Source organism: Trichosurus vulpecula, chromosome 4 (genome assembly GCF_011100635.1).
Source record: "Trichosurus vulpecula isolate mTriVul1 chromosome 4, mTriVul1.pri, whole genome shotgun sequence".
NCBI classification, from domain to species: domain Eukaryota; kingdom Metazoa; phylum Chordata; class Mammalia; order Diprotodontia; family Phalangeridae; genus Trichosurus; species Trichosurus vulpecula.
In genome coordinates, this window is record NC_050576.1 from 415295902 (window position 1) to 415440080 (window position 144179).

Sequence of the window (144179 nt, forward strand, 5' to 3'; positions counted from 1 at the left end):
AAGCAAGTAAGAGAAGTAGAGGAAAAATGGGGAAGAGAAATGAGAGTAATGCAAGAAAATCATGAAAAACAAGTCAATGACTTGCTAAAGGAGACCCAAAAAATGAAGAAAATAACACCTTAAAAAATAGACTAACTCAAATGGCAAAAGAGCTCCAAAAAGCCAATGAGGAGAAGAATGCCTTGAAAGGCAGAATTAGACAAATGGAAAAGGAGGTCGAAAAGACACCGAAGAAAATACCATCTTAAACATTAGATTGGAGCAAGTGGAAGCTAGTGACTTCATGAGAAAACAAGATATTATAAAACAGAGCCAAAAGATTGAAAAAATGGAAGACAATGTGAAATATCTCATTGGAAAAACCACTGACCAAGAGAACAGATACAGGAGAGATAATTTAAAAATTATTGGACTGCCTGAAAGTCGTTATAAAAAAAAGTTCAGACATCATCTTTCTAGAAGTATTCAAGCAAAACTGCCCTGATATTCTAGAACCACAGGGTAAAATAGAAATTGAAAGAATCCACCAATTCCCTTTTGAAAAAGATCCCAAAAGGATACTCCTAGGAATATTGTTGTAAAATTCCAGAGTTCTCAGGTCAAAGAGAAAATACTGCAAGCAGTCAGAAAGAAACAATTTGAGTATTGTGGAAACAGAATTAGGATAACACAAGATCTAGTAGCTTCTACATTAAGGGATTGAAGGGCTTGAAATATGACATTCCGGAGGTCAAAGGAGCTAGGATTAAAACCAAGAATCACCTACCCAGAAAAACTGAGTATAATACTCCAAGGCAAAATATGATCTTTCAAGCTTTCTCAGTGAAAAGACCAGAGCTTAATAGAAAATTTGACTTTCCAACACAAGAATAAAGAGAAGCATGAGAAGGTAAACAAGAAAGAGAAATCATAAGGGACTTACTAAAGTTGAACTGTTTTGTTTACATTCCTACATGGAAGGATGATGTGTGTAATTCATGAGACCCTTCTCAGCATTAGGTAGTTGAAGGCAATATACATACATACATACATACATACATATATACATACATACATACATATATATATGTGTGTGTACATATATATGTGTGTATATATATATGTGTGTATATATATGTGTGTGTTTGTGTATACACACACACACACACACACACACACACATATATATATATATATATATATATATATATATATATATAGACAGAGGGCGCACAGGGGGAGTTGAATATGAAGGAATGGTGTCTAAAAAATAAAGTTAAGGGGTGGGAAAGGAATATATTGAGAGAGAGAAAAATGGAGAGAGACAATGGGGTAAATTATTTTACATAAAAGTGGCAAGAAAAGTAGTTCTGTTGGAAGGGAAGAGGGGGCAGTTGAGGGGGAATGAGTGAATCTTGCTCTCATTGTATTTGATTTGAGGAGGAAATAACATACACTTTCAATTGGGTATCTTACCCAGCATGAAAGTAGGGGGAAGGGGATAAAAAAGTGGGTATGATAGAAGGAAGAGCAGATGGGAGAGGAGGTAATCAAAAGCAAACACTTTTGAAAAGGGACAGGGTCAAGGGAGAAAAGTGAATAAAGGGGGACAGGATAGGATGGAGGGAAATATAGTTAGTTTTTCACAACATGACTGTTATGGAAGTGTTTTGCATAATGATGCATGTGTGGCCTATGTTGAGCTGCTTGCCTTCTTTTGGAGGATGGGTGGGAAGGGAAGAGGGGAGAGAATTTGGAACTCAAAATTTTAAAAGCAGATGCTCAAAAAAAGTTGTTTTTGCATGCACCTGGGAAACAAGATATACAGACAATGGGGCATAGAAATCTATCCTGCCCTACAATAAAGTAATGGGAAAGGGGATGGGGGCAGTGGGGTGACAGAAGGGAGATCTGACTGGGCAATGGGGCAATCAGAATATAAGGCATCTTGGAGGGGGGGTAGAAATGGAGAGAAAATTTGTAACTTAAAATCGTATGGAAATCAATACTGAAAAATTTATTTGTTTTTATTTCGTCAGTCTTTTTCCCCTCATTGAGCCACACTACTCAGAAGTTCAACTATAGCTGATAATGGTGAGGATGATGGACATCCTTGCTTTGCCATTGATCTCATTAGAAAGGTACATAATTTGTCTCTGTTATATATAATGTTGCTCCTGATTTTAGATAAATACTAATTATAGTATTGAGGAAAACCAAGTTATTCCAATGCTTTTTAGTGGCATTAATAGAAATAGTGAAAAAGTTCTTTAAGATTGTCTCATCATGATTAGGAATTTTAAATTATTTTGTGATTAATATAGCATATTATGCTTAAAATATTTCTTAAAATGAACAAACCTTGAATTCCTTATTTAAATCCAATGTGGACATAATGCATTATGTTTTAATGTTGTATTTATAATAATTTGCTAGGACCTTACTATTTTTGTACCAAAGTTAATTAAGGATATTGCACTATGGCTTTATTTCTCTGCTTTGCCATTCCTTGATTTAGTAATTAACACATGTTTGGAATGTGAAATTTTTTTAAATGCCTTTTTTCTTTTTTTCTTTAAATTTGTGTCATTTTGGAATTAATTGTTCTTCAAATGTTTGTAAATAAATCTGGTCCTATTTTTTGTTGTTGTTTTTTGAAACCTTTTGGGAGTGCATTTCTGGCTTGTTGCATATATTTTTTCTAATATTACATTATTTAAATAATGCATTTCTTGATGTGTTCATCTAGATATTATATATATTTGCAAATATCCATTTTAATAAATTAACATGTTGGTGATTTTTTTAAAAAGTATCTTCCATTATTCCATCTTCAATTGTTGAGAATTTTTATTTTTCATTACCTTAATTTTTTTATAAATTGCAATCCATATCAGCTCCTGGTATTTTTAAATATAGGGCCTAATTTTCATTATCAAGCTTTTTGTTTCAATTTTGCTAATGTATTATTTTATGTGTCAGAATTTATTCTTTGATATGTAATTCATTGCCTTTTTTCTAGTTACATATTCAGTTCATTGATGTGTTCTCCTTTATTAAAGAAAGAATTCATGTAATTTTCTCCCTACGGAGTGTTTTAGTTACATCACATAAATTTTATTGTGTTGTCTCATTGATTCATTGGGAAGCTAGATGGCTCAGTGGATATAGTGGTCAGCCTGGAGTCAGGAAGACTTATCTTCCTCAGTTCAAAACTGGCTTCAAAACTGACATGTACTACCTGTGTAAACCTGAAAAAGTCCCATATTTGCTTCTGTTCCTTCATCTGCAAAATGAGCTAAAGAAAGAAATGGGGGCAGCTAGGTGGCACAGTGAGTAGGGTACCAGCACTGGAGTCAGGAGGACTTGAGTTCAAATCTGGCCTCAGACACTTGACACACTTACTAGCTGTGTGACCTTGGGCAAGTCACTTAACTCCAATTGCCCTGCCTTCCCCCAGACAAAAAAGAAGAAAGAAATGGAAAATCACTCCAATATCTTTGCAAAGAAAATCCTAAATGGTGTTATGATGAGTTGGATACAACTAAAAACTGATATTTTTTCATTTTCTTTTATAAAATTTTGAATTATTTCTACTATTTATTATTTCTATGATTTTATCCACCAATTTTTAAAATAGAGGACTTTCAAGCACTCTTGATGAAAACACCAGAGCTGAATAGAAAATTCATGAAAAAGCATGAAAAAGTAAATAGGAAAGAGAAATAATGAAATAATAAGGGACTTACTAAAGTTGAACCGTTTAACATAGATTGTCAAAGGAAACAAGGAAGATGAGATGTCAAAAAGAAGAAGAACAAGGTGATGAAGAAGAAGAAGAAGAAGAAGAAGAAGAAGAAGAAGAAGAAGAAGAAGAAGAAGAAGAAGAAGAAGAAGAAGAAGAAGAAGAAGAAGAAGAAGGAGGAGGAGGAGGAGGAGGAGGAGGAGGAGGAGGAGGAGGAGGAGGAGGAGGAGGAGGAGGAGGAGGAGGAGGAGGAGAAGATCAAAAAAAATGAGGACATAGAATAAGACTTTGTATTTGGTGAAATTCATTCATGGCCTCTGAAAGAATAAGTGGAACAGAATGATGAAAATGAGACAGAATGTAACAATCTGAGGTCAGGCCTTCCTTGCCCCTTCACTAGGGTATTCCAGTCAATTCAAAACTCATTTCTTATCTAAGATGTCTTATTTTTTTTTTATTTAATTCATCCTACTACAACCAGGTTGATACTGCTAAGGCACATCTCTAATCATATCACTTCTCTGCCGAAAAAAAGGCTCCATGCCATGGAATAAAATCTAAACTCCTTACCTTGATATTCAGGACCTTCAATGATTACAATGCATCCCAACTTTTTAGCTTTATTTCATATTACTCTCCTTCACATGCATAATGCTGAACAATCTTTTGTTACCCAAATACCTAACCATGTATTCAAGTCCTTGCCTAAAATGCCTCTCTCCTTGAAATGCCCTTCCTACATTAGAATTTGTTATAACCATTCTCAAAGTGTAAGGACACACAAATGCTATTACTTTTAAAAATCCTTAATTACTAACTAAGGCCAGAAATAGTTTCTCAATATTTTGACTCTTGTAACTCACACAAATCCTTGCAGTCATTGCATTCATTTGGGAATATCCCTTACTATAATAATACTTTCCCTAAGGGAAGATTTTGTCTTATTTACATTGTATTCTACATAACATGTGCATAGAAAGTGTTCAATTCCTTAGGAACATGATGGATATAGAATAAATAAATGTTTCATTCCATTATATGAATAAAAATTAATATATTTATAAAGATGTGTAAAGGTTATGTCACTACTCACTTTTTCTTTCACTTGCATTTAAAAAATGTTTTGCTGCTTTTATATTTTTAATTGAGCTTTGGAGATGTTAATCATGATCTTTTCTAGGAGAATTAATGAGGGAAGCTCAAATATTTAATTTACATGCAACTTAAATGTGAATTCATAGGTTGAAATATTGAAATATTTTAATGAAAAATAGAATGTTAATTTTAAGAGAAAATTTACAAAATTTGGTAGATTTTCCACATTTCAGATTATGAAATATTTTTCTTATGCAAGGCTATTGTGTATCACAGATGTGTAGTTAGATTTGAACTGCTTCAAGGTGTTGTTGACCTATCATTTACAAAACTCTCAACATATCTTTCTCCTTGTTGTGGGGAATCTAATATAAAATTAGTGACAATTCAAAAATAAAAATTATATTTTGAAGACATGGGTTGGAAGTGTCATGTCAGTAGAAATGGCATGGGATTTACTGAGCAATGTAAGCCATCCTTGCTATACCTTAAAGGAAAATATCTTACTTTAAAAGGCATATAATGTGGAATATGCAGCTCACTAAATGGGAAATAAAAAGCCAGATGAACTAAAACCTTATGTATTAAGATGAGGTCTTCTTTATGAGAGCGAATACAGTAGCAGATGTCAATAGATGTAATCTGTGCATTGCCAAAATTAAAAATAAAAACTCTGCAACTGAAAACCAAAGCACAGTGTAAGCAACTCTCACCTGAACATAACAATGCTTTAGAAATCATTTTGTTCTCTTTATTAGGCTACCAAAACAATTTGTAGATTTCTAGGAGATTTAAATACAGTTGATTTGAATAAATAAAATCAGATTCATGGAAAAAAGGAATTTATGAAGCATGAAAGTTATAAGGCCAGTGTTCTCATGATGCTCACTGGTACCACTTTCCTCTATTATCCAGTAAGCTTTTACATAGGATGTCTTCATTATCCAAGCATTCTGGATTGTGGTCACAGATTGTTACTTGCTTGCAGTATTCTGTTAGTATTTAAACAGACAGGGTTTGATTCCAATCTGACACTTCAGTTATGATTGGTGGGTTAAAACACACCAGAATCATAGTGCCACTCTCCTCAAGCTTATTTTCATGTTTCTCAGATGTGGATAGTCTTTATCAGTCAGTCTTTCAAGTTTCATCCCTGCAAAGACTATCAAGGTATTTTTCTCAAATGTCTCATACAGAATGACGAGAATATTGTGGTCACTTGAGATTCACCGTTTGAAACAGCATTTCTGTCCATGTTCTCCATTTTCACTATCACTGGTGTGGGAGTGTGATAGGTTACTTGGAGCAGGTACATAAATAATTATAGATGAAGTCATTCATGTGGTTTTGGAAATCCTCAACAACCTCTTTTCTCCTTCCCTGGCTGTGTCTCCTTTTCCTGATGCTGGTCTTGCTGCTCTCAATATGAGCACTGCCAAGGCCACATTCTCTCCTTGAGTGTTTCCAACCTGCATTTCACCATTTTCACTGCATTTTCAGTAGAAGGTAGTTCTCCATTTATTGTTTTTTTTTTCTTTTTTCTGATTTCCTTATTCACTTATTCTTGCAAGTGGACATTTTTTTTGTTTTCTATTTTTGTTTTTTTCCCACAGTTTTCTCCTTCACAGAGTTTCCTGAGGGCTTCCTCTTTTGAATTTGCCTCTCTAGGATGGCTCCCCTGCTTTGCTTCTGTGCTTCATCTATGAGAAGATGAGCCAGCTGAGGTCAAATCTTTTGAAGTCAAGTGTATCTTAGAAGCTTTGCACTTGAACTCTTTCCTGCATACTGTTTCCATCAACTGCTTGAAATCTGGTTAAAGCTGTCATAAGAAATTTTTGTAAGCTAGGTACCACTTTATCTCTTGCTATGTTGTGAGCCATTAAGCACTCATACCAGAATAACCTTTCTGCTTCTTAGACTTCACTAATTTCTGTGCAGCAATTTCTTTAGATGAAAATTCACATGATCTACAAAGTCAATAGTTATTTCCCATTCATATTTGTTAGTAGACATAACTGTATGCCACCAAAATCAAATTCTCTGTTTGGTTTTTGCAATCAGGATTGCCATGTTGCTCTATGCTGTGTCTCATTCAAGCCCCATGCAAATCCAAAAGGTGACTCTTTCAGAAAGTGTTATCTTTTCCAACTGAGACACCTGCCAGTTCCATAGTGATTCCATCACCTGGTTGATATACACTGCCCATATTTGATCCCCAGGGGACAGGGACATTTTTCAGAGAAGATTCTGAATTTAGGCTTAAGGTCTCCCTCTACAGTGATATATATAACCTCAGTGTTACTCACAGATATTGCTTCTCTGTCTAGCTCTAGCTTTAGCAAATTAACTGACAAAGGAAAGGCAACTCCTGCCTAATGCATTAGTGGTACTTCTCTGTTCAACTCAGGGACTCTGGCACTTATTCACAATCAGAGAATACGTTTGTGACATAAAGGAGCTGGTCTCAACTTCATTTTCATATTGATCTTACACATCTGACTTAAATCTGCCTCTCATTTATTTGCTGAATCACCCCTTTTCCTGAGTAAAGGGAAAAATTTCTTGGCTCTCTCTTCCTCCTCAGATGAATGCTTACAGGCCAAATCTCTGGTCTTGTGTCCTTCTGTGATTGGGCAAGGAGATTCTGAGTGATTACAAAGATCTGGAAATTCACAAAGCTTGTCTTTTGTGGTCTGTTTTGGCCTAAATTAAGGGATTCCTTCGTAAATTTCTGTCAACTCATGGTCATCTCCATTTCTCAGAGAATCTGTAAGCCACTGCATTTTTACTATAGTCAACCCTAATCTCCTCCCACTGGAACTTGATGTCCCACTCCTGGGACATTATATTCTGAGTGGTGAGCTTTTCACTCAAGTTACTTAATTTCTAGTCTCAGATATCTCTATGCCATACTCCCTATACTCTGGTTTCCTGCTTCAGCTTGTTAATAGGCGATCACAACTTCAGAAAACTTAAATGAAAAAAACTAGATTTATTACAAAAGAAATGAACATGCATGTAGAACCCAATGCCAGAGCAGAGAGTTCACAGTCCATACAGAAGTTTGGATATTTACAGCAGTACAACAAAGAAAGGAGGAGAAAGCAAAAATCTCCTAAAAAGGAGTGGCATGGGAAGAGAAAATGTTGCAGTATAAGTAGGGAAAGGACAAAACCCATTGTGAAGGGGGAAAACAAGGCTCCGGCAAAAGCATCATTCTTTTCCTCTTGGAAACTGCTAGACCGTGAAGATATGATGGTCTGCTTATATGCAAGGGTCTCAGCTGCACAAGCAGTTTCTCAGCCTAGCGCAGACAGACTGGGGCCTGTCTTGACTCCCAAGGACAAACAGAGTCTCGCTTGAGGTGCAAACAACAAATTATATAAGCTTGGAGGGGAGTGTCCAGCCTCAACACATTGAGGACTTCCTGCATACTCTGGGTCCAGTATTTCTGGAAATATGACAACTCAAAAAACAAGTTCTGGGGACCCCTTAAAATTCTTTAACAGCCTCTTCTTCTTGGAATTTGGAATTGTGTCCCTGGAACCCTAGACTCTGACAGATAATCAATCACTTTCCCTAACCTGATCCTGAGCCTTTGAAACCTGAGACCAATTTCCTACTGCCGGCATACTTCCCTATCCCTCCTCAATTTCTCACTCTTGCTCCACATATGTGTCATCTTCTTCATTTAGGATTTAAGTTTCCAGAAGGCAGGGGCTTAATTGTTTGGTTATGTTTCTATCAATGGTATTGCTTAGGAGGAGTTTACCAATCAATTAGTCAAAAAATACTTATTAAATGATTACTATATTAAGTATAGTAACTATATAACTATATTAAGCTTTTAGAAAAACAGTGAAAAATAAAAACCGTCCCTGCCCTAAAGAAGATTACATTCTAATAAGAGAAACAACATGTAAAGAACTAGGCACATATGAGATATATACAGAAAAGACAGAAAGTAATCTTAGAGGGGGAGGTACTAGCACTTAGGGTGAATAGGAAAGTCCTGCAGAAGGTGGGATTTGAACTGAGACTTGAAGGAAGGCAGAAGGGAAAGGTGATGAGAGAGAGCATTCCAGGCATAGGACAGCTAGTTCAAAGGCATGGAATAGGGGGATGTGTTTTACACAAGAAATATCAGGTAGGGTATTGTAGCTAGAATAAATAATGTGTGGAAGGAGCGTAGTGTTAAATGGGAGGAAAGGTAGGGAGAGGCCAGGTTATAAGGAGTATTTATGCCAAAGAAATCTACTATGAATCCATTGAAGTTTATTGATTTGGAGGTATTGGTGGGAAATAACATGGTCTAACATACACTTTAGAAAAATAATTTTGGCAACTGTGTGGAAAATTATATTGGAGTGGGAAGAAAGTTGAGGTAGAATGAGAAGATTATTACAGTAGTACAGATAAGAAGTTAGGTCAAGAATTATGATGGTAGCTGTATAAGAGGAGAATTAAGAGACACAAACAAGGTGAAGGGTAAAATAACCAAAAGATTTGAGAATGGATATGTGGGCAGAGTAAGCCTGAGGAGTTTAGGAAGAAGTAACATTGTGAATCTCTATGGCCAGGATAGTAGTGCTCTCAAAACTAAAAGGGAAGTTTGAAAGAAGGGAGGGTTTGTTTCAGATATCATTATGGCATATGCAGTTTTAAATGTCTAATGTTTAGCTGACAACATAGGACTGAAGATAAGGAGAGAGTGTAAAAGAGAGACAGAAAGAAAGACAGAGAGGAGAGAGAGACAGACAGACAGACAGCTAGAGGGACAAAGAGACAGAGAGACAGATACAGAGATACAGACAAAGAGAGAAACAGAAACAGGCAGACAGGAAGACACAGAAGGAGATCTGGTAGTCATCCTTAAAAAAATGATAATTGAGGGGCAGCTAGGTGGTGTAGTAGATAGAGCATCAACCCTGGAGTCAGAAGGACTTGAGTTCAAATTTGACCTCAGACATTTACTAGCTATGTGACTCTGGGTAACTCACATAACCCTGATTCCTAACAAAGGAAAAAAAAGAGAAAGGAAAAAATGAAAATTGAAGGCATAGGAGCTTATGACATCACCAAGTGAGAGAGTATAGTGGGAAAAGACAAAAGGACTCAGGACAAAGCTGTGGGAGACACCCATGGCTAATTGACATGACATGAGAAACCAGCAATGGAGATTTGGAAACAGTCTAAGTGGAAAGTGTGAAAACCAAGAGAAGTCAATATAAGGAAAACTTTGAAAAAAAGAAATATTCTAGAGTTGAGGGTGATCAATGGCATCAAATGCTGCAGAGAAGTCAAGAAGAATCAATATTTAAAAAAGACTTGTACCTTTTGCCATTAAGAAATCATTGGTAGCCTTAGACAAACAGTTTCAATTGAAGAATGAGGTCAGAAGCCAGACTGTTTAGAAGAGAGGGTGAAGAGATGAAGTGGAGGTATCCAATACATATAGTTTTCTTAAGGCATTTATTTAAGAAGGGGGAGAAAGAGATGAGATGATGGTTAGAAAACAATCAATAAATGATTTTTCTTTCATTCATAATTTTACTATTTTTAAACTTGGAATATAAACACTTGATAAGTATTAAAAGATCTCTATCTATATCATTTATCTATATGTGTGTATACACACAGATATAAACATACACATGCATATAGATGTATATATCTCAACATGCTGTAGGATCCATATTTTGAAATGATTGATGCATAATGACAATCACAGCATTTACACATCCAATAAAGGAATTTAAAGCATTAAATATGTATTAGATATTTCAGCCTTAACCATATTCACAACCACATTGAAGCAATGAATCATGCAAGGAATTCTTAGTACCTAACCCATAAAGTAGGCTTTCAATTAATAGCGAAAGAAAACAGTCATATAACAACAATTGATATATAGACAAATCATACCATTTGAATGAGAATCACGAGCCCAGATGTAGACTGAAAGTAAACACATACTTTTTGCATTATGAGCAACAGTGAAGAATAGAAATGACTCCCAAACCAGTAAGCATTCCTTTATGCCTAAATAAGAATATCAACAATTTCTTTTTGATGATGAAATTAAGTGTTTGCTATGACCAGTGTCTCATAACTCTTTTATTCGTTATACACACATGCAAAGCTTTTGTATAGTTTATGGAATTTTGATTTTTTTCACTTTTTACTCCTGAACCATGTCTCCTAATGTGTTTTGGGGCATCTTCTATTTATAGAGTTTGCTCTGAAACCACAGAGTGGAAACCACACATATGTGCATATGGATAATGTATATGAGTGTATACACACTCATAAGTGTATAAATATACACATGTACATAAATATATATTTAATTTGGAGGATTTCATTGAGTTCTAAGTACAGTTTCTCTGCTCCCCTGTTCTCTCAAACAGATAGAGCATTAAGATTATTTACACAATGACTATTTTTTCAAATGCTTATAAAGAGAACTACGATGCTAGATGACATGTATAATGAAGTGATATTTCTTTTTGCATTTGGACATGAGACAAAACCAACTGCAAAAGCTTCTTTTTATGCCTCTTAAAGTAAGACGTATGTGCCCTCTTTCTAATTAGTTAAAACTCATTTTTCACTTGTTAACACAATCTAAGTCAATGGTTCAAATTAATAGTATAATTTTTTTAAAAAGCTCAGGTTGTATAATATCTAGAAAAAGATAGGTAGTAATTCTGTTGGATACTGTCAATTAAACTGTGTTTGTGTTCAGGTTTCAGTGCCATATTCTGTGAAAAGCACTTATAGGATAGATACAGGGATGGGGAATCTGTGGCCTCAAGGCCATGTGTGGCCTTCTAGGTCCTTGGACTGAGTCCAAGTGTTACCAAACAAATTCTTTTATTAAAAGGATTGGTTCTGTGAAACTTGAATTCAGTAAAAGGGCTACATTTGAGGACCTAGAAGGCCACAGGTTCCTCATCCCTGGTACAGTGAAGTAGCTATGAAGGAAGGCAACTGTAAACAATGATGAGTAAGTCTCAGTTAAAGAAACTAAAAATAAGGTACCACGGGAAGAAAAGGCCTAGAAGGGAGAAGAGTTGCTTCTAAGTATTTAGAAGATGGTCACATGGAAAACTGATAACATTTGTTTTACTTGGTCTCATAGATTAAATGTAGGGGCTATCTCTTAAAGCTACAGGGAAATGCAGGTTTTCTTCACAATTAGAGCTGCCTGACATTAGAATAGGTTGCTTCAATTAAATTCAATCAAAAACACTTACTGGGTATGATGTTAGGCATTGAAGAATTCGAGTGAAAATTAAAGCAAAAACAATTTATCCTCTAGAAGAGAGATTCTCAACTTTGGGTCCATGCATTAATGGGATCCATGAATACTTAGATAGAAAATATATATACACATATCTTTACCAATACCTACCTCTAATTGAAATTTATCACTTCCTGCAATTATTTAAAAGTATTATTCTGAAAAGGGGTCTAGGACTTCTGGGATTAAGTTGCTTTCACTCTCCCTTATCGACTTTTGAAATAAACCAGAAAATACCACCAAAGGGAAAATTGTGGAACAATGGAGCCAGAGAAAAGATGGGGTGGACCAATTTTTTAGCCTGGGAGAGTTGGAGTATCTATAAGAAAGATCGGTCTTGCTCAGGTAAAAGGGGAGCACATTTCAGGATAGGAAGCATCCCACCAAGCCAGCAACCAGCCCCGCCTCAGCAAACTGGTGGGAGATCCTGAGCCCCAGGGTGGTGGAGCAGACAAGAACCAACATCAGGATCCCTGTGTGTCCTAGCAAAACCAGGACAATCAGCGGACTCCAGATCACAGAATCACCACGTGTGCCAATGCTGCCACAGGCATGCAGGCAACCCCCAGCAGCTGGACCTCCTTATGCTTTAGGAAAGCCCTGGGAAAACACAGAAAACCCTACCTGGCCTCAGGACATGCCAGACACTTCCTATAGGCCATAAGCTCAGCCCCAGGTAAGCTGACAGACCCCTACAGCCTACAGCTGCCAGCACCTGAGGCCCCAGCACCCAAAGTCAGTGAACAGTTCCTTGGCCACCCATCACAAGAAGCTTAGGACAGTGCCCCCTGTTCCCTAGAAGCAGATCTCAACTTAAGAAGCCAGGAAATAGGCAAACCAAATGAACAAGATGCAAAAAAAAACTGATCATAGATTGTTTCTTTGGGGACAAGGAAGATCAAAACACAAACTCAGAAGATGACAAGCTTATCAATATACCTACAGGAAAGAAAAAAGTATTTTTCATTATGATTAAACCATTAACATCACTATATAGAAACCTGATACTTCTAAATCTTGAGAATAGTATCTGTATTAGGGCAGTTAGAAGGAGTATATCTAGACATAGATTGTGTGTATAAGTTGACTTTGATATGATGATATAAAAAAATTAAAGGAGAAGAGGAAAGGGGGAGGCAGATTTGGATAAATTCCATCACATGAAGAGGCACAAAATGCTTAATAAAGTAGAGGGAAAGAAGAGAGGGGGTGAGCATGGCTTGAACCTTATTCTTCTTGTATTTGGCTCAAAGAAAGAATAAAATACACACTCAGTTGGGTATATATATATATATATATATATATATATATATATATATATATATGTGTGTGTGTGTGTGTGTGTGTGTGTGTGTGTGTATGCGTGTGTGTGTACACATACATATATATATGTATATTTATACATACATATATACACACATGCATATACATATATGTGTGTGTGTGTATGAAAGTAGAAGGAGAAAGCGTAAAGAAAAGGGAAGAGGGGACTGATAGAAGGAATGGGAGATTGATCGAGGTGGTGGTCAGAAGCAAGAATCTGAAGAGGAGGGACAGTATGAAAAGAGAGAGAAAATATAAATGGGGGAAAAAGCAATGACCAAAAAAAGAGCCTAGACATCATCTTTCAAGAAATTATCAAGGAAAATGGCCCTGATATTCTGGAAGTTGAATTGTTTACATTCCTGCATGGAAAAATGATATTTGTAACTCATGAGACCTTTCTCAGTATTAGGGTGGTTGAAGGGAATATACATATACATGGACAGAGGGCATGGGTGAGTTGAATATGAAGTGGTGATATCTAAAAAATAAAATTAAGGGGTGAGAGAGGAATATATTGGAAGAAGGAGAGCAATTTGGAACTATGCCCAAAGGCTATAAAACTGTGCATACCATTTGACCCAGCAATACCTCTGCTAGGTCTGTCTCCCAAAGAGATCATAAAAAGGGGAAAGGACCCTCAGGTACAAAAAAAATTATAGAAACTCTTTTTGTGGTGGCAAAGAATTGGAAATTGCGGGACTGCCCATGAGTTGGGGAATGGCTGGACAAATTGTGTTATATGAATGTTATGGGATACTATTGTTCTATAAGAAATGATGAGCCCATGGATTTCAGAAAAATCTGGAAAGACTTACATGAACTGATGCTGAATGAACTGAGCAGAAATAGGAGGACATTGTAAATGTTAACAGCACCACTATCTGCGATGACCCACTCTAATAGCTTAGCTCTTCTCAGCAATATGATGAGCCAAACCAATTCCAAAAGGCTTGTGATAGAACATACTATCCATATCCTGAGAAAGAACTATCAAGTCTGAATGCAGATCAAAGCATACTATTTTCACTTTTGTTTTTTTGTTTTGTTTTGTTTTTCTTTCTAGTGGTTTTCCCCTTTTGTTCGGATTCTTCTTTCACAACACAACTAGTGTGGAAATATGTTTGACATGATTGTACATCCTATATCATATTGCATTCCATCTTGGGGAGAGGATATGGGAAAGAGAGGGGATAATTCAGGACTCAAAATCTTTAAAATGTGAATGTTAAAAGCAAAAAAATAAATAAAAGCAAAATAAAAGTCTTTAAAAGTAAAAGAAAAAGGTTTGACTGAATGGATAAGCCATGGGAGTTTTCTGTGCTGTGTAGAATGACAATCTGTCTTCTGATTTGGTTGTGAACTTGTCATCATTTGGAGCTCTGCTTGTTGCCCTATGATTAAAATACTAGCTTTGCTACATCATCTTTTCTTTCACTGTTGCTGGCCTATACAGTCTTTTTCATTCTTACTTCCTAAAAAGCAACTATTTTACACTGGTTTCAATGTAATTTTTAAATTCAAAAACCTTCATTTCAATGTCCTTTTTTCTTTTACTGTATTCTGGAAAAACATTATAGTGAGAATGTCTCAACGATGGAACTTTATTTTTCCAACTTCTTCGAAATCACTGGACAAGTAGCACACCCTCAGCCATCAGCCTAGGCAATATGTTGATTAGGACACTGCTGAAATACTATGTGTGTGTTACAAGTCGTTGCTTTCCCAGAGGGACAGTTGTAGTATTTAAAAAAAAGTTTATTGATGAATTGGCTAAAACATGGACTCAAAAGATATACTTTTGATTTCTGTTTTTTTTTCTAGCTATATGACCTTAGGCAAGACACTTCATCTTCCTAAACCACACATTCTTTTGTCATTTATAAAATTAGGGAGGGTAGACAAAATGATCTTCTAGACTCCTTCCAAATAAAAATTTTAGCTCTATATAATGAGAATAGTTAACAATTGAATTTTTTTCTCATGGAGGATTATAGTGTGATCATCCATCTAAAATATATTTTACCCATAAATTGTTATATAAATGTAAACTATTATTATTCTTTCTGGCCTCCACCTTGGGAAGTCCATAGTGCATAGGATCAAACTTTGAAGTAGGTACAAGAAGAACATTCCTGTCTGACAGTTTTTACATCTTCGATCTACTTCAGTAATGTGTAGGGTTTCTGAGTAATTTCACAGAAAATCATTACATTCTTCATCATCCTAAATTTTGTCACAATACAGTTTCTTTAAGACAAATTGTGTAAATAACACAATAAAGCTCAGAGGTAAATCTGAGTATTAGATCAATGAGCCTGTTATTATACAGGATGTCCCTAAAGTCTGGACACATAGGCAATGTGGATTTATTGCATCAAGTTCACATGAATTTTGCAAAGTGCATCAACCTTTGCATCACAAATGATGGAAATCGTATTCACAATGTTATTTGTTAATATTCCAAATAAATAAAATGTTGTTGAAAATTTCATTCATTTCATTTCTTGAAAATATGCATTTTTGCCTGTGTCCAGACTTTAGGAAAACCGTGTATTGCAAATGCTGTCTTTGAACTAAATAGGAAAAATGAAGTAATTACTTAAAATTTAAAACCCTTAAATGAAAAAAGGGTTTTCTGTCCATACCCAGTGAAGCATGCTTTTAGCACTCTGATTTATGGTTGCTTCGCCATTAAAAAATTATATTGGAAAATTTAACTTTGGACACGGGATGTATGGATTTGAGTTTGACATTGGATTTATGTATATTGTTATGACATTTTATTTTAATGTGGTGATGGAACTTATCACTCACTCTTGCCCAGCCAACTCACATTACTTTATTAATATTACCTTTTATAGAGAGGCCTTTCAACTAATAAATGCAATAAAAGTCATGTATGGCATGCCTGCTTATCTCCTTTTCTTTCCTTCCTATTAAATATGCTTGCTATATGCATGGCTTATATATACAACTTCCTTTGTTTTGACAACCTCTGTTTAATTGTAGCATCTCAAAAATTATTAAAACCAAACTAGTTCATGTATTTGTGCTTTCTTCATATGATTTGTATACTTTATTACTATGACTTTATTTGGAGAAATACCAAAGTCTTTGATCTAATCTAACACAAAATCTAAAGCAGATGCAAGGGGGAAAATATATTATTTCCATTCTCCCTCCCTCTACCTTGGAAGTTAACCAAGATCAATTTTTACAGAAACTGTTTCAGGTTAGTTATGAGAACTGTCAAAGAAATATTACTTAAATAACACCTTTGTCTGAAATTTCCCCCTACAAATGTGATATTTACATAAAAGTCCTTAAAAGAGGAATTTCCTTTCATTAACCTACAAAATCTGCACTATCCCACTTCATATTTGTTTAAAAAGGAAATTATATTTCCTATTTCCCCATTTTAAAACTTTCTTTGTTATGATTACTCCTATCTCACTGTTCTATAACACTGACTGTTCTACTTCACTAATTCCTTTGTTGCATTTGTATTAACTGTGCATTTATTTGTAACTTTTTTAATATAAGAAAGGATAAAATAGTATTGTCCTCTCAATCAGCTAATCAGTATGCCTATACATAAAGGGCTTTTGAATAGGCTCTTTACAGATTTACCTTTGCTTTTAGTGTCAAATATAGTGACTGAGAAAATATTTTTTCCTTTCATTAAGAATACATATTCCTTGTTTTTTTAAAATTTTTAAAGTCATTTTACTCACTTTAAAATAAGTTTTTATGCTACTGTATCCCAATAGAATTATTTTTCCTTCATTTTCTCCTCATCAGGCCAAATGTTGAAAGAAAATCTTCCTTTGTGAGTGATTCATTTTGAAGTCATCTTTCCTTAATTAAGATGGAAGTATATTCACAACAATCACTGGCAAATGATGTGAATAATAATATTTACTCCACTGTTGTTGTAACAGATTTATTGGAGATACCTTACATATTTTAACTACTTAGAGGCTTGGAGCAACTTTAATGATAAGTCTTTTACCATAAATATCAAAGTGAAGAGATGATCTTATAAGAGTAATGTAAATAATATTTTCTTGAACTACCTTAAAGATTCTTTTCTCCATCTTGATGCCTACCTTTTAATGCTGATTCTTTATATGTATAAATTCCATTTAGGGCTATAGGGGTCTAAGAGGCCACCTAGTCCAGCCCTATGGGTTTGCAATTGAAATAATTAAGTCTTATAGAAATTAAGTGATTTGCTGAACTTCACAAAGGTATTAGGGAGCAGAGCTAGGATTTGAAACCAAATTTTCTGACTCTGGGTCCATTGTCTACTGGCATAGAGCTATATAGAAAATGCATATAGCATAGAGCATGCAACAAATTGAGAAAAACTAAAGGAGAGTTCATTATAACCTGGTAGCATCAAATAGTACAAACAGTTTTTCACCAATGAAATCAATGAACATCTGAAAGGGGGTCATTTCAGCTGGATGATAATTCTTTCAAAATTAACTCAATATTTCCCAGCATTTTATTCCCATTGCAACAAGAGGACAAAATCCTGCTTTTTCTCAGCTTAGTACGATGGCATAAGCACAGGATTCAGAGTGAAAGATATTAAATTATAAAAGGGTTAAAGGAATAATTTCATTGAACAGCTTAGGGGACCTATGATTTTAAAAAAAACATTCATACTGGCACTAGAATGTCCAAATATAATGGTATCAATATAGATGTTAAAAATTTATAATGGTTTCTATGATGCCATTAAATCAGTTGAAAAACTTATTAAATATTAAATTTGAATTAAATAAAATTAACATATTTAAATATTTTATTACAAGTCATACCAGCTTATTTTTCTAATTCCTAATTAGAATTTTTCAGTAATTTCAAATGTGACTATGATATTTTTATTTCTATATGTAGATATGTATATGCGTGTGTGTATAAAGTCATCCTTTCCACAATATATTTAATGTATAGAAGATACACAATTTTCCACCAAGCCAAGTGAGAATTCACTATTTGTATTAGTGACTTTGGAGTAGAGCTTTATAAGTGTGCACCTGTGCTTTTGTATTTTGTAAGAAAGTACAACTTTAATATGAACCCATAATCTTGGCTCTGCTCTAGATTAACCAATTGAAGCTGGGGTAATTTGTCAATCTTTTCAACAGCATCCTGGGCTAAGCTGTTGAGCATTAATATAGGCAATTTCTCTTCTAACATCATTTTGGTTTCATGGGGAGATAAGAACAGAGTTCATTGTCACTTTAAAAAAAATTGGCCACTGACTGAGTTCAGTAAATTATTTTGCAGCTTTCCCCATGCTTTTTCCCCTTTGTAGTTTTTATATACATACATACGTACATGCATACATACATATATATATATATATGTGTGTGTGTGTGTGTGTGTGTGCAAAATTTTCTTAGAACTCCCATGTCAGTACTTCTCTACCAAAACTTTACAGAAAAATATTACTTAAAATGCTTTTTTCCAATTTATTTTCTCCATTTGTAAGCATTCTACTTTCCATTTTTATAATATAGATGGTTGGATGTTTCATCTTGTTTTTTCTCTCTCCATTCCTTTTCCATGGTCCATTAAAACATGTACATCTTATGTCAGAACGAATCATGGTAAAAAGGGTCTGATTTTCCTTTAGAAACAGAAACTTCTATGACATTGAACTCACATCCAGGAGACTTCACATGTTTCTCAATTAAACGGACTAGTAGATAGATATCATTTCATCTGCTTCTAAACACTGTGTTTATAATGTATCAAAAGAAATTTACCATCTCAAGTTCATAGATTTAAAAGGAAAAAAAAGATAATGTTTGTTAGTTAATAATTCTTAGAACTATATGTATGCATATGTGTGTGTGTATATAGTTATATATTTGTATGTATATATGTATACACTCAATTGTTTTGATGATCAAATGAGCTAAAAGTTTGCAAAGTATTTTCTAAAATAATTTATTGACATCTGTTATTAGTAGTAGCAATCATTTGATGCTTTCATTGAGCATATGGGGCAGCTAGATGATGCAGTAGATAAAGTGCTAGGCTTGGACTTAGGAAGTCTTACTGAGCTCAAATATGACCTCAGACAGGTAATAGCTCTGTGACCCCGGGCAAGTCACTTAATTCCAATTACCTCAGCTTCCTTTTCTGTAAAATAAGGTGGTTAATGAAATTGCAAACGATTCCAATATTTTTGCCAAAAAAAATCCAAATGGGGTCATGAAGAACTGGACATGACTGAAACAACTAAACAACATTGAGCATATAACCCTTGCATCATCTTTCTCCTTCAACCCCTGAGGGCACAAAGTGCAAGGATATAGTCTCCAGACCAAAATAAGGAAAAAGTGCAAGATCAGGCACATTTTCCTTATCAGCAACTGGGTCAAAACCCTAGCTGCCCTATCCAGGGTAGGATTCTGCTCTTTGAGCTCCTAAGTCCTTTCTTTGGAGCTCACTTCTACTAAACTACAAAGATAACATCATGACTGGTTTCTTATTCAGAATGACTAATACTCTACCCCCCAAAAAACATCTCATGGCCATCTGTAAAGAACCAAGGCCTTGGGAATAAATTGAATTTAAGGCCTTGGGGAACATTCATTTTTATGTATTTCACCTTTACCCCTAATGATTGTTTAAATGTATTGTAATAGATGTGTGAATCCTTTAAATTCTTGTTTTTTTAATGTTGTATCAGAATTCTCATTTTAACATGGTATCTACACTTGGTGATACAATTTGAAGGGATTATGAAGGTATTATTTCTGTTGTAATTTCCTAAGGTTTCAGTTCATAACGGGCACCAAATATGAAATTTTACTTTAAATATTTGATCCTATTATCATTAGAATATTGTTTTTGATGAACACTTGAAGAACTTTGCCAACTAGATTACAAAAATCTCAAATTAAAAATCTTGTTTTATTTGAAGCTTAAAATAATTTTATTATAATACTTGAATACATCTTCTCTCTTCCTTTATCTTCTCCATTCTACTTATTTTCCCAACGCATGATTCTTAAACCAATAAAGTCTCCTGTGTTGATGAATTTTTGAAAAAAAAATTATCAAACCCTTATATCTTTAGGACTTTAAAACTCTACTTAAAAAGGACATAATTAGCTCTTGTTTACATGGAAATGTATGATATACAAAGAAAGCTTCTGAGGAAGGTAGGAAGATTGCAAGTAGCACATTTAAAAGATAAGAAAATTGAGGTTTAGAGAGATTAAGATGACTTATCTACAGTTAACACAACTGCTTATAAGGATGAGATCTGGGACTAATCCTATTCTTTTGTCTCTGAGTCCAGTATTCATTCCACTAAACCAGGTTGCCTATTTTAGCTCATATTATGTTGAAGTTAATATAGTTTATAAAGGATTGTTCTCACAATAACTATTATCCCAGTTTCATAGATGAGGAATAGTAAACCTCAAAAGATGAATTGATCTGCTCAAAATAATAGAGCTAGTAAGTGGCAGAGCCAAAACTCAAATCTGGGTCCCTTAACTTAGAGACCAGTGCACTTTTCACTATCTAGTATTTTTTAAATGTGACTTGAAGGTAAGAACTCTAGATCTATTGAATCTTTGATCTATGAAAACTATTCCAATCTAGATAAGTTAATCTTTGGACTTTAAAATAATAGAAAAAACTAATATATTTTAACTATTCTTAAAAGCTACTAGTGAGAAAACATCCCCTTATATCAGTATGGCAAGATTCATGACCTCGAGGATGACCATGAACATGCCTGAATGGTTTGGAATCACAAAGTATGAAAATATCTCTATGTAGAAGGCAGAGGAAGTATAAAATTTATTTAGACTCGGGAGGATCAAATCCAAGAACCAATACCCTGAATTTGATATAGTAGCAGTTATATTCCAAAACCAGTAAGTCCACCTCAATGTAGTAACAAAGAAATTATAACTCAGTATTATAGCAAGGAACCAACCTGTAACCTTCCCCCATGCTAGGGCCTTCCTGTAAACAATCACTCACAAATCCTAACTCTCTGCTTAGTGCTCTCTCTGCAACTCTGTCTACTCTGACTTCCTGCTCCTTCTCTTTGGGTTGAATTCTGATTCCTGGAGCTCCCTGCAGATTCTTCTCTTTGATTGCTGCAACTCTTCTTCTGCACTCTCCACTCTGCAGTCTCTCTCAATGCCAGCTCTCCCTCAATGTTTTCTGCTTCAATGTCTTCTTGATGTCTGCTTCTGAATTCTGCTGCTTTCAGTTCTGGGGTCTCGTTTTATACAGTCCTAGCCAGCATCAGAATGGATAAGACTCTGATTGCCTGAATTCATCATTGACTTGAACTCTGTGCACATACCATTGACTCTGGTCTTAGCAACTCCCCTTACAATCCTGAGGGCTTCATGCCCACATTGGCTTGTTTCTTTAGGCCTACTTGCAAACAAAGATATGATCAAGTTTTCCCACCTAGGCCTATTCAATGGGTAGGGAAGATCTTCGATCACATCAATACTACCCCCCTCGAGTGGCAAAAGAATATTTTTTGCTTATTTCATAAAATAGCTAAAACTCAATATCTCTCCGAGAGCTATCTAAAAAGAGACTAATGAAATGAATGTCTTTCATAATCAGGAATTACAAGGGTATCTTAGTGAGGTGAAAACTTCCTGTTCCATTACATTTCAAATGAACAGAGGAAATTAAATGGAGAACATAGATGATGTAGTTTATTCCTGTTAGTTCCCCTAAGTTTCTTATACTGAAAAAAAGTAGATGAGGAAAAATCAACTTAGTCATATCATCAAAGGCATAGAATAATGAAAATTTTACTGCTTCATGACCAAACCTATTAAAATTATTTGTAGAAAAGACACATAAAAATAGATAATATAATCATTTAAGGAATATTTCAGAAACTATCATACCTAGAATTTGATGAAACAGATCTGATTAAATTATTGATATAGATAATATGTGGCTTACATTATAATGGAAAACTACTTTTTAACTGTTAAAAATATGAACTCTTGTTAGCTATGTCTTAACATGGATTTCTTTCAAGCAGACACCAGATGGCTATTTTGAAGTCCCATCTAACTCTCGCATTCTATAATCTTCAATTAATTGGATCAAAAATTATAATTTGATTATTTTAAAAGTATGTTCAGACAGAAAAGGAATACAAGTTGGAATCATAACAAAACTTGAGAAATGAAGAGTCATTATATTTGAAGTTAAATAACTAATCCGTAGATAGAGGATGAAAAATGCTTATCAATTAAGACAAAAGAAAAACTAGAGATAGGAAGACAAAAAGGCAATGTAGGTTAACAAGTATAAATTAAAGTAAACAAAAATTACTAATAAAAAAATACTGAAAGCCTCCAAAGAATCTCAAACTCTCAAAAGTTATTTCATATTGGAAAGATCTGATAAAAACAAAGGAAAACAAAACAAAATGTGCCTGAATTATTTGGACCACACCAGCCAAAATAGAGAAACTTAGCACTAGTAGGTTGACTAATCACTTCATGATGACTATTAGCAAGGACAACCAAAAATATCAAAGAAATATGCATAATGGGTGTCAATATTATTTGGCACCCTTCTATTTCAGCAATGAAGGTGGCACAGTAGAAAGAAGGGGAAATAAAATTCTAAGAGTCATACCATTTTTAGAGTTTCTATAAACTTTAACATAGTCATTGATATTCTACGTGAATTCCTCGTCCATTGACTAACCAACATATATTCTACTGCAAGAGGTGAATGTTAGCAGTCTTTTCATTTCCTCATGAATGAAATCAGAGTAAAGAAACATGAACTGTCTAAATGGTTCATAGTTTCTACTCAGAGAAGCAAATAAAAAAGATGGCAAAATGTGTGTTATCATGAGCACAAAGACAACAAGAAATATATTTCCATGTGGCATTGTTTCTCTTGTATTCAATGCTCATGCTGAGTATTTATAAAATAAATAAGTAAATAATTGTGAAAATGCACCTAATCGACCATATCTGTTGCAGAGAATGAAAAGGTAGAGAAATTTGATGAAGAACTGAATAAGATAGTAAAATAAAGTTAGTATATACTGATACTCAGTAATTTCATTGCAAATGAAGTCACATATAAATACATGAAGATGACAAAAAATATATTTGAATATACAGGTGAGCAATAATAATGAGAAGTCAAGGAATCATAGACTATAGAGAAGTCTTACATATATTTATTATGAATATTTTGAATATGATTAGTACTGGATAACATCACAAAAAAGTATAATTTATTACACTTTCATAGGGAAAAGAAAGCATAATCATTAATGTGGGAGTCATACCTGCATCAACTATCTGTGCAAAGTCACTGATTTATTATAGCAGAGATCAGAATCATTATTAAGGAAAAACGTGTTGTACTATCAAAATTAATCTATCTTGACATATTTAAGTCAACTACTGGTTATGGAAAATGAGCTATGGATGCAAGAAAGGATATAGTCACAGATTACAGTAATTTAATAAAAAAAAAGTTTAACTGATACAAATAAATTTTCACAAAAACAAGACCAAAACAACTGGAAAAACAACTTAATTCTGAAATAATTGACTTGTTTGCTAAACAGGGAGATATGGAAGTGAACAACTGTAGCAGTTTATAATAAAAACTCTCTTATAAAGTCTTTTAGAAAAGGATGATGGAAGATTATAAACCTTGTTAACTCATTGTAATAACAATGTTACTAACAGCTGCCGTGGAGGTGTAAGACCACCAACAAGACCAACAACACCAGCATGCAAGAGGGTTGCTACCACAGGTTCTTTGATCTTCTTTACTAAGGAAAGCAACTTTAAGGGGTTTACAATCTCATGTTAATTAAACATACATATATCATCCACTTATTTCAGGGGAAAAAGACAGCACCCTAAACTTCAGAAAAAACACAAACAGAAATTACAGAAAAAAATAACACAAATCAACAGACAGCCTTCTGTCTGACCATAGCAATACATACATAGTTACCACAGAAAGAAGCACCAGCATCTGGGATTTCAAAGCCAGGAGGTTCCTTAACAGCTACCCAAAGTCTCGTCAGGCCAAATCACATGAACAGTCTTCCAATGAGTGAGCCCCCAGAAGCAAAATGTTAACCTCAGAGTATATATACACTTCTTCTGGGTCAGAAGGTGTCACAACAATATCACTCAGCTCATGTGACTTAGGCTTTCTTGTGACTTAAGCAGGTCATCAATAAAATCTTGATTCAATCAAAGACTCTTGATTGAAACAAAGGCAAGACTCAATCAAAGGCACTTCATTGCATTAGTACTGAGAAGCATTCCAAAAGAAAAAACAGTAAAACGTTCCATTTTGCTTGCCTTTACACTCATGAAACAGAGAAAAACAATGAAGGGTAAAATCAATTTAAAGAAAGTTAAGTGAGAGATTAAACTAAGCAAAATCAACCCAAAGACATATAAAAAAGTGGAAGGAGAGCAACAAATTGATGAAAAATGGGGGTAAAACATTGGAAATAGTCTTATAACTTTTCACCACTGAGGAAAATAGGGTCATTAAATTTAGATGATATCACTATGCCATGTGTGCTTACTTTAAAATTAGTAGCAATGGTTCCAAAAGGAACAAGCACAGGGAAAAATTGCATTAAAAAAATGTAAGTGGAAGAGATCTTTGTGGTAAGCGTGACAGTTTTTACAATGTAAATGAAGGAGGAGCTTAAAAGCTTTAAAGCTTTTAAAAATTTATTAATGCTAAAAACAGGTAACTAAGAAAACATAAAAAATACTACCAAGTTAAATGGCTACTTTCTCATCAATATGAAAATTTATAAATTTAAAAATTTATATAAAAAAATAAGATGCAACTTTACATACATAGTGTGTATACTCGATAGAGGTTTCAACAAGAAACAGGCATGCTGTTATACTCCAGAGTAGATGTAATTCTTACAATTGAAGTGAAAAACCTAGTAAATGCATGATTCCATTGTTTTTATTGTTCTTTGATCATAAAGAAGCATTTGATGCACCTGACCAAACGTACATATGTACATGTATGTGTATATACTCATGCATACATACAAGACAGCCTCCCAACACACAGACATACATATGTGAGTTGGATCTTCTGAGCTTGACTGGCTAAATCTGTTCCTCAGATTTCTAGGGGTACCCCAGAGGGACAAAAAGAGTATTTCTAAGAATTTCAAGGAGCCATGATGGCAAAGTAAGGAGTAAATTGCTGTAGCTCTCCCACATTCACCTCCACAAAACCATAAAATAGTGCCTCAGAACAAATCCTAGAATAGCAGAGCCAGCAGAAAGACAGGTTGTAGCAGTATTTAAACCTGGGGGACTTTAAGGATTGGCATGAAAGGCCCCTCTCACTCAGGTAAAAAGGGAGCACATTCCAGGACAGGAAGCAACCCAGCAAGCCCCACCTCAGAAAAACAGGTAGAGTTCTAGAGCCCCAGTGTGAGGGGCAGGCAAACCCCAACACCAGGACTCTATATGTGTCTTTGCATAGCCAGGGGAACTAGCAGATTCCAGCCTGCAGAACCACTGTATGCATCAGCACAGCCCCAGATGCCTGATTTCTATGTGTTTCAGCAAAGCCCAGGGAGGATGGGCATCCTCTACCTGCTGGGCCTCCTGTGCTTCAGTGCAGTCCCAGGTGGTCAGGCATCCTCCAGGGACCAAACCTAAACATGTTTCAGTGTTCCCAGGGAAAGTGCAGAAAAATCCCACCTGGCCTCAGCACATACCAGACACCACCACTAGGGCTCCAGCCCAGCATCAGTTATAACCTCTAGTTGCCAGCACTTAAGGCCCCAGCACACAAAACCAATGATAAGCCCCTCAGCCCCAGCACAAGAAACTAGGGACAGTGCCCCCTCTGTCCCAAGAGAAGAGCTCAACTTTAAAAAGTACAAAATTAGCAAAAAAAAAAAAAAAAACATGAGCAAGAATCAAAAGGGAACATTGAACATAAAAAGTTATTTACTTTGACAGAGAAGATCAAAACACAAACTTAGAAGATGACAACATTGTCAATATTCAAACATCTGAAATATCAAAGAGCAATACAAATTGGTATCAAGTGCAAAAAGTCTTTTTGAAAAAGCTCAGGAAGGATTTTAAAGGTCAAATAAGAGAGATAGAAGAAAAATTGGGAAAAGAAATGAGAGGTATGCAAGAGTTAACAGCTGGGAAAAGGAAGGAAAAAAATTGAGTGAGGAAAATAATTCTTTAAAAAACAACAATTGGCTGAATGGAAGAAAAAATCCATTGAAGAAAACAACTATTTAAAAAGTAGAATTGTACAAATGGAAAATGAGGCAACCATGTTACCTAAGGAAAATAACTCTTTAAAAATGAGAATTGGACAAGTGGAAGCTAATGACTCTCTGAGAAATCATGAATCAGCACAACAAAATTAAAAGAATGAAAAAAAGAAGAAAATGTAAAATGTTCCATTGCAAAAATGACTGACCTAGAAAATAGATCCAGGAGAGATCATTTAAGAATTATTGGACTACCTGAAAACAGTGATAAAAAGAGCCTAGACAGCAACTTTCAAGAAATTATAGTAATACTGTGTTGATATTCTAGAAACAGAGGGTAAAATAATCATTGAAAGACTCCACCAATCACCTCCTGAGATCCCAAAGTGAAAACTCCAAAGAATATAGTAGCAAAATTCTAGAATTCTAAGGTCAAGGAGACAATACTGCAAGGACCCAGAAATTAACAATCTAAATACTATAGAAGCAGGGTAAAGATTACCATGAACTTGGCAGCTTTTACATTAAAGAATCAGAGGACTCGGAATATGAAATTCCAGAAGACAAAGGAACTTGGCTTATGACCAAGAATTAACTACTCAGCAAAATTGAACATAACCTTTCTGGACAATGGATGAACATTGAATAAAATAGGGGACTTCCAATCATTTCTGATAACAAAAAAACAGAACTAAACAGAAAATTAGGTATTCAAATACAATACTAAAAAGAAGCATAAATAGATAAACAGGAAAAGAAAAAAACAATTTAAGTAACATTTGTTTGTTTATTTTGTAGCAGCTCTTTTTGTTGTGGCAAAGAATTGGAAATTGAAGGGATTCTCATTTTATTCTTTAATAGCATGAGCAATGCGCAAGTATGTTTAATATAATTATACATCTATACCCTATATCATGTTGCTTGCAATCCTGGGAAGCAGGGAGGAGAGTGAGTGAGAGAGGAAACAAATATGAAACTCAAAAATCTCATAAAAGTGGATGTTGCAAACTAGCTTTAGATGTAATAAGAAAAAATACTATTATGTGTGTGTAGGAGGGGACTCTTTCTAATGCTATGAGCTCAATTTAGTATATGATGCTCCCAGTCATTATGTATCCTCATATCAGCTAATCAAGTAACATCTCAATATTATTTAGGTTAAAATAAATTGGCTTTTACAAATGGCTATTTCCTGAAAAGACATAGCAAGAACCAAAGTGCAAAAATAGCCTCCATAAGTTCATTCTCCCCTCTACCACCTTGGTCCCTTCAGAGAGTGGTTTTGAATTTAATATAATTGCTACAAGCACTTCCACCATCAAGTTCACTTCTGGGTGCACCATACTTAGTAGACAAATCTCTGCCTTGTTTGTGAGAAATGGCATCTTAAGCTCCCAAGTCAGTATAATCCTAGCCTGTGTCAAAACAGTTGCCTCTTAGGACTAAAGTAGCTACAGCTACTTGCAAACTGTGCTTGTTCTTCTGACCTTTTGAACCTCCCAAAATAAAGACTTATGATTTTATTTAACTAATATTAGGATGGAAAGATTTCTCAAACCCAAATATGATCGATCAAGATTGAAATAAGAAATCATAGGAATATAACTTTGCTATGTTCTTCTCTATACAGCATAGGACCACTAACTACATAATAACTATTATTCTACTCGAATGAGAAATGTTTGAAAAGTAAATACCTTTTTTTAAAAATTCTTCAAAATCTGTTAGGTAAAAAGACACTCTATGAATAATAATTTAGAAAAAATATTTATTTCTTGTGAGAGTCCAGGTTTTTATGAACCTTAAAGCTAAGAAGACATCCTTTTTTTTACAGATGAAGAAACTGAGTCATACAATTAGCTAAATTAATTGCGCAAAGTCATAAAAGTAGTCATTGACTAGGACAGGACTAGAAACTAGTTCTCATGATAGTCAATATAGTTCTCTTTCCTCTGCACTAAATTTTTTCATACCAGCCTTCCTCTAATTTACATGGTTTGCTTTTGAATGTATATTAACAACAGGTGTTTATATATGTAATACTGCTTCTCAGATTACTCCCACAATCCCCAATCACAATGGCAAGATGTGTTCTCAGAAAACTGTAGTACTTCTCCTTTCTGGGTTCTAGGCTGAGCTATTGCTGTCACTTTTGAGCCTCCAACGAGCCCCCATCCAGTGTGCAAGTCAACATTAAATATCCTGCTCCACTTTCCCAATATCATTTGGTCAATTAACATAAATTCACTTTTAAAAGAGATATTCACTGAGAAAATTTGGAAAAGGCTAAAATACAAACCATCCCTTCAAATTGAGAGACTCAATCTCATATCTGAATCTACTCAATCCTTGGGTAGAGTGGACTCAAATATAAAGTGGTCAGCACACAACAATCTCAACTCATAGAGTCCCCACTAAGTACACTTTTAGGTATGGCATAGATAGTGGAAGGGATGCTCTTTTGCTTTCATTAAGTCAATCGCTGCTAGCTTGGGCCAAGTAGGTCACTTTTCAGGGCTGGCTCTTCACTAACAGTGGATGCTGTAGGTAACAGGAGAATTCTAAAACTAACAATAATTGCTGGACCTCTACTATTTTTATCATTTCAAAGCTCACAAGCTTGTAACCTGATGTGTTCCATCTCTACATACTCATTCAACTAAGATCAGAAAAGAAAAAAATGCAAGAGACAAAAGAAATAGAGTTATCATGCATTCACAAACATATAATAGTCATTTGAGATATAGGACCTGATGGCCCTCTCCAGTGAAGAGTCCCACAATAGTTGTTCCTTCTCACTCAGAAAGTACCATGAAAGAATATGAGAGATTATCTATTCTAACATTTTTATAGAAAGACTCAGTTTCATCTCAGATTCCAGTTAAGAAGCTTTTTATCATTATATAGGAAACTAATGGAGAACAGACTGAGCATACCTGTGGGCACTCTGAGGTTGGAAGAAGAGAACTTCCATTATACAGGTCTGTAATCAGGCTCACCATGCCTCCAAGGAGGATAGAACCAGTTAAGCAGTACACAAACTTACATATGGGAAGTGAGGTGTCCCCAGTTATTGTCACATTAGATATAGCAGGGTAATATAGATTTTCCTTTAGAGACTGTCCTAGCATCGCCATATGAATGTTAAGGTGGCAAAGGCACAGCGCCAGAAAAGGGCTGACAAAACTAGCAAGTGTGTGCATCTAGATGTAGTGGCTTTCTTCTTAAAAATATTTCATTTGTGGGCTTCTGGAAGCCAAAATGGCAGGATAAGCAGTAAGTTGCTCTCACTCTAAGCAGTAAGTTGCTCTCACTCTCCCTCGATGACCTTGATAAACTTAGAAAATGCCTCCCTAGGAAAAATCCTAGAACAGTGGAGCCAGCAGAAAGATGGGGTGCAATACTGTTTTTAGCTCCTGAGGCTAGGGGGATGAATGAGAAAGTTCCTTTTTGCTGTCACTGAAGAGAACCCATATAGGATGGTAGGTGTCCCAGGAAGCCAGTGGCAAGCCCCACCTCAGCAAAACAGTGTGAGATCCTGAGCCCCAGGGTGGTGGAGCAGGCAAGTGCCAATATCAGGACCCCCCGCACGCCCTCACCCAGACAGAGGAACCTGAAGAGCCCAACAAGGGGAACCTGCAGTCACCAGTGTGGAGAACCTTTAGAAGCCTATCATAGGTTCCTATTACAGGGACAGGGGAAATCAAAACACAAATTCAGAAGAGGATAGCATTGTCACTATACCCACATCTGAAAACTCAAAGGGGAATATGAACTGGTTTCAAGCCCAAAAAGCGTTCTTGGAAGAGCTCAAAACAGATTTTGAAAAGGAAATTAGAGAGATAGAGGAAAAATTGAACAATTCCTTTAAAAATACAATTGACAAAACAGGGGGAAAAGTACACTGAAGAAAACAACTCCTTAAAAAGTAGAATTGGCCAAATGGAAAGGAAGTACAAAAGCTAACTGAAGAAAACAATTCATTAAAAATTAGAATCAGGCAAGTGGAAGCTAATGACTCTCTGAGACATCAAGAATCAGTCTAACAAAATCAAAAGAATGAAAAAATAGAAGAAAATATAAAACACCTCATTGGAAAATCAACAGACCTGGAAAAATCAATCCAGGAGAGATAATTCTGAAATGATTGGAATACCTGAAAACCATTATGAAAAAAGAGCTTTGACACCATTTTCCAAGAAATCAACAATGAAAACTGCACTGAGGTCCTAGAACCAGAGGGTAAAATTGTCATCAAAAGAATCCACCAAATCACTTTCTGAAAGAGATCCCAAATCATAATCTACCAAGGAATATCATAGTCAAATTCCAGAATTATCAGATCAAAGAAAAAGAACTTCAAGCAGATTAAAAGAAATAATCCATATGTCACTGAACTACAGTCAGGATTACACACAATCCTACAGCTTCACCGTTAAAAGATCAAAGGGTTTGGAATATGACATTCCATAAGGCAAAAGAGCTTGGATTACCACCAAGGATCAACTACCCAGCAAAACTGAATATAATGCTTCAGGCAAGGAGATGGATATTAAATGAAATAAGGGACTTCCAGAACTTCCTGATGAAAAGGGCAAAGCTCAATGGAAAATTTGGTCTTCAAATATAAGATTCAAGAAAGACATAGAAAAGGTAAACACGAAAGGAAAAAAAAAACACGTTATTCAATAAGGTCAAACTTCTTACATCCACATATGGGAAGATGAAACTTCTGAATCTTGAGAAATGTATCTTTATTATGACATTTAAAGGGGATATACACAGACAGAGGGAGTGGGTATAACTTAATTGATGTGATGATTAAAAAATACAAATTATGGGGTGAAAAGGGATCGTAATGGGAGAAGAGGAAAGGAGAAGGGAGAAAAGAGTAAATAATATAACATGAAGAGGCACAAAAACATATTATAATAAAGGGAAAGAAGGGAGGGAGATGAGCATTGTTAGGACTTTACTCCATTCAATTTGGTTCAAGAAGGGGATAACATACTAAGTGAGGTATAGAAATCTAGCTTCCCATACAGGCAGTAGGAGGGGAAAGGGGAAAGAAAAGGGAGAGGAAGGGCTGAAAGAAGGAAGGGAAGATAGAGTGAGGCAGTCGTCAAAAAGCAAAACCTTTTGGACAGGGAAAGGTAAAAGGGAGAAATAAAAGCATAAATGCCGGGGGGGCAGGGGAGAAGATGGAGAGAAAGACACAGATAGTAATCATAACTGAGAATGTGAGTGGGACAAACTTTCCCATAAAATGGAAGTGGGTAGCAGAATGGATTAAAAACCTTTATCCGACAATATGTTGTTTACAAGAAACACATTGAAATAGCAGGAAACACACAGCATAAAGGTACATGGCTGGAGTAGAATATATTATGCTTCAGCTGAAATAAAAAAAAAGCAGGGGCAGCAATCCTAATCTCAGACAAAGCAAAAGCAAAAATAGATCTAATTAAAATTGATAATGAAGGAAAATATATCCTGCTAAAGGCACCATAGACAATGAAGTAATATCATTACTAAACATGTATGCACCAAGTGGAATAGCATCCAAATTCTTAGATGAGGAATCAAGGGAAATACAGGAAGAAATAGACAGAAAAATATATGAGTGGGGGACCTCAACCTCTCCCTCACTCAACTAGATAAATCTAACCACAAAATGAGTAAAAAGAAGTAAAGGAAATAAGTTGAATTTTAGAAAAAGAGGATATGGTGGATCTGGAGAAAACTAAATGGGAATATAAAGGAATATACCTTTTTTTGGTGGTACATTGCACCTACAAAAACTTGACTATGTATTAGCGCATAAAAACATCACTATCCAATGAAGAAAAGGAGAAATATTAAATTCATCCTTTTCAGATCATGATGCAATAAAAATTACATGTAATAAAAGGCATGATAGACTAAAAATTATTTGGTGACTAAATAATCTCATCCTAAAGCATGAGTGGGTGTAAAAACAAATCATAGAAACAATCAATAACACCATTCAAGAGAAAGACAGTACTGAGACAACATACTAAAACTTATGGGATACAGCAAAAGTGGTTCTTAGGGGAAGGCTTATATCTCTGAATGCTTACATGAATAAAATAGAGAAAGAGAAGATGGATGAATTGGGCATGGAATTTAAAAACCTAGAAAAAGAACAAAATAAAAAACCCCAATTGAATACCAAGTTAAAAATATTGAAAACCAAAGGAGAGGTTAATAAACTTGAAATTAATAAAACTATTGAACTAATAGAAGAAACTAAGAGCTGGTTTTATGGGAGAGGGGGAAACAAATAGATAAACATTTGGTTAATTGGATATTTTTTAAAAAGAAAGAAAGAAAAACAATTACAAGTAACAAAAACAAAAAGAGGTAATTCACCACCAATGAAGAGGAAATTAAAATAATAATTTGGAATTATTTTGCCCAACTGTATGCCAGTAAATTTGACAATCTTAGTGAAATGGATGAATATTTACAAAAATATAAATTGCCCAGATTAACAGAAGAAGAAGTGAAGTACTTAAATAATCCCATCTCAAAAACAGAAACTGTACAAGCAATCAATGAACTCCCTAGGAAAAAAAATCTCCAGGGCCAGATGGATTTACTAGTGAATTTTATCAAACATTTAAAGAAAAATTAATCACCATAGTATATAGACTATTTGGGAAAATAGGCAAAGAATGAGTCTTCCCAAATTTTTTAATGATACAAATATCATCTGATACCTAAACAAGGAAGAGTGAAAACAGAGAAAAAAATTATAGATCAATTTCCCTAATGAATATAGATGCAAAAATGTTAAATAAAAATGTTAGCAAATGCAGCAAATGATCATGAGAATCATTATGATCAGGTAGGATTTATACAAGGAATGCACGATTAGTTCAATATTAGGAAAACTATCAGCATCATTGACCATATCAAGAGCAAAACTAACCATATGATTATTTCAATAGATAAAGAAAAAGCTTTTGATAAAATACAACACCTATTCCTATTAGGAATACTAGACAGTGTAAGAATAAATGGAGCCTTCCTTAAAATGATAAGGTTCATCTACCTAAAAGCATCAGCAAGCATCATATGTAATGGAGATAAACTAGAAGCATTTCCAATAAGATTGGGGTGAAACAAGGATGTCCATTATCACTACTGTTATTCAATATGGTACTAGAAACATTAGCTTTATCAATAAGAGAAGAAAAAGAAACTGAAGGAATTAGAATAGGTAAAGAAGAAACTATTCTTTGCAGATGATATTATGGTATACTTAGAAAATCCTAGAGAATCAAGTAAAAAACCACTTGAAATTATGAACAACTTTAGCAAAGTTGCAGGATATAAAATAAACCCAGATAAATCATGGGCATTTTTATATATTACTAACAAAGCTCCAACAGCAAGTGACAGAAACAGAAATTCCGTATAAGCTGCTGCAGACATATAAAATATTTGGGAGTCTACCTGCCAAAACAAACCCAGGAACTATATGAACACAATCACAAAACGCTATTCACACAAATCAATACAGATGTAAACAATTGGAAAAACATCAGTTGCTCTAGGGTAGGCTGAACTAATATAATAAAAATGACTATTCTAACTAAATTAATTTACTTATTGCGTGTCATACCAATCAAGTGACCAAAAGATTATTTTATAGAGCTAGAAAAAAATAACAAAATTCATCAAGAAGAACAAAAAGTCGAGAATATAAAGAGAATTAATGAAAAGAAATGATAATGAAGGAAGGCAGCCATATGAGATCTTAAATTGTATCATAAAGCAGCAACCATAAAAACTTATTGGTACTGGTTAAGAAATAGACTGTTGGATCAATGGAATAGGTTAGGTATGCAATGCACAATAGTCAATGACTATAATAATCTACTGTTTGATAAACACAAAGACCTCAGCTTCTGAGATAAGAACTGTCTATTTACAAAAACTGCTGAGATAACTGGAAAATAGTATGGCAGAAACTGGGAATAGACCAACATCTTACACCGTATAATAAAATAAAGTCCAAATGGGTACATGATTTAGATATAAAGGCTGATACTATAAGCAAATTAGAAAAGCAAGGACTAGTTTACATATCAGATTTATGGGGAATGAAAGAAGTTACGACCAAAGAAGAGTTAGAGAACATAATGAAATGCAAAATAGATAATTTTTATTATATTAAATTGAAAACTTTCTGCACAAATAAAGCCAATGCAGCCAAGATTAGGAGGGAAGCAGAAAATTGGGAAAGAAGTTTTACAAGTAGTGTCTCTGATAAAGGCCTCATTTCTAAAATATATAGAGAATGGAGTCAAAGGTATAAGAATACAAGTCATTCCCCAATTTATAAATGGTCAAAGGATATGAACAGGCAGTTTCAGAGGAAGAAATTAAAGCTATAGTAATATGGAAAAAATGCTCTAAATAACTATTGATTAGAGAGATGCAAATCAAAACAACTCTGAGGTACTACATCACATCTATCAAATTTGCTAAGATAACAAGACAGGAAAATTATAAATACTGGAGAAGATGGGAAAATGGGAACACTAATGCATTGTTGGTGGAGTTGTGAACTGGTCCAATCATTCTGGAAAGTAATTTGGAACTATATCCAAAAGGCTATAAAACTGTGCATATCCTCTGACCCAGCAATACCACTTGTAGGGCTGTACCCAAAAGAGATCACACAAGTGTGAAAGGGACCCATATGTACAAAAATATTTATAGCAGCTCTTTTCGTGGTGGCAAAGAATTGGAAATCAAGGGGATGCCCATCAATTGGGGAATGGTTGAACACGTTGTGGTATATGAACGTAATGGAATACTATTTTGCTGTAAATAAGGATGAGCAGGTGGATTTCAGAAAATCCTAACAGACTTATATGAACTGATGCTGAGTGAAGTGAGCAGAACCAGGAGAAAATTGTACACAGTATCAGCCACAGTTTGCAATGACTAACTTTGATAAACTTAGTTCTTCTCAGGAGTGCAAGGACCTAAAACAACTCCAAAAGACTCATGATTTAAAATGCCATCCACATCCAGACAAATAAAATAACTAAGGCTAAAATAACAAAACAGGAAAATGGTAAGTGCTGGAGAGGATGTGGGAAAACTGGAACATTGTTACATTGCTGGTGGGGTTGTGTGCTGATCCAGTCACTTTGTAGAGCAATTTGGAACTACGCCCAAAGGGCCATAGGAATGTTCATACCCTTTGACCCAGCAATACCACTTCTAGGGTTGTATCCCAAAGAAATCACACAAGCGGGAAAAGGGCCCATAAGTACAAAATTATTTATAGCGGTTCTTTTTGTGGTAGCCAAGAATTGGAAATCAAAGGGATGCCCATCAATTGGGGAATGGCTGAACAAGCTGTGGTATATGAAGGTAATGGAATACTATTGTGCCAAAAGAAATGGGGATGATGCGGACTTCATAACAAGCTGGAAAAACCTACACGACATAATGCTGAGTGAGCAGAGCAGAGGCAGGGGAACATTATACACAACCACAGATATATGGATTCTGTGAAGACCAACCCTGACAGACTTCATTCTTCTCATCAACACAAAGTACAAAGACAACTCCAAAGGACTCACGATGGAGAATGCTATCTACATCCAGAGAAAGAACTATGAATTATGAATGCAGATTGAGGCACACTTCATGCTAGCCTTTCTCCGCCCCCCCCTTTTTTTTCTTTTTCTTTCTTTTGTTTTTGTTTTTGGGTTGTTTCTTTTTTGTTTATATTTTTGGTCCTGTTTCTTCTTTTGCACGATTCATTTCATTGATCACAGTTTTTCTCCATAAAAAATAATAAAAAAATAAAAAAAGAATAGTCACTCACTCACTATGTAGCACCCTAGATATATGTACGTGTGTGAGTATATATGTGTATATATAGATATGTGTATATATGTGTGTATATACATATACATATATACATGCAGAAAGAGAAAGAGAGAGAGAGAGAGAGAGAGAGAGACAGAGAGCGCAAGCCACAGACAAATCGCTTTAGTGGAGACAACTGTAAGGAGAGCTTCCACACTCTAAAAGACCCAGTCTTTTTCCTGTGCTGGGGCTTTTAAAACCTTCAGGAGACTTGGCTGAAAAAGTACCTATTCCATGCTCATTATCTGACTAAGAACTCCTATCTTTTCTCTCAAGGTATCCTCAGTGGAGGTAAAGATCTCTTGGGATATAATTCCTGGAAACAAGAGAACTACCAGGGATGAATGGTACAATCTGCCACACTGGTATTGATGGAATTAATTATGTTTTTCTCCACATCAAAGGAAAATAAAAACAACTTAAAGAGCTTAAAGTTCTAAGTTTGTTGGTAATATCAGAGGGAAGCTGATGGATCTCAGTACCAAATAATTAGAAGGGTAGATATGTAGAACATTCATGTAGCACATACAAATGAGCATGCTATGGACAAACATGATGAGAGTCCTTGTAGAGTTAGAAAGGTTGCTGGCAAAGTTTTTCATTTAATGCCTTTAATTGTTAACTGAGGTTACCACTGCATCTGGGACTTGGATGTGTCTTTATATCTACCCCTACTTTCTGGCGTGGTAAGGATTGAAAAGGTCATAGTTTCATGTACATGTGACCCTACTTCCAGTCAAGCTTGCATTAGTTTTCTAGAGGGATAATGCTTTGTACTCTGGGCTGAGTACTCAGCATGCCTGACTCCTCATTAGCTGAGAGAATTCTGAGTATGATACTAAGTACTTGTGTAAGATACTTCAGTTCCTTCCAAAGACTTTGGAGAGAGACTTTCTACATATACATGGAATTGAGCAGTCAATTGAAAAACAGAAAAACAGAGAAAGAGACAGAGAGAAACTTTTGACTAATATCCTCTTTTGAATCTCTAGTCCCTTTATTGTGTCACTGATTATACCCAGCCAAGCCTCAGTTGTTAATAACTCCACCAATTTATTGCCTTCACTCTTACACATGAGATGCTAAATGAAAATGGAGAAAATCATACCACCATTATGATTGGATCCATTACAAGTTTATGTTACACAATCTCAGCTTGGTCCTCACCACTGCTAGTCAATTCTATTTAACATTCTTTATCAACTCATTATCCTCCTCTCCATGGCAATCCTTCTAAAACTTTTGATAATTTCTCAAACATCTCTTGGCAACTAATCACCAATCCTATCAGCTGACATCCTTGCCTCGTATTTTTCAGGAAAAAAAATGAGACCATTTGCTATGACCTCACTTATTTCCCCGTCTTCCTCATCTCCTATCAGTCAGATGCCTTCTGTCACTATTACCTCCTTTACCCATCTCACACCATAAATTTCCCCCTCATCTTTACCAAGTCTAACCCTCATACCTATTCAAATGATCCCATTCTATTCTCTCCTAAAATAGATTGCCTCCTGTATCACTTATTTTTAATTTCTCTTTGTGCACTGACTCATTTCTTATTGCCTACAAACCTGTCCATGTTTCCTTAACTTGAAAAACTCTTCACTCGAGCCTTCTATGCCTGCTAACTATCATTCCATGTCTCCTCTGCTGTAGCAAAACTCCTCAAAATGGCCATCTACAGTGTCTCCACTTTCTCACCTCCTACTCTCTTATTAATCCTTTACAATCTAGTTTTCTTACCTTATCATTCCACCAAACTTCTCTTTCAAGTTATTAATGATTTCTCAGTTGCCAAATTCAAGGGCCTTTTCTCAATTTTCATTATCCTTGGCCTATCTGCAGCCTTTCACACTACTGACCACCCTCTACTCCTTGATACTCTCTTCTCTCTAGGTTTTTCAAATACTGTTCTTTCCTGGTCCTCTTCCTACCTATGACCACTACCTACGACCACTTCTCAGTTTCCTTGCCTAGATCTTCATCCAGCTCACATCCTCTAAGGATAAGTGTCTTTCAAGGTTCTGTCCTCAGCCTTCTATTCTTCCTCTACATTACTTCACTTAATGATCTCATCAGTTCCCATGGATTTAATTACCATCTCTATGCTGATGATTCCAAAATCTACATATCTACCCCAACCTCTCTGCTGACCTCCAATCTTACATCTCCAACTGCCATTCAGACATCTCAGAATGGATGTCAATTTTTTTTCTTCTAAACAATCCCTCACTCTACTACCTTTCTTATTACTGTAGAGGAAAAGACCATCCTCCCAGTGTCTCAGACTTGCAACCTAGGAGTCATCCTCAACTCCTCACTATTTCTCACTCCTCATATCTAGTCTGTTACCAAGGCTTGTCAATGTCTCCTCTACAAAGTTCCCCTTCTGTCCTCTGACACTATCATCATTCTTGTGCAGCCCTTATTGCCTCCTGCCTGGACTATTGTAATAGCTTGCTGGTGGGTCTGCTTCCCTCAAGTCTCTCCTCATTCTAATCCATCCTACGTTCAACCACCAAAGTGATTTTTCTAAAGCACAGATCTGACCTTGTCACTCCTCTCCTCAACAAACCTCAGTGGCTCCCTCTGTCCTCCAGGATCAAATACAGAATGTTCTGTTTGGCACTCTAAAACCTTTGAAACATAGCCCCACCCTACCTTGTTAGTCTTTTTATACATTTCTCCCTGCTATGTAGTCTTTGATCTAGTGACACTAACTTCATGGCTCCAAGCATTGTTTCCAGCTGTCCCTAATCCCTGAAACATTTTCCTTCCTCCATCTACTGACTTCCTTGGCTTCCTTTAAATCCCAAAATCCCAAATGCTACAGGAAGCTTTTTCCAATTCCTCTTAATTCTTATGACTTAGCTAGCTATGTTAATAATTTTGTATTTATCCTATATACAGCTTGTTTTGTTTTTATTTGTTTTCATATTTCCTCCCCCATTAGAATGGAGGGCAGAGACTCTTTTTGTCTCTTTTTGTATCCACAGCTTTTAGCACAATAGTATATGCTTAATAACTGTTTACTGATTAATTATTGATTGATTTTGAATAGCTGAGTAGAGCCCATGGAGTCTCAGCCAGCTTCATATGTTGTCTGACATCCATAGCTTGCAATTTTAGAGCCTTCTGAGAATAGACATCCCTAGATTAGATCATTCTCTATCTCATCATTTCAAATGATATCTTCTCTTTTTCACAGCTGAAGAGTTCGGTTACTTTTTTGCATTCTTTGTTATATTCTGGTACGTAGAAATTCATTGATTTTGTTTGGTGTTTTGCTTAGAAAAATGGGTTTACTCACTATTGCTCTTTGTAATACTCTTTTGTGTAATCAGCATTTCTACCCTCCTGCCATAAGAACAACCAAAGAAAAACTTTCCTTCTGCATGTCTCAAAATCATACTCCTAGCAGGGGTGGAGAGCCTGCAACCTTGAGGATGTATGTGACCTGTGGCCTTCTAGGTCCTTGAGTAAACCCTTTGGACTGAGTCCAAGTTTTGTAGAACAAATCCTTTTATTAAGGGATCTCCTCTAAGCTAAAGATACTTGAGAATATGAAATGTGTGTATATGTACACATGCATGCACACATACACACATGTATATATGTATACATGTTTATACACACAATCATACACAATACATGTACACGTTTATATACACAAACATACACATATGTGTATATGTGCATGTGTGTATACCTACATATGTGTATATGTATATATAATATATATTTTTTATTCTTTGCCTAATGCATTTTTTGAGGACTGGAGATTTTTGCCTCCTCTAAACTATGCTTTTGGCAGTACAGACATAGGCCCTTGCCTCTGTATCTCCATCAGTCACTTTGTTTCTATCCATGTGTATATATACAGATATAGAAACTTGTGTGTAGGTGTTTCAACAATCCAGCTAGCAGCTGTTGTGGGGGTGTGAGACCAATCCAAGCCCAACAACAAGAATGCTACCAGCATGCTGCAAAAGCACAGGTTCTTTTGATCTGCTTAACTAAGGAAAGCAATGTTAAGGGGTTGACAAGCTTACTTTAATTCAGCATACAAATATCATTCACTTAGTTCAGGGGAAAAAACTAGCACCATGAACTTCAGAACAAAATCCAAACAAAGTACAAACATCAAGAGACAGAACTTGTCTAATTCAAATCCCAATACATAGTTACCAGAGTTTAACAAAGTCTCAGCATCCGGGTTTACAAGCTGGAGGGCCCTTAGTTACAGCTGCCCAGAGTCTCCGCATCAGCACACCACCACAAGTGAGAGCCCTGCACAAATGGCAAACATCAACAGATAGACCAAATACAGATTCATAGTTACCAACATCTAGGTTCAGCCTGGGAGCTCAGAACAAGGGCTGGCCCAGAGTCACTCACGCCACCACTGCTGTGGATAAGAGCTCCAAAAAAGAGGAAACCAACCCTTGGTTTTATATCTTTTTCAGGGCCAGCGGTTAACATGTGACTCACCCATGTGACCTAAAATCGTCACAAAGAGGTGACTTAAACCCACGTGGTCTAAGAGCCTCTGATGTCCCAAACCTATCATTCAAACTCATTTGTAAACTAGGCCCTCCCCTGAGTTAGCTCACCTTGGGTCCCACCTTAGGTATCAATCCACACCCAAATAGGTTTTACACCTAATAGGGGTTTGGGCCTGGGGCTTAGCACCTAGTAAGGCTCAATGAAATACACTGAATTACTCAAAGGAAACAAAAGCCAAACTCTTCAAGGGCACTCGGTTGAACAAAGTGCTAAGAGCCCATTTTGCTTACCAACACAGTAGGCAGGGCATTTAGGGGCCTCAGTAGGTAAAATGCCAGGCCTAGAGTCAGAAAGACCTGAGTTTAAATTTGACCTTAAACACTTACTAGTTGTGTGACTCTGAGCAAGTCACTTAATCCTATTTGCTTCAATTTCCTCACCTGTAAAATGAGCTGGAGAAGGAAATGGCAAACCACTCAAGTGTCTTTGCCAAGAAATCCCAAATGATGTCACAAAGAGTAGAACATGACTGAAACAACTGGATGACAACAGGAATATATGTATTGTATTTAAACAACTCCATATGCATATATTACCTGTACCCTCCATTATAACATTTTCAGACCTCAGGGATCTTATCCTGTGAAATTATAGCTGGCAATACAGCATTTTAAATATATCTCATTTGAGCCTCAGAACAACACTTGAGGAAGAGGTCTTATCATCCCTACTTCGTAGATAAGGAAACTGAGACTCAAAGAGTTTGGGTGACTTGCATGCTATATGAATGAGGGTTTGCACCCATTTCGTCCCATTTCTGGGTCCTATACTCTATATACTATCTTATAAGCTACTTCTTGAAGAAAAACTATTTTTTAACCTTAACCAATAGAGACTAATGGGCAGAGGCAAAAGGAAAGAAGACCTAATAATTGACCAGGTAGTAGCATAGTGAACTTGTATTTAAATACTGGAAGCTTTGTACAAGTAGAAAGTCTCCCTATATCATGTTTGTCACAGATGGTAGCTGAAGATGAGTAAGAGGGGAAGGTCTATCTAAATTAAAGCATGTTAAACTGAGGTAGTAAGGTCTATCTAAATTAAAGCATGTTAAACTGAGGTAGTATGTACATTTGCACTAACCTTGGGTTTTATGTGATGAGCCAGTGTGGTATAGTGAATTGAAAGGGGACTTAAAAGTGAGGAAGGCTGGGTTAAATTCTAGTGTATGACATATACTGACTATATAAAACTAGACAATTCACGTAACTACAAAGTGCCCTAGGCAGCTCTCTAAAATTAGCTGAAGAGAAAAGGATGACTTAAATTGGTAGAGACAATTTTCTCAACCCAGAGTTCCCCACATTAATGAAATAACAGGTTCAGTCCATATCCCTAACCCTATTTGGTGGATATTAATTTTGTCTGGACTGTAATTTCAGAGACACTGGAATTTTATAAATTCTAGGAGATCCAAACACTCATAGAATACCTCTTGCTGAATACTTTATTAATCCATTGTCATCTCCAACATCTTGGCTGTAAATCTAGATCCCTAAATTGTCTAGTCAGATGTATTACTTCCTGAGAAATATCTGAGTGTCCTAATAACTTTTTAATCAATACCTCAACAAGCATTCAGTGAGTGTCAACTGTGTGTTAAATACTTTGCTGAGCACTGGTCATTCAAAGAAAGGAAGAAAAAATCAGTTCCTATTCTCAAGGAGTTTATAGCCTAATGGGGTTGGGGTTCAACATTCAAACAATACACACACACAAAATTTATACTGTATAACTAGAAATGATGAAGATAAGGAAGGCACTAGAATTAAGAAGAACCAGGAAAAAGCTCTCTAATGAAGGTGGGATTTTAAATGTGACTTGAAGGAAAGGAAATAGGTTGAAATGGAGATGAGGAAGGACAGAATTTCTGGCTTGGGGGACAGCCAACTAAAAAGAACAGTTACAGATAGAATATCTTACGCAAAAACGTGGGATTGATGAAAGAGTACATGGTGGAGATGAAAGTATAAGAAAACCGGAAAGGTGCAAAGGAAGAAGGTTATAAAAGGTCTTGAATGCCAAAAAGAGGATTATTTGATATTAGATCCCAATTGTAATTGGGAGCTATTAGAGTTTATTGATTATGAGGGGAGTGGTGACATGGTCACACTGGAAACTTAAGATCATTTTTGATAGCTGAATAAAGAAAGGACTAGAGTAAGAAGAGATTTGGAGCAGGGAGACTAACCAAAAGCTATTTCAGTACTTTTAGTATGGAAGTGATGAAGGCCTACATCAGGGTAAAGAATAGAAAGGAATTTAGCAAGAAATACTATGTTAATCTGGAAGAACAAAAAATCAAGAATATCAAGGGACTAGATGAAAAACATGCAAAAGAAGGTGGCTTAGCCATATCAGATCTAAAACTATATTATAAAGTAGCAATCATCAAAACTAGTAGGTTCTAGCTAAGAAATAGTGATGTATCAGTTGAATAAGCTAGGTAGACAAGACACAGTAGTCAATGACTATAGTAATCGACTGTTTGATAAATCCAAAGACTACAGCTTCTGAGATAAGAACTCACTATTTGACAAAAACTGCCAAAAACTCTGCAAAATAATATGGCAGGAACTAGGCATAGAACCACATCTCACACCATATACCAAGATAAAGTCAAAATGGCTACTTCATGTAGACATAAGGAGTGATGCCATAAGCAAATTAGCAGAGTAAGGAATACTTTATTTGTCAGTTCTATGGAGAATAGAAGGATTTACGACCAAAAGTGAGATAGGGAACGTCAAGAAATGCAAAATGGATAATTTTTATTACATTAAATTAAAAAGATTTTGCAGAAAGAAAACCAATACAACCCAGATTAGAAGAAATGCAGAAAGCTGGAAAACTTTTTTTTTTTTACTGCCAGTGTTTCTAATAAAGACCTCATTTTTAAAATATATAGAGAAGTGAGTCAAATTTAGAAGTCATTGCCCAATTGATAAATGGTCAAAGTATATGAACAGGTAGTTTTCAGAGGAAGAAATTAAAGCTATACAGTCATATCAAAAAATCTTCTAAATCACTATTCATTAGAGAAATGCAAATCAAAAGAACTCTGAGGTACCACATCATACCTATTAGATTAGTTAGTATGACAAAACAGGAAAAAGATAAATGTTTGAGAAGATGTGGGAAAATTGAAACACTTGATGCATTGTTAGTGAAGTTGTGAACTGATCCAACCATTCTGGAGAGCAATGTGGAACTACGCCCAAAGGGCTATAAAATTGTACTTACCTTTTGATCTAGCAATCCCACTACTAGGTCTGTCTCTGAAAGACATAAAAAAGGGGAAAGGATGCACATGTACAAAAATATTTATGATAGCTCTTTTTGTGGTAGCAAAGAATTGGAATTTGAGGTGATGCCCATCAATTGGGGAAGGGATGAGCAAGTTGTGGTATATGTGTTTAATGGAATACTATTGTGCTATAAGAAATGATGAGTGAAATGAGCAGAATGAGGAGAACACTGTATATCATTGTACAACAGCAACATTGTATGATGATCAACTTTGATAGACTTAGCTCTTCTCAGCAATACAACGAGCTCAGAAAATTCCAAAAGACTTATGATGGAAACTGCTATCCATATCCAGAGAAGTAACTAGGAAGTCTGAATGTAGATCAAAGCATATTTTTTTCTTTTTGTTTGTATTTTTCTTTCTCATGGCTTTTCCCTTTTGTTCTAATTCTTCTTTCACAACATGACCAGTATGAAAATATGTTTTTAAAAGAGGGAGATGTTATGAATGTAGAATAGATGTGACTTAACAAAGATTGGATATAGGGGTGAGAGGAAGTGATAAGTTGAAGATGACACAGAGTTTAACAGCTTGAGGGACTGGGAAGATATTGGTTCTCTCAATTAAGAAATATAGATTAATTTGTTACAAATAGGAAGGCCATTTAGGCAACAACAATAACAGGGCAGAGACAAATAAGAGTGGCTGAACAACCCTACTCATGACCCCAAACCATCTACACCACTTCTACACAAATAAAAGATGACGGTGTTGAATAATGAAACTGTAAAAAACAGATGGTAAACCTAATTTTGGCTTTTGTAAATGTTTTGTTGCCATCTGGCTTCTCCCTTTTCAATACTAAATGTCATTTAACAGTCATTAAATGACACTGATGGCTTTGTGAATATTGCTTCCATTGTTTCTTTGAATGATTGCATCAATAAATGCTAAAGTTGTCATCACATTTGTTTATTATTTGAGATCTGTGAGAGATTGTACACGCAGGGACTGAAGATTCAAAGTAGAATCTATTTGTTCGATGTTGTATGTTTTAGTTTTTAGAACCTTGACCCTTTGTTGATAGTTACAAATTATCTGTGTAAATAGAGATGTATATTGTGGGTAGGAGGAAGGGTAGAAGGATCAGGGAGCTTTTAACACCCCAGATCTTTTTTTTTTCAGTTATTCATGTAACACTTCTTTGCCACCTTAATACATAATAAGTTCCTCAGGGACAGGTTGTCTTGTTTAGTGTTATATCCCCAGCTTATTATTTTGTATCTAGTGGACAATAATCAATATTTGTTGAATTTAAATCTGTTTCAATTCAACAAGTATTTAATGAATGTCTACTATATTTCATGTGTCCTGTCGTTGTAATAGGGGCTCAGAATAAAATTGAACTTAATGAATCACCTATTTTCTCAGCTAAGTAAACATCCCACAAAAACAGCTTACTTTCACTATGAATATGTTTGAACCAATTAAGGGTCTTTTCCAACTCCTTTTGTGATCTAGAGATAATTGCAGAAAGAGATCATAAAGCTAATGAGAGCAGATAATTCAAATGAAGCAGCTAGGTTATAAAGCATGGGAACTTAGTGTCAGGAAGACTAAAGTTCCAGTATTGTCTTAGACATATATTAGTTGTGTGACCCTCAAAAAGTCATTTAACTTTGGTCTCAGTTTCCTCATCTGAAAAACAAGGATGATAACAGCACCTACATCTCAGAGTTATTGTAAAGATTGAATGAGTTAATGTATGTAAAGTATTTAACAAACTTTAAAGTGCTACACAAACACCAGCTATTATTATCAATTCTTTCACAGTATTTAACAAGATCTACTGTAGAGCTATTTAACACAATTACAAAACACTTTTCAAACAAATAAAGTAAGACCTAAACAATTGAAAAAATATCAGTTGCTCATGGGTTGGCCAAGATAATATAATAAAAATGCAATTCTACCTAAATTAATTTATTTTTTCAAAGACATAATGATCAAACTACCAAAATTATTCAATAGAGCTAGAAAAAATAACAAAATTTGTCTAGAAGAACAAAACATTAAGAATATCAAGGGAATTAATGAAAAAAATGCAAAGGAAGATGTTCTATCTGTATCAGATTGAAAACTATATTATAAAGGAGCAATCATCAAAATTATTTCATACTCCCTAAGAAATAAGATTGGTGTATCAGTGCAATAGGTTAGGTATACAAAACAGAGTAGTCGATGACTATAGTAACTGTTTGATAAACCCAAAGACTCCAGCTTCTGGGATAAGAACTCATTATTTGACAAGAACTGCTAAGAAAACTGCAAAATAGTATGTCAAGAACTAGATGTAGACCAAAATCTCACACCGTAACCAAGGTAATCAGGAAATGGCTACATGATTTAGACAGAAAGGGTGATGCCATAACAAATTTGAAGAACAAGGAATAGTTTACCTGTCAGATCTATGGAGAAGGAAAGTATGACTAAAGAGGAGATAGAGGACATTATGAAATGCAAAATGGATAATTTCGATTACATTAAATTAAAAAAAAGCTTTGCACAAACAAAACCAATGCAACAAAGATTAGAAGAAAAGGAGAAAGCTGGGGAAGAATTTTACTGCCAGTGTTTCTGATAAAAACCTCATTTCTGAAAATATTGAGAGAACTGAGTCAAATTTATAAGAATACAAGTCATTCCTCAACTGATAAATGGTCAAAGGATATGAACAATTTTGGGATGAAGAAATTAAAGCTATCTAAAAATGCTCTAAATCATTATGGATTAGAAAAATACAAATTGAACCATCTCTGAAGTACTGCTTCACACCTGTCAGATTGGATAATATGACAAAAAAGGAAAATGACAAATGTTGGAGAAGATTTAGGAAAATTGGAACACTAATGCATTGTTGGTGGAGTTGTGAACTGATCCAACAATTCCAGAGAGCAATTTGGAACTATGACTGAAAGACAACCAAACTGTACATACCCTTTGAGCCAGCAATACCACTACTAGGTCTTTTTCCCAAAGAGATCATAAAAAGTGGAAAGCACCCACATATACAAAAATATTTATAGCAGCTCTTTCTCTAGTGGCAAAGAATCAGAAATAAAAATTGGTTGCCTATTGTAATGGGAGGCAGTAATCACAACATCAGTTGATAATTATGAATATGCCTGTGTAGTTCTGTATTGTAAAATGTAAGAGACTCTCCATATAGAAGGTCAAAGAAAAATATTTATTCAGACACCAAAAAACCAAATCCCAAAATCCATCCAAGCAGGAACCAACTCCCAAAACCACTAAGCCCACTCATCAATACAGCAAGGAACTTGAAACACAGTATCATAGGATGGAGCCTCCCCATCCCATTAGCTTTCCCCCCTGCTGGGGCCTTCCCACAAACACACTCACAGCACAGCTAATACACATCCTCTTTCTCCCTCAGTGCTAACTACTCTGAGCATTTACCCTTTCCTGTTCCTCCCATTCAGCAAGTTCCTCCCACCACATGTGATTTAGACTTTCTATGTCATAAGAAGGTCACATGAGCTTATTAATGGATGGGGAAGCCATATGTGGATGTGGGTGCTATATTAGATAGATAGATAGATAGAAACATAGATAGATAGATAGATAGATAGATAGATTGAGATAGATAGATATCTGTATAAGTAGGTTTGTGTGCATTTATGTTTCTGTATATGCATGTATGTATATGCATTCATATAGACACATACATACACACAAGATACGTACACATGTACATGTACATGTACATTTACATCTACATATATCTACATAGACACATACACATACATATACATGTTCACAACACATGTGTGTGTGTGTGAGATCCCCACAACAACCTTGCAAAGTAAATGGTATTCATATTCAGTGGTTGGGTCAATAAATAAATTCAATCTCAGAGAAAAATGCACAAATACATATTTACTAACACATGCATATACAGATGCATATATGTGTGTATTTGTATACTATGCATGCATAGATATATGTATAAGGATAGAAATACGTATGTATACATGTAAGCATATATACATGTATTTACAAACATAATCACATATACAATATATGCATAAAATGGACTTTTTCAATTATGTAATCCAAAGGGTAAAATTGCAAAAATTAATTCATACAGAAGCTGTTTTGAATTTATTTTTTAAAATTTATTTAATATATTTAGTTTTCAGCACTGATTTTCACAAAAGTTTGAATTACAATTTTTTTCCCCATTTCTACTCTCCCCCCACTGCAAGATGGCAAATATTCTGGTTGCCCTGTTCCCCAGTCAGCCCTCCCTTCTGTCACCACACTCCCCACCCATCCCCTTTTCCCTTCTTCTCTTGTAGGGCAAGATAAATTTCTATTCCCCATTGCCTGTGTATCTTCTTTCCTAGTTGCATGCAAAAACTTTTTGTTGTTGTTGTTTTTGAATGTCTGTTTTTAAAACTTTGAGTTCCAAATTCTCTCCCCTCTTCCCTCCCCACCCACCCTCCCTAAGAAGGCAAGCAATTCAACATAGGCCACATGCGTATTATTATGTAAAACCCTTCCACAATACTCATGTTGTGAAAGATTAACTATGTTTTGTTCCTTCCTAACCTATTCCCCTTTATTGAATTTTCTCCCTTGACCCTGTCCCTTTTCGAAAGTGTTTGTTTTTGATTACCTCCTCCCCCCCATCTGCCCTCCCTTCTATCATCCCCCCCTTTTTATCTTCTTCCTTCTTCTTTCCTGTGGGGTAACATACCCAATTGAGTGTGTATGGTATTCCCTCCTCAGGTCAAATCCAAGGAGAGCAAGATTTACTCATTCCCCCTCACCTGGCCCCTCTTCCCTTCCTACAGAACCATTTTTTCTTGCCACTTTTATGCGAGATAATTTACCCCATTCTATCTCTCCCTTTCTCCCTCTCTCAATATATTCCTCTCTTATCCCTTAAATTGATTTTATGTTTTTAGATATCATCCCTTCATATTCAACTCACCCTGTGCCCTTTGTGTGTGTGTGTGTGTGTGTGTGTGTGTGTGTGTATACACACACACATATATACATATATATATACACCTACATATATACATAAATACATACATATGTGTGCATATGTATACACACACACAAATATGCATATTCCTTTCAGCTACTATGACATTGAGGTCTCATGAATCATACACATCATCTTTCTATGTAGGAATGTAAACAAAACAGTTCAACTTTAGTAAGTCCCGTATGATTTCTCTTTCTTGTTTACCTTTTCATGCTTCTCTTGATTCTTGTGTTTTAAAGTCAAATTTTCTATTCAGCTCTGGTCTTTTCACTGAGAAAGCTTGATAGTCCTCTATTTTATTGGAAACCCATATTTTGCCTTAGAGAATGATATTCAGTTTTGCTGGGTAGTTGATTCTTGGTTTTAATCCTAGCTCCATTGACCTCTGGAATATTGTATTCCAAGCCCTTTGGTCCCTTAATGTGGAAGCTGCCAGATCCTGTGTTATCCTGATTGTTTTTCCACAATATTCAAATTGTTTCTTTCTGGCTGCTTACAGTATTTTCTCCTTGACCTGGGAGATCTAGAATTTGGCGACAATGTTCCTAGGAGTTTTCTTTTTGGGATCTATTTGAGGAGGCGATCTGTGGATTCTTTCAATTTCTATTTTACCCTCTGGCTCTAGAATATCAGGGCAATTCTCCTTGATAATTTCATGAAAGATGAGATCTAGGCTCTTTTTTTGACCATGGCTGTCAGGTAGTCCAATAATTTTTAAATTCTCTCTCCTGGATCTATTTTCTAAGCCAGTGGTTTTTGCAATGAGATATTTGACATTGTCTTCCATTTTTTTCATTCCTTTCATTCTGTTTTATAATATCTTGATTTCTCATCAAGTCACTAGCTTCCACTTGCTCCAGTCTCATTTTTAAGGTAGTATTTTCTTCAGTGGTTTTTTGGACCTCCTTTCCCATTTGGCTAATTCTGCCTTTCAAGGCATTCTTCTCCTCATTGGCTTTTTGGAATTCTTTTGCCATTTGAGTTAGTCTATTTTTTTAAAGTATCGTTTTCTTCAATATTTTTTTCAGTATTTTTTTAGGTCTCCTTTAGCAAGTCATTGACTTGTTTTTCATGGTTTTCTCATATCATTCTCCTTTCTCTTCCCAATTTTTCCTCTACTTCTCTAACTTCCTTTCCAACTCCTTTTTGAGCTCTTCCATGGCCTGAGACCAGTTCATGTTTTTCTTGGAGGCTTTTGTTGTAGGCTCTTGCACTTTGTTGACTTCTTCAGGCTGTATGTTTTGGTCTTCTTTGTCACCAAAGAAAGATTCCAAAGTCTGAGACTGAATCTGGGTGCGTTTTGGCTGCCTGGCCATGTTCCCAGACAAGTTACTTGACCCTTGAGTTTCTCGTTGGAGTATGACTGCTTGTAGAGCAAAGAGTACTTTGTTCCAAGCTTGAGGGGATGCGCCATTGATTTCAGAGGTATTTCTGTATAGCCAGCTCTGCCACCCCAGCAGTCCTCCTTCCTCAAGAACCACCAACCCGGACCTGACGCAAATCTTCAGCAGGCTCTTCACTCCTGCTCTGATCCACCACTCAATTCTTCCCACCACATGGGCCTGGGGCCAGAAGTAACTGCAGCTGCAGTCCTCTAGCTGCACCTCCCCAGCTGCCCCTGGGGTGGTGGCCGAACCTCGAACTCTGTCCCCCGCAGCTTTCCCACTAAGCCAGATAAGTATGAATATAGATAAACACATGACAATTTTTGTCATTTATGGGTGCATGTATATGTATCTGTGTGCATGTATGTTTGTATTGTTACAACAGAACACATATGCTTGTGTGTACTTGTGCATGTGTATTCATTTGTGTGTACACATATATACATGTGTATATACACACACATACACACATATATATATGTACATATACTTACACATAAAAATATATCAGTAGGATAAAATCTACCTGTTCTTTCCAGCTCTATAGTTTTATAGCTATCTGGAATTTGCACCTGCCCAGAAAGAAACTATTTTATTAGATTATCCTTTCAATATGTATTACTTTGGATAATAAAGGTGATACTTTGATGTAAGGGTATTTTAATAGTATCCACTATGCTTGTAATCACTGTGGCATTTAAATTTACCATGGATATCTTTTTGTTCTTTGTACTTCATTTAGTTGGTTTCCCAATGACACTTAAAATGGAAAAGAAAAAGAAAAAAAAAAGAATTTAAATTCATGCCAAAAATATAAATACAATTTGTAGTATTGTTCATTCCATGTGTGTAAATGGCCTTTTTTTTAACAATGAAGAGTTGACTTTAACCTCTGGCTGTACTCAAGAGCTCTCAGGCAGAAATTACCATCCTGGACAATAGTCAAATATGTCTATCCTTAGCTTCTGTGACTTGGTTGATATTGAAACCTGGCCTTTTAAAATAGAAATCTTCCTTTCTTTGGCTACCTTTTTTTTTTTGGATTTCCAGCACCCTCTTCTAGTGATGCTTGTTCTCTGATCTGCTTTTGAATATGTGATGACCTTTAGGTCTTGTAGGTGAATCTATCTCCATTTGGAGCAATTTTTCTTCTAATATTATGGGACCTTTATCACTTTTTTTCACAAGAGTGCTAGTTTTTCATCTTGTTTCTTCCCTGAATACGTTAGAGACTAGGAATATTTCCCTGAAGCAGTCTCTTTCACTAAATGCGTCTGATGCTGTCATCTATGCAATGAACATAACAAAAGAAATCTTCAATTATTTTTTGGTTTATAAGAGGCAAATTAAATATTTTTAAGAGCAGTGCGTAACCTTTGGAAATAACTAATAAAAGCAGAATATAGATAATATATACATAAATACATATATGTGCATATTATATATATAAAATCATCCATCCTTACTTGAAAAGTCAAGAGAGAAACAGATTGTTCAGGTGATATTAAGAACTGATATAATAAGGTTATTCAGATAAAGGAATAAGTAACCAAGTCCATATCTATATGAAAGAAACACTATTGTGTCCACAGATTCATTGTATTTCAAATAGCATAGAATATCAGGTCAAGTAGACTACCTACAGCCATCCTGGCTATTTTCTAAAAAAGTATTTGGGAGAAGCCATTGCACTTTACCATGTAAATTTTTTTTTTTTGCAAAAGGTGAAATGTTCTATTAATATTGCTTGAATCCATGAAAATACATTTGCCTTAATTCCTTACACTTCCAGGCCACTACACTGATTGATGTAATTCTTCTCTTCATGATACTGCACATGGTGAAGAATTCTACCCTCTGTGCCCTTCGTATCATCTAACATCATGATTCTCACTAAGTCATCAGCCTACTACATCAACCTTTGCATTTTAGCTTTTGAACTTCCTGACAATTCATTTTAAATGTCTTTTCTGTGAAGTATAAACATTGATTTCGTTTCTGAGTAATCATGACTATAACATAAAGTTCTATGGGGCAGACATGGGAGAGAAGTAATCTATGCAAAATAAAAAATAAAAAAACAGAGTCCTAAAATTTCAGATTCTTGTTGAATGAGAATTCAAAGGCCAACATATACCGCAACACATAATTGAACAAGTTCTCCAGAATATGTATTTTATGTGTACCTCAAGGTTGTATTTTAAATTTTCAAGGGAAAAACAAAGATGACATCTGTTGGGCAACACTAGGACTACCAGTTCTAAGTACTTCAGAGTTTCAATATTAGATCACTTCTATTGTTGATGTTCCTCAATTTTTGAGATATGCTTTTGCGTACTTTTGATATCAGCTATACCAGTAACACTAGTTTAGCATTTGCTATGACAAAAATCAACTACTACAGGAAAACCAAGGAAAAGAGGGTGGCAGTATCCAATCTGATTCCAAGGTTGAGAAGTTTTACCATGCCCAATGAGAGTGGAAATCCCATTATTAAATACATGTGGCTCTTTAGGGATGAAATAAAATATCATTTAATTTCTGTTTAGTTGTATTTTTTCAAGGATCTGCTAAATTTTTAGCACAAATATTTATTTGTGTAGACCTAATTACTTAATAATTAGAAGCATTTGGCATTTTGTGGCCTAGGTGCTTTGTGAAAATAAATTTAGACACTGAGATCACCATGAACTAAGAAAGTCTAGGAATCTCTGCCCAAAGACAAGACCATTCTACTGTTAGAAAGCTCTAATTCTTACTAAGCTTTTTTTCATATATAACTTCCAGTCATTGTCTCTAGTTCTTCTATCTGAAACTAAACAGAAGAAGTCTAATCCCTATTCCATGACAGCCCTTCAAATACATGAAGACAGCTTCCAGATTAACTTTAAGTCTTTTCTGGGACAAAAACATGACTAATTCATCCTATCTTCTTATGAGATGTGGTTTCCAGTCTTTTCATTGAACCTTTCTCTAAATTTATTCTACTTTGTCAACTGCTTTCCTAAAACATGGTACCTAGGACTGAATGCAGTACACAGAGTAGGTCCTTAATAGTTGCTTTCTGAGTGATGGTCAGTTGATAATATGGTCTGACCAGGGTTGTGTACAGTAGAATTATTACTCTCCTTATTAAGGAAATTATGACTCTAGTGGTGCAGCCTAAGTTTTTATTTTCAAAGAAAGAGCAGTACAAAAGCTGGCCTTGGAGTCAGTAAGGCATGAGTTTCTCTTTTTTATCATTTTTAGTTTTCAACATGGATTTTCACAAGATTTTGAGTTACAAATTTTCTCCCCATTTCTACCCTCCCCCCATTCCAAGGTGGCATATATTCTGATTGCCTCGTTCCCCAGTCAACCCTCCCTTCTGTCACCCAACTCCCCCACCATTACCTTTCCCCTTACTTTCCTGTAGGGCAGGATAGGTACCTATGCCCCATTCCCTATATATCTTGTTTCCCAGCTTCATGTAAATAAGCAACTTTTTTGAACATCTGCATTTAAAATTTTGAGTTCCAAATTCTCTCCTCTCTTTCCTTCCCACCCACCCTCCCTAGGAAGGCAAGCAATTCAACATAGATCACACATGTATCATTACGTAGAATACTTCCACAATGTTCATGTTGTGAAAGGCTAACTATATTTCCTTCCATCCTATCCCATCCCCCTTTATTCAGTTTTCTCCCTTGATCCTGTCCCTTTTCAAAAGTGTTTGCTTTTGATTACCTCCTCCCCTATCTACCCTCCCTTTTATCATCTCCCCATTTTTATCCCCTTCCCTTTACTTTCCTGTGGAGTAAGATGCCCAATTGAGTGTATATGGTATTCCCTCCTCAAGTTGAACCCGATGAAAGTAAGATTCACTCATTCCCCCTCACCTGCCCCCTCCCTTCCAATGAACTGCTTTTTCTTGCCACTTTTATGTGAGATAATTTACCCCATTCTATCTCTTAATTTCTCCCTTTCTCAATATATTCCTCTCTCACCCCTCAAATTCATTTCATTTTTTTAGGTATCATCCCTTCATGTTCAAATCACCTTGTGCCCTCTGTCTATATAGATGCATATTCCATTCAACTCCCCTAATACTGAGAAAGGTCTCATGAATTATACACATCATCTTTCCATGTAGGATTGTAAACAAAACAGTTCAACTTTAGTAAGTCCCTTATGAATTCTCTTTCTTGTTTACCTTTTCATGCTTCTCTTCATTCTTGTATTTGAAAGTCGAATTTTCTATTCAGCTCTGGTCTTTTCATTGAGAAAGCTTGAAAGTCCTCTATTTTATTGAAGACTCATATTTTGCCTTAGAGCATGATACTCAGTTTTGCTGGGTAGGTCATTCTTGGTTTCAATCCTAGCTCCATTAACCTCCGGAATTTCATATTCCAAGCCCTTCAATCCCTTAATGTAAAAGCTGCTAGATCTTGTGTCATTATGATTGTTTCCATAATATTCAAATTGTTCCTTTCTGGCTGCTTGCAATATTTTCTCCTTCACCTAGGAACTCTGGAATTTGGTGAAAATATTCCTAGTAGTTTTCTATTGGGGATCTTTTTCCAGAGGCAATCAGTGGATTCTTTCAATTTCTGTTTTACCCTCTGGTTCTAGAATATCAGGGCAGTTTTCCTTGATAATTTCTTGAAAGATGATATCTCGGCGCTTTTTTTGATCATGACTTTCAGGCAATCCAATAATTTTTAAATTATCTTTCCTGGATCTATTCCCCAGGTCAGTGGTTTTTCCAATGAGATATTTCACAGTCTTCCATTTTTTTCATTTCTTTGATTCTGTTTTATAATATTTTGAATTCTCATAAAGTCACTAGCTTCCACTTGCTCCAATCTCATTTATAAGGTAGTATTTTCTTCAGTGGTCTTTTGAACCGCCTTTTCCATTTGTCTAATTCTGCCCTTCAAGGCATTCTTCTTATTGGCTTTTTGGACATTTGACATTTGGGTTAGTCTATTCTTTTTTTTATTTTTTTTTTATTTTTCGTTTACAACACACGGTTCTACGTAATTTTGAGTTCCAGATTTTCTCCCCTCCCTCCCCCCTCCCTCGCCAAGATGGCATGGAATCTCATATAACTACCATGTACAACTTCGCATTGAATTAATTTATACACTAGTCAAGTTGTGGAGAAGAATTATGACCAATGGAATGAATCATGAGAAAGAAGAAACAGAACCAAAAAAAAACCACCCAAAAACAAAAACAAAAAAGAAGAAAAAAAGGCGAGCATGAAGTGTGCCTCAATCTGCATTCAAACTTCATAGTTCTTTCTCTGGATGTAGATAGCATTCTCCATCGTGAGTCCTTTGGAGTTGTCCTTGCACCTTGTGTTCCTGAGAAGAGCAAAGTCTGTTAGGGTTGGTCTTCACAGAATCCATATCTCTGTGGTTGTGTACAATGTTCTCCTGGCTCTGCTCCGCTCACTCAGCATTATGTTCTGTAGGTTTTTCCAGGTTGTTATGAAGTCTGCATCATCCCCATTTCTTATGGCACAATAGTATTCCATTACCTTCATATACGACAGCTTGTTCAGCCATTCCCCAATTGATGGGCATCCCTTTGATTTCCAATTCTTGGCTACCACAAAAAGAGCTGCTATAAATAATTTTGTACTTATGGGCCATTTTCCCGCTTGTGTGATTTCTTTGGGATACAACCCTAGAAGTGGTATTGCTAGGTCAAAGGGTATGAACATTCCTATGGCCCTTTGGGCGTAGTTCCAACTGACTCTCCAAAATGGCTGGATCATCTCACAACTCCACCAGCAATGTAACAATGTTCCAATTTTTTGCACATCCTCTCCAGCATTTATCATTTTCCTGTTTTATTATTTTAGCCAATCTGACAGGAGAGATGTGGTATCTAAGAGTTGTTTTGATTTGCATTTCTCTAATCAGTAGTGATCCAGAGCATTTTTTCATATGCCTGTAGATAGCTTTAATTTCTTCATCTGAAAATTGCCTGTTCATATCCTTTCACTATTTCTCAATTGGGGAATGGCTTGTATTCCTATACGTTTGGCTCAGTTCCCTGTATATTTTAGAAATGAGGCCTTTATCAGATATATTAGTTGTAAAGATTTTCTCCCAATTTTCTGCTTCCCTCCTAATTTTTGTTGCATTGGCTTTTTTGTACAAAAACATTTCAATTTAACATAATCAAAATTATCCATTTTGCATGTTGTAATGCTCTATTTCTTGTTGGGTCATGAATTCTTTTCTTTTCCATAAATCTGTTAAGTAAACTATTCCTCACTCTCCCAAATTACTTATAGTATCAGCCTTTACTCCTAAATTGTGAACCCATTTTGACTTTATTTTGGTATATGGTGTAAGATATTGGTCTATGCCTGGTTTCTGCCCCACCGTTTTCCAATTTTCCCAACAGTTTTTGTGAAATACTGAATTATTCACCCAGAAGCTGGCCTCTTTGGGTTTATCAAAGAGAAGATTGCTATAGTTATTGACTTCTCCAACTTGTGTTCCAATCCTATTCCACTGATCCACACCTCTGTCTCTTAGCCAGTACCAGGTAGTTTTGATGACTGCTGCTGTGTAGTACAGTTTAATATCTGGTATGGCTAGGCCACCTTCTCTAGCATTTCTTTTCATTAATACCCTAGATATTCTAGACCACATGTTTTTCCAGATGAATTTTGTTATAATTTTATCCAGCTCAGTAAAATAGTTTTTTGGTAGTTCAATTGGTATGGCACTGAATAGATAGATTAATTTAGGTAAAATTGTCATTTTTATTATATTAGCTCGGCCTAACCATGAGCAACTGATATTTTTCCATTTATTCAGATCTGACTTTATTCGTGTGAAAAGTGTGTCATAGTTATGTTCATATAGGCCCTGGGTTTGTCTTGGCAAATAGACTCCCAAATATTTTATAGTGTCTACAGTAACTTTGAATGGAACTTCTCTTTCTATCTCTTGCTGTTGGTCTTTTTCAGTAATGTATAGGAATGCTGAGGATTTATGTGGGTTTATTTTATATCCTGCAACTTTGCTAAAGTTGTTTATTATTTCAAGTAGTTTTTTACTTGATTCTTTAGGATTCTCTAGATAAATCATCATATCATCTGCAAAAAGTGATAAGTTAGTTTCTTCTTTTCTTATTCTAATTCCTTCAATTATTTTTCTTCTCTTACTGCTACAGCTAAAGTTTCTAGTACCAAATTGAATAGTAGGGGTGATAATGGACATCCTTGTTTCACTCCTGATCTTATGGGAATGCATCTAGCCTATCCCTATTACAAATAATGCTTGTTGGTGGTTTTAGGTAGATGCTATTTATAATTTTAAGGAAGGTTCCATTTATTCCTATGCTTTCTAGTGTTTTTAATAGGAATGAGTGTTGTACTTTATCAAAGGCTTTTTCTGAGTCTATTGAGATGACCATATGGTTTCTGCTAGTTTTGTTGTTGATAGGTCAATTATGCTAATAGTTTTCTTAATATTGAACCAGCCTTGCATTCCTGGAATAAATCCTACCTGGTCATAGTGTATTATTCTTGTGATAAGTCACTGCAATCTTTTGCTAATATTTTAATTAATATTTTTGCATCAATATTCATTAGAGAAATTGGTCTATAATTTTCTTTCTCTGTTTTGACTCTACCTGGTTTGGGTATTAGTACCATATTTGTGTCATAAAAAGAATTTGGTAGGACTCCTTCTTCACCTATTTTCCCAAATAGTCTGCAAAGTATTGGAATTAGTGGTTCTTTAAATGTTTGTTAGAATTCACATGTAAAACCATCTGGCCCTGGAGATTTTTTCCTAGGGAGTTCATTGATGGCATGCTCAATTTCTTTTTCTGAGATGGGGTTATTTGGAAATTTTACTTCCTTTTCTGTTAACCTGGGATATTTATGTTTTTGTAGATATTCATCCATATCTCTACGGTTGTCGAATTTATGGGTGTACAATTGGGCAAAATAATTCCTAATTACTGTTTTGATTTCCTCTTTCTTAGAGGTGAACTCACCCTTTTCATTTTTGATACTGGTAATTTGATTTTCTTCTTTCTTTTTTTAATCAAATTGGCCAAAGGTTTATCAAATTTATTGTTTTTTTCCTAAAACCAGCTCTTTGTTTTATTTATTAATTCAATAGTTTTCTTGGTTTCAATTTTATTAATCTCTCCTTTGATTTTCAGTATTTCTAATTTGGTATTTAACTGGGGATTTTTTAAATTGCTCTTTTTCTAACTTTTTCAGCTATATGTCCAGATCATTGATCTCCTTTTCCCCTATTTTATTCATGTAAGCATTTAGGGATATAAAACTTCCCCTAAGAACTGCTTTTGCTGTGTCCCATAAGTTTTGGTATGTTGTTTCATTATTGGCATTCTCTTGAATGAAGTTATTAATTGTTTCTCTGATTTGTTCTTTGGCTCACTCGTTTTTTAGAATTAGATTATTTAGTTTCCAATTAATTTTTAGTTTATTTTTCCGCGGTTCTTTGTTACAAATAATTCTTATTGCATCATGATCTGAAAATTGTGCTCTGACTACTTCTGCCTTTCTGCACTGGATTGTGAGGTTTTTATGCCCTAATATATGGTCAATTTTTGAGTATGTGCCATGTACCCCTGAGAAGAAAGTATATTCCTTTTTATCCCCATTCAATTTTCTCCAGAGGTCTGTCATACCTGCCTTTTCTAAAATTCCGGTTACCTCCTTAACTTCTTTCTTATTTATTTTGAGGTTAGATTTATCAAGTTCAGAAAGGGGGAGGTTGAGGTCTCCCAATATTATAGTTTTGCTGTCTATTTCTTCCTGTAACTCCCTTAACCTCTCCTCTAAGAATTTGTATGCCTTACCACTTGGTGCATATATGTTAAGCAATGGTATTGCTTCCTTGTTTATGGTGCCTTTTAGCAGGATATAATGTCCTTCCTTATATCTTTTAATTAAATCTATCTTTACTTTTGCTTTGTCTGAGATTAGGATTGCTATAGCTGCTTTTTTTACTTTAGCTCAGTTGCAATATATTTTACTCCAGCATTTCACCTTTACCCTGTGTGTATCCCCCTGTTTCAAATGTGTTTCTTGTAAACAGCATATTGTAGGATTATGGTTTTTAGTCCATTCTGCTACCAGCTTCTGTTTTATGAGAGAGTTCATCCCATTCACGTTCAGGGTTATGATTTCTATCTGTGTCTTTTTCTCCATCCTATTTCCCCCTGTTTATGCTTTATTTCTCCTTTTCCCGTACTCCTCCTCAACAAAGTTTTACTTTTGACCACCGCCTTCCTCAGTTTACCCTCCCTCTTTATTCTCCTCCCTTATCTTACCATTTCCCACTTGCTAATTCTCCCCTCCTTTCAGGCCACCCCCTCCCTTTTTTCCCACCTTCCCCTCCTACTTCCCGTAGGTCAAGTTAGATTTCTAAACTTATCAGGGTATGTTATTCCCTTCTTGAACCAGATCAGTCGACAGTGAAGCTCAAATACTGCTCTTCTCCCTCCCTTCTTTCCCTCTACTATAATATGTTTTTGTGCCACTTCATTGGGCGTAATTTACCCTTTTCTACTATCTCCTTACCTCTTCTCTCATAGCCCTCCCTTTCCATCTCTTATTTATGTTTTTTATCTTTACATCACTTAATTTATACAGGCATTCACAATCTATGTGTATCCCTTCCAAATGTCATAATAGTTGTACCATTCTCAAGATTGACATATATAGGTATATATATAAAACACACATAAGGTGATATAATCCTACATAAAGATGCAAACAATCTGCCCTTATTGGTTAATAAGGTTTATGGGGGTTTTTCCTCCTGGTTACCTTTTTATGTCTCTCTTGAGTTTTGTTTTTGGAGATCAAATTTTCCATTGAGTTCTGGCCTTTTCATCAGGAAGGTCTGGAATTCCTTTATTTCATTGAATGTCCGTCTCCTTGCCTGAAGAATTATGCTTAGTTTTGCTGGGTAGTTGATCCTTGGTTGTAGTCCCAGCTCCTTTGCCCTTCGGAATATCATATTCCAATTTCTCCTGCCTTTTAATGTGGAAGCTGAGAGATCCTGCGTGATCCTGACTGTAGTTCCACTATATTTGAACTGCTTCTTTTTGGCTGCTTGCAGTATTTTCTGCTTGAGTTTATAGTTCTGAAATTTGGCAATAATATTTCTTGGTGTTTTCAGTTTGGGATCTCTTTCAGGGGGCGATCGGTGAATTCTTTCAATGACTATTTTGCCCTCTGGTTCTAGGACCTCTGGGCAGTTGTCTTTGATAATTTCTTCGAAGATACTGTCAAGGCTCTTTATTTCATCGTGGATTTCCAGTAGACAAATAACTCTTAAATTGTCTCTCCTGAATCTATTTTCCAGGTCAGTTGTTTTCCCAATCAGATATTTCACCTTTTTTTCTATTTTTTCATTCTTTACATTTTGTTTTACTACTTCTTGGTGCCTCATAGATTCATTAGCTTCCACTTGTTCAAGTCTAATTTTTAATGAGTTAGTGTTTTCATTTTGCTTTTGGGTCTCCTTTTTCAATTGGTTGATTTTGCCTCTCAGGGTGTCATTTTCTCTCTTTAGATTCTGAATCTCCATGGCCATTTCTTCAGTCGTATTCTTTAGGGACTTTTCCATTTTTTCCATCTTTTCTTTTACCTCCCTAATTTGGTTTTTAAAATCCTCCTTTAGCTCTTCCAGCAATGCTTTTTGGGCTGGAGTCCAGTTGACATGATCTTTTGATGTATCAGATTTACCTATAGTGTCATTGCTCTCCGCTTCCAAATTGGTATTTTGATCATGCCTGTCTCCATAAAAAGAACCTGTTGTCCTCGGGTTTTGTGTGTGTGTGTGTGTGTGTGTGTGTGTGTGTGTGTGAGTTCTTCTTCATGTTAGTTTGCCTTTTTCTGGCTTTACAACAAGTTTCTGCCTTTGGGGCTCTGGGCTCTCTGTCCCAGCTTTCTTATTCTGGTGATTGTGAGTCTAGAATTATAGCCTTCAGTTTCCTGAGGTGTGGGGGAGGGGTCTGGCTCCCTGACGTCTCACTCCCTATGGGTGCTCTCCAGCACTGTTACTCTTCAGCAATGGTCTCAGCTATTTGTTGTTTGAGCTGATGTCTGGCACTTCCCCTGGGGAAGCAAGATTACATCTGTGCTCCTGGTGTTGACCCCTGCCAGCTCTGCCCCTCTGGTACTAATGAACTTCTAGTATTTGACCATTGAAGCCCCACTTCTTTCTCCTCTGTTCCAGCATTATTTTTTTCCCCTGAGGAATTATCTGGGTGAGGGGGGGAGGGATTAGAGCCATTTACCTGGATATTATGTCTCCAGGAAGTTCAAGAAGCCGAAGTTCTGGGCTACAAGCATCAGGAGTTGGTGTTTCCCGGCTGGTGGCATTGAGCTCCCTCTCATCGCTTCCAGAGACTGCCGTCCTGTGTTGGGAGGCCTGGGGATCTCTGCCGGTTTCCGGTGCCCAGCTTTCTCCCAACCTGTCTCCCATGTGTCTAGTCTATTGTTTCAGGTGTTATTTGGTTCAGTATTTTGGGGGTCTGCTTTAGGAAGTCATTGACTTGTTTTTCATGGTTTTCTTGCATCACTCTCATTTATCTTCCCAATTTTTCCTCTCCTTGTAATATTTGTTTTTCCAAATCCTTTTTGAGCTCTTCCATGGCCTGAGAGCAATTCATATTTTTCTTGGAGGCTTTTGATGTAGGCTCTTTGACTTTGTTGACTTCTTCTGGCTTTATGTTTTGATCTTCTTTGTCACCAGAAAAGGAATCTAGAGTTCAAGTTTGAGTGTGAGTTTGAGTCTGAGTTCATTTTCACTGCCTGTTCATGTTCCCAGCCAACTACTTGACCCTTGAGCTTTGTGTCAGGGTGTGACTGCTTGTAGAGTAGAGAGTATTTTGTCCCAAGCTTTAGGGTCCAAATAACTGCTGTTTTCAGAGTTTCTTCTACTCCACTGTCACCCGAGGTTCCATCACAGCAGTGCTCCTCCTCCCCCAAGAGCCACCAGCCAGGACTGTAATCCAAATCCAAGCAAGGCACAGCAAGGGAATGTGCCTTTGTGCCCACAAAGTGCTCCTTGAACTCCCTCTCTGATCTGCTGCTAGATTCCTCCCACTGTGTGAGCCAGGGACTCAGGAAGCAGCCTCAGGAGCTTCCTGCTGCTACCCCTGCTACTATTGCACCACCTCTGCCAGCCAGTCACTGGTGTCCACACTACTCTGAACTTGATCCCGTAGTTTCCCACTAACCTGCTCTTTGGCGTTTGTGGGTTGAGAAGTCTGGTAACTGCCCCAGCTCAATGATTCCTGGCCCTAAGTCTAGTTCTAGCTGGCTGACTCCTGGTCTGATCTGTCATGGCATGGCCCGCTCTGGGTTTGCTTTGCTCCCAGTACTGTGTGATAGACCCTTCCCAGCAACCATCCAGGGTCTCCTGTGCTGGAGACCTGTTTCCCTCTGGTATTTTGTGGGTTCTGCAGCTCTAGAATTTGTTCAGAGACATTTTTACAGGTGTTTATAGGGATTTGGGGGAGAGCTTAAGCAAGTCCCTGCTTTCCAGCCACCATCTTGCCCAAGGCATGAGTTTCTAATCCCCATGTTGATTAGTGTCTGTGTGACCATGAGCTTAACTCTCTGTGCTTAGGCAAGTTCTAAAAATATAAGTTACAGAAATGATACCAATCTGTGTTGATGGAGAGAAGATTTCTATCTTCCTTGGTGGAGTTATTGCTATATGCTCCCTAGACTGATGAAATTTTGATCCTGCCAAAAAAAGAATTGCCTTAGGTATTTTGGCAGCCTTGAAACTTTTCTAACTCCTATTGACCTTGCAAATCTCTAACTTCTCTGGATCCCACATGAACTAGCTATGTTTCACCTGTCATATAACTGTGTAATTGTATCCTTGAACATGTACTTTTTTACATTTATCTTTATTATGCTTCATGTTGTTAAAATTACCCTATCGTTCCTGTCTGCTGTGATCTTTTGTAGCATTCCTCTGTCATTCAATGCATTAGTTTTATGATACCGGAAAATTCGAGAACCATAAAATCTATGCTTTCATCAAAGTCATTACTAAAAAAATTGAACTTCACAGGGCCACAGCAAAATCTCTGGAATACTGTATTTGAAGACTACTACCAGGATGGCATTAACTCATTACTAACTGTTCTCTGAATATAATAATCATTCGAGCAGTTGCAAACCCACCTAACTATAATCATTTAAACCACATCCTCCTATCATGTCCATATAAATATAAATGAGAGACTGGGTCAAATTTCTTGCTAAAATAATACCAGATCATTCTGTTCACCATTTCCCCTTATCGGCTACTCTAATGAGTGTTTCAGGCACCTAGGTGGTTCAGTGGACAGAGTTCTGCACCTGGAGTCAGGAAAAATTGAGTTCAAACACAGCCTCAGATATTTACTATCTGTGTGACCTTGGTCAAGTCTGTTTGCCTCAGTTTCCTCATCTATCAAATGAGCTAGAGAAAGAAATGGTAAACCATTCCAGGACTTTTGCCAAGAAAATCCCACATAGGATCATGAAGAATTGGACACACCTGAAATGTCTGAACAACAGTGACAGAAATGAGCTTCTCCAGAAAGAAAATACAGTTGTTCTGACGTGACCAGGGCACAGTGGTATGATTTTACCATGAGCGGATTTTGGTTCAAATCCTGGTCCTACTGTAATCTTTGAACAAGTTATTTAAGCTCTCTTGTTCTCAGTTTCTTTACCTTTAAAATGAGGGGTTTGGACTAAATGACTACTGAGATCTACTTTGTCTTAAAATCGATGATACCATTACTTCTATTTGATCAATTAATGCTGGCTCTCGATGGTCACTACTTCCTTTTCCCTTCTTTCTCCTTGCATTTTTGCTATGTAAAATAAACAAAATAGTCACTTTTTAATCGCTTATGTTTTATGAATTAAATGGAGTTGTTTGGACTACAGAACAAGATTTCAAATGCTGTTTGGGAGGGCAGAGTCATAAAACTTTTTATTATAAAACATCCTTCTGAGCAAGTTCATGATCATCATTTTGAATACAGAAGTCAGCCAGTACGGGTTTTGACTGCTGGCCAATCAAAGCAGACTTGAGGATTATGTATATATGCTCCAGAGAAACTTTCTAGACCACTTGATTGATGGCATGGATGTAGCCACCTAGTAGACAATGCAGGGATTATATTTCCATTTTGGGTAATTAATACAGTGATATGCTGCCTTTCTACAAGTTTAAGGAAGGAAATACATAACCTACTGTAGGCTACTATTACTAACATAGTACCCTATTTGACAAGGGATACATTCTAAGTATAGACCAACCAAAATATCAAACAAAAAGGAAATAAATCAAATTAATTTCTTATTCCTCAAAGACAATATACCCTTTTGTGTCCAAAATGATAGTGACATTAGACTTTTAACATTTAATTACAGGGAAAAAATGTAAAAGGCTAAAACCTAATGATTTGAGCAAGGAAATATTGCTATAAAGTTTTAAGTCAGATTTATATTTAGTAATGCTGCAAAGTCATCTTAGATACATAAAAGGTACTTTAATTTTTTGAAAACACACTTAAAATTTTGCTTTCAAACTAAACATAGATGTGTTAAATGAGCATAGTTATGAGAGAACATTCTAGCAACTAGAGTCATCTAGCACTGGTATACAAAATTTTAAACTTCTTGTTTCTGAGCATGTCTAATTTTAGGTGACTAATCAACCAACAATTATTAAGCAGCTATAATATGCTAGGCACAGAAGGAACATTCATCTACCAGAAGCAACATAGATAACAACCACAGCCACATTGGAAATATAACAAAACATTCATAAATACCTGTAAGAAAACAATATCTTGACAGAACAAAACGGGTGGGCCACCAATTCCTAGGGTGTAGAGAGCAAATTATTTATGATTTGCTCATCATTGAACAAGCTATCCAAAAGCAGTGTGACATATATAGTGCCTTTCTTGCTTACCATAAAGGTTTTTTTTTTATTTTTAATCATGGTTTATTTACTTTCTGCAAATATATAAAATAGTCACAAGTATATAAGAATATTTGGTGATCACATTCTCTATTTAAAATATGCCTACAGCAAAATAATGTCAAGAATAATTAATATAAATTGTGATTTTTTTCAGGAAAATAATTTATATGTATTATGGTTCTGCCTAGGCTTAAATTCATTGTCATCTCTACTAAATGGACTCGTGTATGTGTTCCTGATTATGATTCTGTGATATATTCCATGATAACATACATGAATGGCATTACACAATATGATTCCCCCAAGTAAAATAAGCAGCTCCTTCCTCAAATGGAATTTTCCCAAGGTTATCAAAATATCATTTAATTTGGCATAAAATGCAATGTATGTCAAGGAAAGATAGAGATAGAAGGTTTTCTACATGAATCTGAAGATCTCATTGAATTAACAGATGGAGGTAATACCTACAATTAAGTTAGTTTCATCCAATCAAGATATATCAGTATCACAGTATCAATAATAAGGTTATTGATGAAGATATTTAAAAAAAATTTACTGATATCTTTTAACCAAAGCAGATTTGGATAAAAAATTGTAAAGACAAATTTTTCAATATGAATCTTAAATGCATCATAACATGTTGGAAATTTTTCTTAAAAAACTCAATGTTAGCAAAACATAGGTCTAAATCACCTTAAGAGAACTATAAATGGATTAACAATTCCACATCAAAAACCAGTAAGATGACTTATAAGCATTCTAAGAGCACATGGTAAACAAATCAGAAATCTACAGAACTACTCCTGGAATAAGCAGCATCACTTTACCACACAGCAGTAAAGGCTAATAATGTACACATTATTGGATTTGTCAAATTTAGGTAAAGGTAGCTTATCTCCAAATGGAACTTATGTATCAACTAATATCCAAGGGCAAAATTAAAAATCCCTCCATGGTGACTTATTTGGGATCTAAAAATATGTTTACCAAAAAGCCTCAAAATGGGCAAATAATAAGGAAATGGAAGTTTATCATCACAATTCAGAATTATTCATTATCACCAGATATTATATAGTGGTTATCTTTTATAAGCTCAGCCTTAATCCAGTGAGAATTATGTAAAGCAATGGTGGAAACTGCAACAAATTACAAAGGGCATAAATATATAATATCTACCAAATAATTTGCAAGATATGACCTGATGACAAGAATTTTATCTTAAGAATATACTACTATCTTTCCTCAACTTAGAGACATTTCTTTCTACTATAAATTCAGTCTACAAATTAACCTAGGGAATTCAAACAATATACTTCATATACTTCACTTTGCTTGCAAGGCCTAAAAAACTGATTCATACAAAAGAATAACGTTTTTAATAGATATTATCATCCCTATACTCAAGATCTCTAACTTAATTTGAATAAAATGTTTTCAAATTTTAGAGCCCGAGGAGATCAAAATCATGTGGGCAGAGGATGAGGCATAATAAATATCATCCTTGTTATGCTGTATTTGACTGGAATTGTACTAAGGATTCTTTCAGTGAACCTACAGAAGATCAGTCTACATCATAATAATTTTATTCAACTATAAAAAGCAGTAGTTTTTCTACCTATACAATAGTCTCTCAAATATTGAATGTGAAGAAATACTTATGTGTCCCAGGATTCTTTTTATCTGAATTCCTTTGAAAAATAATAATAATGACAACAATAATAATAGATAACATTTAAATATCACTTTTAAATTATTATTCCTTTTGATCTTCAAAAATGATAGGCTAAGTTCCATTATAATCCCTATTTTACAGATAAAGAAACTGAAACAAACTGAAGTTAAGTGACATACTCAGCATCACACAGTTTAAGTAAGTATCTGAGGCCTGAGAATGTCTGAGAATGAAATAATAATTAATAATAGCTCACATATATGCTGAAACTTAGCAGTCACAAAGCACTTTCATGGCTTTTTCTTGTAAAATAAGTTGTGCATTTTTGGCCAATTTGTGGATGAGAAAACTAAAGCTTGGTGCAAACAGCAGCCAGCAAATGGCAGTGCTAGCACTTGAATCTGTGTCTTCTAAATCCAAGTCATGTTCTCTTCAAGAATCAAGTAAATTAATTTCTTCCAGGAGGCTCTCTAAGGTCCCTGAAGCCAAGAGGCAGACTGGTGAGGTGCAATGATCACCTGACTTAGAATAAGATACTGAATTTAATCCTAATTCTTACTTCTGGTGTGACATTGGATAGGTCATTTTACCAAGCCAGATTCAGTGTCTCTTCTGTAAAATGTAGAGATTGAACTAGATGATCTTTGAGATCTCTTCCAGCTCTAGATTTGTGATCCAATGAACCTTTGAGCTTTAAGATTCTGAGTCGCTGAAAATCAGAAAAGCTGTGGGGGGGAAAGTACATGCTATTGATGATAAAAGCCATAAAATAGAAAGTTATAAGCAGGAATGGTGAGTCTGATATTCACATACATGTAACAAATTTTCTCTAATAGAAACGAAATTGAATTGGCTTGTATAAGATTTTCTCCTTTGGAAATCTTTGTGAAAAAATATTGTAAAATCAACTTCAAATAAAAAGAAAACTGAGAAGGTATATGAAATTGGCTCAATTACCTTGAATGCTGAGGCAAACTATATTATCCTCCAAATGAAGGGAAAAAATTCAATCTATCAATTTGCTCAGCATATGGAATTGAAATACAAAAAAAAATGCTATCTCCTAAAAATAAAAATGCATTTCTACTCAACAGCTATTGTTCTGTAATTAGTGGTAGAGAGGCTGTTGAACAGGAAGAGATATATGTGTGTGTGTATAAAAAAGCTGTCTCATGCTCTTCTTTAAAAAATGTTTTATTAATGCCTCTATTCTTTTCACCGAAGTCACTCATGGAAAACATCCCTCCTTAAGATTTAACCCTTATTATGATAAAGGAAAAAATAAGCAAAAACACCCCATACAATGATTTCACCTGCTAATATATACATTTTATACCACTAGTCCCATACCTGTCTGTCATGGATATAGAGGTTTACTTCATTTTCTTGTCTCATGTATTTTTATTATTCTTATATTATTATTTTGACTCCATTTACTTTGCTTTTATCATATAAAATCAGTTAACACAAATATCTCCATTTTCTATAGATTCCCTATATTTGTTATTTTGTAATAAGAAAAATGTTCCATTAAATTTACATGGTATATTTTTTAGTTCTTACAAAACTGAGGGAAAAACACATTTTTTCTATTTTTTTTACTACCATGAAAAGTGCTATTATGAATATTTTTGTGTGCATTGGGCTTTTTGTTTTTGTATTTCCTTAGGATATATTCATTAGAATAATTTAATTCAATAAACATTTATTAAGTACCTACTATATGCCAGATACTGTGCCAGGCTCTGGGGATACAAATAAGAAAAGGAGAGTCTCTGCCCTCTGTAACCTTACAATCTAATAAGGGAAGACAACAGGAAGCTGAAAACTGAGAGTGGGTGCAGGGAATTGTGGAGGAGAGGGGGAGACCACCAGGGGCATTGGATGCTAAGGGAATGTGGCATTACCAGGAAAGATGTGAGCCCTCTGTAATACAAGGATGGTGAGAAGTTTAGTACTTTGCCCTCCAGTAAAGTGGAGAGGCAACTGAGAGTTAGTTGAGAAGATATGGAGGGTCAAAACCTAGGTTATTCCTTCTGGTAATGAGATTTCAGGTGATCATATTTCCTGAGAAGGTGGGGTGGGGTGGGGTCTGGGAGTTGTTCCTTCGTCAAGTCAAGCAGAGTCCGTGATGGAAAAATGGCCAGGGTTGGGATTGTTAAGTCAAAGAGGATGAAGAATTTAGCCATTTTTATTGCAAAATTCCAAACTGAAATCCAGAAGAGTGGGATCAAGTCATAGTTTTATCAAAAGCACATTGAGGCAGAGCTCTAGTGAGAGAGCACCAAGTAAATGAGTTAATATTTGTAGTTGTCCTTGATGAATTCAAGTCACTTGACTCGGATGAACCACACGAATCAGTTACTGATGGGACTGGCAAACATCACTCATTTATCATCCACTGTCAATGATATTTGAAAGATTTCTGAAAATGGAGGACATACCACAAGATGGAAGAACAAAAGTTCTAATCTCAAAAAATGGAAGCAAGTAGAGTCTGCACACTATAGGTCCATGACTTTTGATATGAGTTCCTGGGAAAATTCTAGAATTTATCACTAAAGAGATGGTTTGCTAATATCTTGAAAGAGATGCTGTTACAAAGACCCAGTGTAACTTATAGAATAGTTCATGGCAAACTAACCTCACTCCCCTGCCCAACCCCTGTTTTTTGACAGGATTAATACACTGATGGATCAGGGGAATTCTGTAAATATAACTGACTTTCCCTAGAATCTTAGGGAAATAGCCTCCAGTAATTCGAAAAACTTTGCCCAGTAGCCTCATGGAAGAAATACAGGGAACTGGTAGATATTTGAGGAATGATTGGGGTAGCACCTAGGCATCTGAGACTTTCTGACATAGTACCTGGCAAACCTCTTAACATATAAGTCCTAGGGCCACAGAAAATGTAAAGAAGGCTTTAAAATGGAGGCATCTAGAAATGTGTTTTTGAAATGTTCCACAGATGGGCCACAAAATCTGGAGGTGTAGACCTGATCCCTCGGGAAAGGGAAAAACTGAAATATTTTAGGAGCTGAGGATAACTGCAGGCAGGTGGGCTGTGAGCAGAATGTGAAAAGAGCAACAGTGAACAGTGAATGGTAACATCTGCAAGAGTTGCTAGCAACATGGGGTGTAGGAGGAAAAAAATCTGTGCAGCAGATAGGGGAGCTTCAGAGGGAAGCACTGATGTGAAGGAACAACCCATGACTGCTCTCTATGAGGCACTACTTAGGGAAGAATTAGAAATGACAGATTAGATATAGTTCTGGGTGAAGTGAGGAGAGGGATTGGAGAAGTTTGCTCACTAGGAGGAATTGTTATTTTCATGTGCTCCTATTTGGTTTTGCTAAGCCTTAGTGTTTAGCTGCTTTTGCGCCTTGTGAATCTTTTTGTTTATAAAAATAGTTGTTAACTGCACTCCCAGGTCAGGGGGATAGGGTCATACACTGAAGTTCCCAAGATTATCTCTGTAGTGGCATAAGCCAGAAAAGTAAACATACTTCCAAAGTGTGCCCAGACACTTCATATAAGGAGGGAGCCTCTAACACAAGGTTCACATACAATCATATACTACACTCTCCTTATACTGCAAATACTGCATGAAATATATATATATATATGAATAAACATGCAAAATGTTATACATACAGACACATAATCTTAGATATGAAAACAACTCCAAAATCATCTTGTCGCACTCATAAGTGAACAGATATTTTTTTCTACAAAATCCCCAATTGCCATCTAGCTTCTGAGTGAAGACCCCTATTTATAGGGAATATACAGTCTGCAAAGGTCAGTCATTCAATTTTTGGAACAGCCCTAATAGATAGTCATATTTTCTATATGTTGAGCTAAAATCTGTCAGCGCCATTTAACACTCCTGCTTCTGTTTTCTGGGGTGAAGGAAAATAAAACTAATCCAAATTCCATATACTAGCCCTTCAAATACTAAAAGCTATAAATACCCCATGATGTTTTCTCTAAGCTAAATACACCCATTTTAATGATACTCTTATCTCCCTCCTCTGGACACATTCCAGGATAAAATGTGGAGCACAAAACCAAATAGGTTATTTCCAATATGGTCTAATCAAGGAAAAGAATGTAAGTTGTATCACTTCCTGTGTTCTGAATTTACTGACATGGCTTATTATTACTTTACCCTTTGGGCTGTTGTGCATTGCTGATTACTATTGAACTTGCAACATCCCAAAAGCCCCAGATCTTATTGAAAAATATATAGCTCCTATGAGAAGTAACATGATCTGGCATTTAAGCAGCTCCTTAAGATTTGCAAATTGATTTACATTTATCATCTCACCAGCCTATGAGGTAAGTAAAACATATATCATTATTCCCATTTTGCAGAGAAAAAATTTAAGGCTCAGAGAGATTAAATTACTTAACATGGCCATATAACTAGTAAATGATTGACACAACATTTCTACCCAGTTCTTCTAAAGAACAAGTCTAACACTTTCACAACTATTATACCATGCTACCTCTCGATACACACACATGTATACCTATACACACATATGAATATTGTGCGTATATATGTATTGTGTATATACATATATGCATTATGTTGTACTGCATTTTCAAAATATTAAAGGATTTATATACATATATATGTGTATATATGACTGTCTTTGGATTAGTAATTTAAAACTGCACTAAGAAGTTTTCATCATGCTGAGTATAAATAAAAAAATACATATACATACAATATATGCTCATCCATATATGTGTACATATTCATTTACATAAATAAACATATTTAAAAGGGATTTTAAGTTAGGGATAGATAAGAAAAGAATCAAGTAACATATTAGAATTTGATTTTAAAATTCTTATAAGCATTCATGTTAAATATAGATTTTGTTTAATGTTACTTTTTTGCTATTTTAAAAGTCATTTTAAGAGGAAAAGGTGAGCTTATTTCTCCAATTTATTCATTATTAAACCTGTCTTTTTATGATGGTTACCATTACTATGTGATGGCAGTACATGCAAATCTACTGATTTTTTTATTTTTATTATTTTCTTTTTTGATTATGAATATATTGAAATTGCAATTTACAGAGGATGCCACCAGGAGATGATAATACCCAGGGTTATAATCCCCTCAATTGACCAATATGGTTCTTGTCAATATCATGTTTCGCGTAAGATCAAGGCGTATTTAATCTAAATCTGCAACTAAAAAGTTATATTATGAGAAGTATCAAAAAATCAAATTATAGCATTGAGGCATGAAAGGATTTGATTGTGTTTAGAGAAGTATGAACTCTCTTAGTACACAAAACATGGTTTAATTTATATAGTCCAGGGGGGAATAATAAGTCACTGTAGCCTACCGCTATTCCTCCCTAGTTTACTATCTGTGTGATTGAGAATTCTTTGGTGTCTTTGGAGCTGCAGTGCTAAAGTCATTATACTCAATGAACAGGGAAATTTTTCTACAGTACATGATGATTCTGTGTGGCATTGCATTGCCCCTAGTTAAATATCTCAAAAGAAATCAATTAAGTATCATTTAGAACGAAAAAAAAGTATACACATGGATAACTACAGATACATGCATGCTTATAAGGTTTGTATGTATTTATGTATGCATGTGTATTTGCCTATAACTCTGCTTGTATACGTACAATGTTATTTTTCAAGTTATTTTCTTCAGATCTCATCTAAATATTTCATATATCCTATGGTCTTTGGCAGGATGGGGAAGTAGACCACAGTAGAACACTCTGAGTATTAGAAAAAGTGTTGTATCCTGGCTTCCCCTTATATATTCAGTTCAATCAAAAATTATTTTGAGAGCATGCCATATGTAAAGCAGTATGACAGGCTAAGGAGGAGATACAAAAATAAATTAACCACGATCCTTGATTTAAAGAATTTACAATTCATATCAATGTGTATCAAGTGCTATTATATGAAAGGCTCTTGGCTAAATGCTGGAAATACAAAAAAGGAAAACCAGCACATTTCAGGCCCTTGTGAAATATAAAAGGGGAATTAAAATACAAAATAATTATAATACAAATTGGGATATTACAGGGACATTATAAAGAAAGGAGAGAGAAGACAAAGAGGAGGCAGAATGGGATGGAGGGACATACATAGGTGGTAATCATAACTGAATGGGAACAGGATGAACACTCCATAGAATGGATGCAAATAGCAGAGTGGATCAAAAACCAGAATCCTACAATATGTTGCTTACAAAAAACACACTTGAAGCAGAGAGACATAGATACAGAATAAAGGTAAAGTGCTGGAGTAGTATCTATTAAACTTCAGCTGAAGTAAAAAAGAAAAAGCAGGGGAAGCAAACCTGACCTTAGGCAAAATAAAAATAAAAGTAGACCTAATTAATAGAGATAAGGAAGGAAACTACATCTTGCAAAAACATACCATAGACAATAAAGAAATCAAATTAGAAGAGCAACAAATAGTCTACACATCAGGTCTATGCAGAAGGGAAGAATTCATGACCAAACAGGAAATAGAGAGCATTATAAAATGCAGAATAGAAAATTTTGATAATATTATATTGAAAAGATTTTGTACAAACAATATCAGTGCAACCAAGATTAGAAGGAAAGTGGAAAGCTGGAAAACAATCTTTACATCAAGTTTCTCTGATAAAGGCCTCAGTTCTCAAATATGTGAGTCAAAATATGAGTCAAAAATTGAGTCAAATTTGAGAATACAAGCCATTCCTCAACTGATAAATAGGTCAAAGGATGTGAACAGGACATTTTCAGATGAAGAAATCAAAGATATCTTTAGGCATATGAAGTGTTCTGTATCTCTTTTGATTAGAGAAATGCACATTAAAACAACTCTGAAATACCACCTCACACCAATCAGGTTGGCTAATATGACAGAAAAGGGAAATGATAAATGTTGAAAAGCATGAGGGAAAATTGGACACTAATGCACTGTTGGTGGAGTTGATCCAACCATTCTGGAGAGCAATTTGGAACTATACCCAAAGGGCAACCAAACTTTGTGTACCCTTTGATCCAGCAATACCACTAGTAGGTCTGTACCCAAGAGATTAATAAAAAGGAAAAGGGACCTACATATGTAAAAATATTTACAGTAGCCCTATTCATGGTGATAAAATATCCAAAATTGAGAGCATGCCCATCAATTGGGGAGTGGCTGAGCAAGCTATGGTATATGAATGTAATGCAATACTATTGTGCAATAAGAAATGATGAACAGTCATATTTCAGAGAAACATAGAAAGACTTTCACAAACCATTGAAAAGTGAAATGAGCAGAACCAAGAAAATACTTTACACAGTCTCAGCAATATTGTGGGATGATCACCTATGAATGACTCAACTTTTCTCAGCACCCCAATGATCCAAGACAAGTACAAAGGACTCACAAAGGAAAATGCTATCCATATACAGATAAAAAACTGATGGATTCTGAATGCAGATTGAAGCATATTCTTTTTTACTTATTTTATTCTTTCTTATGTTTTTTCCCTTTTGATATTTTTTATCTTCCATAACTGTGATGAATAAGAAAATATGTTTTGCATGATAGCATATGTATAAACTATGTCAAACTGCCTACTGTTTTCAGTAGAGTGGAAGGAAGGGAGAGAGTGAGAAAAATTAAGAACTCAAAATCTCATGAAAATGAATGCCAAAATTTTCTTTATATGTAAACATTGAAAAAAATATAATATTATTTAAGGCAAAAAAAATATCCCAACTACAGAAAATGGAGTCCTATTGCTTTAATCTCATTTTAATCTGGAGCAAATGAAACCAATTTTGTCCAAACATGTCTGCAGGGGAGGATCATAGGCTTCCCACTCTAAGTGCTGAAGTCCACAGGAAAGTGTATTAGCAAATGTCAAATAGTTGAAAATATTTACTTTGACTCAATATGAATTTATGATAAGTATGATGTACAGAAAACTATCAATGAAATCGTGGTAGCTTGTTAGCCAAAAAAATCTATTTAAATTATATATGAAATCAGTTATATAAAAAGTGAGTTCATGAGTTTCACGGGACTCTCAAGAAAAAATATATAATTTTATGAGTAGGCAGCCTTTTGATATCATCAAAAATATGAGCAAATATTATCAATGCTAAGCTTGGAAGTTTCATTTCTTACAATGAAAGGGAAGGAAGAGAGAAAAGATAGAAAGTGAATTCCAGCTGAGTCCCTATATTTCTTTTTATTGTCTGGTTGTCTGTTGAACTGTCGGCAGAAAGTGAAAGAAAGCACCAAGAAGAAAAGAGACAGAAGCAAGGGCACATACATAACTCACACAAGAGAAAAGGAAGAAAAGAATGATAGTTGAGTCCTCAGGAACACCTTGGAGGTCAAAGACAGACATTTATTTTCATTTGGGGGTTAACCTATTGAGAGATTTTATCTTCTAGCCTAACATAACAAAGAGGGAGCAGAGAAGAAAGAAAAGGAAAAGAGAAATTTATTCTAGTCTTATGATCTGAGGCTTTGGTCAGATTGATTTATTTGAATAGAGAGGGTAATAGTGACTTATACAGTAATATTATTGAGGAGAAAATATTAAGTGACTTAAATCATAAAGAAATCAAATTATAAAATTTCTTCTTTTTAAGGATATATTCCTTTGTTTTTTCTTCCCATTTATTTTCTTTCCACACACCAGCACATATATACATCTCTTTCTTATTAATTTCCCTTAGAAATTATTACATAATTTTTATCCTCATCTTAAAAAATTGCACAAATTGAAAAGTTAGGTTAAATAAGAGGTAAAATCGGTGATTCCTGTTACTGTTTAAAGGTTAGGCAAAATTCTCGATAAAGTAGTACAATCTACTTAGCATGACCTGTTCAGATTTGGACCCTAAGGTCAGACAATAACAAACAGAAAAACTCTGTTTATTTCATTACTATTATTGGTATTATTATATTGAAATTTTAATTTTAGAGTTTCCAACTGGAACTGTGACTTCATTCATATTTTAAAAAATGCTCATGTGAGGAAACTCCCTCTACTATTTCTTCTGAAATTTTGAGTTTTAGAAAGTTGTCATCAACTAAAATTGACTTACCCAAGGTCCAACAGTCTGCATATGCCCAAAGTGATACCTCCTGGTTTTGAGGGCAACTTCTTATGCAGATGTGTATGTATATAGAGCTCAAGGTTACAAAGTAACATTTTGTATGTATGTATCTATGTATGTATATGTTTATGTATATATATGTGCACATGCAGGTACATATGTGACTATATATATGTATATGAATGCATCTATACATACGTATGTGTATGTATTAATAGATACAATCAAATTTGTGTATAAGGCTATACACAGATTAATTAAAGTTAATGCTCAAATGTTGCTATGATCTCATTGATCCTAGAATTATTTGCAGCCCCCTAATCTAAGGGGTCCATCTAATTAGGGCCACCATATATTTAAAAATTACAGTTTATCCATGTATGTGTATATATGCACATACATATATACATATAAACATAAATACATACATGCATATACATGCATAAAATACAAATGTATGTGTATGTGTACATACAGTAGATGCATACCCACACACATGCAGCCAGGCCTTATTCACAGCCAGTAAGCAAGTGAGATTTTTGTCTTTATTTCTATCCCCAGCACTTATCATGTTGTTTGGCATATATTAAGAACTTAAGAAATCTTTGTTGACTGATTGACTATCTGATCAAGGTCATATTTTGAAGGAAAAGTGAATATAAGACAGGGAATTAGAATTGCCTAGTAAGGGTTTGTTGGGGAAAATCATTTCATCTGCCACTCTTTTGTTACAAATTGCACGTAATAATTATTAATCCTTTAGCATATGTATTCTGAATGCATAGGTCAACCCTAATGATTCCTTTCTCCACCCTTGATTTTTCTTGGCATTGGAGGATCAAAGGAGACAATCATGGACCAAGGGAGAGGTAGAAGAGGGAAAAGAAATCTTTTTTTTATATCTACTGGATCCAGAATCAATATGTTAAAGGAAAATTTTAAAAGGAAATAAGAGAGAAATAATATATAGTTACATGGGAAGGTATCAACTACAACTGTCTTGAATAAATCAAGTAAGCTTTTTTTTGGCATACTACAACCAGGACGGTCACAAAAGTGGCAGTCTTTGACCTTTCAATCATACAGGCTTATTTGGGGCACCAATTTTAATTAGATAAGTTCTGGATATTAGAAATCTTGTGTGATTAGGGTCCATTCAGTATAATAATTTGAATGATGATTATTTTTCTTTGACCACTGGAATTTTTTTAAACAAGGAGCTTCTCATACCTATTCCATTTTCTACATTTGTTACTTCATATGAGTGATCATGTGAAAATCATCATCTGCATTAGGAAAGCAAAAAGGAGAAGACTGACAGATAAGACACCCCCAAATGAGATTTAGAGACATTCTTTACAGCTTGTGAGATATGGTAGGGTTGCCAAGGTCCTCAAAGTCTACCTCAAGAATTGTATGGTGGTGTGTTAGTATCCAAGATGGCTTCTTAGTTCTTCTATACATAACTTTTTATAGAAAAAAATAATTTATAAAGAGTTTAATAACTAATCCTTGAGTGTAATGACTACTCCTTCAGCTCTAGGTTGGTGATTGGTATAGATGAAATAGATTATCTGCTATCCTCACCTTCACATCTTCACTTTGGAGCTTTAGAGACCCGTAATCTGTTGAAGAAAAAAAGAGAAAACAAGAAAAGAGGAGAAATATTATAACTCATCCCATGGCTGATTTTTAACCTATTCTCTGATTAGAGGTTGGAAAGGTCCTCCTGGAACCTCCATCTTTTGAATTTTTAAAATAGATTAATAAATATTTACTGACACTAATAAATATTTGATAAATTATACTGAAATTTTTATTGACAAAGCATTCAAGAGTATTATTTTGAAAGTAAGCATGAAGAAGGATATCAATAAATTCATCATCAGATTAAAAAAAAAAACAAACCCAGGGTTATGAGGGTCCATCATTCCCAAAATAAACTGAACCCCTGCCATTGAAGAAGGGAAGGATGAAGCCATTAGAAACTCAGTCCCCAGTAATTATATTTAGTGAACCTCTCCTGTAACCACAATGGTAAGCTATATGAGTTCTTTTAGGTACAACAGTCTTTTTATCTTTAGATTTTTTATCCTTTCTCCCAAAGTGTTTTGGAGAGATTAGATGCATTTTTGTAATATGCTTGTTAAGACCCAAAATCCATATTGTATACATAAGGTCCATGTAGTGTCATCATTTTTTCATGTTTCAGGCTGAATTCATTTGCATACCAAAAGTGTTACCTAGATGCTCCAAAAGTCATTAGTGATGTCCAAAGCCAAATACAAAATTTTAGTTGAAAGGATGAGCCCAAGGATTTCTACGTAGTTTATAATCATGGGCACAAAAGCTGAAAAAACCACTTTTAAGTTTCAAGCATCAATGGTATGAGTTAATTAATTAGGCAAATTACCTTGAAACAGCCAAGAAAGCAGCCTTAAGGCTCTGAAGACAAATATTTAATGTTGGGTTCTTGCTCATTGGCCCTGTTCTTTTTTCAATGACAGGGTATTCTTTATGTGAAAGTACAATGTTTCTCTTCTAACACACAGAAACACACACACACACACATACACACACACACACACATCCCTTCACTAATCACTCCTCATTTCTCTTTCTTGACTAACTCTCCCTCAGGAAACAATTTGGGCTCAGTTTTCTTCATCTTCATGCATATAACAGCCTCATCAACTGCCAAAGGCCAATAGGCCCTACTGTCATTGTGTGATGTTCAATTCTAGCCCTAGACAATTGCCTGTTTGCTCATTTCATAGATATCAAATATCTCTATATATAAAGTACTGAACAAAAAGCCCTGAGTAATATTAACCAATTATTTTTAGTTAATCATACAGGCAAGTATTTATTAATATTCATTAGGTACCTACTCTGTGCCAAACACTGTGCTATCCCTAGAGATATAAAAGAGGAAAAAGATAGTCCCTGGCCTCAGGAAGTTTACTACGTCTTCAATGACTAAAACAAGGAAACAAATATGTACAAATAGGATATATACTGGGTAAAAAGGGAATAAGAGAGGAAAGTGCTAGTACGAGGAGTTTGGAAAAATCTCCTGGTAGAATTTGAAATTTTAGTTGGGACTTAAAGTCAGAGAATTCAGTAGGTATTGATGTGGAAGAAGAATGTTACAAGTATGACAGACAGCAAGAGAAAATGCTTAGAGCTAAGAAATGAGTATTGTATTCATGAAATAAACAGCTAGGAGTCTAGTGTCAATGGAGTGAGTATATGTTGGTGATTAAAGTACAAGAATGTGAGAAAGGTAAGAGGTAGTTATTGCTTACTTAAGCCCTGGCAAAGGAGGGACAGTAGGTACTCATATCACACATACATACATACATACACACACACACACACACAAATATGCACACACCACACACACACACACACACAATATGAAACTCTAGAAACAGACTTGTTAGTGAAGACCATAGGCTCACATTCTTCTTATGGATTAGCCATTAAAGAAGTAGAAATTTCCAACTATAAAATAGGACTTGGGGCGGAGCCAAGATGGCCGCATGAAGGCAGCATCTTACTGGAGCTCTCTCACAAGGTCTGTCAGATTCCTACAAAAAAGTGAATTTGAGCAGATTTGAGAGAGTCAGAAACTGCGAGCAGTCTGCGTGGGGCAAATTTCCGAGAAGGGAGAGTCTGAAAGGCCGGAGGGAAGAATCTGTAGGCTCGGAGAGTGGTCGGTGCAGAGCCGATCCAAACCAAGGTGGAAGCAGCTGGCGGGGAAATCCATGTGGGAGACGGGCTGGGAGAAAGTTGGGCGCCCAAAACCGGCAGAGATCCCCAGGACTCCCAACACAGGACAGCAGTCTGTGGAAGCGAGGAGAGGCAGCGCAATGCCACCAGCCGTGAAATACCGTCTCCAGAAGTTTGCAGCCCCAATGTATTAAACGCAGCTTCTTGAACTTCCGAGACACTTAATGACCAGGTAAATAGCTCTAATCCCTCCCCTCCCCACCCAGAGATTCCCAAAAGAAAAAATAAAGAATGCTGGAACTGAGCAGAAAGTAGTGGGGCTTCAGTGATCAAATAGCAGAAGTTCATTAGTCCCATAGGGGCAGAGTCGGCAGGGATCAACGCCAGGAGCCCAAACGTAACCTTGCTCCCCCAGGGGAAGTGCCAGACATCAGCTCAAACAACAAACAGCTGAGACCATTGCTGAAAAGCAAGTGCTGGAGAGCACCCACAGGGAGTGAGATGCCAGGGAGCCAGACCCCTCCCCCCACACCTCAGGAAACTGAAGGTTATAATTCTAGACTCACAACCCCCAGAATAAGAAAGCTGGGACAGAAAGCCCTGAGGCCCACAGATAGAAATTCATTGTAAAGACAGCAAAAGGCAAACCAACATGAAGAAGAACACAAAAAAACCGAGGACAATAGATTCTTTTTATGGAGACAGGCAGGATCAAAATATCAACATAGAAGAGGATAGCAATGACATGGTAGATACATCAGATACCTCAAAAGGTAATATGAACTGGTCTCCAGCCCAAAAAGCACTGCTGGAAGAGCTAAAGGAGGATTTTAAAAACCAAATTAGGGAGCTAAAAGAAAATATGGAAAAAAGGGAAAAAATATCCACTGATGAAATCAAGTCCCTAAAGGATAAGATTGGCGGAATGGCTACAGCGATTCAGAATCTAGAGAGAGAAAAGGACACCCTGAGAGGCAAAATCAACCAATTGGAAAAGGAGACTCAAAAGCAAAATGTAAACACAAACTCATTAAAAATTAGACTTCAGCAAGTGGAACCTAATGAATCTATGAGGCACCAAGAAGTAATAAAACAAAATGTAAAGAATGAAAAAATAGAAAAAAATGTGAAATATCTGATTGGCAAAACAACCGACCTGGAAAACAGATCCAGGAGAGACAATTTAAGAGTTATTGATCTACCAGAAATCCACGATTAAAAAAAGAGCCTTGACAGTATCTTCGAAGAAATTATCAAAGACAACTGCTCAGAGGTCCTAGAACCAGAGGGCAAAATAGTCATTGAAAGAATTCACTGATCACCCCCTGAAAGAGATCCCAAACTGAAAACACCAAGAAATATTATAGCCAAATTTCAGAGCTATAAACTCAAGGAGAAAATACTGCAAGCAGCCAAAAAGAAGCAATTCAAATATCGTGGAACTACAGTCAGGATCACGCAGGATCTCTCAGCTTCCACATTAAAAGACAGGAGAAATTGGAATATGATATTCCGAAGGGCAAAGGAGCTGGGACTGCAACCAAGGATCAACTAACCAGCAAAACTAAGCATAATTTTCCAGGCAAGTCGATGGATATTCAATGAAATAAAGGAATTCCAGACCTTCCTGATGAAAAGGCCAGAACTCAATGGAAAATTTGATCTCCAAATACAAAACTCAAGAGAGACATAAAAAGGTAACCGGGGGAAAACTCCACAAACCTTATTAACCAATAAGGGCAGGGTTTTACATCTTTATGAGGGATTATATCATCTTATGTATGTTTTTATATATACATATATATATATATATATATATATATACATACATACATACATATATAAGTCATTCTTGAGAATGGTACAGCTATTATGACAATTGAAAGGGATATACATAGGTTGTGAATGCCTGTATAAATTAACTGATGTAAAGATATAAAATATAAGTAAGAGATCTAAAGGGAGGGCTATGAGGGAAGCGGTAAGAAGGTAGTAGAAAAGGGTAAATTACACCAAATGAAGTGGCACAAAAACATATTATAGTAGAGGGAAAGAAGGGAGGGAGAAGAGCAGTATTTGAGCTTTACTGTCATCTGATCTAGTTCAAGAAGGGAATAACATACTCTGATAAGTTTAGAAAACTAACTTGTCCTACGGGAAGTGGGAGGGTAAGGGGGTAAAAAGGGAGGGGCGTGGTCATAAGGGAGAGGAGAAGTAGCAAGTGGGTAATGGTAGGATAAGGGAGGGGAATAAAGAGGGAGGGCTAACTGAGGAAAGCGGCAGTCAAAAGCAAAACTTTGTTGAGGAGGAGAAGGGGAAAGTGAGATATAAAAGCATAAACAGGGGGAATTAGGATGGAGAAAAAGACACAGATAGAAATCATAACCCTGAACGTGCATGGGATGAACATTCTCACAAAACAGAAGCAGATAGCAGAATGGATTAAAAACCATAATCCTACAATATGCTGTTTACAAGAAACGCATTTGAAACAGGGGGATAAATACAGGGTAAAGGTAAAAGGCTGGAGTAAAATATATTTTGCCTCAGCTAAAGTAAAAAAAGCAGGTGTAGCTATCCTAATCTCAGAAAAAGCAAAAGTAAAGATAGATTCAATTAAAAGAGATAAGGACGTACATTATATCCTGCTAAAAGGCACCATACACAATGAAGAAATATCATTGCTTAACATTTATGCACCAAGTGGTAAGGCACACAAATTCTTAGAGGAGAGGTTAAGGGAGTTACAGGAAGAAATAGACAGCAAAACTATAATATTGGGAGACCTCAACCTCCCGCTTTCTGAACTTGATAAATCTAACCTCAAAATAAATAAGAAAAAAGTGAAAGAGGTAAACAGAATTTTAGAAAAGGCACATATGATAGACCTCTGGAGAAAACTGAATGGGGATAAAAAGGAATATACTTTCTTCTCAAAAGTACATGGCACATACTCAAAAATTGACCATGTACTAGGGCATAAAAACCTCACAATCCAGTGCAGAAAAGCAGAAGTAGTCAATGCATCCTTTTCCGATCATGATGCAATAAGAATCATTTTTAGTAAAGAACCATGGAAAAATAAGCTAAAAACTAACTGGAAACTCAATAATTTAATTCTAAAGAATGAGTGAGCCAAAGAACAAATCAGATAAACAATTAATAACTTCATCGAAGAGAATGACAATAATGAAACAACATACCAAAACTTATGGGATGCAGCAAAAGCAGTTCTTAGGGGAAGTTTTATATCCCTAAATGCCTACATGAATAAAATAGGGGAAAAGGAGATCAATGATCTGGGCATACAGCTGAAAAAGCTAGAAAAAGAGCAAATTGAAAACCCCCAATTAAATACCAAATTAGAAATACTGAAAATCAAAGGAGAGATTAATAAAATTGAAACCAAGAAAACTATTGAATTAATAAATAAAACAAAGAGCTGGTTTTATGAAAAAACCAATAAAATTGATAAACCTTTGGCCAATTTGATTAAAAAAAAGAAAGAAGAAAATCAAATTACCAGTATCAAAAGTGAAAAGGGTGAGGTCACATCTAATGAAGAGGAAATCGAAACAATAATTAGGAATTATTTTGCCCAACTGTATGCCCATAAATTTGACAACCTTAGAGACATGGATGAATATGTACAAAACCATAAACTGCCCGGGCTAACAGAGAAGGAAGTGAAATTTCTTAATAACCCCATACCAGAAACAGAAATTGAGCATGCCATCAATGATCTCCCTAGGAAAAAATCTCCAGGGCCAAATGGTTTTACATGTGAATTCTATCAAACATTTAAAGAACAACTAATTCCAATACTTTGTAGACTATTTGGGAAAATAGGTGAAGAAGGAGTCCTACCAAATTCTTTTTATGACACAAATATGGTACTAATACCCAAACCAGGCAGAGTCAAAACAGAGAAAGAAAATTATAGACCAATTTCTCTAATGAATATTGATGCAAATATTTTAAATAAAATATTAGCAAAAAGATTGCAGCAACTCATCACGAGCATAATACACTATGACCAGGTAGGATTTATTCTAGGAATGCAAGGCTGGTTCAATATTAGGAAAACTATTAGCATAATTGACCATATCAACAACAAAACTAGCAGAAACCATATGGTCATCTCAATAGATGCAGAAAAAGCCTTTGACAAAGTACAACACCCATTCCTATTAAAAACACTAGAAAGCATAGGAATGAGTGGAACCTTCCTCAAAATCATAAATAGCATCTACTTAAAACCATCGACAAGCATTATTTGTAAAGGGGATAAACTAGATGCATTCCCAATGAGATCAGGGGTTGAACAAGGATGTCCATTATCACCCCTATTATTCAATTTGGTACTAGAAACATTAGCTGTAGCAATAAGAGAAGAAAAAGAAATTGAAGGAATTAGAATAGGAAAAGAAGAAACTAAATTATCACTTTTTGCAGATGATATGATGATTTATCTAGAGAATCCTAGAGAATCAAGAAAAAAATACTTGAAATAATAAACAACTTTAGCAAAGTTGCAGGATATAAAATAAACCCATATCAATCCTCAGCATTCCTATGCATTACTGACAAAGCCCAACAGCAAGAGATAGAAAGAGAAATTCCATTCAAAGTTACTATAAAATATTTGGGAGTCTATTTGCCAAGACAAATCCAGGGCCTATATGAACATAACTTTGAAACATTTTTCACGCAAATAAAATCAGATCTAAATAAATGGAAAAATATCAGTTGTTCATGGGTAGGCTGAGCTAATATAATAAAAATGACAATTTTACCTAAATTAATCTATCTATTCAGTGCCATACCAATCGAACTACCAAAAAATTATTTTACTGAGCTGGACAAAATAATAACAAAATTCATTTGGAAAAACATGAGGTCTAGAGTATCTAGGATATTAATGAAAAGACATGCTAGAGAAGGTGGCTTAGCCACACCAGATATTAAACTGTACTACACAGCAGCAGTCATCAAAACTGCCTGGTACTGGTTAAGAAACAGGGGTGTGGATCAGTGGAATAGGATAGGTACACAAGTAGGAGAAATCAACAAGTTTAGCAATCTACTCTTTGATAAACCCAAAGAGGCCAGCTTCTGGGCTAATAATTCACTATTTCACAAAAACTGTTGGAAAAATTGGAAAATGGTAGGGCAAAAACTGGGCATAGACCAATATCTTACACCATATACCAAAATAAAGTCTAAATGGGTTCATGATTTAGGACTAAAAGCTGATACTCTAAGTAATTTGGGAAAGCAAGGAATAGTTTACTTATCAGATTTATGGAAAAGTAAAGAATTCATGACCCAACAAGAGATAGAGAGCATTACAAAATATAAAATGGATAATTTTGATTATGTCAAATTGAAATGTTTTTGTACAAAAAAAAGCCAATGCAACAAGAATTAGGAGGGAAGCAGAAAATTGGGAGAAAATCTCTGCAACTAGTATCTCTGATAAAGGCCTCATTTCTAAAATACACAGGGAACTGAGCCAAATGTATAGGAATACAAGCCATTCCCCAATTGAGAAATGGTCAAAGGATATGAACAGGCAGTTTTCAGAGGAAGAAATTAAAGCTATCTACAGGCATATGAAAAAATGCTCTGGATCACTACTGATTAGAGAAATGCAAATCAAAACAACTCTTAGATACCACATCTATCCTGTCAGATTGGCTAAAATAACAAAACAGGAAAATGATAAATGCTGGAAAGGATGTGGGGAAATTGGAACATTGTTGCATTGCTGGTGGAGTTGTGAGATGATCCAGCCATTTTGGAGAGCAGTTTGGAACTATGCCCAAAGGGCTATAGATATGTTCATACCCTTTGACCCAGCAATACCACTTCTAGGGTTGTATCCCAAAGATATCACACAAGTGGGAAAAGGACCCATATGTACAAGGATATTTATAGCAGCTCTTTTTGTGGTAGCCAAGAATTGGAAATCAAAGGGATGCCCTTCAATTGGGGAATGGTTGAACAAGCTGTGGTATATGAAGCTGATGGAATACTATTGTGCCATAAGAAACAGGGATGATGCAGACTTCGTAACAACCTGGAAAAACCTACATGACATAATGCTGAGTGAGTGGAGCAGAGCCAGGAGAATGTTGTGCACAGCCACAGATATATGGATTCCGTGAGGACCAACCCTGACATACTGCGCTCTTCTCAGCAACCTAAGGTGCAAGGACAACTCCAGGGAACTCACGAAGGACAATGCTATCTTCATCCAGAGAAAGAATTGTGAAGTTTGAATACAGATTGAGGTGCACTACATGCTCGCCTTTTTTGCTTCTCTTTTGTTTTTGTTTTTGGGTTGTTTTTATTTTTTTTTGTCTCATTTCTTCTTTCTCATGATTCATTCCATTGATCATAATTCTTCTCCACAACTTGACTAGTGCATAAATGAATTCAATTCGAAGTTATACATGATAGTTATATGAGATTCCATGCCATCTTGTGGAGGGAGGGGGGAGGGAGGGAAGAAAATCTGGAACTCAAACTATGTAGAACCGTGTGTGGTAAACTAAAAATAAATAAATAAATTAAAAAAATAAATAAAATAGGACTTATATCAACTTATTAGTCAGGTTCTTTTGGGTCAAGAAGGACATTATCATTTGGCAACTATGAATCACTATAATACAGCGTGTAAATGGACTACTGAACTACGTAGTAGTAACTTCATGGGTTGCTAAATAGGTTGTAACTCTTACCAACCCCCCAGATTAAGTATGAGCAGTTCCAGGCTTGTGGTGGGAAAAGAAGCATATACCACATTCTAATGTAGATGATGGCATTGGTATTGTCCCATTTTGCATCATACTGTGTCTCTGGCTAAAGCAGACATGGCCGAATGATTAAGGTCAAAGCAATCATACAACCAGGGTTGAGTCAGTTTTGAGTGTAATAAGAGTGGTATTCTGGCCAAAGCAGGAGGAGACCCTGAGTGCATTTGCCTCACTATGGAAAGCAGGATGATATTGCACACCGGCAAAGTGGGCCATCAAGGCTAGCTCCTTTGCCTGACACTGACAGTCTTACTTTTCAAAGCTAAAGGTCATGATTTCTGGGAAGCTGAAGGTTCTACATCTGACTCTAAAAGGCTCATATCTTACATGAATATAAATTGTTATGGCAAGAGTTCCCTCCTTCCAATACTCCTTGGGAATAATGATGATGACGATGATGATATATAACATTTACATAGTGCCTACTACATGCCAGGAACATGCGTACTTCACAATTAATATTTCATTTGATCCACACGACAACTATGGGACGGAGATGCTATTATTAACCTCATTTTACAGATGAGGAAACTGAAGCAAACAGAGTTACCCAAGGTAGCATTGCTAGTGAGTGTCTAAGGTTGGATTTGAACTCAGGTCTTCCTGACTCTGGGCCCAGCACTTTATTCACTGTGCCACCCAGGTGTTTGTTCATCATGTATACTGCACCTCCTGATGCAGTTCTCAGGCCCCATTCCAATGACAAAAAATAGTCAGTCAACTATCTTCTACTCTTATTCTGCTTTTTTTTTCACTAACCCCCCTTTCCACCAGCTTCTTGTTAGCATCTGATAACTTTTTCTAAATGGAGAAATAAAATAGTTTTTTTAGAAGAAACTACTGAATCTGGACACAAGAGATGGGCCTTCCAATCCCATTTCTGATAATGTTTAGCTAAGTAATCTGGGCCACATTATTTAAACTCTTTGAGCCTCAACTTCTCTATCTGGATAAGCAGAATGACACTTCTAATGCCTACCAGGTAGGCTCTACCTCATATCACTATTATGAAGAAAGAGCTTTGTAAATCCTAAACTGAAAATAACTGGGTTGTTGTTGTTGTTGTTCAGTCATTCATTCAGTCGTATTTGAATCCTCATGATCCCACAGACCACACATAGAATCTCAGGTACATTTATCATCCACCATCTCTCGAAGTCTGTCCAAGTTCATGTTTGTTTTTTTGTGATCATTATTAGCTCCTTGTTACCAAAAAAGCAGGTGCAGAGAGGTCCCCAAAAAGTAACTTGGTAGTTTTTGTTTGTTTGTTTGTGTTTCAAGGGAGAGAGGTTTATTATTGGGTGCTCTATATTTAGAAGGTGCAGTGCTGATATTTTTCTTACAGATAGCATATATTCTCCACAAGAAGTGTCTGATGCAAGCAGACAATTTGCATCTTACTTCCTGTTGACCCTAAAACAGCTTCTTCTCTACTCTATAGAAAACTGAACGATTTCTGCAATGATTTTCTAAGTTCAGTGTGGATAAGACTAGGTTACTGAGCAGTTTCATTCAGGGGAGCAATTTTTGGGACCTGCCTTAGTTGTTTCTTTTGATAAGAATTATTCCCCCTGTTTTCCCAAGGTCTGTAACCTTGGAGTTATGTTTCACTCAGAGTTGCCTCTTGAGAATTATATTAATCAAAGAGTAAGGTTTCATGTCACTTCCCCAAGAATCACCTTAGGTTGTGACATGTGGGTTCTTGGTGGGATGCTGAGATTTAATACTGCCTTTCTATTATGTTATACCTCCATTAAATGTACTCTGTTGTGGGTGTACAGCTCAGAAACATAGGGTGATCTGAACACATTTTATGAGTAGATACATTACTGTATTAAGTGATTCTAGTCTCATATTTAGAATTGGTTTAGAATTAATCTGTTACTCTTTGAAACATAATAGTTCTTCAAACACAGAAAGATTATCCATAATGCTATATGTCTGCCCAACCCTACTACTCTGAGAAAAATCCTTCTTCTTATATTCTTCATTTAGAAAGAGTAGATGGTGCATTAGAATAAGAAAATATGTACAAATAAGATATATACAAAGTAAAGCATCTGAGTCCAAATTTGAACTCAGGAAGATAAGTTTCCTTGATTCCAGATTGGGACTTTCTATCCACTGTGCCACCTGACTGTCCAATCCTTAAGGGTGCACAATTAATGACAGCGCTGAAGAAATACAAATGAAAAACAGCAATATAACTACCAATAAAGACTAAGTTGTTTACTCTTTATGATAATGAGGGATTAAATCAAGTAAGAGTCAAGTCACCTTTTTTTTTTAAAGAGGAGGAGTGGAAAATATGTTCTCAGTTGGTAACAGAGAAAACAATCTGGCATTTTTTTTTGTTTTACCAAAGAATTCTTTCTTTACAAATCCTTCAAAAATAGCTAAGTACAGTTATTTTTCAGTGGAAATGTATGTTTTCCTATGTCTTTTGTATTTCAGGAAAACACCATATTGTAGATATGTCTTTTGTTACTCATTTTCCATTTTCTTGCATCTGTTCATGTCAATGGGTCCACTTTAAGAATGGGAGTTCCTACAAGGGAGGAAATATTTCATCTTTCACTATGCTTTGTAATTCAGAACTTCATGTTGTACTGTTTACCATGGGCAATTAAAAATATGTTTGATAATTGTATTGCATAAATTTAGTCTTATTATATAAAAATAAAACCAAGAAGGAAAAGGAACAAGCATTTATTATTACCTACTGTGTGTCAGGCACTATGCAAAGTGCTTTACAAATACACCTCATTTGATACTCACAATAATACTGTGATGCAAGATTTTATCATGATTTCTGTTTCACAGTTGAGGAAGGTGAGGTAGATCAAGGTTAAATGGCTCGCCCATGGTCACACAGATAGTAATTATCTGAGGCTAAATTTAATTTAGGTCCTCTTGACTCTAGGGCCAGTGTTCTTTCTAATGCCCCACCTCACTGGAATTAATTGCTCAAAAAGACATAAAAGCCATCTTTGCATTTGAAAGAGAGAAACCATGGAGACACTTCAGTTATCATCATCATTATTGTTGTATTAGTTGTACAGAATTTGAATTAGTTATCTTGTAAGTAAAAAGAAAACAACAAAGAGAAATAAAGAACAAGAATTTGGGGAAGAAATCAAGAGCACATCCCTCTTTCTGGTCTTCCTTATCTAAATTTATAAAGACTAGGTCCCTTCTAGATTTCTTATGCCTGAAACATAAGTATCTATATTTTATTGCATTTTATGTATTTTTAAAAATGTTTCTCTATCCTGAATGAGGAAAATAAGGAGTGCCATCAGCCACAAATTGGATACCTCTGTTTGTCCTTTACTTCAGTTTGTGGCATAACTTCTTATTTTTTCTTTTCCAGCTGATGTTCATTTGGCATGTCAAACACAGTAATTACAAAAAAAAACCATTATTATCTTCTCTCATCCCCAACCTTTTGATACTTTCTTTATCTTTTTCTCATAGGGCATTATCATCCTTTAAATCACTCAGGTTCGCAACCTCAGAGTTATCCTTGACCATTTCATTTCTTTCACCCTTCATAGCCCATCAGTTTCTAAGTTTTACCAATTCTGCCTTCATAGCATTTCTCATATGTGTCTCCTTTCCTCTACTCATCTTATTCTAGTTCAGACTTTTATCAACTCTCACCTGAACTATTATATTAGCCCCCTAATCATTATGCTAGCATCCAATTTCTCCTCTTTCCAATATGTCCTCTATATAACTGCCAAAGTGATATTCCTTCAGCACAGGTCCAATTATGTCACTCCTCCTCTCAAGATACTCCAGTGTCTCCCAATGGAAAGTCAATGGTCAGGATATTGCAACTAAATAGCTGTGAGTATATATGAAAGAACAATAAAAGATGACTATGTGGTTTGGAATCTGGATGGATGAGATAATGGGTTATTGCTACAAAAATAGGAACATTTGAGGAGGACTAAGTTTTGGTCATGATGAATTTGAGGCTTCAGCGGAAGATGTTCATCTGGCAATTTGAGATGTAAGGATTGGACTCCAGTTCAAGAAAGATTGATGATAAACATATATACCACACACATATACATACGTACACATAAATATGCTTGCATACATGAATAAGCCTGAGTGCATGCACATATGTATTTCCACACATATGTTTGCACACAGACATGTATGTATTGTGTTTATGTATGTATGTATATGAACACATATGTATCCAGATATATGTCGCTTTCTGTACATGGAATCAATAAGGAACAGAAAAAGGAGATGTCAGGGCTGAGCTTTGCAAGATATCCCCTGAATTATGTAGACTGGTAAATTGAAGATAATAAATGATGGATCTAGTGTTCATATTTGGATTGAATTTAACATGAAAACATGAAAGTTTGATATAATCAGGTTTTAACATATTTTCAATGGATACTTCTGCCTAAAATGTGACACTACAGCTATTATGAAGAGTACATTAACCTAAATATATATATATGTATGTATGTATACATATGTGTATATGTATATATGTATGTGTGTGTACATGTATATATGTGTGCATGTGTGTGTATATATGTATATATATGTGTGTGTATGTGTATATATGTGTATATATATAATATGTGTATATATATACACATATATATACACATACACACACACATATATACATTCTCCATCCCAGTACTTTTATATTTCAATTTTTGATAAGCCTTGGTTAACTCTTTTGCTGCAGCTCACAGCCACTCTGTTCTCTAATTCTAGGTAGGTTTTGTCCATTGGCTTTCCATAAGTCATCCATGGAAGATCTGCATTATATCAATTCCTTCAACATTTTGTGCATGCAAATTTAAGTTTTCATATCATTTATTTCTCATTCATGCTACATGATCAATACATCTCCCATTTTAGTCACTTATGTACTTAACAATGCATTTCACAGCTAAACATAATTGCTAATATATTGTGACATACTTGTGTCCATCATGCATCTTGCCTTCGAAATGTGTATCCACTTCAACTTTTATGCTTCTGAAATTTTGGTGTTGTACTGTTTGAGGCAGTTGTTCAGTTGTGTCTGACTTTTTGTGACCCCATGGACCATACTGTTCATTGAGTTTTCTTGGCAAAGATACTGGTATGATTTGCCATTTCCTTCTCCGATTGATAAAGGCAAACAGAGGTTAAAGACTTGCACAGGGTCACACAGCTAATAAGGGTCTGAGGCTTGAATTGAATTCAGATCTTCCTGACTCCAAGCCTAGCCCTCTATCTGTTGAGCCTTAGCTGCCTAAATTGAAACAGTAGAGCAACACTAAGAGAATATTGGTGTTAAAAATTTTATTTTCTGTCAACATGCAATTTCAAATCATTAGTTGAATTCTGTGGTTACAGTTTCCAAAGTTCGATTACCCTCAACTCTTCCTCCTTTGGATCTCAGGGTCCAGTTCACTGGCCATTTGTAGAACCTGTAGACACAATAAGTACAAATGGACTTATCCAATGACTAGGTCTATCACCATCCACAGATAAAAGAGACTTGCATGTATTTATCACTGCAAGATTTTTGAAGTCCCTGGATTGATCAAATCCCAGAGTACAATAAAAAATGGCCAAAAGGTTGAACAGATAAAAACATACTGAATTATTCATATCCACTACCTCAAACCAAAATACTCAATGCATGGTCCACCCTGATGTATTGAGATACCTATGTCCCAGTTCAAAGGATTGTTTAACTCACATTTTATCTTTCCAATTTTTATCCGTCCCTTTAGTTCCTGTTTCCTAATCTGAGATTGTAAGAACACCAAGCAATGGTCAATGTTGTCTTCATGAGGGGATGAAATAGACAGATACAGCTAGTATACAATACAAATAAAGCTAAATAGACAAACACATAGCTAGCATGTGTCAGAGGCAAGACTTGAACTCTGGTCTTCCTGATTCCAAGGCTTCTTTTATTTCCAATCACCAGACTACCTCTCAACAAGTTCACGATATTGTAGAAAGCATTGTGTGAATTTTAAAGCACTAAATAAATATCAGATATCATAATGAGAAAAAACAATCCTGGAATTAGAAATAGTGAAAAAAAAAACTTCCTTGATTTTCTAGAATACAGCGTTCAGAAGACAGAATCTCAGAGCCAGCACATGGCAAAAATGCGAAACAAGCTTGGTGCGGGTATATTCCCTTTTTCATTTTTTCCAGACAACCTTTTGGAACACACTGTGACACCACAAGCACCCATGTTATACTATCTCCTAGGTGACCAGGCATCCAAGAGCCTGTGCTCTTTACATTTTCTGCTCTTCTCACCATGTACACCAGAAAAGGCAGTTCTTAGCCATATAGTAGGCCAACACAGAATATCCATAAATATCGCAGTCCTCCACTCTCCTGAAAACCATCCCCTAGTGTCTTCAATATGCATGAAAACATCTTAAGTGGTTCAGGCCTATGCCAAACCTCCATTACATCGGTAAATTTGAGGGTTTTTTAAATCCATGCAAATGAGACAAGTGTTTTATATTTACTTGGAAAGTTTCTTTAATTTAAAGAGATTTTCTGGATATGTCAACTTATTCCAATACTTCAAGGATCTGTGGTTTTCCTGACATCAGTTTTCCATCCACCAAATCTTCGATAATTTAATAGGCTTTGAAAATGTTGCCCCCCCCCCCCAAAGAAACTTCATGCCACCGCAAGGCTTCAAAATAAGACTATATTGTTATTCAAGGAAAATATTAACAATAATAATTCACAAAGAACTCTGAGTAAGCAGTACAAGGATTATTATCTTTATTTTGTGGATGAGGAAAATGAAACCCAGAGAAAGCTTAAGGGACTTGTCACAGAGTTATTAAGCGCCAGAGTAAATATATGAACTTGTTTTCTAACCATGGTAAGAACCTCAGGCTCTATCAAAGTAATTAGGTGAAATATGCACTTTAGACATGGCCCCTTTCTGGTATTCCTCAAATGACAACAAATATAGGCTTCCCTTGGAAGATACTTGGAGTCATATTTATGAGGCACCATATATACAGATATGATGAAATGCCTGCTGCTCCTTACCTCAAACAACACATTTACAACTCCAGATACATGTAGTTGTGTAACAACAGGTATACTTCTCCTATCAGAGCTCCCCCTCCTGTATAATGCAGAGAGAATCAGATTCACTATACAATGTCGATCATCATTTTCAGGGAGGAAGAGACTAGTATCATTTTGTTAGAAGGCCATAAAACATCTTCTATGTTATTTTTATGTAAGAAATCTTAGATGATAAGGTGACAGAGTTTGACAACCTATTTAACTCTGTGCTTACTATTACTCATTTTCCTGAATACTGTATCTTTATTATGGATATATACAACCAATTGCCTCTTTCTTGCAGACATTGCAAGATAATCTCACAGATATTGAATAAAAATTCACAAATGAGACTCTTAGTCCCTACCACCTGCTCTCTCAATGTCACTTCATGATAATCCCAAGTATAAATACAGCATCTTTTTTTATTTCTTTTTTTTTTACTTTCTACAAGCAGTTGCTGACTAGCAGATGAGCTCTTCATGAAAATTATAGGAAACTTAACCAAGTAGCATGAATTCTTGAATTCTAAAAAAAAAATCAAAGGAATCAGTAGCTTTAACAACTTGGCAAAATGCATCAAACCTTATCGTCATCATGACATTTCTTTGGAAGTTCCAAAATGATAGAACACAGAGTTTCTTAACATTTGTCAAATTTCCATAAGAGCTGGAAGCTAACTTTCAGCACTTGTATGACCTTGTGTGACCTTGGGAATGTCATTCTTGGGTCTCAGGTTCCTAATGTATAAAAAGGAGACTTGAACCATCTTTCTTGTAGAATTTTGATAAAGAGCATTTTTAAGTTGTAAAGTGCTGTATGTGTGAGTTATTAGTATAAATTTACAGTCATTAATCATACTTCTCCAACTGGACATCCCCTAGACATCTTAAACTCAAATTGTTCAAAACTGAAATCATTATCTTTTTTTTCCCCAAAATCCTCTCCCCTTTCAAAATTTCCTATTACTGTGGAGGGTGGAGCAACCTCCCTGACATACAGCCTTCAGACTTGGGCAACATTTTCAATTTCTCTTTCTGTCTTACCACCATCCTCAATATTCAATCAGTGGTCAAATCCCATTATTTCTAACTTCACAGCACCTCTAATATGTATGCCTCATCTCTCCTCTGACACTAAAACTATCCTAGTGTACCCCCTCATTACCTTATTCTTGGATTATCACCATAGCCTGCTGAATGACCTCCATGATTCAAGTCTCTCTCCACTCCAGTCCATCCTCCACACAATCAACACATTGTTCTTCCTCAAAGGACTTCCTGACCATGTCTTTCAATAAACTACAGTCACTATTACCTCCAGGATCAAATTTAAAATATTTTGTTTCTCTTGTCAAGCCTTTCATAAATTGATTACCAAACTGAAGGTCTACAGAACTGTGGTGCTGACTTCATTGCTCTATGCCTGTGAAACCTGGACAGTCCACCAGTCCCATGCCAGGAAACTGAATCCCATCCATTTGATTTGTCTTAGGAAGATTCTGAAGGTCACCTGGAAGGAGGTCCTTACTTGAACTAAGCTGTCAAGCATTCAGACTCTGCTTCAGAGAGAGCAACTCCAATGGGCTGACCACATTGTTCAAATGCAAAACATATACTTCCAAAAAGACTATTTTATGGAGAACTCACACAGGGCAAATGTTCACATGGTGGTCAGAAGAAGCAATACAAGGACACTCTCAAAGCCTCTCTCAAGAGCTTTGGAAATGATTGTGTGAGAGGAGAGAAATTGGCATAGGACCATAAAACATGGCAAGGCCACACCAGAGAAGGTGCTGTGCTCTGTGAGCAAAGCAGAATTGAAATAGCTCAAAGGAAATACAGGATGGGCAAGTTTGGAGGATCCACCCCAAATGTTCACACAGACTATTTGTGCCCGACCTGAAGTACAATATTTCAAGCTCATATTGGCCTGATCAACCACAATTGGACTCATTGAATCTGGACTCAAGCATAGTGATGTCATTTTGGTCCTCTTCAAGAAAGGACAACAACCAACCAATTGATCTGACCTGTTACTACCTTTCCTTTCTTATGCTTTATTTCCCTCTACTGTTCAGTCAGGTGACACTGGCCTCCTTGTTATTCCTTGAACACAAAACTCCATCTCAAAATCCTGAGAATTATCCCAGGATCTCTCCCATTCCTGGAACTCTCTTCTTCCTCATCTCAGCTTCCTAGTTTCCCTGACAGATTTCCAATTTTAACTTCTTCAAGAAGCCTTTCCTAGTCTTAATCTTGATGCTTGCTATTGTCTGTCCCATTAAACTGTGAAGGCAGGGACTCCTTGAAAACAGAAACTGTTTTGGTTTAATTGTTCAGCTTTTTTGCCTTTTCCTAAGCATCATATTTATGTCTAATGGTAGCCATCTCTAGGGCAGGGAGTAGGGAGGAAAGAAAAAAAGGCAAAAAAGTTATAATGATAATTTTAGCATATATTTAAAAGGAATAGCAAGTTGTATGAAATAATTTTGCAGTTTGATGTACAATCACCATTTTTTTCTATTCTACTATGTTATGGAAATGCTTGTTTCATTTCTTAAGTTCAGAATAAAATAAATTTAAAAATAATAGCACATAGAGAGATAATACATATTAAAATATTGAATATATGTATTGAAAGTATTTAAATATATGTATACATCTATCTACATATGCTCTTTATATGTATATGTGTATATATGTATCCATGCATGTACATGTGTGTATATATGTATTCATGCATGGGTGCATGGGTGTATATTCTTTTAAATACCATTTATCTCATTGTCTCTGGCACTTAAACCTTTAACCTGAATGCTTAGGGAAAACTACTTAAAATTTAACTATTATTCATGTCTAGGATATACCTTAAAAAACATTAAGGGAGTCCCTTCTAAAAAACTACTCAACATACAGAGAAGATTATATATAATACATCTCTTAATGTGTTCCACAACAAAAAAAAAACTTTGTTTAGTCAATTAATCATGTCCAAATCTTTGTGAAAGGCTTTGGGGTTTTCATGGCAAAGATACTGGAGTGGTTTTCCATTTCCTTCTCCAGATAATTTTACAAATGAGGAACTGAGAAAAACAGGGCCCAAGGCCACATAGCTAGTAAGTATCTGAGGCAGATGTGAACTCAGGTCTTCCTGATTCCAGGGCCAGCAACTCTATGCACTATGCCACCTAGCTGTACCTAGCACAAAATAAACGCTAAAGAAATAAAAGACACACAAGTAAGCACTGATAAAAGACTTAAAGCAGAAAACAGTAGCTCATAGGTTACTTCACCTCTGTGTGCCTCAGTTTCCTCAACTGTAAAATCAGGATAAAAAGAATACCCACCTCCCAGGGTAATTATGAGAATCAAATGTGATAGTATTTGTAAAGTGCTTACCGTAGTGCCTGGAACATAGCAGGTGCTTAATAAATCCTTTTTCACCCCTCCTCTCCCTCATAATTTCTCTAGCTTCCTCCCAAGAGGTTGATACTTAAAACATCAAATCATGAAACATTTTTGGTACTAGCTTCTGAATAATCATTTCATATTTCCTTCAGGTTTCACTGAACAATTTTGTCAAGGTCTATTCTTCTGGCAAATCACAGCACAGCTTGGTTCATCCTCCTGTGGGTGATCATATTCTCCTTCAAGAAGCATTTTAGTGACTAAAATGTCCTGGATACCAGTCATTCAGATTGGTCAATAACACCAGAACTTTTCAGTCCATGGCTATAAATGTCCATAGCAATATCACAGTGTACTAAAGGAAAGAAGAACAAAGCACAAGAGGGTGTCAGTTTTGAGATCCAGAGTCAGGCTTACCTATACTTGTGTGCACATGCTTTCATCATAATGTGCAAGCAGGTACCCAATGGCAAGCTGAAGGCAGGGCTTTCTCATTTCCAAACCACTCGTTCATAAGGGAGGAATAAGAGAATAAGAAGAGTTGTTTGTCCCTTTAAAATCCACTAAGTGGGCATTTCTGGCTCCTCAAAGGGCAATCCTTATGGCTAGTCCTGAGGTGTATACACACACACACACATACACACATATATACGTATGCATATATATGTATATATGAGTATGTGTGTATGTATTTATAGAGAGAGAATTGTATCTCTTTGTCTTTCTCTCTCTCTCTCTGTTTGTCTCTGTCTCTGTCTCTCTCACCTTCAAATATTGTTATGATGTGGATAGGAGATAGAGAGATAGATAGATTAGATAGATAGATATGTATACATATACCCGGATATATACATACAAATATATGTATATATCTATATGAAGAGAGAGAGCAATTCTGATATATAAATAGAGGTATTTTAAAATTTGTCAAATATTATGAGGAATCCAAGACTCAGAAAATTAAGAGATTTGCTTATTGACACATAGGTAGAAACTGTAGAAAGCAAAATTTGAATCCAGGTCCTAATACCAAACAGTAGTGCTCTATTATGTCATACTTCCTTTAAAAAAAGTCTGTGATGACAAAGCAATTTAAATAAATGAAGCCTATGTTTTGGTTTTCATTTCTGCATAGTAGAGTGAAATAAGCACTGACTTTGGAGTCAGAAAAACTGGGTTCAAATATTGATTTTTGTCACTTGCTGACCTTGTGCCTTCTGGTGCTCAATTTTCTCATTTGTAAGTGACTGTTTATAGAGAGCTGTGCTTGTATTCCCTGCTACTAGGGAAACTGAGGCAGGCTGGTTGAGTTTAGGAGTTCTGAACGAGTACTATGATTTCACAAAGTTTCTTTAACATGCTCAAATACCATCCTTTTCCTATTCCTCCTCCTCTTCAGCAGCATCAACAATATCTTACATTTATGTAGGACCTTAAAGCTACAAAATATTTACTTTGATCCTTATAACAACTTGTAAACTACATAGTACAAATATTAATTTTTAAATAATTAATTTATTTTTAGTTTTCAACATTCTTTTCCCCAAGCTTTTGAGTTCCAAATTTTCTCCCCTTCTCTCACCACCCTCTACCCCAAGATGGCATGAATTCTGATTACCCCTTCCCCCAGGCTGTGCTCCTTCCTATCAACTCCCCCTTATCCCCTTCCCCCTTACTTTCTTGCAGGGCAAGATAGACACCTATACCCCATTGTTTGTATATCTTATTTCACAGTTGCATGTAAAAACAATTTTTAACATTTGTTTTTAACACTTTGAGTTTCAAATTCTCTCCCTTCTTCCCTCCCCATCCACTGTCATTGAGTAGGCAATTCAATACAGGTTATAAATGTGTAGTTATGCGAAACATTTCCATAATAGTCATGTTGTGAATGACTAACTGTATTTCCCTCCATCCTATCCTGCACCCTATTTATTCTGTTCTCTCCTTCGACCTGTCCCTTTTCAAAAGTGTTTGCTTCTGACTACCTCTTCTACCAATCTGGCCTCCATTCTATAATCACCCCTCTTATCCCCTTCCCCCTATTTTCTTGTAGGGTTAGATACCAAATTCAGTGTGTATGTTATTCCCTCCTCAAGTCAAATCCTATGAGAGCAAGATTCACCCAGTCTCTCTCCCCTTCCCCCTCTTCCCCTCCATTGTAAAAGCTTTTTCTTCCTTCATTTATGTGAGATAATGTACTCTATTCTATCTCTCCTTTTCTCTTTCTGCCAATATGTTGCTCTCTTACCCTTTAATTTTATTTTTTTGTCCTTTATGATTTTTCTTTCCTGTTTACCTTTTCATACTTCTCTTGATTTTTGTATTTGAAAGTCAAATTTTCTATTCATACTGTTTTTTCCATCAAGAATGGTTGAAAGTCCTCTATTTCCTTGAATGGCTATTTTTCCTCAGTTTTGCTGGGTAGGTGTTTCAGCAACCTGGCTAGCAGCTGTTGTGGGGGTGAAATGCCAATACAAGCCCAACAAAAAGCATACTACCAGCATATTGCAAAAGCCCAAGTTCTTTGGATCTGCTTTACTAAGGAAAATAATGTTAAGGGGTTAACAAGCTTACTTTAATTCAGCATACAAATACCATTCACTTAGTTCAGGGGGAAAACCAGCACCCTGAACTTCAAAGCAAAATACAAACAAATTACAAACATCAACAGACAGACCAAATACAATTCATAGTTACCAATATCTAAGTTCAGCCCAGGAGATCATAACAAGGGCTGGCCCAGAGTCACACATGCCACCACGGCTGTGGGTAAGAGCTCCAAAAAATAGAAAGCCAACCCCTGGTTTTATATCTTTATCAGGGTCAAGGGTGAGTCACACATGCGACTCACCCATGTGACCTGAAATCATCACAAAGAGATGACTTAAACCCACGTGGTCTAAAAGCCTCTAATATCCCAAACATGCCACTCAAACTCATGTAAACTAGGCCCTCCCCTGAGGCAAGGAGGTCGCCAGGACTCTCAATCTAATCAAGGAAACAAAGACCAAATTCTTCAAGGGCACTTGGTTTAACTGAGTGCTAAGAGCCCATTTTGATTGCCAACACAGTAGGTGATTCTTGGTTTTAGTCCTAGCTCCTTTAACCTCAGGAATTTCATTCTCTTAGCCCTTTGATAACTTCTTGTAGAAGCTGCTGAATCTTATGTTATCCTGATTGTCTTTACAGCATACTTGAATTGTTTCTTTCTGACTGCTTACAATATTTTTCCTTGACTTGGGTACTCTGGAATTTGGCTACAGTATTCCTAGGAGTTTTCCTTTTGGGATCTCCTTCAGGAGGTCATTGGTGCATTCTTTCCATTTCTATTTTCCCCTCTGGTTCTAGAATATCAGGACAGTTTTCCTTGAAAATTTCTTGAAAGATGATATCTAGGTTCTCTTTTTGATCATGACTTTCAGTTAGTCCAATAAATTTTAAATCATTTGTCTTGGATCTATTTTTCCAGGTCAGTGGTTTTTACAATGAGATATTGCACATTGTCCTCTATTTTTTTCGTTCTTTTGGTTCTGTTTTACAATTTCTTGGTTTCTCATAGTCATTAGCTTACATTTGCTCCATTCTGATTTTTAAGGAATTATTTTCTTCAGTGAGCTTTTGGACTTCCTTTTCTATTTGGCCAGTTCTGCTTTTCAAGGCATTCTTCTCCTCATTGACTTTTTGGACCACTTTTGCCATTTGGGTTATCCTATTTTTTTAAGGTGTTACTTTCTTCAGTATTTTGGGGCCTCCTTTAGCAAGCTGTTGATTCATTTTTCATGATTTTCTTGCATCACTCTCATTTATCTTCCCAATTTTTCCCCTACTTTTCTTACTTGATTTTAAAATGCCTTTTTGAGCTCTTTCATGGCCTGCGATCAAATAATTCTTCTTGGAGGCTTTTGATGTAGGAGACTTGACTCTGTTGTATGTTTTGATATTCTTTGTCATCAAAGTAAGATAGCCTAAGTTTTTTAAACTGTTTGCTCATTTTCCCAGCCAAATACTTGACTTTATAACTCTGTTAAGCTAGGACTCCGCTTCAGTGTGTAGCATGTTCTGTCCCAAACTTCAGGGGTTTTGTGCACCTGTTTTCAGAGATACTTCTAGAGACCTGTAAATTTTCAGTTCTTCCAAGGTGGTATGATCAAAGGAGAGGTGTTTACTCCTTTCCTGGCCCGTGCTCTGCTCTGTGAGTGACCACAAGCACTCTTTTCTGCCTTGGAACTATGAGGAGGATTCCCTCTCCACTGCAGCCATGACCTCTGCCATACCAGCACTCCTCCTCACCCCAAGACCACCACCCAGGACTGTGACCCAGATCCAAGCAGAGCAAAGCAAGAAAATTCTCTCTCAGTGCCAGCAAACAGGTCCCTGCAGTCCCTCTCTGATCAGCTGCTCGATCTCCCCACTGTCTGTGGGCTGGGAGCTCCGGAAACAGAGGCCACTGTAGCTGCTCCTGTTGCTGCTGCCACTGCCACCACCACCTCTATCACCCCAGTGCTGGGGCCCACACAGCGATCCTTTCTCACCTAGGTCAGACAGAGTATTCCCACTGACCTTCTACATCATCTTTAGTGTTTTTGGGTTAAGTCTGGAAGCTGCCACAGCTGCCAGTGATTCAGTCACCTGAGGCCTGCTCCAGCCCCACCTATGCCTGCCAGGCTCTGCTCTGAGCCTACTGTGATAAACCTTTCTTGTCAATCTTCCAGGCTGTCTTTTGCTGGAGATTTGTTTTCACTTCATTATTTTGTGGATTCTGAAGCTCTAGAATTTGTTTAGAGTCATTTTTACAGGTATTTGAGGGGTTTGGGGGAGAGCTCAAGCTTTTATTCTGCCATCTTAGCTCTACCCCTGGTCCAAATATCACTGTCTCAGTTTTATAGAGGAGGCTTATCAAATACCAAGGAAAGTAAAATTTTGTAAATAATCAAATGGAAAGTGCTAAGATGTCAAGAAAACACACATGTATGGGGAGTATGCATTATAATTCAATTTTTATATGTTCCTCATTTGCAAAATGAGATCATGTTAAATATTTTCCAGTTTTCCAAAGGATTTTATAATGTAGAGATTGTAGATTGTGTGTGTGTGTATGTGTGTGTGTGTGTATATGTATATATATATATGTACATATATATATATATATATATACACATATATACATATACACACACACATTTATGAGAGGGAAATAAAAAGAGACAGAGTAAAGAGAGTTAAGAATTGTCTATTATATGATAAGAACATTAATCTAGAGTCACTGATGAGGTGCTCATTTCCTCATTTTTTCTTTGTTTAAACAATCTTACATACTGGATTAAATATTTAGTCATTGGAAATTATCATGGAGTGAATAGAGTTCAAGGCAGAGAGATGCCCTGCAGAGTAGTGAAGGAGTCAGATGATCAATGTTTTCTCCTGGCTTTGCTAGTGATTAATGACGTTACTAGGCAAATCCCTTCATCTAGTCCATTTCTGAGATTTTCTTCATCTGTAAAATGGGAATAATATCATTTGTTGTTTTCACAGGCATATTGGGAGGAGAGCCACTGCAAAGAATTATGTAAATACGTACCATCATAAGTTCTCTATTAGCTTGCCTCTTGATATGCCCATTGTAACTTTAGTAGAGCATCTTCTGTAGAACAGAACAAATAGGTAATTGTCTGTACCTTTCCAGCAAGCCACAATACAAAAATCACTTTCCAAACATACTGCTTTTTCTGTGGCATATCAGCTGCACAGTACATTGCAGGACCAAAAGGGCAACCTATGATGTGCTCAGACAGAGACTCCAAAGTCTTTCTTCAGCAAGGGAGGTTGCACATATAGTGATTTCTTAGTTAGCTATCTGGGGGCCATTACCACAGAAGCAGCTGCAATGCCGCTAAGAAGAGTAGACATTGAACAAGCAAAATCTGCTGTGTTAGAAGTCAGTCTGCCACAGCACCTTGTTCAGATCTGTTTTCATGTTTAGAAACATGTTTCTGGCTCTGAAGATAGAGTGGAAATTAAAGAAAATGCTATTTCTGCAAAAATCAAATAGGAAAACATGTTCTTCAGGGAATTTATTCCATCACAATTACAGGTGCTTCCTTCTTTTATTTTTTATTTGAATTTTCCTCATATATTAAGGAGACTATATATACTTTAGTGTCTAATAAGGCAAAATATATTTTAATACTTATATGTAGGGAAGTTATGCACATGCCTGTTACTTTTCTTAATTAGATACCAAGTCAAAATATCTTTTTTTAAACATACAGACTGCAAGTATCCGTCATTCTGGTCTTATGCCTGTCTCAGTCTGGATCTTTAGATACCTTGCTTTGCTTGATGTTTTCATGTGCTGTTCCCTTTTTGGTTTTTATCCTATGTTTTCAACTTTTCCCATTTTCTGTCAGGATATTTCAGAATGCTGAATTTCTTCCAACTTGTCCTTCGTCTTAACTAAAGTTTTTGGTACTTACCTGTGTTCAAATGACTACCAAATTTACCTCTCCTCCTTGACCTCTTTCTTCTCTGCAATTTCATAACTCCAATTGTCATTGCAAGATTTGTGCTTGGATAACTCATGCCTCATTGAAACTCAGTCCATGTCACAGGTTTCTAAGACGTCTCTTCTCTCACTCTTTCATTACTTGTAAAAGGCACCATCCTTTCTATCTTCTATTCAGATTCTTGAATCTAACCCAGATCTAAGCTGTCATCCTATCCCAGTTTCTTCTTTTTTATAATACCTCCAAAAATATGTCTTCTTTCCATCCCAAAATATAAAATCATTTTCTCTGAAATGGTCACTTTTCATTTCTTCTTGTCACCAATCAGCAATTCTTGTGGAATCCTAGATGGAATTTCTCTATGAAGTAAATGATTGTGGTTGGTAATTTAGTATTCTAAAGGTATCACTTTCCTGTTTCCCCTCACAAGGGAGTGGCCAAGTTTGGATCGTAAATGAAAAAGACTGAGAAGGAAAAGAAGCAATTTTGACCCTTAGGAACTTTAACTCAAGGTCAGAGATAAGAGGCTATATAATGGTGACTAGCTTTCTTTAACTAGAAACTGCCTATAAGTCCCTACCCCTGCTCCACAACGAATCAGTAAGAGACTACCACCTACAAGACTCCAAATGGAAAAGCAACAACTTCAAGAGATGTTGAGAACAAAGAAAGAACCCAAAGAGACCAAACTAGAGCTGTAGCAGGTAATGGTTGAGATCAGTATATCACTGACTGCTTTGGGAAGATTGGCTAATAGGGCAATGGAGAGGACTTGTCACTCCAATCTGTAGGAACCTAGAATTGTATTTTAAACTCTCCTTTTGAGAAACTAGTGGGTCTTAAGTACCATGAAGTGTCTTAAAAACCTTAGGTTCAGAGGAGGTAGATTGAGTCTAAGAGAAGCTATAGTTGATGTTATATATCATCTTGTTCGTTTTCACCTACGCAAAAAGAAAAAAAAAACAAAAACTACATGTATTTATGGAGGTGTGCTTATTTGTCTCTGTGTGTGTGTGTGTGTGTGAGTGTTGTGTTTGTCTGTGTGGAATACAGAGTCTATTATATATTAAGTTCACATTAAATTTGTCACAGGAAGTTGTAGTTACTGGATGGTCATTAATAGGGAAAAATATATTATAACAGTAAGAGTGCTTGACAAAGTCTAAAGAGCTTGTTTCTAACTTGGTTTAGAAACACTTAGCAACACTTTTGTAACACTACTATATAATCTCTCTTCATCTTAATTTCCTCACTTGCAAAATAGGAATAGAGGTATCTGCCTTGACTCACTCACAAGATCATTGACCAGATGAAATGGCATACTCTATATTGAAGGGCTTTGTAAACTCTAAAGAACTAAGACAAATGGAAGTTTTATTTTAATTTGTTCACACACACCCAGAAAGCAGTCCTGAGGCATGAAGTCAGGAGATAGCTTTAAGAAGTGGTGCAACTTTTACAATTCATCAAGATCCATTATAACCAATTTGTCATGTGTACTCTACGTACCTCTCTTCTCTAGCTTTTTCCTTCTCATTATCTTAGCCTTTTTACTATATCCACATTTTACCCAGAAAACTTCTGTGTTCCATGAATGATTCCTTTAGTTTGCCAATAATTTAGTTAACTCAGGTTTTTTTTGCACATAATGCACTATATGATAGGAAAATTTTCACTTATATTTCATAGTACTGACATCCCCTGAAGAATGCCTATTTCATTCAAAGCTACACATGGTGATAGCACTCCATAACTTTTTATATTGTTGATCTCTTTATTAATTAACCTAATAATTACAAAAAAGGAAACTATCTCTAACATAAGAAATTGCTTCCTTCATTCTCTTTTTCTAAATGTTTATCTTGTTCAATAAGCTTACAATCCTTTATTATACTATAATGATCGTGTTATGAGCATTTAATAAAAATTAAAGGATATATTTAAAGTCAATCAATTTGCAAAGAAAATATTAACAAATGTAACCATGTGATATCTATAAAAGGGAGCTAGCCTTCCACTACAAAATATTATTTATCATTATCTTCCTTGGAATTCACATGTATTAAAGTAGTGGGTCCCACATTGTTCCTTAAATGCTTCATTTTGAATATTACAAAGAAAAAATATCGATAGAAAAAATTGAATGTGAAATCTATGAGGTTCAAACAAAGTGTGTCTCACTAGGCTTCTGTCCTGAGCTACAGGCATGAAAAAATTTCATCACCAGTAGATAGGATTTTACTATGCAATTTTGTTTTTCTTTTCCAATAATACGATGAGAAAATGAGATTTTTTTCACCCCATTGTCAGCAACTATAAGTGTTCCCATAAATTGAGCACCCACTTAAATGATTTTTGGTAAGTTATAGAGCATTAAGTCAGCATCGAATCACAAGAGTAAAGCTCCAGTGCTCAGTATCGTCATAATAATACCCCAGATTCCCTACCAAGTGAACTCTATGTACATGCTAATAAATGGGGGTGCTATTTTCCAAGTTGGTTCAAGCTACCACTGTGATGTTTCAAATGTGATAGATTGTATTAAACATAATAGAGAAGCTTTTTTAAATATCAAATTAAATTCATTTATAAAAATATCATTCTGTCCCTCTGCAAGGGTTATTTGTTACATGCTCACTGTTATAGAGGAAACAATGCCTAGATTGTTTTTTTTTTATTTAAGTCCCACTGAGAGACTTATTTTGACTGTAATGCTTCCTTGTAGCTCATTATCTGATGGTGTGATTGTGATATTTGAGTTCACTGAGCTAATCAACATAAAGATGACTTGAATTCATTCATACTCTATACTCCTAGTGTTTTAAAGTATCACAAAAAGCTATTTCCTAAGGGTAAAGATTTCTTTTTACAACTAATAATGATGCTTAGCACTCTATGAAACTTTCTTAAAGGATTTCTCCAAATTTCTTCTCCAACCAGTGATGAGCAATTATCTATGAATTTGTATACTGCATACACAGGAATATGCTTGATACTGGGAATTTAATTAATTAAAAACCATTATTATTTGTCCCATCTCATAGATCATGATATTGTAGTACATAAGTATTCATTTAATACAATCAAAGTCACTTCTAATCGAGAAAAGGAATTGAAGATTATTATGCTTGAGAAGAAATCCTGTCCTTTGACACACTCTTCATCGTGCATAGAGACAGAAAAAGTAAACAGTGACAGTCCTCACTGACATTTAAGGACCTTTGTCATGCCATCATCACTCAACATTTTTCCCTCCTATTAAAGTTTAAGCCATGTTGGTCTCTTCTGTGTCATTGACATCTTTAAAATTCAAAGGTATTCTTCTACCTTCTTCAAACACTTCCACACGTGACTTAGATTTTTTTTTTCTATCACAACTTTTACCATCTTTCTCAGGGACTTTGAAGAACTTAGTTTCTCACTTCATGTACCTCCTCAACTCCCAAGACTTTCATGATTATCACATCTTAACCCGCCAAAAGCGAAGGTTTTGATGAGGTCTACAACTTAGACTTTGATATTTTCTGAAACTATTCCTCCTCTGTAGTTTTCTTCTTTGATTGTAGTCTTTTTGTTCTTCAGTCATTTCAGTTTTGTCCAACTCTTCATGACTTTATTTTGAATTTTCTTGGCAAAGATACTGGATTGGTTTGCCATTTCCTCTTCCAAATCATTTTACAGATAAGAAAACTGAGGCAAACAGGGTTAAATGACTTGCCCAGTTCACACAGCTAGTAAATGTCTGAGGCCAGATTTGAACTCAGAAAGATGAGTCTTAGTTCCAGGCCCAGAACTCTAACTGTTGAAGAGTAAGATCATAGTCTTACTGTTAACAAACTGCTCTTTGCCTCATAAGGAGACTCTATAATTCTGAACATTAGGTTTCTATTAAAGAGACAGATTTCATTAGTTTTATTGGGTACCATGTCACAGTACAACCAATACTTCAGAGCATTTTCTTTCAACTGTTGTTTTATCATGTCTACCCCATACTGCATTTCTAAAACTGACTTTGCAATTGGTATTTCACATTTATTCCTATTAAATTTCATCATGTTTGAGGTAATACATCATAGAGCATGGAGATGCATAGAGGCATTAAACATCATCTGTTCCAAATTCTTCTTTCTAGAGAGAAGGGAACAAAGGACCAGAGAAGTTAAGTAACATGCTCAAGGTCATGCATTTAGTCCCTTTGTGAAAGTTATTTGTTAAGTTCTTGTTATGGTACATTTGAGATGCAAACTCAAGTCCTTACTAAAAAATACAGCTTTCTATTACAATATGCTACATTTCATAGATGTGAAGATCTTTTTTCATGTATTTATTTGATTCTGAATTTAAGACATAAAACAAGCATTTCCCTAACACAGCAGGATATTATAGTGTGTGATTGTGATTGAATATCACTGTGCTATAAGTAATAATGAGCTTGATGATTTTAGAAAAACAGAAAGACTTGTATGGAATAATGAAGAGCAAAATGAGAACCAAAAAAATGTTGTATATGGTAACAGTAATATTGTTTTAGGAATAACTTTGAGTGAATAAGTCACTTTGACTGTGTAGATATAGAGATGTTGCAGAATCTTATTTCTCTTGTATAAGCCCTCCTAGCTGTGTATTGTGGGAAATGTGATTCTCATGTCATCCAAATAGATTCAAAAAATTGGAGGGAATAAATCCAAAGATTGATATCTGAGACACTGTATTGGAAATTTCCCAATAGATTGGCTTTCAATCATTAATCACTAGTCTTGGACTAATCATTCAACAAGTTCTAAATCCACCGAAAGATAATGTAATGAGACCAATAACACAGAACATAATGCATCCATACCTGCTCATTCTGTGAGACTCACTGTTCCACACAAAATGAAAAGAAGGGGAAGAAGTTGAGGTTCTTATTCACCATCACTACCCAAGAAATGAACTGGAGAAAAAAATGGCAAACCACTCTTAGATCTTTGACAAACCCCCAAAGTGGTCACAAAATGTCTGACATGACTTAAAAATGACTAAACAACAAAACCCAGGAGCTCAGTCTGCCCTTCAAGGGGAGCTTCCCAAATCTAAGAAATGAGCTGGGGGACAGGAGATAGAGTATGTTGACAGGTATAGATTTTCCTAAGGCACCTGCACAGCTGCTGCTTTAAGGACTCAAGGAGAAATTCGATTATAAAGGACCTAAGTGGATGATAGCTAAGAACATACAGAGGGGCAGGCAGTAAGTATGCATGGTGGAATAGTGGAACTTATGGTGGTATATTTATCCAAAAAGGGTTGGATGCTATCCATTTTGGTTGATTTACACTTGAGATTAGACCATAACTCTCCAGGAAATCCTGTCCCTGACTGAAGATTGGCCTGTAGGATAAATTCCTAGGCAAGTATGTAAGGAAGAATCTCTACAATCTGGCTCCAATTCAATGATTAATATAATATAATATCACATAATGTAATGTAATGTAATGTAACAAAATATAAGATAACATAACATAATATAATATATTTCAGTCAGTTCTCATTATTTGCAGTAGTAGAATTTTATGAAGTAGCTACAAACACTGAATCGTTGCTCTTATGGAAAATACAGGATTTGGTTCCTGTAAGTCTCTGGTCATAATATTTTCATCAACTGATTTATACAAAATCTTATTTTATGTGGGCTTTTGTTTAAAGATGCTTCAATACATATTTCATATAAATAATATTGTGCAGTATTTCTTTATAATAGGACAATATTTCAATTGCAGTATTTTTGTGAAATATACTCTATTATATTGTGATCATATTACTTTAGCCATTTCACTAAGCCATACGCACTTTCACACAGTACATGGAAGAGATGCAGAACTAATCCCAGGATATTTCAGATATCATCCACATTTTTTGTTCCAACAGACCAACATATGGATAATATTTTTTCCTTTAAGTGTTCATGGATTTGGGGATCTGTACACCATTATGGGTTTGCACTTAAAGTCACACTTGGCATTGGCAGAAAATAGCAAGCTTACATGGTCTCTGAATAATTTAAAACTAAGATTTGGAGGCCATTTGTGTTATATAGGTTTGTTTGCTAATGTACCTGTAAAACAAGCCAGTCACATCAACATTGAAAATTTGTGCTTGCATATAACCCTTTTCCTGTATTTCCTGTACTTAGCAGGCATTTTAAAAATTCTTCCATAGACTCCTGAACTGCAGAACCTGTGTTGTCTGAAAGTTTCACAATTTCCACGCTGTATAACCTTTTGATTCAGCCAATACTAGCCAAGAAGGTTTTAACAGTTTCCTGACTCTGGGTAATATGACCATAAATTTCTTTGGCTTTCATCCTCACAATGCTGTCTATTGTGCATTTTTTTAATCTGTTGCCATCTCATCAATTCACAGATTTAACCACTTTTCCATCTTTTCCGTAGCTTCATCATATACTATACATGTTATTTTAGTATTTTCCAGGGTGGTCTCACATACAGATCAATGATTTTCTATTCCTTTTTCTTTGTATACCATATTGTTGATTCATTTACACTGAAGTCAAGGCCAATGGTGCTATAATGCATGTCACAGTAAAGCTAATTTCTCCGTAAGTCACATCACAGCCTTCTTGTACTTAGGAATACTAGGAAAAACTTTAGCACTATGCTTGGGGGACCACTTTAATCAGAAAAATCATAGTTAAGAACTACAAAAATGCAAAAAAAGTATCATTCAACAGAACACAAATAGAATAACTGTTTGTGGTATGAGATTTAAAACAAGAAGGCTGAGTGGTGCCTTGTTCAATCTCATCTGGGTGGAGTAACTCAAATTTTTTTGCCATTCTAGTCATGTCCACAAATAGCTGCATAACCTAAAAAGTGCCCTAGTATTGATTTTGCAGTTACAAATAAGTTTTAGCAAGTAAGTGAATTCATAAATATGGAATGTGTGAATAATGAATATCAACAGCACATTATAATAATTGTATTATAATGATTATGTTATGTTATGGTATGTTGCGTCTTGCAGTGGTATGGTATGTCATGGGATGCTGCATTTTTCTGTGTTGGGCTATGTTGTATTTTTATGTTGCATTATGTTACATTATGTTATGTTATGTTATGTTATGTTATGTTATGTTATGTTATGTTATGTTATGTTATGTTATGTTATGTTATGTTATGTTATGTTATGTTATGTTATGTTATGTTATGTTATGTTATGTTATGTTATGTTAGATTATGTTATGTTATATTGTATTCTGTTGTATTGCAGTGCATTTCATTCCTTTGACTTGTATATGTAGCCCAGGAACACCAACAAGGAGGTGAGGATAATTCTTTTCCACAACAACTTCTCTTTCTTTACCTCAGTTTATGTTGAAACCATCTCTGAGGGTCACAGTGCCATAGTGCTCATCTCTTAAGTCTATCTTTCATTCCAATCTCCAGTGGGCAAGCGCTAGACAATCTGAGGGACAGGTTGTCTCTTTCCAAAATATGAGAGGACATTCTTCTGTATCCCAACCCCAACTATATTTTCCCAACGCAATAATTCCTAGAATAGAATTTTACACCTTGTTCAATACCTTGAAAACTTTATTTCAATCGAGACCCTTTTGTGTCTTCTAAATTTTAGTCATGTTTTTCTCCAATATCTTCTTAACCACTCTCATCTCTTTACCAAATTGCCATTACCACATGCCTAGAATGTATTTATCTATATTTAAACCTAAATTTTTAGAATCTTCAAGGCCCAGTTCCATGAAACTCTTGTCTGCAATTCCTCCACTGGAAGTGTCCTTCTCGCAATTATTTAATGTATTACCTAGATCCTATCATTGATTTTTATCACATTCTATGTTGAGTTATAATTATTTTGATATGTCATCCCTCCTGTTACATGTCTTATGTTTGTATATTTATATATTTCAGAAGTAAAGTAGGCCCTAATAGAGCTGGGCAACATTTTAAGGCACTTACTATGTACCAGGTACTGTTCTAAACACTTTACAATTATTATTTCATTTTATCCTCATTATAACTCTGAGAGGTAGGTTCTATTACTATCCCTATTTTACAGATGAGGACACTCATGTGTAACAGATGTGAAACAGAGGTGAAGATATTTGCCCAAAATCACACGGCTAATGAGTATCTGAGACTAAATTTGAAATCAGGTCTTCTTGATTTCAGGCCCATTGCTCTATATACTGTGTCAACATTATGACGTGATCATAGATTTAGGACTAAAAAGGACTCTGAAAACCATTGAATCCTATTCCTTCATTATACAGATAAGGAAACTGAGGCACAAAGTTAAGTGGCTGCTTAGGATTATAAAGCTAGTAATGTCTGAGTTAGGATTTAAACATAGGTCTTTCTGAAAAAGTCTAACACTCTATCCATTTCTCCTCACTGCCTCTTTCAAATGAATATGTGATTTCCTTTGTTTGGTGGAAATTTGAGGCATCAAGAGAGGTGATTATTATGATGCAGATGTTGAGATCTTATTTGCCAGACTAAAGTTGTTTGTTGCTAGCCTGTGAAAAGGCTGAGCTGACACAGAATATGGTATTCCCAATACATGACAAGGAAAAAGGAATTAAAGTTTAAGAAGTTTCAGAACTCAGAGGTACAATATGAGATACATAGATGATGATGATGACTGATAAAAACATTAGCAGCACAAATACAAATGGGTTTTTTTCTGGCCTTTTCCAGTTTCAATATCAGTATGAAAAAAGTTTTGATATTCTTAATTCTCTTACCTATCTTCCTTCTCCTAAACATTCCTACTTGACATCACTGTTTTAGAAAGCATGGTATTGTGGAAAGCTGCTGACAGTATGGTTTGTTTGTATCAACAAACAGCCAAAGACATCAGTTCTTTCAGTACTTCAAATCTTCTCTGGAAAAAAATGCTATCCTAGAAATAATTCTAGTGCATAGCTATGGTAACCTGAAAAGGAATAAATCCATAACCAGACATAGGCAAGAATAAAAGCATTTCACAAGTTGACCCCTTTGCATTCTTATATAATAGAGTTTTGGACAATATTGAACCAACCCAATCAATTAAATCCAATTCAAGAAGCATTTTCTATGTACCATCATGACCCAATGTTATCAGATCTGTCAAAACAATTTCTAATTGCTTGAAGATGAAAAAAACAATAAATAAGAAACCTCACAAACCATCAATATCAAATGTTTAGGAGAAATTATGAATTTCATAAATGAATTTTTGGTCTACTTGAAAGAGTTAAGGGGAAAAAAATCTTTTGTAGAATCCTAGGATACTGGAGCTAGAAGGGGAGTTAGAGATAATCTTGGTGAACATCTGCATTTTGTAGGTGAGGAACCTCAGGCCCAAAGAAGTGAGGTGAGTTTCCCCAAGATCAAGTAGTTGATAAGAATGCATGGGAGATCTGACTCCACTATCAGTACCCATCCCACCATATGATAATCGAGGTATCTGAGGTGAAATCACTCTGCTTATTTTGTAACCTCAGTTGCACAACTTGTTAGTCATCTTGATAAAGTTAGAACCAGATTCTCTTCAATATAGTGCTCTTTCTACTTCAACACTTTCAGATATGCAAATGATATCATAATATTCATAGAACAAGATTAAGAACATTTCTAATGTTTGTTATGCATCTTTACCTTTGAAAGGAGTATTGCCTATGTAAATGCTGGATTGTAAAGTCAGGAAGGCCTTACTCTAAGGAGTGAAAGAACTCAAGAGTCAACATTTATTAAGAACCTACAATGTGCTAGATGTTGAGCTAAGCGCTGGGGATAAATATACAAATAAAATATACAGAAATATACAAATAAAATATACAAATAAAAGCAAGGTAGTCCCTGCTCTTAAGGAACTTATGATCTAGTGGGGGAAGGCAACACACAAAAGGAAGCTGAAAAGGTGTGGGGAGATGGAAGGAGGAGGTACTCATTGACGGGGCATGATGGAGGATTCCGCCGAAGTATAAAAACAGTGTAGCTGGTGGGAAATGGGGAGGAAAACTGCTTTGATTCACCTTTTAAGTAGGGACCCAGCGCTCCAGTCATAAGGGCATAGGAACTAAGGCTATTTAGCCAGAAGAGACTAAGAAGGAATATAACTCTTTTGAAGTTTGTCAGGAGAAATAAGCATTAGGCACCTTCTTATTCCAGAGGGTAATGAGTAGAAGTTTCAAAAAAGACAAATTTATGTCTGATGTTGGAGGAAAGGGGGAGAAAAACTTCACAATAATTATAGCATTCCATAATTTGAAGGATATATCTTTTAAGGTAGTGTGTTCCTCTTCAATGGAGGTCTTCAAGTGTGGTCTATATTTGATGTTTTTCATCTATGTTATAGTGGAGAGTTTATTTCTGGAATGAGTCTGGTCCATATGTTTTCTAAAATCTCTTTCAAATTTAAATCAGGGGTTCTCTGATTCCTGTTAAAATCCTGATTCTCACACTTATAATTTGTTTTACTATAGGCAAAACTTTATTAACTTCTCTAAATCTTAGGAAACTCTCTGCAACTTTTTTTAAGTTAAAAAAGGACTTCATGTGTTCCACAGTGACTAAATCACATTCTTGACTTTTATCTTCCTTCCCCTAACCAATCCTTCTTAAGGTCACTCTTTTAGGAAAGAGGATAAAGATTATCTTAAGGGCTTGAAAAAGTCAATGTTAAGTGCCTGACATCCTGTATTTCAACAAAGTGAGATGAATTTTATTAGCATTGATACCAAGAAAATTTCCATCATTTGCACAAATAAAAATAATGAAAACAAAAAAACGCAAGATATAATGAAAAAACACCAGGGCCTCAGAAGAAAATCTGGTGTTCTTTTACTACCTAATGTGTCTTCTGCTTGCACTTTTTCGGGAGAGTACCTTCTGATATCAACTCATCCAACTGAGATTCAATTTCAACAAACATTTATTAAATGCCAACTATAAGCAAAACATTGCATTAGACACTCAGGTAGGTATAAAGATTAAATAAGCTATAGTCTTTGACAGCACAGAGTCCACAATCCACTAGGAAGGGGAAAGTGGAAAATAAGTACACAAAGAAGCACAATACAAGTCAGTAATGATAAGGGTAGAAGATGAGCCAAATTAGGCATCAGTCAAGGTCCAAGGGAGAAAGATCATTATTTGTGGGAAAATGGAGCTTGAACCTTTGTTGAGTAGGATTAAAAAGTAGGAAACAGAAAGGGAATTCTAGGAAAGAAGAAGAACATGAGCAAAAACAGGGAGCAGGAAGAGAACAGGACAAGAGTATGAAATAGAAACTGTACAATTTGTCCAATGAATGGAGAACAATGTGAGATAAGCTTAGAACAATGGTGGGAGATTGTAAAGGGCCTTGTCAAACTATGATGTCTTAATTTTATCCGGTAAGAAATGCCACTAACTGGCAGTATAATTTTGGACAAGCCACAGCTTCTCTGAGCACTAGTTTCATTAGCTATACAATGAGGGTTATCTCTCTCTTCTCTTTGCATGTCTAAAACTTTATGAAGTAATCTTTCAGTGGAAAGAGCTTTGGAGTTAGAAGTTCGAGATATATTGTGCAAACCAATTAATTTCTTTGAGGTTTAGTTGAATTGTCTGAAATTGGAATTAATAGTATTTATATTGCCCACCTTACATAGATGAAGCTAAAATGTGATAAGGAACGTACTTTGAAAAACTCTATATAAGTAAACCTCCCCCCCCCTTTATAACAGCGACATTTAGTGTAGTGGAAAGAACATTGAACTTAGCGTCCAAAAATCCTAAGCTTATATTCTGATTTTGCTGTTAATTTGCTGTGTGACAATAGGCATGTCACTATTTATCAGAGCTTTTTCTTTTTAAAATAAAGCTAATAATATTTGAATTACATTCAGAGAGTACTTGTGGAGATTAAACGATATAATGTGTTAAAGCATTTCGCAACGGTTAAGTGTTAGATAGGCTTAAGTCATCATTCTATCTTCCTTAAAGTACTATTCTTACGTCTCTTCACAATGAGAGGAGAGTCCATGGTTTCTTAAAGGCAGGTCCCAACAAGAGGGGCTGTCTTTTGATTGTAGTCCCAGCCTTAAACTCTACATTTCTTTTCTGAGGACCAATCTATCTCAGTTATAAGAGAGTTCATCATTTGTAGAATGGGTATTAGTTAATTATTTTTGTCATCTGCATCAACTTAGGAAAGTAGCTACCAAATTATGTGTAGAGATTGTGATCCGCGTCAATGAAATGAGTACTTACGATAGTGTTCTATATGTTATGTGTGTGTGTCTATAAATGTATTTACCTATGTGTGTGTATTATAATTACTATTCATTGAAGATCTACTGAATCAGTCACCATACTTGGCATTAGAAATACAAAGGCAAAAATGAAATAATCCTTGCCCTCAGAGAGTTTACATTCTATCAAGGCAGTTGATATGTGGATAGGATAGATAGATCGACTGATGGATTGATTGACATAGATACAGATATACACACATATATATGTGTGCGTGCATATGTATATGTGTATATATATATATATATATATATATATATATATATATATGCATATGTACCTATAGTAAAGAGGAGTGAGGCTGATTTCAGCTCCCAGATTAGCTGATGTTACAGAAAGAGGCAGATAACAGAGGTAACAATGTATGACTCTATTAACCAAATGCAAAGACCTCTCTACACCATAATTAATCCCTGTCTATTGAATAAGTATGCCCATATTGACTTGAGAGTTACATATTATCTCTCATGAGAATGTATACTGCTTGTTAATACTGGAACTATATGAGTCGTTTGTCCTTTATTTTCAAAAAGGATCAATGACATCACAGGATGATGTCTTGACTCATGCGTGAATTAGATTTAAGTGAGTCAGAGATACACAAAGTCGTCAACCTCACTCTCTCTTCCACAATCATCAAAGACCAGTGGCAGAACCAAAGTTAAGACAACTGATGAGGCTTGGAATGAAATAGATGACATTGGCATCTTTAATGTCTAACCAAGTTCCATGTGCTTCACACTACCTAGTTCACCTGCCTTTATGGTTATTGAAACAAATTGTTTTCATCCACCCATCCCAGCAGGGGAAGTTTTCACACACTTGGGGTAGACATTCCCCCAACACACCGACATGTTTAAAGCCTATCAGTCACATTTAAGCTGGTTTAGCCTGTCTGACTAGATGGTTTGCCATGGTATGGACACTGGTAGTGAACAGTGGGTGTGGATGCTTGAAGCCACAGGTGAGAGTTCAATGAAAGGAGAACACCGTAAGTGGATGAGTAGCCCTGGAAAGAGTTTTCAGCAATTCCTCACACCAGAGGAGCTACTCCTCCTGTAACACCCCATACGCCTCAAGTCACGACTAGTAAGAACTAGTACCAATAATGTAGAGGCTTCAGAGAGGTAAATCTAGACTTGATGTAAGAATAAAAAATTTCTGACAATCAGGATTATCCACATGGACTGCTTCAGGATATTGGTGAGTTTAGCTTCACTACAGGTTTGTAAGCAAAGCTAGATGATCCCATATCCACAATGTTGTAGAAGGAAGTCTTTACCATGTATTACTTGGAGTAGATGGCTTCCAAGGTCCCATCTAATACTCAAAGTCTATAATTCTAAAGGTTAAGACATAAATCCAGGTTTCTGAATTCTAAAGGAAAAATGTGAAACAAAACAAGGCACAACTTTAGGAACAGTGTACACCTTTGTGAAAAATCCACAAACCTGAGGAGACAGATGGAGGTGGTAACCCTGTGGTAGCATATGGGAAGAGGATTAATAAAGTCAGAGTTTCACAACAGTGATCAAATCAAATTGGATCAATTCAGACCACTTTATAGGATCTCCAATATGTTAGGATACCTGTTTCTTTTCCTGACTTTAAAACTTCTTTTTCTTTTTGCCTCTTGTATGCCAAAGCTCCTGCATCATAAACACGTACTTCTGAATGTTAGGATTTTGAGTTTTCCTTCTGCCTCTGGCCCTTCCTTATTTGTCACCAAGTACAACTGTTCTGATTATGATTGCTAACTACTCCTGACTATACTCAACTGTCCTGCCAACATTACTGTCCATGCACTGGAGAGCTCTGTTATGGCTTCCTAAATTGTGTTCCTTTGCTTCCTTCTTTTGTAGATCTGAGATAATCTGAGAACTCCCTTGATGTTCTGTGTTTAGATGCCTCTGCCTCCTCTCTCACAGATGTTTTGGTGGTGATTTTGCTATTAGAATTAACCTCTTTATGAAATTTCTTATTTAAAGGCTGGGGCAGTATGATCAAAGTTCTCTGAACTTTATTTTTTTTTCTCTTCTATGCCACTGCCTTCCTTGTCTGGTAGGAAATATAAGATGACAAGGGTACTTTCTTCCAAAGTTGTACTTTTCACTTTACCTACTTTCTCTGTTGGTTAGAATCAGATCCAGAATAGAAGTCACTCACTCTCTCTTCTAAAGGATGCTTTATTATGTTCCTGACTCTTCCAGGGCTGGGCCAAGGGCTTGAGCCAGAGCCAAAGCCAGGACAGGAACCAGTGTATATATGTGTGTGCATAGGAATATACATACATATATGCATATTCCAATATACACACCTGTGTGTATGTTTGAGAGGGGTTTTGTCTTTCTTTGTATTCCTACTACATAACATAATGTCTAGCATATAGTAAGCTCTTTAAAAATGCTGTAATTTGAAATCAGCTTTGGCTGTCCAAAGATAGGCCATGACAATCTTATCTATGATCTTTCATGAACTTGGATGTTGTGTCTGGGACCTAGGACTCTAATAGGTGAGTTTTCACCTTATCTTCCTTATAAACAGGCTACTATGCCACTTTCTGTCCATTTCAATACTTTCCTTCTATTCTACTATCTTCTACTTTCCAATTCTTGTTCTCTTTTATGTGTTGTCTTCTCTAAGAAGAAAGTAAGCTCTTTAAGAGCAGAATCAATCTTTTGCTTAGCAAAATGCTTTGCATAGGAACTAGCATAAGGTACATTCTTAATAAATATTCATTCATTCGTTCATGCTTCTGGAAGCATTTAAAAACCTAAGTGAGTCAAGTAATGCCTCAAAGAGTTGAGACATTTTGAAGCAGGGAGGAGCTTTGCAGAACATGTCCCCTCCACCTCTACCAGAAGACAGTTGGTGGGTTGAGGGGAAAGTGTGGAGAAGGGCTACCCCTGATTTGGGAACAACAGACAGAATCCCATGTAGAAAGAAAGCAGATCAAGGCCCTGATTTAATGGAACTGGGAGATAATTATTTATGTATGTCTCCCTACTGGTTTATTCTAAGTTTATGCCCTTTTCCCCCACTGACACTACAGACACATACACACATGGAAGAATTATCCCATGTGTATTGGGAAAGTGTTTTGTAGCTATTGTTCTTACTTTGCTATTTTAGTAAATGCTTTGTTTTTAGCCAATTGCATCTATTGGCTAACTAGTAAAGATAAACACCCCATTGCAGGCTTTGCTATCCTCACTGATTTTCCTTTGTCCTTGATTCCTCATACGTCATTATCACTAATCACAGTTGGTTCAAAGACACCACTAGGTGTCAATGAAAAGGTTCTCTGGTACTCCAAAATTCCCAAGGTCCTATTCTAGGTGGAAGTGGGATGTGGAGGGGAGAGACAGAAAAGATAGGAGGAATTGTCAAAAGAATTTGCAAGAGCTCTCCACTCTTGGCTGCTATATAATCAAATATGTTAGGTTCAGAACAGAAATCCCAGGTCATGGTCAATTTTCTTCACCCAATATAAAGATACTTCCTACACATCATTGCTCCAATTCTTTCCAATGGCTTTCAAGTACTTCTTTCATGTAATCTAACTCTTTTGTCTGGTTCAAGAGAGATGTCTAGGCCTTATTTACACCTCATTTATACCATTAATTCAATTTAGATTATCGGGTGACACCCTTTCCCTTCTTGTAAAAGCTTGTGCTCTCTGGGCATAGTCCTCAAAAATCTAGGGTCACTTACATATCATAATGAGGCAATAAAGATGAGATTTCTGCGGAATGAGAAATATGTTAATTTTTTCTTTAGTTCTCTTCTTTACATGTTGTAGATGTGGTAGAAGATTGTGATGACACATATAAAATTTAACATTTTTTTCACTACTGTTAGCATGAATGGAGTGAACGAATGAACGAATGAAAAAATATTTTATTAAGCACAATGCACCATATTATAAGCACTAAGGGTAAAAACAATGGAAAAGTGATAGGATCTCTTGCCTCAGGGTACTTACATTCTAATGAGAAAAGATATGTGACATATGTTAACCAAAAAACCCATATATATACATATGTGTGTATGTATATGTATATATACACATATATACATATATATACACACATACGTGTATATATGTGTGTATATATGTGTTTATATACATATACTTATATGCACATGCATACATATATGTATATATACATTTTATATGTGTATATACATGTGTGTGTATATGTATATATGTATATATACATATACTTATAGATACGTGCATACATACATGTGTACACATATATTTTTGTAGGTGTATATTTATATGTGTGTGTGTATATATGTGTGTGTGTGTGTGTGTATGTACATGTACACATACACATACACACACACAATGTATAGTACCAGTGGGGGAAAAGGGCCAGGGAGGAGTATTTTGTTTTGGAATATCCCATGGATGATTTTCTAAGTAGAGTCATTCAGGAGATGACAGACATACTTTTTTCCATGACAATAGAATATTATTTGGATTATTGTTCCGGAGTCAAGAGCTGAGGAAGGTGGGGGTAAGGGAAACGAGCTACTGTAGTGGAGAAACAAACAAGACTATAACTGAAGTATAAAGTGGAGCAGGACTGGAGCTTGGTAGATATATTGATCCATGTGAAGGTCTCACCAAATGATATAATCCAGGCCCTGTGATGGGACTCATAAAGCTAATGAAAGAGTTCAATAACACAGGACACTGTCCTTGGTTTATTGCATGCACAGGGTGATAGGCAAGAAGATGACATGATTATGATTCATGCAGAGAAGAAAAATAAAATAAATTTTAAACCTCCAGTTGAATCTTATTCTATTTTAGTCATGATTGAACTGTGAGAAACCTATCTTGTATCTGAGACATTTAGGACCAAGTCATGATATAAAACATTGTTCTTTTTGAGGAATATCATTGGCATGAGTCACCACTTGTGTCAACCCCAAAAATGACCCTGATTATCTCTTTTTTAAAGTATATAAAACTCTGACAGTGGGGATAATGTACATGTAGCATAATCAAAGGTCATTTTGACTTATAATTGGTATTTTGTGAATTAGTTCCATTGTGAAAGACATTTACATATCCATCACCATAACTTGGACCACAACACCCAAAATTAAATTAGTAGTAGTAGCAGCAGCAGTAACAATAATGTATATGTTAGGGAGTCACCTGAACTTGTCCTTTTGAGTTGCCATATTTTCCAGAAACTCTGGACCCAGAGTATGCAAGAAACCTAAATGTGTGAAGGATGAAGCCCCCACCCTAAGCTGACATAATTTATTGTTTTCACCCAAAGGTGAGCTTCTGTGTGTCCTTAGAAATCAACAGATTTCAGTCAGTCTGCACTAGACTGTGAAACTGATTGTGCAGCTGGAACCCTCGTAGATAAGTAGACCATGCTATTTTCCACAGTCAAGCAGTTTCCAAGGGAAAAGAACTTATTTTGCCATCTTAACTATTTATGATTTCTCCTCCCCTACCATACCCATTTAGGTGGAGATTTATTTCTCCTCCTCTCTTTCTTGCAATTTCATAGATATGCAAGCTTCTGTTTCAATCATGAGCTCTATGTGCTTGCTTAGGGTTCCATATTCTCTTCATTTCTCTTGTAATAAACCTAACTGCAATGCAATGTCTCGTGGACTTGTAATATTGGTTTTGGTTAACATATGTCACATATCAAAAGGCAGCATGGTGTAGTAGATGGAAATATGGCCTCAAAGTCAGGAAGACATGTCCTCTGACACATAGTAGCTGGCAGACCATGGGCAAGTCCCTTAAGCTCTCAATAATCTAGGCAACACACAATGACTACAAGTTACAAAGACCTTGTTTTCACAAATTGGTATAAGGAGTCTCCTCACTAGAGAGGGCCTATACAGGCGTATTTCATTTTATTGGGCTTCACTTTATTGTACTTCATTGCATTTTTTTTAATGTTTGTGGCAATCCTCTATTGAGTAAGTCTATTTGCACATCTTTTCCAACAGGTTGTGTTCACATTGTTACCTCTGTGTCACATTTTGGTAATTCTCACAATCTTTTAAACTTTTTCATTACTATATATTTTATAGTGATCGATGATATTTGGTGGTACTAATATAATTGTTTGGGGGTATCACAAAGCACCTATTCTTTATCCTTCTCCCTCTCCTCAGGCCATCCTATTCCCTGAGACACAATAATATTTTTAATTATTCTTTTTTTCCATGTAGTAGTATTTTGTTTTTTCCAATTACATGTAATTTTTTTTCAACATTTGTTTTTTTTTAAGATTTTGAGATCCAAATTTTTCTCCCTCTCTCCCCTCCCTCTTCCCAAAGACAGTAAGCAATCTCATAAAGGTTATACATGTATAATCATCATAAATATATTTCCACCTTAGTCATGTTGTGAAAGAAGGAATACAATAAAAGGGAAAAAGTATGAGAAAGAAAAAACAAAAAAGGAGAAAATAGTATACTTTGGTCTACATTCAGACTCTATAGTTCTTTCTCTGGATATAGATAGCATTTTCCATCATGAGACTTTTGGAATTGTCTTGGATGATTGCACTGCTGAGAAGAACTAAGTCTATCACAGTTGACCATTGCACAATATTGCTATTATGAGACACAGCAATATTGAAGAATACTACATAAACTTATTTGATAAGGCAGTGGCAGGGTTTGAGAGGATTGACTCCAATATGAAAGAAGTTACATTGTAGATAAAATGTATCAAAAAACAACACAACCTTCATGAAAAGAAGAATCAATTGATGCAGCAAACTTCAATGTTGTCTCATTTTAAGAGACTGCCATGGAAATCCCAACCTTTATCAAACACCACTATAATCAATCAGCAGCATCAACATCAAAGCAAAAACATTATAAGTAGCTGAAGACTCTGACTTCTCTAATCGACAGAGATTTAGAAAATTTTTTCATATGATTATGGATAGCTTTCATTTTTTTATATGAAAACTGACTGTTCATATCCTTTGACTATTTATCAATTGAAGAATAACTTGTATTCCTATAAATTTGAATCAGTTGCCTGTATATTTTTAAGATGAGGCCTTTACCAGAGACACTAGATGTAAAAATTGTTTCCCAGTTTTCTGTTTCCTTCCTAATCTTGGTTGCATTGGCTTTGTTTGTGCACAAACTTTTCAATTTAATGTTACCAGAATGATCCATTTTGCATTTCATAATGTTCTCTGTCACTTGTTTGGTCATAAATTCTTCCCTTCTCCACAAATCTGAAAGGTAATCTATTCCTTGCTCACCCAGTTTACTTATAATATCAGCCTTTATATCTAAATAACGTACCCATTTTGATTCCACTTTGGTATATGGTGAAAGATGTTGTTCTATACTCAATTTTGCCATACTATTTTCCAGTTTTTCCAGCAGTTTTGTCAAATACTGAGTTCTTCTCCCAGAAGCTGAGGTCTATGGGTTTATCAAATAGTAGATTACTATAATGATTGACTATTGTGTCTTGTGCAATTAACCCTATTCCACTGATCCAACACTATTTCTTAGCCAATAGCAAGATGCTTTGATGATGGTTGCTTTATAATACAATTTAAGATCTGGTATGGTTAAGATGCTAACCTTTTTTTAAAAAAATATATCATTTATTTATTTTTAAGATTTTTTTCTTTTTAAAAATTTAATTCCAAATTTTTTACCTCCTTCCAATCCCATTCACACTCACAAAGAAGGTAAGCAATGTGATATCATTTATACATGTGAAATCAGGCAAAACATAGTTCCATATCAGCCATATTTCAAAAAAAGCAACAAAAATACAGAAAGTGAGAAAATTACACTTAATTTGCACTCAAGAGTCCATCAGTTCTCTCTCTCTCTCTCTGGAAATAGAAAGCACATTTTTTTCACCATGGGTCCCTTGGAATTGTCTTCAATTATTGCATTTATCACAGTAGCCAAGTCTTTCACAGTTGATCATCAATACAGCATTGCTATGATTGTGCACGATGATCTTCCAGTTCTAACTTCATTTTACATCAGTTCATTTAAGTCTTTCTGTATTTTGTTTTGTTTTGTTTCTGAAACAACTTCTCTTGTTATTTTCCACAGCACAAGTTCTCCATCACAATCACATAAAACAACTTGCTCAGACATTCCCCAAATCATGACATCCCCTCAATTTCTAATTCTTTGTCACCACGAAAAGAGCTACTATAAATATTTTTGTACATCTAGCTCCTTTTCTTTTTTTAACCTCTTTGAAATTATTGACCTACTAGTGATATTGCCAAGTCCAAGGGTATGAACAGTTTTATAGTCCTTTGGGCCTAGTTCCAAATTCTCCCCAAGAATGATTGGACCTAGGGTAGCTAGGTGGTACAGTGAGTAAAGCACCAGCCCTGGAGTCAGGAGGACCTGAGTTCAAATCTGGCCTCAGACACTCAACACACTTACTAGCAGTGTGACCTTGGGCAAGTTGCTTAACCCCAATTGCCTTGCCTTCCCCCCTACAAAAAAAAAAAAGAATGATTGGACCAGTTCACAACTCCAATAACAATTCATTAGTGTACTTATTTTTCCCTTATCTCCCCCTGCATTTGTCTTTTCTGGTATTTCTGAGATGACATCTCAGTGTTATTTTAATTTGCCTTTCTCTAATCACTACTGATTTAGAGAATTTTTATATGACTTTGGAGAGCTTTAATTTCTTCTGAAAACAGCCTGTTCCCATCCTTTGATTCAGTTCTATACTCAGTATATATTTGCGAAGTGAGGACTATCAGAAAATCTTTTCATATAATATTTTGATATTCATTGCCTATGGTATCCTTTAGCAAAATGTATTTTCCCCAGTTGTATCTTTTAATTAGGTCTATTTTTGCTTTTGCTTTGTATGCGATCAGGATTGCTTTTTTTAGTTTAGCTAAAGCATATTAGATTCTGTGCCAACCTTTTATTTTAATCCTGTGTGTGTTTTCTGTTTCCATTGTGACTCTTGTAAACCAAATATTTTTCAATTCTAGTTTCTGATCCATTCTGCCACTTCTATATTATGGGTGAGCTCATTATATTCACATTCATAATTAGGATTATTAACAGTGTTTTTCTCTGTATGCTATTTCCTTTTTTTCTTGTCTCTCCTTTCATCCTGTCCTTCCTCAAATGTCTGATTTGCTTCTAACCACTGCCTCCCTTAAAGTGCTCTCCCTTTTATCAGCCCTGTCTTTCTCTTATCCCCTTTTCTGCCTGTTTCCATTTGCTAAGTTACATATCTATGCATAACTGAACGTGTGTGTGTGTGTGTGTGTGTGTGTGAGTGTGAGTGTGAGTGTGTATATTTTTCCCCCTTTGAATCAATTCCAATGAGAGGGAGTTCTGTCATTGTCCATCCCTCCCCCATTACCCCCTCCACTGTGAAAGCTTTCCATGTGCACCTCTTAAATGGGAAAAGTTTCCCCATTCTAGCTCTCCCTTCTCCCTTCTTCTAGAGCATCTCTCTCTCTTCCTTTCTTTTCATTTGGAGATCTCTCCAACATAATTTACTCACACTCATGTCCTCTGTCTATGTAAAGTCCCTTTAATTAACATAATAATGATAAAGTTCTTAGGAGCTACATGGATCATTTTCCAAAGTAGGAATGTATACAGTTTATGGTCATTCATTAAATAGCTTATTTTTATTTATTTTATGCAGTTCAACTTTATTATTTATGATTACTCTTTCATGTTTGCCTCATTATTCTACTCTTAAGTTTTGAATTTGAAAGTCAGTTTTTCTCTTCAACTCTGGTCTTATCATTAGAAATATTTGAAATTTCTCTATTTCATTAAGGGTTCATCATTTCCCCTGAAGTTTTATACTTAATTTTGCTGGATACGTTATAATCTTAGTTTCTTCACTTTCCAGAATATTCTATTTCAAGTTCTCCATTTCTTTAACACTAAATCTTCTGTAATCTTGACTGTGGCTCTACAGCATTTGAGGTTTCCTTTCTGGCTACATGAATGATTTTCTGCTTGATGTAGGAGTCCTGGATTTTGGCTATAATATATCTGAAAGTTTTTTTTTATTATTTTGAGATCTCTTTCAGGAACTGAAGGTGGATTTTTTTTAATTTCTATTTTACCCTCCAGGTATATGATATTGGAGCAGTTCTCCTTGATAATTTCTTCAAATATTATATCTAGGCTCTTTCTTTGATCATAGCCTTTATGGAGTCTAAAAAAGTCTTAAAATATCTTTACTTGATCTGTTTTCCAAGTCAATAGCTTTTTTCTTTCTTCCGATGAGATATTTCACATTTTTTCTCATTTTTTCACTCTTTTGACTTCATTTTATTATTTTTTAATTTCTCATGGAGTCATTAGCCTTCACCTGATGAATTCTAATTTTTATAGAATTATTATCTTTAGTGAGGTTTTGTACCTCTTTTTTCTATTTGCCTGGTTTTGTTTTTAAGGAATTCTTCTCTTCAGAGACTTTTTATAACTCCCTTTTCATTTTGGCTTATTCTGCTTTTAAAGAAGTTCTTTTATTCAGTTAATTTTTGTGGGTTTTTTTGTTTTGTCTTTTTTGTTTGTTTGGGAGGTTTTTTTTGTTTTTTTTCTTGTTTTACCATTAGACCAATTGTGTTTTCTAAAGGAGGTGTTTTCTTCAATATCTGTTCTTCCATTTTACCAATCTGTTAATTCTCTTTTAATAATTTTCTTGAGTCATTCTCATCATTTTCCCTAATTTTTCCTGTATTGCTCTTATCAATTTCTTCAACTTTTCTAGGAATTCTTGTTGGCCATGGTGACAATTAGTACATTCCATTACAATTTTGTTTGTAACTGTTCACATTGTTGTCTTCTTCTGAGTTTGTGTGTTGGGCTTCCCTATTACGATAGCAGGATTCAGTCAAATTATTCAGTCCACTTTTTGCTGTTGCTCATTTTTGCAGTCTATTTCCTTTCATTTGTTTCTTTGTTTTCGCACTTGATAGTATTTTGTTTTTTCCAATTCCATGTTAAGTTGGTTTTCAACATTCATTTTGGCAAGATTTTGAGTTCCAATTTTTTCTTCCTCCTTCTCTTCCTTTCCCCTTCCCCAAGAAAGCAAACAATCTGATATAGATAACATATGTACAATCATGTTAAACATGTTTGCACATTAGGCATGTTGTGAAAGAAGGATCAGAAGAAATGGGGAAAACACAAGAAAGGAAAAAAATATTAAAATTGTACACTTTGATCTTCATTCAGACTCCATAATCCTCTCTCTAAGTATGTATAGCAATCTCCATCAAGAGTCTGAAATTATCTTGAATCATTGAATTGCTGAAAAGAGCTAAGTCTACCATAGTTAATCACTGCATAATGTTGTTATTGCTGTGTATAATGTTCTCCTGGTTCTGCTCACTTCACTTAGCATCAGTTCATGTAAGTCTTTCCAGGTTATTCTGAAATCTGTCTGCTCATCATTCCTTATTGCAAAATAGTATTCCATTACATTCATATGCCACTATTTGTTCAGACATACCCCAACAGATGGGTGCCCCAACAATTTCCAACTCTTCATCACTACAAAAAGAGCTGATGTAAATAGTTTTGTACCTGTGAGTTCCTTACTTTTTTGTGATCCCTTTGGGATACAAATTTAGTAGTGTCATATGGAAAAAGGGTATATCCACAGTTATATAGCACTTTGGATATAGTTTCAAATCATTCTCCTGAATAGGTGGTTCAGTTCACAACTGTACCAACAAATAATTTCCCCACATCTTCTCCAGCATTTATTATTTTCCTTTTCTGTGATATGAGTCGATCTGACAGATGTGAGGTGGTACCTGAGAGTTCTTTTAATTTGCATTTCTCCAATCAATAGTGATTTAGAGCACTTTTTCATATGACTATAGATAACTTGAAATTTTGACATTATTTTGACACTATTTTGGTATAGGTTGGAGATGTTGGGCTATGCCTAGATTTTGCCATAATATTTTCCAATTTTCCCTGCAGTTTTTGTCAAATACTGAGTCAAATACAGAAGCTGTGGCCTTTGGGCTTACCAAAGTCATTTACTACTGTGTCTTGAGTACCTAACCCATTCCACTGATACACTACTCTGTTTCTTAGCTAATACCAAGTAATTTTGATGATTGTTGCTTTATAATATAGTTCTAGTTTGAGTATGGCTAAGCCACCTTCCCTTGAATATTTTTTTTGTTAATTCCCTTGATATTCTTGATTATTTTGTTCTTCCAGATGAATTTTGTTATTATTTTTTCAAACCTTATAAAATAACATTTTGGTAGTTTGATTAGTATGCACTGAATTAGTAAATTAATTTAGGTAGAATTGACATATTTGTTATATTAGGTCAGCCAAAATCTGATTCATTGATATTTTTCTGATTGTTTAAATCTGACTTCATTTGTCTGAAAAGTTTATTGCAATTGTGTTCATATGGTTCCTGGCTTTATCTTCAGAGATAGACACCCAAATACTTTTTATATCGTCGATGGTTACTTTAAAAGGAATTTCTCTTTCTTTTCATGTTGAGCTTTATTGACAATATATAGAAATGCTGATTCATGTGGATTTAGTTTATATACAGCAACTTTGCTAAAAGTCTTAATTATTTCAAGTAGTTTTTAGTTGATTCTCTAGGATTCCCTAAGTATATCATCATATCATTTTCAAGGAGTGACAGTTTTGTTTCCTTGTTGCCTATTCTAATTCCTTAAATCTTTTTCTCTTCTCTTATTGCTGAAGCTAAAATTTCTAGTACAATATTGAATAAGAGTGGTGAAAATGGACATCCTTGTTTAACCCTTGATCTTTTTAGGAATGCTTCTACCTTATCCCCATTACACCTGTAGCTTGTTAATGGTTTTAGTTAAATACTGCTTATTAGTTTAAGGAAAAGTCCATTCATTCCTATGCTCTCTGGTGTTTTTTAACATGAATGGGTAATGTATTTTGTCAAAAGCATTTTCTGCATCTATTGAGATAATCATATGATTTCTGTAATTTTTTGTTATTGATATGGTCAATTATGCTGAGAGTTTTCCTAATATTGAACCAGCACTGGATTCCTTGTATAAATCCACCTGGTCATAGTGTATTGTCTTTATGATAAATTGTTGTAATCTCTTTCCTAATATTATATTTAAAATTTTTGTATCTATACGCATTGGGTAAATTGGTCTATAACTCTGTTTCTCAGCATTGGCTCTTCCTAGTATAGTATCAGCACCATATTTGTGTCATGAAAGAAATTTGGTAAGACTACTTCTTTGCCTATTTTCCCAAATAGTTTATGCAGTATTGGAATTAATTGTTTGTTGAATGTTTGGAAGAATTCACTTGTAAATCCATCTGGCCCTGGAAAGCCTATCTTGGGGAGTTCATTGATGGCTTGACCAATTTTTTTTTCTAAAATGGGGCTATTAAAGTATTATGTTTCCTCTTCTGTTAATCTGGGAAATTTATGTATTTGTAAATATTTATTCATTTTACTTAGATTATCAGATTTATTGGCATACAGTTGGGCAAAATAGCTCCTGATTATTTTTTTAATTTCCCCTTGGTTGGTGGTGAATTCACTCTTTTCATTTGTGATAAGATATTTGGTTTTCTTCTTTCTTTTTTTAATTAAATTAACCAAAAGTTTGTATATTTTGTTTTTTTTTCATAAAAGCAACTCTTAGTTTTCTTTCAATAGTTTTTTTTTTACTTTCCATTTTATTACTCACTCTTTTATTTCCAGAATTTCTAATTTGGTGATTAATTGTGGTTTGTTAGTTTGTTCTTTTTCTAACTTTCTCAGGTGCATACCCAATTGATTGATCTCTTCTTTCTCTATTTTGTTGATGTGAGTATTTACAGATATAAAATTTCCCCTAAGAACTGCTTTGGTAGCATCACATAAGTTTTTGCACATTGTTTTCATTAATATCATTCTTTTTGATGAAATTATGGATTTTTCCCTAAGATTTCTTGTTTGACTCACTCATTCTTTAGGATTAAATTATTTATTTTTTTTTTAGAAATTTATTTATTTTTAGTTTTAAACATTCATTTCCACAAGATTTTGATTTAGAAGTTTTCTCCCCATCTCTCCCCTTCCCACACACCAAGATGAAATGTATTCTGATAATCCCTTTCCCCGGTCTGCCCTCTGTTCAATCAGCCCACTCTCCCCTTTATTCCCTTTCCTCTTACTTTCTTGTAAGGTAAGATAGATTTCTATACCCCATTTCTTGTATATCTTATTTCCCAGTTGCATATAAAAAGATTTTAACATTTGTTTTCAGAACTTTGAATTCGAAATTCTCTCCCTTCTTCCCTCCCCACACATTCTCCTTCACAAGGCAAGCAATTCAATATAGGGTATACATGTATCATTATGCAAAACACTTCCATAATAGTCATGTTGTGAAAGAATAACTATATTTCCCTCTTCCTTTCCCATTCCCCATTTATTCAATTTTCTCCTTTGACTTTGTCTTTTTTCCAAAGTGTTTGCTTCAGACTACCCCCTCCACCAATCTGTTCTCCCTTCTACCATCCTTCCCCCCTTATCCTTTCCCCTCTACTTTCCTGTACAGTAAAATATCCAATTGGGTGTGTATGTTATTCTCTCCTTAAGTCAAATCTGATGAGAGTAAGGTTCATTTATCCCCTTTCACCTGCCCCCTTCCTTCCATTATAACAGCATTTTTCTTGCCTCTTTTATGCAAGATAGTTTACCTTATTCTATCTCTCCCTTTCTCCTTCTCCCAGTATATTCCTCTCTCACTCCTTAATTCTATTTTTGATGCCATCACTTCATATTCAACTCATCCTGTGCCCTCTATCTATCTGTATGTGTGTGTGTGTATGTATATGTGTGTGTGCATGTGTTTATGCATATATGTATATTCCCTTCAACTACCATAATACTGAGAAAGGTCTCATGATTTACAAATATCATATTTCCATGTAGGAATGTAAACAGTTTAACTTTAATAAATCCCTTATGATTTCTCTTTCCTCTTTACTTTCCATACTTCTCTTGGTTCTTGTATTTGAAAGCCAAATTTCCTAATCAGCTCAGGTCTTTTCATCAAGAATGCTTGGAAGTCCTCTATTCCATTGAATATCAATTTTTCCGCCTGAAGGATTCTACTCAGTTTGGCTGAGTAGGTGATTCTTGGTTTTAATCCTAGCTCCTTTGACCTCCAGAATATCATATTCCAAGCCCTTTGATTCCTTAATGTGAAGCTGCTTCATCTTGTGTTATCCTGATTGTGTTTCCACAATACTCAAATTGTTTTTTTCTAGTTGTTTGCAATATTTTCTCCTTAACCCTGGAGCTCTGGAATTTGGCTACAATATTCCTAACAGTTTTCCTTTTTGATCTTTTTTCAAGGGGTGATAAGTGGATTCTTTCCATTTCTATTGTACCCTCTAGCTGTGGAATGTGAGGGCAGTTTTCCTTAACAATTTTTCAAAGATGATATCTAGGCTCCTTTTTGGATCATAGCTTTAAGATACTCCAATAATTATTAAATTCTCTCTCCAGGGAACTCACGATGGAGAATGCTATCTTCATCCAGAGAAAGAACTATGAAGTTTGAATGCAGATTGAGGCATACTTCATGCTCGCCTTTTTACTTCTCTTTTGTTTTTGTTTTTGGGGTTTTTTTTTGGTTCTGTCTCTTCTTTCTCATGATTCACCCCATTGGTCATAATTCTTTTCCACAACTTGACTAGTGTATAAATTAATTCAATGCGAAGTTATACATGGTAGTTATATGAGATTCCATGCTGTCTTGGGGAGGGAGGGGGGAGGGAGGGGAGAAAATCTGGATCTCAAAATTATGTAGAACCGTGTGTTGTAAACTAAAAATAAAAAAAAAAATTAATAAAAAAATTCTCTCTCCTGGATCTGTTTTCCAGTTCAGTGGTTCTTACAATGTGATATTGCACATTATCTTCTATATTTTTTTCATGCTTTTGGTTCTGTTTTATAATTTCTTCATTTCTCATAAAGTCATTAGCTTCCATTTGCTCCATTCTACTTTTTAAGTAATTGTTTTCTTCAGTGAGCTTTTGGACTTCCTTTTCCATTTGGCTAATTCTGTTTTTGAAGCATTCTTCTTCTCATTGCCTTTTTGGTTCTCTTTTGCCATTTGGATTAGTCTATTTTTAAAGGTGTTATTTTCTTCTGCATTTTGGGGGCCTCCTTTACCAAGTTGTTGACTCATTTTTTTCATGATTTTCTTGCATCCCTCTCATTTCCTTTTCCAATTTTTCCTCTACTTCTCTTACTTGATTTTCAAACTCCTTTCTGAGCTTTTACATGTCCTGTAACAAATTTTTACTTTTCTTGGAGGCTTTTTGTACAGGATCTTTGACTTTTTTATCTTCTTCTGGCTGTACATTTTGATCTTCTTTGTCATCAAAGTAAGATTCTATAGTCTGAGTGCTTTTTTATGCTGTGTGCTCATTTTCTTTTGTTTAATATATATATATATATATATATATATATATATACATATATATATATACATATATATATATATATATACATATATATATATATACACACATACACATACACATACATATATAATTTCAGTTTACAACACTCAGTTCCACAAGTTTTGGAGTTCCAAATTTTCTCTCCCTCCCTCTCTTGTCCCCTCCCCCCACAAGATGGCATATAATCCAATGTAGGTTCTACATGTACCTTCACATTAAACTTACTTACAAAATAATCTAATTGTAAGGAAGAATTATAACTGATGGAATGAATCATGAGAAAGAAAAAAGGAAACCAAAATGTATAATGATCTCTTTGTTCTGCTCCCCTCACTCAGAATAAGTTCATAAAAGCTTTCCAGGTTGTAATGAAGTCTTTTGGCCCCTCATTTCTTGTAGCACAATAGTATTCAATTACATTCATATACCACAATATGTTTAGCCACTCACCGATTGATGGGCATCCCCTTGATTTCCAATTATTTGCTTCCACAAAAAGAGGTGCTATAAATTTTTTTTTTACATACTGGTCCATTTCCCACTTGTGCGATATCTTTGGGATACAGCCCTAGAAGTGGTATTGCTGGATCAAAGGGTATGCACATTTTTTATAGCCCTTTGGGCATGGTTCCAAATTGTTCTCCAGAATGGCTGGATCAGTTCACAACTCCACCAACAATGTAACAATGTACCAATTTTCCCAAATCCTCTCCATCATTTATTATTTTCCTGTTTTGTCATGTTAGCCAATCTGACTGGAGAGATGTGGTACCTAAGAGTTGTTTTGGTTTGCATTTCTCTAATAAACAGTGATTTACAGAATATTTTCATATGCTATAGATATCTTTAATTTCTTCCTCTGAAAACTGTCTGTTCATACCCTTTGACCATTTCTCAATTTGGGGATGACTTATATTCCTATAAATTTGGCTCAGTTCACTGTATATTTTAGTGTCTGCTCGTTTCCCCAGCCAATTACTTGACTCTTAAGCCCTTTTTCAAGGTAAGACTTTGCTTCCAGAGTGGAGAGTGCTCTGTAACAAGCTTCTGGGGTGGGTTGTGAACAGCTATTTTCAGAGCTACTTGTGGGCACCTGTAAATTTTCAGTTCTTCTGAGGTGATGTGATCCAAGGAGAGGTGTTTACTCCTCTGCTGGCCTGTGTCCTGGTCTGTGAGTCACCTCAAGCACTCTTTTCCACCTTGGACCTGCTAGGAGGACTCCTCTCCACAGCCACCAGACAAGCTCTGCCACACCAGTACTCCTCCTCACCCCAGGACTGCCAACCAGGACTGTGACCCAGATCCAAGGAAGGCAAAGCAAGAGAATCCTGTCTCAGCTCCAGCAAAGAGATCCCTGCACTCCCACTCTGATCTGCTGCTTGATTTCCCCCAACATCTGTGGACCTGAAATTCTGCTGCTGCTGCTGCTGCAGTGACCTCTGCTGCTTCATGTCTGGGGCTAGACAAAGCTCTTCTCTCACCCAGTTCCAATAGAGTTTTCCACTGACCTGCTAAGTTGTCTTTGGCATTTGTGGGGTAAGAAGTCTAGAAACCACTATAGCTCGGTGATTCAATGTCCTGAGCCTTGCTCTGCCTGGTCTGCTCTGGCCTGGTCTGTGCTGTCACAGACCATGCTAGGCTGTGCCCCACTCTCAGCACATTGCAATAGATCCTTCCCAGCAACCATTCAGTCCATCTTGTGCTGGAGACTTGCTTCACTCTGTCATTTTGTGGGTTCTGTAGTTCTAAAATTTGTTTAGAGTCACTTTTATGGGTGTTTGGAGGGATTTGAGGGAGAGCTCAAGCAAGTCCCTGCTTCTACTCCACCACCTTGCCTCTGCCCTCAGTATTACATTATTTAGGTTCCAATTAATTTTTAGTTCCTCCTTCATCATCCTTTATTACATGTAATTATTATTACATCATGATCTGAAAAGAATGCATTTAATATTTCTACCTTTCTGCATTTGATTATGAGGTTTTTATGCCCTAATACATGCTCAATTTGTGTGTGTGTATGTGTGTGTGTGTGTGTGTGTGTGTGTGTGTAGGTATCATGTACCACTGAGAACAATATATATATTCCTTTCTATTCCTGTTCCATTTTTTTCCAGAGATCTATCACATCTAACTTTTCTAAAATTCTATTCACCTCCTTAAATCCTTTCTTTTTATTTTGTGGTTAGATTTATCTAGTTCTGAGAGGGGTAGGTTGAGGTTTCCCACTAGTGTAATTTTGCTCTCTATTTCTTCCTGTAACTCACTTAATTTTCCCTCTAAGAGTCTGGGTGCTACATCAGTTGGTGTAATATATGTTTAGTATTGATATTCTTTCATTGTCTATAGGACCTTTTTAGCAAGATGTAGTTTGTTACCTTATCTCTTTTAATCAGATCAATTTTTGCTTTTGTTTGTCTGAGATCCAGATTGCTAACCCTGTTTTTCTTTTTTTTTTTACTTCAGCTGAAGCATAATGTATGCTGCTCCATCTTCTTTTCCTTTACTCTGTGTGTATCCCTCTGTTTCAATTTGTTTCTTGTAAACAAGATGTTGTAGGATTCTGGGTTTTAAAGCACTCTGCTGTCCCCTTCCATTTTATGTGAAAGTTTATCCCAATAACAGTCACAGTTATGACTACTAACTGTGCATTTCCATCCACCTTATTTTACCTTTTTCATACTTTTCTCTCTTTTCACCTTTTCTTTTCTCATGAAGGTTGTGATTCTGACCACCACCTCACAAAGTGTGCCATTCATTCTATGAACCCCTACTTTCTTTCTAGTGACTTTTCCTACTCTTCTGGCTTCCCTTCTCTTACCCCCCTTTCCTTTTTTATTCCCCCTTCTCCTCCTACTTCCATATAGGACAAAATAAATTTCTATACCCAACTGAGAGTGTAGGATATTCCATTGTTAAGCCAAATATGATGAGATCAAGATTCAGACAATGCTTACCCCTCCCTTCTTTTCCCTCTACTCTAATAGGCATTTTGCACCTCTTCAATGTGATATAATTTACCTTATTCTTCATATCATTACCTCTAACAGAACTTATAACCCTACTCTCTGTCTATGTATACTCCTTCTAATTGCCCTAACAGAGATACAGTTCACAAGAGTTTTAAGTATCATCTTCCCATGTAGGGAAAAAAGTATTAATCTTATTGAATAACATGTCTGTTTTTTCTTTCCTTTTTATCTTTTTATGATTCTCTCCAATCTTGTATTTCTTGACTGAATTTGCTGTTTAGCTCTGGTCTTTTCATCAGGAGAGTTTGAAAGTCCCCTATTTCATTGCATATCCATCTTTTCCCCTGAAACATTATGCTCAATTTTGCTGGGTAGTAGATTCTTGGTTCCTTTCAACCTCTTTGCCTTCCAGAATATCATATCCCAAGCCCTTCAGTCCTTTAATTTAGAAGCTTCTAAGTCCTGTGTAATCCTGACTGTGGCTCCACAATACTTGAATTCTTTCTTTCTGATTGTTTGCAATATTTTCTCCTTGACCTGAAAACTCTGGGATTTGACTATGATATTTCTGGGAGTTTTCATTTGGGTATCTATTTCAGGAGGCGATCCGTGGATTCTTTCAAATTCTATTGAATTTCTTTCAATTTCTATTTAAATTCCCTTTGGTTCTAAGATATTAGAGCAGTTTTCCTTGATAATTTATTGAGAGATGCTGTCTAGGCTCATCTTTTGGTCATGTCTTTCAAGTAGTCTAATAATTTTTAAATTATCTCTTCTGTATCTATTTCCCAGGTCAGATGTTTTTCTAATGAGATATTTCACATTGTCTTCCATTTTTTTTTTTGTTTTCCGTTATTGCTTCTTGATTTCTCATAAAGTAATTAGCTTCAGTTTGTTCCACTCTAATTTTTAGGTGTATTTTCTTCAGTACTTTTATTGTGTCTTTCACCATGTTATTGACTTGTTTTCATGATTTTCTTGCATCATTTTAATTTCTCATTCCGATTTTTCTCTACTTCTCCTACTTGATTTTCAAAATCCTTCTTGAGCTCGTCTAAGAGGATTTCTTGGGCTTGAGCAAAACTCTTATTTCTCGTTGAGGCTTCACATGTAGGCATTTTGACCTTATTGTCCTCTTCTGGCCTTACATACCAGAGCCTCAGGTGCTTGTGGCTTGTCTACTGTGCTTGGGTGGCCCAGCCTATTTTTGCCTTTTATACTGGGGTTCTGGGGTTGGCAATTTTCATTCTGCACTGGGGCTGGAGGCCTCACAGCTGGCCTGGGGCACCACTAACCTGCTGAGCCAAGATTGAGGCGCCTTGGTGGTTAACCTGTGCTGTGGCTAAGAACCTCCCACTGGCTAGCCTGGACACCATCCGTGTTAGGCTATGCTCACCTTTTACCCAAGTGGGACAAATCTTTCCTGAAGTCTCTCTAAGTTATATTAACCTGTAAAATTGTTTCACTCTGTCTTTTTGTGGGTTCTATCACTCCAGAATACATTTAGAGGTTTAATTTAAAGTCATTTCCCAAGGAAACTGGGGAGAGGTCAGACTACTTCCAGGCTTCTTTCTGCCATCTTCCACTAAATCCAGTCTATTTCTTTAGTTTCAACTTTATGTTAAATTTGGGCTCTGCCCACCTTGGTTTCGGGAGGCACTGTCCTAAGGTTCAGATTTTTTCATACTGTTGTGTTCAGAGCCAATTCTTGGGGTCTGTAGGTTTTAGGGGCTCCCATAGTGAAATTATGCAGGGAGGGAAAAAAGCACCTCTTTGACCAGTGACCTCTGTGGTCCTCACCTTTGCTCTGGTCTTTTCCCAAAAAAGGCCCTGTTCTCCTACAGCTACAAACATTAACACTTTTCTTTGCCTTCTATTTGTAGCCAGGGCTCCTGTTCTCTGCTGACTGACCCTAATACTCCTCTCTGTGACCCAGAACTGCATATGAGTGATAGAGTAGCCAGTCAGTCAGCTGTACGAAAAGAGCCCCTTATAATCTCCTTCTGACCAGTTATCAAACACTCATATGATCTCTAGGTTGAGAGTTCCCAAATCTTCTGTGACCACAGTTACTGCCACCACATGTTTGGGTTTCTAGACAAGCTTCCACCGCAGTGTCACAAAATTCTCCTACCTACCTCTTAAGTTTTCTTAGGCTGGAAAAAAAATCCCATCCTGACCCTTTGTTGGCTCTGCCCTTTCAAAGATTGATTTGAGGAATTATTTTAAAATTGTTTGGTGGAGACTGTTGAAAGAGTTCAGTTGGCTTCACTCTAATCTAGCATCTTATCTCTGCTCCCTATTGATAGATCCCAAGACCATAAACTTTTGAAGGTAGGTCCTGTGTCTACTTCATCTTTGTATAATATCAGCCTATCATAGTCTTTAGCCTTTGGGAAGGCTAAGAAGGCTGCATCATTTCATTAAGGAAAGCATTAGTTACTTTTAAAAACAAAACAGAAACACTATTTTTCAATTTTTTTCCCATGGCACTCAATTTTCTTCTTTTGTTATTTAGTTTGTCACTTGACTTCACTAAATTCAGTATTCTTTTCACCGTACCACACTGCCTTATGGATAGCATAAATAGCAGTACCACCCACAGAATAGAAATATAGTTTTTAATGTATGCCCTTCTCTGGCTGTACACCCAACAACCATATGCTTGATTCTAGAGGAAAACTGCTGAGATTTAATTTAATAAGAGGGAATTAAATTTACTTTGGTTTAAAATATTGCACAACAGCTACCCTAGGCAAAATTCCAATGCAAACAAAATTTAAATTAATTCTCTTTGAATATTACCCTGCTCACCATTCTCCAACTTAATCACACAGTATGAGAAGGCATAGATTGGTTGTAATCTGTAACAATGGAGGAAGTATTCACATTGATAGAGACAGGGAGTACACCCATGATCACTTATATAGGAAATTCTTAAGAGAGGGAACTGTGTCTACCAATCCAGATTAATGTACTCTCTAGATGGGTTGATACATCTCATAGTAGTTGGGCAACTATTATTCCCAAAGTGACATATTGTCATAGCTTTTAACTGTAGGACCAAGGCAGCAGAAACATGCTCAAGAATAGTTCTCTAGGGGACCTGAAGTCTAAAATCAATGTTTACCTATGTTGGTAAAGGCATTTTGCTTTCAGCATTGATTGAGATTATTCAAAGCTTCTACTGGCCCTTTTAAGGTAACAAGTTAAAATGAAAGTTCCCAGGGGTGTTACTGAAACCTACAACTAGCAGGAACCCTGGATTTTTCAAATAGCCAATGACTCTGGCTAACATCAGTAGCTTAAAACACTGAAAAATAGCCAGAAATTAACTTCTTTCTTCTGTTCTTTTTCATTAAAGTAGGGGCGGCAGTGGTGGTTGGTCAGATGGTAGTGGTGGTGAAGGTTTGTTGAGAGTAATTACAATGTCTTTACATTAACACTAATAATTAAATGTGACCACATTTATCATTAAAAATCATTATGCTTTTCAACAGACATTCATAATGAGGGGAATGTGTCTATGCTTAGCTAGGGGGAGGTTTTGGATTCAGGCTAAAAGGAGAACATTGTAAATTACAAAATCTTGTGCAATTTCTTTCCTAATTTCTCACTGGATTACGCTGAAATGTGTTTTCTATTGAACTAAACAACAGTAACAAGAAAGCTTTTAAAATGGCTCCGTTTTCCCAAGACTTACAAAGTGAGTTTTGAAAGAGAGGAAATCATTATTACACCAAACATGAAAAATTGTATTGTGATCAAGCCTCAGTTGTGATTTAAATCAAGAGAAAACTAATGAATGAAGCCAATAGTCTAAAAGTCAATAGATCAATATTCTGCATCTTATTTGGCCTGTAATTCAGTTTTGATGATGCTTTCTAAATGCAGAAAAATAAAATTCAAAAGGAAGAGAAGGAATATAGCATCCACTTCTAAATGTGGGACTGAGGCAGCAAAAAGCTGTTGATACTTGGGTTTGTCCCCAGAAACAGTTTCTAGGGTCATGTTTTAAATCTTACTAGTGTGACAGAACATGCCAGAGTTTTTACCCCCTGGAAAAATTTTCAAGATCCTGGGATCTCTTCTCTACCACAATGAAGCATCAGACCAGTTGGGACTTCATGGAGGAGGAGTTCCTTACCAAAATAAAATTTAAAGTGAATATTAATAACATAAGAGGGACAACAGGTCTCGATGGCCAAGCTTTGAATTGTAAGTCATAAATGTTTCACTGCTATGCTTTTCAAAAATTCATTTAAGACTTCTTGTACTAAAAGAATAAACAGACTTGACTTTTTGTCCTCATTTGCAAAATGGGAAAAATATTGCTCTTCTGTCATGGTAATTTTAAATTACTTTCTTAATTATGTTATGATGCAAGCCAATTAAACAAATTAAAAATGAATTAAAAATAAAATAATAGAAATAACTAGACCTATAATATTGAAAAAAAAGTTAAATACAAATGCAAGCAAAGAAGGTTTGGAAAACACAAAAGTCAATTTTCACTTCCCATTCATTTATCTCCCCCAATTCAAGTTATCTATTTTTACACATTAAAAGAAGTTTCCATTTTTTTCTTTCAAGTTCTTTGGCATATACAATAGTAACTACTTTTTACTGTGTTTTTGTAACATAATCTATCTCTGATTTTTCCTCATACATTTTACAGAAGAGGTTCTATAATTACTCACAAGTTGGATGAGTTGGTATAACAAGGAACTTAAAATTTGAGGTTTAATTAGAATTTTTCCAACAAATTCCATACATCCCCTGCTGTTTGCTTCTACTTCCTAAAAACAATAATATTGTCTAATGAGGAACCTAATTTTTGAATGTCTGAAAGTAGGAGATGAACTTTAACAACCAATTTTTTTTGTAGTCACTCTTTTAAAAAATCGGTTCCCTTGCTGTTGGTTTGTGTGGCTTAATTAGGTTCTCTGATAAGAATGGTGCCATTTACTGTTTAAAGAAAGCTCCCTTTGTCAATATATGCCCTGTCCTCCTATTGTTGTTGCTTTCATTTTACTTTATGCATTTGGGAGATTTCTGAATATAAAGGGTAAGAGGTCAAATCATATCATGAGTTAGATGAGACATCCAATCTTGCACCCTCTAGCTATGAAACATCTCTCTGACTGTGGCAGAGCTTAAAGTTATTATCAGGCAAATTTAGTATCTCAGAGCTGCTTTAATGGACCTAAGTGACAGTGTCACTCAGCACATCGATATGAAGTTGTCTCAAACAAAGATGACATCTTTATAGATTTTCAGAAAAAGCCCTGGGAGACTTGTGAAAGCAATTTAACATATGCGTGTGGTGCATTTGGTATATGTCTAAAATACTGAATTGGGGTTTATTATGAATTTATCTTTTGCAAATTTACAGAGCAGCAGAGAAAATTATATATGTGATTTCTAAAATGGGCAAAGATGAGGTAGTACTGCCTCCTAATTAATGAAATTAATTGATTATAATTTAGTTCCTCTTGATTGTTCCTTACAGACCATCAAATGGAAAGTCAATACTAATGAAAAAGAGAAAGTTGACTATTACCACCAATCAACTATATACTAATTACTCCTAAAATACCTTATCATTGAAATTATGTGCCATCATTCTTTTCTACCAGTAAGATTGCCTGTGGATCACTAAATCATTATTGACAACTGCAGTACCTAGGAAGGTGACATTTCCATAATTAAACTCCTAGCCTAAATATAGCAACATAAAGTTTCTAGAAAAGAATGTTTATTACTGGGCAGCAACACAAAGACAATAACTTTATGACGTGAGGGTATGTGGTCAAATTGAAAACTTCAACAACATTTAAATTTCTACTATATAAGGCACTATGTTAACCACTTGTGAAAATGCAGAGAAGTATTACAGTGTTGTGGGAAAATCACTAGCTTTAGTGTCAAAGGAACTGGGTTCAAATACTTGCCTAGTTACTTGTTATATGGGTATGACCTTGGACAAGTCATTTGACCTCTATAAGCCTCAGTTTTGTTACCTGTTAAATGAGAGATTTAGACTAGATAATCTCTAAATCTAGTATGCTGTGAAGAGAGTAAGAACCTACTCTCAAGAAATTTACAATTTATTTCAGGAATACTATAGATATTCATCTGTTTCCAAATTGTTGCTTTTTGTTTTGTTAGTAACATTTTTTTTCTGATTTTCTAAATACCTTATTGCCTTTTAAGTAACTTACTCAAAGTTATTTCAAATATTTAGCCTCAGTTATCTCACCTGTAGTATGAGGGACATGCTCAATCATCTATAAGTGCCACTTTTAGGTTTGAATTACTGAATTGAATGCTTTGTGATTATATGAATTTAGCTCCTGAATAACCAGATTAAGAAATGAAAAAAAAACATGTGAATTGTACAAAATATGACATTAAATCATTACCCCTTCTTTAATTATAGTTCCAGTTTTTGCTCTCTCAGAATACTGTAGACTGACTTACAAAGACCACTATCATCACAGAACGAAAAGGCCTTTGCTTCCTTGTGAGTTTAGAAAAGTATTATTTATAGGTCTTCTAAGATAAATTCCACATTCTAAACTTTGCAGGGAGATATCATAATATAGTGGGTGGGGGGGAAGGAACAGGGAGAATCAGTAAAGACCAAAGTTCAAATCTTGCCTCTGACATTTAGCAGTTCTGCAATCATAGACAAGTCATTTAATCTCTGTGTCAATTTCATCATCTGAAAAGTGGGAATAGTAATGTTCATAGAACCTACAATACCAACCAACCTACTTACTAACGTAAATGATATAATGCATATAAAGTACATTGCAAAAGTGGAAATACTAGCTATATGTCACCGATTATTATTGAAAAACTTTAAAATCAGCCAAGATGGCAGCTGGAAAGCAGGGACTTGCTTAAGCTCTCCCCCAAATCCCTACGAACATCTGTAAAAAAATGACTCTGAACAAATTCTAGAGCTCTGGGACCCACGAAATAGCAGAGGTAAACAGGTCTCCAGCCCAGGAGACCCTGGATGGTCACCGGGAAGGGTCTACCACGCGGGGCTGAGAGTGCAGTGCAGCCTGGTGTGGGCCACCCTGGGACAGACCAGACCCAGAATCAGCCAATTGGAACAGGCCTTGGGGCCATGAAACAGGGAGCTGTGGCAGTTACCAGACTTCTCAACCCACGAATGCCAAAGAGCAGTTTAGGGGGAAACTGCGGAATTGAGTTCAGAGCAGTCTGATCACCAGCCCTGGGGGTGGTGCAGGTGGTGCAGTGGTGGCAGTGACAGCAGCAGGAAACTCCTGAGACTCCTTCAAGGGCTACAGCATCAGCTGCTTCCCAAGTCCCTGGCTCACATGGTGGGAGGATTCCAGCAGCGGATCAGAGCAGGAGTGCAAGGAGTGCTTTGGGGGCACAAAGGCAGATTCTTTTGCTATGCCCTCCTTGAATCTTTATTACAGTCCTGGTTGGCAGTTCTTGGGGAAGGAGGAAGACTGTGGTGACAGAGCCTGGGGTGATGGTGGATTAGAAGTAGCTTCGAAAACAGCAGTGTTTGGACGCTAAAGCCTGGGACAAAGTACCCTCTACGAGCAGTCATATCCTGACAAAAAGTTCAAGACTCAAATACTTGGCTGGGAAAATGAACAGGCAATAAAAACCAACTCAGACTCAAATGCAGACTCAAACTCAAACTATAGATTCCTTTTTTGGTGACAAAGAAGATCAAAATGTACAGCCAGAAGAAGTCAACAAAGTCAAAGCACCTACATCAAAACCGTACAAGAAAAACATGAATTGGCCTCAGGCCATGGAAGAGATCAAAAAGCATTCGGAAAAACAAGTAAGAGAAGTAGAGGAAAAATTGGGAAGAGAAATGAGAGTGATACAAGAAAAACATGAAAAACAAGTCAATGACTTGCTAAAGGAGACCCCAAAAAATACTGAAGAAAATAACACCTTAAAGAACAGACTAACCCAAATGTCAAAAGAGCTCCAAAAAACCAATGAGAAGAAAGATGCCTTGAAAGGCAGAATTAGCCAAATGAAAAATGAGGTCCAAAAGACCACTAAAGAAAATACCACCTTAAAAATTAGATTG